At 31.3% G+C, this 144,179-nt stretch overlaps 8 protein-coding genes and 2 non-coding genes across 23 annotated transcripts; 5 read left to right on the forward strand and 5 right to left on the reverse strand.

The window, feature by feature from the left end:
* The first annotated feature begins 8,359 nt into the window (after nt 1–8,359).
* On the forward strand, nt 8,360–11,897 carry LOC133703118 (probable LRR receptor-like serine/threonine-protein kinase At3g47570). Its single transcript, XM_062127547.1, has 2 exons — nt 8,360–11,110; nt 11,280–11,897. The coding sequence occupies exons 1-2, from the start codon at nt 8,443–8,445 to the stop codon at nt 11,630–11,632; spliced, it is 3,021 nt and encodes a 1,006-aa protein (XP_061983531.1). The 5' UTR covers nt 8,360–8,442; the 3' UTR covers nt 11,633–11,897.
* A 10,558-nt stretch (nt 11,898–22,455) lies between these two features.
* LOC133703119 (probable LRR receptor-like serine/threonine-protein kinase At3g47570) lies at nt 22,456–25,866 on the forward strand. Its single transcript, XM_062127548.1, has 2 exons — nt 22,456–25,213; nt 25,383–25,866. Exons 1-2 carry the CDS (start codon nt 22,552–22,554, stop codon nt 25,733–25,735), a joined length of 3,015 nt encoding a protein of 1,004 aa, XP_061983532.1. The 5' UTR covers nt 22,456–22,551; the 3' UTR covers nt 25,736–25,866.
* A 3,162-nt stretch (nt 25,867–29,028) lies between these two features.
* LOC133703864 (uncharacterized) lies at nt 29,029–30,668 on the reverse strand. The gene is made up of 2 exons (XM_062128576.1): nt 29,434–30,668; nt 29,029–29,323 (listed from the first exon to the last, which is right to left on the reverse strand). The coding sequence occupies exons 1-2, from the start codon at nt 30,424–30,426 to the stop codon at nt 29,270–29,272; spliced, it is 1,047 nt and encodes a 348-aa protein (XP_061984560.1). The 5' UTR covers nt 30,427–30,668; the 3' UTR covers nt 29,029–29,269.
* Nucleotides 30,669–30,853: 185 nt separating this feature from the next.
* LOC133703863 (probable sodium/metabolite cotransporter BASS1, chloroplastic) lies at nt 30,854–34,780 on the reverse strand. Its single transcript, XM_062128575.1, has 7 exons — nt 34,145–34,780; nt 33,038–33,131; nt 32,917–32,950; nt 32,762–32,816; nt 32,138–32,221; nt 31,769–32,056; nt 30,854–31,279 (listed from the first exon to the last, which is right to left on the reverse strand). The coding sequence occupies exons 1-7, from the start codon at nt 34,745–34,747 to the stop codon at nt 31,127–31,129; spliced, it is 1,311 nt and encodes a 436-aa protein (XP_061984559.1). The 5' UTR covers nt 34,748–34,780; the 3' UTR covers nt 30,854–31,126.
* Nucleotides 34,781–39,421: 4,641 nt separating this feature from the next.
* On the forward strand, nt 39,422–48,176 carry LOC133703764 (uncharacterized). 9 transcript variants are annotated; one of them, XM_062128412.1, is made up of 5 exons: nt 39,424–39,725; nt 39,823–39,873; nt 40,064–40,174; nt 46,290–47,726; nt 47,992–48,176. In XM_062128412.1, exons 4-5 carry the CDS (start codon nt 47,214–47,216, stop codon nt 48,043–48,045), a joined length of 567 nt encoding a protein of 188 aa, XP_061984396.1. In that variant the 5' UTR covers nt 39,424–39,725; nt 39,823–39,873; nt 40,064–40,174; nt 46,290–47,213; the 3' UTR covers nt 48,046–48,176. The 9 variants fall into 9 exon arrangements, 6 of the variants coding, with proteins under 6 accessions (XP_061984396.1, XP_061984392.1, XP_061984391.1 ...); XM_062128407.1 differs by lacking the exons at nt 39,424–39,725; nt 39,823–39,873; nt 40,064–40,174 and adding exons at nt 45,412–45,718; nt 45,816–46,167 and having other exon boundaries at nt 46,290–46,563; nt 46,678–47,726; XM_062128410.1 differs by lacking the exons at nt 39,424–39,725; nt 39,823–39,873; nt 40,064–40,174 and adding exons at nt 45,412–45,718; nt 45,816–45,866; nt 46,057–46,167.
* LOC133704005 (U6 spliceosomal RNA) lies at nt 39,543–39,645 on the forward strand. The gene has a single exon (XR_009843973.1). It is a non-coding gene; the product is annotated as a U6 spliceosomal RNA (small nuclear RNA).
* LOC133703994 (U6 spliceosomal RNA) lies at nt 45,534–45,636 on the forward strand. Its single transcript, XR_009843962.1, has one exon. It is a non-coding gene; the product is annotated as a U6 spliceosomal RNA (small nuclear RNA).
* Nucleotides 48,177–48,643: 467 nt separating the features above from the next.
* Nucleotides 48,644–51,858, reverse strand: LOC133703762 (bidirectional sugar transporter SWEET2-like). 2 transcript variants are annotated; one of them, XM_062128404.1, is made up of 7 exons: nt 51,630–51,858; nt 51,310–51,346; nt 50,991–51,207; nt 50,740–50,901; nt 50,523–50,642; nt 50,169–50,304; nt 48,644–49,114 (listed from the first exon to the last, which is right to left on the reverse strand). In XM_062128404.1, the coding sequence occupies exons 1-6, from the start codon at nt 51,688–51,690 to the stop codon at nt 50,191–50,193; spliced, it is 711 nt and encodes a 236-aa protein (XP_061984388.1). In that variant the 5' UTR covers nt 51,691–51,858; the 3' UTR covers nt 48,644–49,114; nt 50,169–50,190. The 2 variants fall into 2 exon arrangements, with proteins under 2 accessions (XP_061984388.1, XP_061984389.1); XM_062128405.1 differs by having other exon boundaries at nt 50,740–50,898; nt 51,630–51,856.
* A 14,683-nt stretch (nt 51,859–66,541) lies between these two features.
* On the reverse strand, nt 66,542–70,153 carry LOC133703450 (trifunctional UDP-glucose 4,6-dehydratase/UDP-4-keto-6-deoxy-D-glucose 3,5-epimerase/UDP-4-keto-L-rhamnose-reductase RHM1-like). 2 transcript variants are annotated; one of them, XM_062127970.1, is made up of 3 exons: nt 69,999–70,153; nt 67,451–69,032; nt 66,542–67,368 (listed from the first exon to the last, which is right to left on the reverse strand). In XM_062127970.1, the coding sequence occupies exons 2-3, from the start codon at nt 69,017–69,019 to the stop codon at nt 66,925–66,927; spliced, it is 2,013 nt and encodes a 670-aa protein (XP_061983954.1). In that variant the 5' UTR covers nt 69,020–69,032; nt 69,999–70,153; the 3' UTR covers nt 66,542–66,924. The 2 variants fall into 2 exon arrangements, with proteins under 2 accessions (XP_061983954.1, XP_061983955.1); XM_062127971.1 differs by having other exon boundaries at nt 67,451–69,029; nt 69,999–70,150.
* Nucleotides 70,154–80,649: 10,496 nt separating this feature from the next.
* LOC133703262 (alpha,alpha-trehalose-phosphate synthase [UDP-forming] 1) lies at nt 80,650–103,451 on the reverse strand. 4 transcript variants are annotated; one of them, XM_062127724.1, is made up of 18 exons: nt 103,305–103,451; nt 93,287–93,727; nt 92,935–93,032; nt 92,465–92,853; nt 91,509–91,623; nt 91,260–91,361; nt 90,501–90,651; nt 88,866–88,954; nt 88,040–88,088; nt 86,024–86,124; nt 85,113–85,300; nt 84,186–84,303; nt 83,225–83,401; nt 83,024–83,146; nt 82,857–82,944; nt 82,628–82,758; nt 82,422–82,520; nt 80,650–81,689 (listed from the first exon to the last, which is right to left on the reverse strand). In XM_062127724.1, exons 2-18 carry the CDS (start codon nt 93,651–93,653, stop codon nt 81,306–81,308), a joined length of 2,769 nt encoding a protein of 922 aa, XP_061983708.1. In that variant the 5' UTR covers nt 93,654–93,727; nt 103,305–103,451; the 3' UTR covers nt 80,650–81,305. The 4 variants fall into 4 exon arrangements, with proteins under 4 accessions (XP_061983708.1, XP_061983706.1, XP_061983707.1 ...); XM_062127722.1 differs by lacking the exon at nt 103,305–103,451 and adding an exon at nt 98,243–98,381; XM_062127723.1 differs by lacking the exon at nt 103,305–103,451 and adding an exon at nt 94,416–94,585.
* Between the last annotated feature and the right edge of the window lie 40,728 nt (nt 103,452–144,179).

Consider the following 144,179-nt stretch of genomic DNA (forward strand, 5'->3'; position numbering starts at 1 on the left):
AGAGGTGAAATTGAAGAAACTTTAAAGTTCAATGGTTAATTGAGGGTCAATTTGTATAAATCCAAGTTCAAAGACCAAAATAAAAAGGGTGCTGAAATTCAGGGCTAACATTAAAGTGCAGCACTAGAAAATTGTATAAAATAAGAAGTTATGGTCAATTAAGGGTACAATTGAAAGCAATTAAAAAGCTGGAGGATGAAATTGAAATTTGGGCAAATCTCAGAATTAAGACCTTAAAAGCAAAAACAACATTGTTTCATTTAAATGAAATGACGTGTTTTGACCTAAACAGAAAAAAAAAGGATACCAGACGATACGTTGTCTGATACTATTTATCATCGTCATTAGTTTTTCACTTGAAAGCTTATCAAGTGACCTCATTTTCAAGGCATTTAATGCATCATCTTTCCACTAAGTTTGATAAAACTTGTACCCAAATGATAGCTCTACATCTGACTACACTCTAATATGGTCCTTTTTGGCCGATTAAAGTTATAGCTGTTGTGGCACCACCTTAAAATGGTCAACCCAACCAGCCCTTCTACAGTAAATCTGACAATCAATGATGGCCACTTTAAACTAATAGTTAGGATCCTTCCAAGTCCAATTAAGGTTCAAGATTTGGTATCATATAAGACAAAATATCTCTCTTCCACCCCCTATAAATAGAGGTGGATTTCATGCTCTAGGGAAGGAGAAATTAGAAGCCAAAGTTGAGCAAAAATCATCCCTTTGCCCAATTTTGCTTTCCCCCCTCTCGCCCACTTCTTACGCCGCATCTCAATCATTGTTCTCTGGTCTTCCCTGCAACACCAGGAATGACTCCAGCAACTGTTTACCTCTAGCTAAGTAAGCACTCCACCCCATTTTTCCTCCTTAAACCTCTCTTATTACAACCATTTGCATGCAGAATTCCTTCTACATGCAAATGGAAAAATGCCATTAATATGGCTGGGTTGGACCCATTTCTAGCCCAGCCTAGATAGCTGGGCCGAGTCAAGCCTAGCTCAATATAAAAAAGAAAAAGAAAAAGAAAGGTTATTGGGCCATTAGTCGGTCCAACCTGGTCAAACTTGACCCGTTCCAGCCATCCCAAATGGCTAGGCTAAGTCCAGTCCAACCCAAAAAAAGAGAGAGTCGGGTATGTTGGGCCACTTTGGCCCACTCAACTTGACTAGTACTAGCCCAGATGGCTAAGCCAGCCCAACCCAATTTCTATTTAATTTAATAATATTATTATTATATTATATGATAATAAAAAAAATCCAAAAAAAATCCAATGGTTATTTAAAAAATTTATGAATTTTCTCACATGTTTTTGCACCAATTTTGTATAATACCAAACTGTATATTTATACTGTAAGATACAAATCCAGTATTAAATTACTCGGTTTTCTCTTAAATGCTTCTTTTTTAAAAAAATTAAAATTTAAAAAAAAATCTCAAAAATTTTTAAATTAATTTTCTCTTTCAACAAAAAAAGTTTTCTTTTCATAGATACGATTGAATCGTAAAAGTATTTCAAGCATATTCCCATAAAAAAAACAAAACATTGCATCTTTTTCATGTTTTAAAAATGTAAAAAGAAAATGTATATCATAACCTGTTTATGATTATCCATTAAGATTTGATCAAAATATCAAAAATCCTTCACCACTCATTTTTTTCACTTTATGTTTAAAGTGTTACTATTTGGCTATAGACTTTAATATTTGGGGGTTTAAAACTGCACAGTAGAGAAAACCCTTAAGTATTAAAGATACAAAGAAATAAATATGATGCTATAATTTGAATTTTAGAATGGTTAAGATTTTACCCGATAAGGTAGCGACTTTCTCATGAAGAGAGATTTCCCTTGGACCTTAAACATGACCAATGGACAGAAAGGCGACCTAGAAAAACAATCAAACAATAATGCAGCTTACCTCAGGTAGGGTGCACTGAGAGTAATGTATCTTCCCCCTTGCATAACTAGTCAATTACCTAGACTCTCGCATACCATATGTTTTCTAGTAACTATAATACTAGATAACGACTTATCAACCTTATAATCATAACTTTATGATTATACCCAAACCCTTTTATTCTCAAACACCTCTTAGAAGGCACTAAACTAGATGTCATTCTACGTTGCCTCGCAATTTTTATTTTATTTTATATGATCTTCACTTTATTTTATTATATTCAAACATCAACTATTTAATTCACAATTATATTTTTTACACGATCTCAAAAAACATGTTAATAACACCTACACATTCATTTTCTTGTGTTAAAAAAACAATTATTCCATGCTTGGGAATAATAGGATATTAAGAACAAAAAGAAAAAAAAGTAGTTTTATTTGCATATGAGAAGAGAGAAATAGAACTTAAAAGTTGAAGTTACTAAAAATAGCTTGGGAAGGATGTCCAAGCTGACTATGCCATTGCTTAGCAGATGCTTTCTCACCGATAGTTGTTGCAAGACCATTTGGACAATGAAAAATGGTCTTGCAACATTGAACTTAAACGTTGAAAAATTATTGATAGAAAGTAAGTTTGTAGAAGCATATGGAAAATGAAGAATGTTGGATGGTTGATAATTAGACTGGTCAATTTGTAAAGAGGCGAATTCAATACTTTTAATTAACAAACATGTATTATTTTCTACAATGATAGTCTCTCCTCAATTGAAAGGTAGCAGATGAGTGATATTTTGAGCATTTGAGGTAATGCAGGCATTGGCTCCACTGTCTGCATACCACACCTGATATTCAAATTGTGCATTGGACTTGGCTACCATTACTCCAAGCTTGGTTGGTGGACATTGACACTGATAAAAGAAGAGAAATCTATGATAGTAGTCTATGGCAGTGTGACCTACTCTATCACATATTCGACAAACAAGTGGATTCCCATTGGAGTTCTGAAGTGAAGTTGTTCGAAAGGATGAAGAACTAGTGGCAGAACCATTAATGGGAACACTTTTTAGAGAGTGAACTGATGGTCGAGCAGCTTAAGGCCTTTTTCTGGCGGGGGAAAAAGACCCCTAAAACTATCAAATGCTAACTTTCATTTATTTCCTTCCCTTTTTCTCTGGTTTTTTTTCATGGTTCGGTTGTCACCACAAGGAAATGGGTATGAACATTGTATATGAAGCCAAGGGACCAGAGAGTGCATGGGCACAAGTTTTTTCTTCATCCCTTCACAGGCTTAATAACTATCTTTTGAAGACTGTTTCCTTCTCGTCTCTGTTGATTACCTGAGTGTGCATAGGATTTGAGTAAATGGAAACAGTGAGCATAAGGTGGATTTGGGTTTTGTGTGTATATGGGCTTACTTTCGTTTTTATTATTTTTGTTGGCTTGGGCCATACATGATGGACTGTATTGTTTGTAGCTGGTCTGTGTTTACATGGGTTAGCTTTATGGGCTTCAATATACACTGGGCTGGTCTTAAACCTTCCTTAATAAAAACCAATGGGTTTTGAGCTACGGCTTTAAATTCTTTGGGTTATATTCATTGGGTTTGATGGGTTTAGGTTAAAGAATTTAAAAAAAATAGAGTAAAAAAATACAAATAAAATCAAATTCATGTGAATCAATATTCTCTCCAAGTACACTCTATATGTTTTTCTCCATTGCATTTGCTAATTATATTTCCAAACAAAATATTTATATTTTTAATAAAATCTTCATACAAAATCTCCTAGCAAGATCTTGATGTCTCTAATAAAATCTTTACATCTTTAAATTATAAGCACTCTAAACATTTATCTTAGTAATTTCTCTATTAATTCACCATTGTTGTTGGCACAGTTCTTACCTTCACACTACTTTCATGATCATAAAGCATTCTCCACCTCAAGTGAAAATGTTCTTAATCTTCGCTATAAGAGAAACAAACAAGTCAACCTCTTGAGCGTGTCATAACTTTCATCTCTCATACATGACATAATAATAAAAAGAGTTAGAGTATGTAGAGTGGGAAACAAAAATCACTAGTAGACAACATGACATGTGTAAGATAATAAGTGCTTTCTTTTTCTCTTACTTATACTGGTTAAGTTTTTCAAATGTAAATATTTAAAAGATTGAGGAGTAAATAATAATGCCAACAAAAGGGCTATCCGTTTAAGCCTTGACCAAATAGACATCTATTTGTCCTATTTTGGGATAATAAAGCTATCTACTAGGCTTGATCCAAATAAATAAAAATATGTTCCTTATTAGGATAACAAAACTATCCATTTAGGATGGTCTAAATAAATAACAATATCTCTCATTCTGATAGACGAATCTATTTGTCTGGAAGGTCTAAATAAATAAAAAATTATTCCATTTTAAGACAATAATTTGTCCCATTTTCTAGACAACAAGCTGTTCATTTTTAGGACAATAATAAGACAACCTATCCGCTAAATTTTAGACTCTAACAACAAACTATATTTAGGTTTATATCCAGTTGGTGGGATCAAATCTCAATCCTGTGTAAATTTCTAGGAAACCTAGTGATTTACACATACCATAATTCATTGTTATAACCTCTCAAGTGACTTAGATGCTTAGTTTTTCTCTACTAACTACTACCAATGCTAAGTACGACACATGCCTTGTCATTGCATGCTAACTTTTCTCGTCAATTATCCATGAGCACCAATATTTTTTTATCTCCCACCAACTTTTCTTGTTAATCATCTAGGAGCGCCAACTCTTCCCACCAATGATCACGATGCCTAACATTTTCTCTAGTACAACACCTACACAATTATTATTCATCATTACTTCACATGGCATATGTAATTTTACACTCCTCGAGATAAGGTTATGTTAGGTGAGGTCTCATGATATGATTTATATTATTATTTAACACACCTCCTCAAGCGAAAATCCTTCGGGCTTGAAACTTGCATAGGCTCACATTACCTTGTGTTTAATTTTTATCAAATAAATAGGGATGATGAGATTCGAACTCGTGACCGCTTCATCATCAAGGTTTTGATACCATGTCAAAGAACGATCTCAACCCAATAATTTAAGCTATTAGATGAGGTACCATGATATGATTTATATTATTCTCTAACATAAGAATTATAAATAATCAAGTCACTAGGTAAACACGAACAATAAAACCACAACACAACCGCACACAGTATTCAAACTTATATCCCTTCTTGAAGCTCTTATTCTCTTGGTTATACATTCTTTACATCTTATATTTACCAACTCAAAGCATAAGAGGATTTTATATTCCATTAGAAAATGGAACTACCATGCCCAACCGCTTCGACCTAAAATGCAGCAGTGAACAGTCCAGATACAGTTCAAAGTTCTTACAACTTCATCAGTTTTCAATTTAGACAATCGAGTACGTAGCCTCCTAAAACTACTCGGGTCCAGAAAGCAAATAGAGCTAGAAAAATTTCATAACATTGCCCGCAGAATCTAACTTAGTTGCCATCTGATTCATTAGCTTCATTAAGATCTTATGTAGTGATCTCATCCTCCCATGCTCATCTTAATTAAGGCCTACGAAATATGATCTACAGACAGTATTTAACATATGGCAGCAACGACCAAACAATGAACAGATTAGACAAGCAATAATGCTGAAGAATCAGAATACTTTCGAAGAACTGAATGGATATTAGCAGTCATTTTCCATATGTCCCCATGTTTGATGTTTCTGACTCGATCTTCCAAGTAATCTTATTCATGAGATGATCCTCACTACCAAAGCCTTAATTTTACACATCCTAGTTAAGGAGGAACATGCTACAGCAATAAATTCTTGTTTTTCGTGGATAAAAAGATTCGACAATTCTCACAGTTATATGTATAAAAATAATCGTAATATAGTAATGTTTCACAGATTTGTTGTGCCTGGGAGCCTTACACTTTGTGATTTATCCCTGGTGTCCTCTTTCATAAAGGGCAATGCAATACTGTATAAGCATGTGCAAAACTGTGAGGAAAAAGAAAAAAAGCTCTCTCTCTTTTTCTTCCCACAATATTAGCCTACAGTTCTTGTAAAGCTCCAACACAGAATTTTTTTGTTTTTTTGGTTTAAATTAATTTTTTAAATTATTATGATATTAAAAATATTTTTTAAAAAACAAAAAATATATATTATTTTATTATATTTTTAAAAATAACCCCACCTAAGTATTAAATATCTCGTAATACTTTCGTAGGTAAAGCCATAATTGACAACTGAAACTTCGTAGATAATTGACAATTGAAACTTCTCGAGAGAAACGTGTTGCCATTGGCCTATTACTTTAGATTCCCGTGTCTGCACTCTGTGTTGTTGACTTCTCTGTATCTATAATGCTTGCCTGGACCATCTTCGCCCACCGACCTAAGTAAACTGGAACACTGGAACTCTGTAATTTTATTACGCTGTTGGTGTTGTCTTAACCACACAAAAAAAAAAAAAAATTATTTGGAACTACAATACCCTTATAAAAATCAAATTAAAATAATAAATTTTTTAAAAATAAAAATAACTAGAAAAAAGGAAAATTAACAATCTTCACTCTAACTCCAGGGGGGGTGAAGTAAACAAGAGGGATGGGTATTCTAGTCTGGTCTACTTAAATAGATCACGGAAAATGAGGCTCCACTTTGACAACTCATCTAGACTGGGCTGAGGTAGAAAAAAAAAATTAAAGGGGTTAAATTATAAATTAAAAGGGATTAAAAAAATATTTCAGTTATTTTTATTAAAATTATAAATATTTATAAGAAAAAGGTATTTTCTTGCAAAGCCGAGATCCCTGTTAGCCCCCTCCCTCAACCACCATCTAAATATTCTAGTTTATTTAAATGTGTTTAAAAATATGTTTGATATTTTTTAAAAAAATATTTTTTATTTAGAAAAATAAGTTAATAATATTTTTTATTTTTTAAAATTTATTTTTAAGGTTAATCCATGAAAATAATTTTAAAACATCAAAAATATATTAATTTAAAATAAAAAAAATAATTTTTTTAAAAAACACTTTAATCAATACACCGATCATGAAAAATTAGGCTACAATTTAACATCTCATCGCCTCATGTTTATAAACAAGAGGCGATGAGGTGTCAAATTATATATACACACACACACACACACACATATATATACACATATATATACATATATGAGACTTCAAACCGGTAGCAAGCTCAAACGTTTTTAGTGGAATTTCTACGATGGTGATGGCATTCACTGGTCATATTTTATAACAAGCTCAAACGTTATTATTTATTATTATATCAATAATTTATTTATTAAACTTTGAGTATCCGTTCAAATATTTATTATTTGAGTATTATTTATTACTTAATAAAAAATTAGAAAATAATATGTATACACACTTGAATATGTATAGATGTATTAAATAATTATAATATAAATGTTATACATATTCCTCTTTATTTTTAAAAAATCACTCATTCAATTTGATTCAATATTTATTAAAATTAGATTAAACTAGTTAGATAATTGTTTTTTATTAAAAAAACAAATTAATATACAAGCTTTTCTAATGTGTTTTTTAATTATAATTATAAATAATAATAAAAAGTATATGCTTGCATTTAATTAAATATATTGAGAATCATTTGTCAATAAATATAAAAAATAAAGTGTCAATACATCTATCCAATTATCTTACTCCAAGTCAAATAATGTTTTACTAATACAAAAGAATTAATAGATAGGTGTTTTAACATGTTTTTAAACATCGTATAAAAAACATAACCATGAATAAAAAATTTAATACCTATATATAATGAAGTATAGTTAAAATTATATGCATTAATAAAAATATATAAAATCTCAAGCTAATTTTTAACGTAATTGGAGTATGAAATAATATTATTTTCTTAATTCTTGTATAATAATTTATCAAAAAAATATAAAAAATACAAAAATAAATAAAAATAAAAACTATATATATATATATATATATATCAAGTGTAGAATAATAAATTGAAAGTATAAAAAAGTATAAAAAAAACATATTTTTTTCAAAAAAAAAGTAAAGAAAAAAAATGAGAACACCTTTAAATTTATAAATAATTGTCACCCCGAAGCCGGCTTCTCGTGGGAAAGACTACCCCGACCATAGAATTCTTGTGGTGCTCCAATAATAATAATAATAATGACCCACCAAACAAGTCATATAGTGAGAATCAGTACGGCATTATCGTCTTTTGGTTAGTTTACAATGTCGACCACTTTTGATGGCACTTTCCACGCACTCGAACAACTCTTTGTTAACGTCCGCTGTTCTTAATAATTTATATAATAATGCAGCTGGTCCAATCTTCACATTGTCTGCTTAAATTCTCATCCTATTACTGTATATTTCCTTCTCCTTGGTCACTGCTGAACTAGCTTAACCCTTGGCCTTTATCACTGCCTAAAAGCACCCAGTAATACCACTCAAAACCTTCACCTATTGTTCTCAATGGGTTTTTTAGTGCCTTCTCCAGTCTTCTGCCCCCATGCCATTGTTCTTCTCTTGTGTTTCACGTCCTCTGCCTTGTCAATCGGCAGGAATGAGACCGACCAACTAGCCTTGCTGGATTTCAAGTCCAAAATAACCCATGATCCTCTTGGAATCATGCGCTTGTGGAATGGCAGCATCCACTTCTGCCGGTGGTTCGGTGTCACATGCAGTCAGAAGCACCAAAGGGTGGCGGTGCTGGATCTGCGGTCCCTTAAACTCTCAGGTTCCGTATCACCATATATTGGCAATCTGAGCTTTTTAAGAGAGATATACCTTCAAAACAACAGCTTCAGTCATAAAATCCCAGCGCAAATTGGCCACTTGCATAGATTGCAAATACTATTACTGCATAATAATTCTCTTACTGGTGAAATTCCTGCTAGTATATCTAGTTCCTATAACCTCGTTTCACTCAAATTAGCAAACAACAAGCTGATAGGAGAAATCCCAAAGGAGTTTGGCTCCTTCTTGAAGCTCAGAAACCTCTCTCTAGCAGGCAACAACCTTACAGGAACTATCCCTCCATCTTTAGGGAACATATCATCCCTCCAGACACTATGGCTAAATGATAATAACTTGTTTGGGAATCTCCCTGCTACTTTAAGCAAATTGGTAAACCTCAGGATTTTATCATTGTTTAATAATAGACTTTCAGGTACCATACCTCCCTCCATGTTCAATCTCTCTTCATTAAGGGCTTTTGAAGTAGGGCTTAACCATTTCCACGGCAATCTCCCCCCTGATCTGGGCATTTCCCTTCCAAATCTTGAATTCTTTTCCATCCATTCTAACCAATTCACTGGAAGTGTTCCTGTTTCAATATCCAATTTATCAAATCTTGAAATGCTACAGTTAAACCAAAACAAGCTTACAGGAAAAATGCCTTCACTAGAAAAGCTACAAAGGCTTCTTTCAATAACCATTGCCTCTAACAATCTGGGAAGTGGGGAAGCCAATGACTTGAGCTTTCTCTCCTCCTTGACCAATGCCACAAACCTAGAGGAATTGATTATAACGCAAAATAACTTTCAAGGACAGCTGCCTCCACAAATCAGCAATCTGTCAACTACACTGGAAATCATGGGCCTAGACAGCAATCTATTATTTGGGAGCATCCCTGATGGAATAGAGAATCTCATCAGCTTGAATGATTTTGAAGTACAAAACAACCACCTTTCAGGTATCATTCCTTCTACCATTGGGAAGCTTCAAAATCTAGAAATATTGGATCTTGGATTGAATAATTTTTCAGGGCATATTCCATCCTCTCTAGGAAACCTGACAGACTTAATTGGACTCTATTTAAATGACATTAATGTTCAAGGCAGCATCCCTTCAAGTCTAGCAAATTGCAACAATTTGTTAGAGTTGGATCTTTCTGGAAACTATATAAGCGGAAGCATACCCCCTGGCATATTTGGACTATCCTCCCTGTCAATTAATCTTGATTTATCACGAAACCATTTGTCTGGCTCCCTACCAAAGGAAGTAGGAAATTTGGAAAATCTAGGAATTTTTGCTATTTCTGGGAATATGATATCAGGTAAGATTCCTAGTAGTCTTGGACATTGTATAAGTCTGCAAGTCTTGTACTTGGATGCCAACTTTTTTGAAGGTTCCATTCCTTCCTCCTTGAGTACCCTGAGAGGCATTCAAGAATTCAATTTTTCTCATAACAATTTGTCAGGTAAAATTCCAGAATTTTTCCAAGATTTCAGGTCCTTGAAAATTTTGGACCTATCATATAACAATTTTGAGGGGATGGTACCTGTTAGAGGAGTTTTCAAGAACGCAACAGCAACTTCAGTCATTGGGAATAGCAAGCTATGCGGTGGCACACCTGATTTTGAGCTTCCTCCATGCAATTTCAAACACCCGAAGAGGTTGAGCCTAAAAATGAAGATAACAATCTTTGTGATTTCCTTGCTTCTAGCGGTGGCAGTACTTATCACTGGTTTATTTCTTTTCTGGTCAAGAAAGAAAAGAAGAGAATTCACTCCAAGCTCTGATGGGAATGTGCTATTGAAGGTGTCTTATCAAAGTCTCCTAAAAGCTACAAATGGATTCTCCTCGATCAATTTAATTGGTACTGGTAGCTTTGGCTCTGTCTATAAAGGAATTCTTGATCATAATGGAATAGCTGTTGCTGTCAAAGTGCTTAACCTAAGGCGTCAAGGAGCTTCTAAGAGTTTCATGGCTGAATGTGAGGCTCTGCGGAACGTCAGACATCGAAATCTAGTTAAGGTAGTGACAGCATGTTCAGGTGTTGATTATCATGGGAATGATTTCAAGGCTTTGGTGTATGAATTCATGGTTAATGGGAGTTTGGAAACCTGGCTGCATCCAAGTCCTGCAACAGATGAGGTGCGGGGGATTCTAGATCTTACACAGAGACTAAACATTGCCATCGATGTTGCCCACGCACTAGACTATCTTCATCATCAATGTGAAAAACAAATAGTTCACTGTGACCTCAAACCAGGCAATGTTCTTCTCGATGACGAAATGGTTGGCCATGTAGGTGATTTTGGGTTAGCAAAATTCCTTCTCGAAGACACCCTTCACCATTCGACGAATCCATCAAGCTCCATTGGAATAAGAGGGACCATTGGTTATACTCCCCCTGGTAAATGTTGTACATACATTTGTTCTGTTCATCCTATTCTTTTTCATTTTAATATCATATTTTCGTGCCGCTGTTTCTTCAAATGTCTCTAAACACGTTAAATTTTTCATGCTACTGCTTGCTGTATTCCGTAGCAAACTTACTTCCCATCTTATGATTATGATTGTAGAGTATGGTGCGGGAAACGAAGTGTCAGCATACGGTGATGTATACAGCTATGGCATACTCTTGCTGGAGATGTTTACAGGGAAGAGACCAACTGATGACCTGTTTAATGGTCTGAACCTTCATAGCTATGTGAAGACATTTTTGCCTGAGAAAGTGTTGCAGATTGCAGATCCTACTCTTCTTCAAATAAAATTTGAAGGGAATTCTATCGAACAAAATAGAGTTCTTGAGTGCTTGGTCTCAGTATTTACAACTGGAATCTCCTGTTCTGTCGAGTCGCCACAGGAACGGATGGGCATTGCTGATGTTATAGCCCAACTATGTTCTGCCAGAAACGAACTTCTTGGAACCTGATTACATTACCAGAGAATGACGTCCCTAGTTCTGTGTATGCTTCATGATGATGTTATAGCCCAACTATTTTCTGCCAGAAACGAACTTCTTGGAACCTGATATTACATTACCACGGAATGACGTGCCTAGTTCTGTGTATGCTTGATGATGATGTGCTACACTCTTTTACTCAGTTCTTTCGATAGAATGTAGATCAAATATTTTCTTTTATTTCACCATGACTTTAATCGCTTTGAAACAATAAGATCAGATGAATCTTTTAGAATCATAATTTAAACTTATTAAAATATCAAGAATGAATTCACATAGCCTTTTCTCTAATAACTACTAATTAATGTTGCAATTTGATAACCAAAACCAAAAATCTTTTTCATTCAGCATAGTCATTTAAGTCCCCTGAGCATTGTCTAGCCTTGCTAATAATAATGGTGTGAAGATTTTTTTTAATATAAAAAAACTAATTATAGGATGGTTATAAAATATTTTATATTAATTAATTTTTTTGTAAAACGTATTATATAAAAAAAAATACTTTTACAATAGTTTACACAAAATAAACAAAGAAAAGTCGAAAGAACAGTTTCTATATTTTCTGTAAAATGTTTCACACAAAACAAATCTATTAATTTGTACTGAGTCTAAGATTGGAAGTGCTCTCTCCTTCCCCTTTGGTCTCCGCTAGTGAGTAAACATCATGTTGTATATAGATGTGTTTTAGGTTAGAAATAAGTAGAACAATCAAATTCATCGGGAAGTTAAGAATTAACATACAAAAATACTAGATCGAGATGAGTTTGGATCGATCATTAGTAATATTGGATTGCCTAAATTAGCCTAATTCATGACAAACATATACTAATACATTCCGCTATGTTTATATATATATATATATATATATATATAACCTAAAAGAAAAGGATATTTTCATTGTTTATTTTCCTTTACATTTTGGATTGCTATACTGCAACTAAGTCAATCTTTTTTTTGTCTTTGAAAAATTATGATGTTGCTGTCACTAAATCTTTTTTTTTTTAATTTTATCAGTTAATATTATGTTAATATTATGTTGAGATGGTTTTAAGCCTCATACTTTGTTTCCTCTTGCATGCTATTATGTATTCATGGTGTCCAAAAAGTTTTTTGACATGAAATTAATGCTTAATTTTGTAAAATATAATTTAATTTTATCAATTAAGAAAATTTAAGCAACAGAGGCAAAATTTAACACTACAAGAATATTCATTTTTGTTTTTACAGTTCATTGGGTGCGAAAAGCCATAAATTAATCCCTAAATTTTTTTATTTTTTTTATTCCTATATTTTGAGGGTTCCATGTTTCAATCCTAAATTTTACTTTTTAACATATTAATCACTCAAATTTGAAAGAATAGAGCATGTTGCTGGAAAAAGGAGAGGAGAGAAAAAGCTTTTGGTCAGCCATATTCCGAACTCCAAAAAAACTAATCTTTGTGTTAATAGATTTCTCTTTAAGAGAGAGGTTCAAGCCATGTTTGTTTTCCGGAAAGTAGTTTTCAGAAAACTACTTTCCAAATTTTCCTGTGTTTATTTGCCATTAAAAAAGTTGGTCAACAGAAAACACTTTCCGGTCAAAGAAAAATTTGGTTTGGTTTTCAGGAAAGTATTTTCTCTTTTCAATGGAGGTGTAGTTTCCCTTTGTACATGTTTCAAAACGTATATCTAGACTCGTAAAATTGTTTATGATATAGTTGAATTTTTTATTTATGAAGAGATTGTGGTCTTTTTAGAGTTTGAAATGGGTTTATTCAGATTCAGAGTATGTTGTTATGGTATTTCCATCCGAAAACAAGTTAAGAATTGGGTTATTGGATTCCTAAAACTAGATTTTAGCTTTCCGATCACTAGGAGTAACTACAAAGTCATCATCTGAAAGACAATGTGTCATTTACCTAAGCAAACAATGCATAGTTTACTATATATATATATAAAAAAAAAAACTAGTGGCATCATCCACATGTTAAAAACAAAAAATAAAATAAATCCAAACGAGTTGACTTGACCTTTCAAACCTATTTGCACCTAGCCTTTTCTTAGATATCCTTTCTCCTTCTTCTTTTTTTTTTCTAAATTTTGACAAAACAAATCTCTTAAAATAAATCTATTAAAATAATATTTATGCAATTATTTTATTTTTTTTAAGAAGATTAGGTCTTTTGTGATGATATTATTGATTCCTTTATTGATAATTTTGTGTTAGCCTAATATGCATAATTTTTAAAATAATTTACCGATTAATATTGTCGTCTGTGCGGGCACGAGGTGGGAGGACATCAGGATCGAGGAGTCACCATCTAGTTGTTTGGTTCACGGTCACTAAGAAACCCAGGTGGACTAGTCTTATATGAAATTCTAGGATAAATGACAGGTTGTGACTAGAAAATGTATTAACACCCCTAGCACACCTTAACTAAGGTAAGCTCTATTGTATGGTCTAGATGTGGCTTAAAGGTATTATTGAGTTTCTAACCGATGATTTGTTTATGGGTTAAAACAAATATTTATGCTTATAAATAAATCTAGTATTTTGAATTTATTATGGGCTCTATATACCCAAATAAATTATTACGGAAAGAATTCATGTAAGTGTCCTGATAGGATCCACCTTCCTTTAAGGCTAAAGGATTTTCCATAACTCATATATCATGATGAAGAATACTCCCAATTAAAATTGATGAATATTCAAAATAAAATTATTTGAATTTTTTAATCAACTCCTGGTATTTAAATATCAGTCTACTTGTAGGTCCAATATTCATATCAGAATGTTGACCATTAATTCTCAGAAAAAAATTTAAGGTTTTTGAAATATTAGTCAAGTTCTCATTGATTCAATGAACTGGTTATTGAAAAACTTTTTTTAAAAAAATGATAAATGTTTTTAGAAATTTTGGAAAGTTTTGAGATTTCTATAAAAAACGGGTATTTTAATACTGAGTCAGCATCTTACAATAGAAGTTTACAGAGTCAGTATTAATTAAAATTGCTGGAAAAACATGCGAAAGACCCATAAATAATTTTAAATTGGTCCTGAAATTTTTTAGATTTTGTTTGGAGTTTATTTGGGGGTCTTTTTGGCAAAAAAATCATTTTTTATTCAAAGCAAAATTGTCAAAATAGGTCTAAAGGTGTGTTTGTCATACAATACTTTAGGCCAAAAACTCTTCAATAAAAAAAGTAACCAACCAAACAATGTCTTAGTACCTGATCCAAACCAAAACGAATCAAGTTAACTCAAAAAAACTGGTTCAACCCTGACTCGAACCAAAAACCGTGGTTTCATCCGAAACTAAATCAAAACAAACAATTAAACTAAAAACATATCAAAACTAAAAAAAAACACAAAAATAGATCAAACATCAAGAACATAAAGAACATGATGAACATTCAAACCAAAACTCAGCAAACACAAATCACAAATAAGATAAGTTTTTATGCAATCAAAGGCAAGGCTTTATTCGTAATCAAGTGTAGATCAAAAATCGAGCATCCATTTTCTTCAATTAACACTTAAAAACCATTATTTGATCAAAATATGTTTGGGTAGTCAAAAGAACCCTAGAATATAAACGAATGAATAAATGTTATTTATGCATTTTAACCCTGGATTATTTGCTAAAGATGACAAACTAACATGTTTGTGCCAAGAATTAACCTAAAACATATAAAAAACAAGGGGCTAAGGCAAAATTCATACGAAAAACATAAACCAAAAATCTAGAAAATTTCAATAAATTGAAGAAGTAATGTTAAAATCCAAATTTAACTTTTTAGGCCTCTAGACACACTATTTTTGTCCTCACAAACCACATTATCAATATCAAGCATAATTGAATCCAAAGAACTAACAAAAAACATCAAATCATCACAAACATGCTTTAAATTCCAACTTCATAACTGCAGCCCCAACAATGGTCAACAAAAACATAAAATTTCAATTCAAAACTAACTCTTTAAACACTTGGAACCCAAACCATGCTCGGAAACCAAGAAGATACACCAATAAAATAGAAAAAGACATAAACACCCACTATCACCTTTTAATTGAATCCAAAACTACCATATTTTATCAAAATCAGTCACAAACATATTATCCTGACACTTAAACAACTCCTCCAAACAAGATTTAAACAATAAAAATAATATTTTTACGTATTAATCAAAACAAAACTAGAAAATATCATAATACTAAAACAAGTTCAAAAAAATCAAAAGAGATTTAAAAATTAAGAAAACATGAATTGGTAAGCCACATGGACTCCACCCTTGAGTTTTTACATGGTTAGACCTTCTCCAAGTTTGCTGACTATAAGTTGCTTTTTTTCTTCTCTTTTTCTTCCTTCTTTTTCTTTCACTCTCTCTCTTTCTAAAGCTTGTTAGACCTTCTATGTTAGGCTCTTGAACCTTCATAATAGGATTTATTAACAGAGCATTTCCCTACGTGTTTTCTTTTTCTTTTTCTTTTTTTTTTGGATTTTCAAGGGTATTTATAGGGTTTTTCTAGGTGTTTATGATGGAAGGTTAGCCCTTTGATTAAAGTGAGAGGTTTTTGGACAAAAGCTAATAGTTGGAAGCTCTTATACTATGCTAGTTTTGTAATTGTGGTTTTGGTTTTAGGGGTACTTGGTGGTTTTGCTAAACCTAGATGGTAAGGAGCTATTTTTGATCTTTTAATCTTGAGATAGAGGTTTTAAAGCCATTGATAAGAGCCCTTTGAGAATTTTTAAGTGTGAGCACACGAAAAAAATGGATGGTTTTTGAAAAATAGATGTCATAGTCAAGGTTGACTTGGTTTACCGCTTTCAAAGTTTTGCTAAAGCAACTCCAATGTAAACGTCATTGGAAATCATCTGAAGTTGGTATAGGAGGTGCATACCTTTTATTTAGATCCAACCTTGCTCAATTTGAAGGTCTATAGCTTCACATTCATTCGTTTAAAGGTGTCAACTCGATCAGACCAGAATCTGAAAATGCAGGGAAGCTGATCGGGAACAAGATGTCCTATCTCATTTTTAGGACAATAATTTGTCTCATCTTGGGATAAGAACAATGTTTGTTAGGTCTAGCCTAAACGGGCAAAAAATATATCCCTTATTAGGACAAAAATCTTTCCTTTTGGAATTGCAAAGCTATCCATTTTTAGAATAGCAATGGGATATCCGCTAAAATTTGGAGTCCAACAACAAATAGTATTTAGACCTTGTTCTAACTCTAAGAACTCAATGTCAATCTTGTACAAATTTTTAGGATGCCTAGAGATTGGCACACACCACAATGTAGTGTTATAACATCTTAGAGGTCTACGTTGTCTAGTTTTCTCTCTAAAAGCTACCACCACTGATGAGTATATCTTACGCCTTGTCAATATAATACTTTCTCATCAATTACCCTCGAGCACCAACCATTCTCGTCAATGGTTATCTCCTGTCAACTTGTCTCCTTAATAGATGCTAACTGTAACAACTCGGCTTTTCAAGCCCAAAACAACATTAATTTTTTTTTGTACTTGACACACATCGTGTCGGTAAACAGCGAACATGTTTCCTCACATCATCAATATACAATACATACATCAATAACAATCAACATTTCATTTAAAAGTGAATCTTACATAAACTCATAATATTATGTTTGCATGATTAGAAATTCGCATTTAAAATATACATGCATAGACATGAGTTTGTATTCTATCCCACAAATAGTCGTCATGAATTTAAGCTAAAAGGATCTAATAATAGTTATATATTCAGTACATTGATTCATACAAAGTACATCATGATTTAGAATACAACTACATGATTCCTTGCAAAAGTAGGTCCCAGTGTATTGGGTTTCTTAGACACCTTGTTGGTGTGACGTCCCTACTACAGTACAAAACATTTACAAGAATGCAATTACTTAATAATAATAATAATAATAATAATAATAATAATAATAAGAAAACGGTCTGGCAGTTTAATGAAGCATTAACATTATCTCATGTTTGAAGCGTGACATTTGTAGTTCCTTTATGTTCTTGGTATACACAACTTGCAGTACATATAGATGCACCAATTCTTACAATCAGCCATAATCTTAAATCCGACCATCCTCTTAAGGCATTATTTGTCGAGGTTAACCGTTCACTCACCCTGGCCAACCCCTTTGAATGCCATCAGCCAAAGCTAATCATTCATTTGTCCCGGTAATCCATTCAAAAGCCATTAACCAAAGCTAATCAATCGTTTGTCTCAGTCATCCCTTCGGATGCTATTAGCCAAAGCTAATCATTAGTTTGTCCTGGTCATCCCTTCGAATGCCATTAGCTGAAGCTAATCAATTGTTTGTCCCGGTCATCCTTTCAGATGCAATTAGCCAAAGCAAATCATTCATTTGTCCCGGCCATCCCTTCGGATGCCATTAGCCAAAGCTAATCAATTGTTTGTCTCGGTCATCCCTTCGGATGCAATTAGCCAAAGCAAATAATTCATTTATCTCGGTCATCCCTTCGAATGCAATAAGCCAAAGCAAATCATTCATTTGTCCCGATCATCCCTTTGGATGCCATTAGCCGAAGCGAATCAATTGTTTGTCTCGGTCATTCCTTCGGATGCAATTAGCCGAAGCAAATAATTCATTTATCGCGGCCATCCCTTCGGATGCAATTAGCCGAAGCAAATAATTCATTTATCATGGCCATCCCTTCGGATGCCATTAGCCGAAGCTAATCAATTGTTTGTCTCGGTTATCCCTTCGGATGCAATTAGCCAAAGCAAATAATTCATTTATCCCGGCCATCCCTTCAGATGCCATTAGTCGAAGCTAATCAATTGTTAACATTTAAGCATTTGAAAATCTGATATCTGAATTAATACAATACAGTAACATTCATGATAAAGTATTTTTCATTATTCATTATTATTAAAAAGAAAGGTGAAGTCACCTACCTGCAGTAGAAGCTCTATTCATGCTCCCCTATTGCTGCTGTTACACCATACCGGCGATCCCTCCTACAGTTACAGACTCATCTCATAAATTTTTCTCATTCAAGGATATGTTTTAGAATAATCATATCAATAGCTAATAGATCTTTCTTTCAATCATTTCTTTCTTTATATCTTACATTTTTCTCATTACACCCATTAATGTTGTCCTCCTTTATCCAACCATAGTTATCATTCCTTCAAGTCGATATTACAGAGAATCCATATTCATCCATTACTCATATGTTACTTTCTATGCATGTTCATTTCCTCATAATAACATACATACATATATTATATATATTTTCAATGTTAGTATCTCAATGTGCAAGTGTTCGTATGACTCAATTCTTTTATATTTTTATATATAGTATTCACGTGAAAGTCTACTGTTACTGTCTAACTTTGAACTGTTAATGTCCAATTTCCAACTGTTACTATCTAACTTTGAACTGTTTCTGTCCCATTTCAAACTGTTACTGTCTAACTTTCAAAGAACTGAAAGGATATATTAAGTTATTTTTCATATGTCCCATGTTTGATGTTTTGACTCTTCCGAGTAATCTTAACTAGGAGTGAGTAAAAAAATTAAAAAATTTATTAAACCGAGAAAATCAGAAAAAAATCTAAAAAACCGAACCGTGAAAAAACCTGATTAAACTGATTAAAATTTTAAAAAAACCGGCTAGTTCGGTTTTGGTTTTATAAGCCTGAAATCAAAAAAACTGAACCGAACCAAACCCAAACCGAAAAAAACTAGAAAAACCGAGCCAAAACCAGAAAACACCGAGAAAATCGAGCCAAACTAGAAAAATGAAGGCAAATCGGTTTGAACTGGTCTTGGTTTGTTTTTTTTTTAAAATCTGATTTAATTATTTTTTTTAATAAAAATCGAACCAAACAGAAAATAATCACCACTAATCTTAATTATGAAATGATCCTCACTACCAAAGCTTTAATTTTACACATCCTAATTAAGGAGGAACATGATATAGCGATAAATCCTTGTACGTAAAGAGTCGTAATAGAGTAATGTTTCACAGATATGTTCCACTTTGTGATTTATCACTGGTGTCCTTTTTTATGAAAGGGAATGCAATGCTGTACAAGCATGTGCCAGACTGTTATGAAGTGTTATAAAAAAAAAATGTTTTTTCTCTCTTTCTTTCACCATTAGCATATAATTTTTATATTCTATTTGTTTTTATTTTTAAAAAAAAAATAAATATTTTAACACAAGTTTAAAATTTTACAGTTATTTTGATATAATTAAATTAATTTATCATGTTTAAAAATAACTTAGATAATTAATAAAAAGACATAATTTGATTTTTTAAAAATAAATTCAAGATGATCTTTTTTTTAATATTGAGATATTAATATATTAGATTGGATCAAGCTTCACGAATTAATCTATCAAATTCACGATCCAGATGATAGACTTTACTGAGTTTAAGAATTTTGTTTTTTAAATAATTTTTTATTTAATTGTACGATAACAAAAATAAATGCTCATAAAATTAAGTATAAATCGAATATCGAGATATTTGTTTGAGACTACAATACCCTCATAAAAATTAAACCAAAATAATTTATGAAGACAAATTCAAAATCAAGCTAATATTTAAAAAAAAATTAAATAAAAATAACTAGAATAAAAAAAGAAAATAAAAATGCTTTAAAAAACATCACCTTCTTAGAATCCGTTTGTTTACACGGTTGCAGCTGCGTTTAAAGTAAACCACAAATATTAAACATTTGGTAATGCATAACCTCAGTTTACTATTCAGTGGGACCCATTTAAATTTAAGTAAAATCATAGGTTTGTAGAAAGCAGTTCTCAGCTGCTTTCCGCAAACCTGCGGGTTAACACAGGGGAGAGTGAATTATAATTCACTCTCCACTGTTCACTTAAGTGAACAGTGGACTGTGCACGTGAACAGTGAAGTCACTCTCCACTGTTTAGGCCATTGTTCTGGTCGGACCGGGTCCGGTCTAAAACTAAATGCATTAAACCGGGTCTGATCCAGTTATAAAAAAATCAATTTTAATTTTAATTTTAATTTTAATTGTATTTTATTCGAAAAATTAGAAAGAGATCGCTTGATGACATAGCATTTGCAGAATTTGATCGCAATCTCAAATTTTGTTCTTGCCGGGTTTGACCCAGTTAAAAAAAAATATTTTTATTTTTATTTTTAATTGTATTTTATTCAAAAAATTAGAAGGAGATCGCTTGATGACGTAGCATTTGCAGAATTTGATCGCAATCCCAATTTTGTTCTTGTCGGATCCGACCCATTTAAAAAAAGTTTAATTTTTATTTTTATTTTTATTTCATGATATAACAGCAGTAGTTAAAACTATAATATTTAAATTAAAAATCATATATATATATATATATATATATTATTTTATAACCTCAATTTAAAAAGCATTCTTTTAACCAAACACATTAAACTATTTTTGTTCAACCTCAATTTCAACTACAGTTTTAACCAAACATCTATTTTTTCAAACTAACCTCAACTAAAAATATTTTTTATAAAATAATTTTTTTCAAATTACAACCATAACTGCTACCGCAATAATTATTCATATAAATAATAATAAAAATGAATTTTCACTCAAACTTTTCACTTTATGTGTGTGTAAGCAAATTACTAGAAATGTGAAAGCAAATTATCCTTTTTTAGTTCTCAGTCTTGTGCGGACCCCACCAAGATTGTCTCACTCTAGTCGCGGGGAGGGGGGGATGGGGTCATAAACAAGAGGAGATATATATATATATATATATATATATATATATATATATATAAGTACGAATGTATTAAACATTTTTAGTGGAATTTCTACGATAGTGATGGTATTCAAGTCATATTTTATTATATTGTGTCTTATTTATTATTTACATATAAAAAAATTTATTTATCAATAATCTATTTATTAAAGTTTGAATATCAATTCTTTTATCACTTAATGAAAAATTAAAAATAATATATATACACTTGAAGTATGTATAGATATATTAAATAATTATAATATAAATGTTATACATATTCCTTTTCATTTTTTTAAAAAATGACTAATTCAATTTGATTTAATATTTATTAAAATTAGATTAAACTAGTTATTTGACCTATTTTTTATTGTGGGTTAGATAATTTTTTCAAAACATTGAGAATTATTTATACCCATAAATAAAAAAACAAAAACAAAGTATTAATATGTCTAATCAATTGCACTCCAAGTCAATAATTTTTTTTCTAATGTAGAATAATTAATGTGTATGTGTTTCTAAGTGTTTTCTAATATTAAATAAAAAACTGTAAATAAAAAATTTTATATTTATATATAATAAAATATAGTAAAGATTATATGAAAAAATAAAAATATATAAAATCTCAAGTTAATTTTTAATGTAATTGAAGAATGAAACAATGTTATAATTACTATAATAAAATCCTTTTTTCTTAGTACTTATTTAATAATTTTTAAAAAAATAGATATAAATAGATTAGGAGTAGAATAATAAATATTAAAAGTGTAAAAGTAAAAAAAAATGTAAAGAAAAAGAAATGAAAACACCTTCTTGACTGCCCCGGCCATAGAATTCTTGTGGTGCTGCAATTATAATAATAATTATGGCCCACCAAACAAGTCATATTCTTGACAGTGCGGCCTTATCGTATCTTGTTCATCGTACTTTTGATGGCCCTTTCCACACTCGAAAGTCGGAACTACTCTTTAGTTCACTTCCACTTTTGATGGTCCAATTTTCATATTTGCTGTTAAAATTCTCATCTTATTACTATATATTTCCTTCTCCTTGTTCACTGCCAAACTAGCTTAACCCTTGGCCTTTATCACTGCCTAAAAGCTCCCAGTAATACCACTCAAAACCTTCAGCTATTGTTCTCAATGGGTTTTTTAGTGCCTTCTCCAGTCTTCTGCCCCCATGCCTTTGTTCTTCTCCTCTTGTGTTTCACGTCCTCTGCCTTGTTAATCGGCAGGAATGAGACCGACCGACTAGCCTTGCTGGATTTCAAGTCCAAAATAACCCATGATCCTCTTGGAATCATGCGCTTGTGGAATTGCAGCATCCACTTCTGCCAGTGGTTCGGTGTCACATGCAGTCAGAAGCACCAAAGGGTGGCGGTGCTGGATCTGCAGTCCCTTAAACTGTCAGGTTCCGTATCACCATATATTGGCAATCTGAGCTTTTTAAGAAACCTATACCTTCAACACAACAACTTCAGTCATGAAATCCCAGCACAAATTGGCCACTTGCATAGATTGCAAATACTAGCACTACATAATAATTCCTTTACTGGTGAAATTCCTGCTAGTATGTCTAGTTGCTATAACCTCGTTTCACTCATATTAGATAACAACAAGCTGATAGGAGAAATTCCTAAGGAGTTTGGCTCCTTCTTGAAGCTCACAGACCTCTATATAGACGACAACAACCTTATAGGAACTATCCCTCCATCTTTAGGGAACATATCATCCCTCCAAGAACTATGGCTAGATGATAATAACTTGTTTGGGAATCTCCCTGCTACTTTAAGCAAATTGGTAAACCTCAGGGTTTTATCATTGTTTAATAATAGATTTTCAGGTACCATACCTCCCTCCATGCTCAATCTCTCTTCATTAAGGACTTTCCAAGTAGGGCTTAACCATTTCCAAGGCAATCTCCCCCCTGATCTGGGCATTTCCCTTCCAAATCTTGAATTCTTTTCCATCTATTCTAACCAATTCACTGGAAGTGTTCCTGTTTCAATATCCAATTTATCAAATCTTGAAATGCTACAGTTAAACCTAAACAAGCTTACAGGAAAAATGCCTTCACTGGAAAAGCTACAAAGGCTTCTTTCAATAACCATTGCCTCCAACAATCTGGGAAGTGGGGAAGCCAATGACTTGAGCTTTCTCTCCTCTTTGACCAATGCCACAAACCTACAGCACTTGATTATAACGCAAAATAACTTTCAAGGACAGCTGCCTCCACAAATCAGCAATTTGTCAACTACACTGGAAGTCATGGGCCTAGACAGCAATCTATTATTTGGGAGCATCCCTGATGGAATAGAGAATCTCATCAGCTTGAATGATTTTGAAGTACAAAACAACCACCTTTCAGGTATCATTCCTTCTACCATTGGGAAGCTTCAAAATCTAGAAATATTGGGTCTTGCATTGAATAATTTTTCAGGGCATATTCCATCTTCTCTAGGAAACCTGACAAAGTTAATTGGACTCTATTTAAATGACATCAATGTTCAAGGCAGCATCCCTTCAAGTCTAGCAAACTGCAACAAATTGTTAGAGTTGGATCTTTCTGGAAACTATATTACCGGTAGCATACCCCCTGGCATATTTGGACTATCCTCCCTGTCAATTAATCTTGATTTATCTCGAAACCATTTGTCTGGCTCCCTACCAAAGGAAGTAGGAAATTTGGAAAATCTAGAAATTTTTGCTATTTCTGGGAATATGATATCAGGTAAGATTCCTAGTAGTCTTGCACATTGTATAAGTCTGCAATTCTTGTACTTGGATGCCAACTTTTTTGAAGGTTCCGTCCCTTCCTCCTTGAGTACCCTGAGAGGCATTCAAGAATTCAATTTTTCTCATAACAATTTGTCAGGGAAAATTCCAGAATTTTTCCAAGATTTCAGGTCCTTGGAAATTTTGGACCTATCTTATAATAATTTTGAAGGGATGGTACCTTTTAGAGGAGTTTTCAAGAATGCAACAGCAACTTCAGTCATTGGGAATAGCAAGCTATGCGGTGGCACACCTGATTTTGAGCTTCCTCCATGCAATTTCAAACACCCGAAGAGGTTGAGCCTAAAAATGAAGATAACAATCTTTGTGATTTCCTTGCTTCTAGCGGTGGCAGTACTTATCACTTGTTTATTTCTTTTCTGGTCAAGAAAGAAAAGAAGAGAATTCACTCCAAGCTCTGATGGGAATGTGCTATTGAAGGTGTCTTATCAAAGTCTCCTAAAAGCTACAAATGGATTCTCCTCGATCAATTTAATTGGTACTGGCAGCTTTGGCTCTGTCTATAAAGGAATTCTTGATCATAATGGAACAACTGTTGCTGTCAAAGTGCTTAACCTAACGCGTCAAGGAGCTTCTAAGAGTTTCATGGCTGAATGTGAGGCTCTGCGAAACGTCAGACATCGAAATCTAGTTAAGGTAGTGACAGCATGTTCAGGTGTTGATTATCATGGGAATGATTTCAAGGCTTTGGTGTATGAATTCATGGTTAATGGGAGTTTGGAAACCTGGCTGCCTGCAACAGATGAGGTGCGGGGGATTCTAGATCTTTCGCAGAGACTAAACATTGCCATCGATGTTGCCCACGCACTCGACTATCTTCATCATCAATGTGAAAAACAAATAGTTCACTGTGACCTCAAACCAGGCAATGTTCTTCTCGATGACGAAATGGTTGGCCATTTAGGTGATTTTGGGTTAGCAAAATTCCTTCTCGAAGACACCCTTGACCATTCGACGAACCCATCAAGCTCCATTGGAATAAGAGGGACCATTGGTTATGCTCCCCCTGGTAAATGTTGTACATACAATTGTTCTGTTCATCGGATTCTTTTTCATTTTAATATCATATTTTCATGCCGCTGTTTCTTCAAATTTCTCTAAACACTTTAAATTTTTCATGCTACTGCTTGCTGTATTCCGTAGCAAACTTACTTCCCATCTTATGATTATGATTGTAGAGTATGGTGCGAGTAACGAAGTGTCAGCATATGGTGATGTATACAGCTTTGGCATACTCTTGCTGGAGATGTTTACAGGAAAGAGACCAACTGATGACCTGTTTAATGGTCTGAACCTTCATGGCTATGTCAAGACATTTTTGCCTGAGAAAGTGTTGCAGATTGCAGATCCTACTCTTCCTCAAATAAATTTTGAAGGGAATTCTATCGAGCAAAATAGAGTTCTTAAGTGCCTGGTCTCGGTATTTACAACTGGAATCTCCTGTTCTGTCGAGTCGCCACAGGAACGGATGGGCATTGCTGATGTTATAGCCCAACTATTTTCTGCCAGAAACGAACTTCTTGGAACCTGATATTACATTACCACGGAATGACGTGCCTAGTTCTGTGTATGCTTGATGATGATGTGCTCCACTCTTTTACTCAGTTCTTTCGATAGAATGTAGATCAACTATTTTCTTTTGTCAATAATCTTTTCTGCCCATTCTGCGCATATATATATTTATATATATATATATATACACGCGCACACATATTCCAATCAGTTTTCAATCCAAACTTTCAAACGATTGTCAATCCTATTTTTATTGGAACTATCAATAGACATGACTTAATACGTTATTTCTCCAAAACTCTAAGAGTAGTACTTCATGGCTATTTTATTTTATCCTTTCCACAAAAACTACAAATTTACCAAATTGGTTCGGCCAATGGTGGGAATACTTTGATTGCCTTGAAGACATTCTTCAACCTCATCCAATGGTTACATATTTTTCAAACAAAATTTCCAAGCCTCAAAAAATGATAAAAGATTTGTTCATGGTATTTTAACTACAACACTCAGCATGGATTTCTCATAATATTAGAAGATCCAAAATCAAATGATGGGATTCCTTTGCAGTAAAATTTAAAAGTTCCAAACTAGCAGTTTTATAACGTTTGAAACAAAATCAAAAGGCTAAGATTAAGGACCTAATCCCTGAATTCAAATTCTTAGCTCAAATATCTCATGTCTCCATACTCTGTAACGAAATCTAAAAAAGATGAAGCAGCTCCTACAAAGCAACAAAGACATTATTTCCACCCCATCTTCATCTTCATCTTCATCATGTTCCGTCATAGGTCCAGCAGATGACAATGAAGATAATTGTTATGGTATTCTTCCACATATACAAAACTCATAGGCATTTTTTGCCCACAAATGTAAATGTCAATATTTTTTCAAACAAAATATATTTGAAGAGGCCCTAAAACTTTTATGGCCCGTTTTCATTTTTAAACCTTTTCAAGACCCTTTTAGCCCAATTCCCTTGTCGTTAGCAAACAACAAAATTGTTTCTCCACTTGCAGAAGGAGACATTAGACTTTCGGTGGTGGGATTTCTTGCCAAGGAACTACATCAACTTTTCAAAAAGCGACATGATTGCTTTACAAAAATTCAAAGATGCGTTCCTCAAAACTACTTTATAAAAGAGAACTTCTCTTAGACATTCAAGGCAGGACTTCAGAATAGAATTTCTCTATAGTAGAAAATTTCTCTAACTCTTCGTAAACAAAACATCCAGGAAGATCCTATTGTAACTATATACAAAATTCTTTGTACTCATATCTCTTATATCCATTTTCAATGCAAATTTAAGTAATATTTCTTCAAATCTTATTTATTACTATTTCTATTATAGTTTAAATTTTGCATTTACATTTTTGCAAATTATAAGTTTCATCATTATTGGATCTCATCATTATTGGATTTGCCTCTTCATTCAAACTTAAAATTTGTGTTTATTTCTATATTTATTTATATTGTTTGTGTTTATTTATATTAGTGTTTATTGAATTTGTATTGTTTATTTATATTAGTGTTTATTTTTGTCTCCTATCAAGTATTTATATTAGTGTTTAATTATTTATTTATTGGTATTAGAGTCACCTAGGATCTGGGTAAAGTATTGTTATTGTATAAACTTGCAGGAACCCAAGTAGAGAACAAGGAACCCTAGAAATATAGATCAATCATATTAAATGATTGTCAATCCTATTTAATAGACAAAAGGATAGTAAATCCATAGAACTCGCAGCCTATGTTTTTAAACTATCTTTTCAAAATCATGAATTCTATTTTTTGTAGAATTATTTTTTTTTTAGCCTCTTCTACCTCTGATTCTTTTGAAAATAAAAGAGTTATTAATAATGAAAAAATTACTATATAAGATTTTATAAAAAATATTGATAATTAAAAAATTTCAAAAGTTCAAAAGAATTAGATTTATAAAACATCTTTTAATCTTTTCAAAATTGATTTTACAATAAAAACTAAAAGGATATTCAGCTTATAAAACCTTTTAAAACCATCCAACTCCATTCAAAAAATCCTTACAAAAACACCAAGACCAAAATTATAAATATATTCATATTTATATCATACAAGTTAGGATTAAACCCCTTACTAAAAAAGGTCTGAATACTTTCATCCTAGTTATCCTTAGAGATTTTAGATTCTAAAATTTTAAAGATTTATTAATAATTCTCATGAAATCCAGTTTATATAGTGATCATGTTTCCTTTAACTCTTATCCGAACCTTATTATATCCCTAAAAAATAAAAGCATCCTACATAGTATGATTCTACAAATCAAAACTCATAACTATAATTCGCTTGAAGGATGAGTTCTCATACCCTTGATCTTCAAAATCCATTATAAAATAATATTTTATGCTTTTACCAGTAAATATAAATTCCAACCCCATAAAGATAAAACCTTACTCCTCCAAATAGACATTTCTAGATCATATACAATTGAATCCAAATGAATATGTTATCATCAATACCAAACACATCATCCAGTAAAATAAATTTACAAATATCAACCTCAACATCATTAGAAAGCAATTGACCAGACTAGAAAAGCAAATCTAAAAATCTTTAGTCTCTCCTATTGAAACTTCATTAAAGCCTGTTGACCAAAAACTTAAAAATGCAGTTTTCAAACCATAACAAGTTACCAAAACTAGTCAAATGCCATTACAAAACAACCAAAAAGACTTATTTAAAGCTATCAAAAACAATCTCAACCATCTTGAAGTTTCATCTTCCACCTTAATTGCTTATGACATCCCAAATCAATAATCATCCTTCAAACTCTATGAGCTATATTAACATTATTTAAAATAATCAATTCCAAACTTCAAATAAAGAAGTATTTCAGAAAGAAAGTTCTGAAATCAACAAACTCATTTGAAAAAACTCAAAAATATTTGTTGCTCTAAATATAACAATAAAAAATAAACCAGCCATCATAAACAAACACAGATTCAATATTTTTTTTCCTCTATGAATGAAACCAAAATGTTTAAATATAATATTCTAAATACCTTACAACAAATAACTATGATTGTCAATGACTACAAAATTCAAACTAGAACCACAAACAAAGCTATAACTGAACTTTTTATAGTTGTTTTTTCTAGCGAGTTAAAAGGATGGTAAGATTACTATCCTACCAAAACACAAAATCTTGAAATATTAAACTTCATTAAAATGTCAAAACAACTAAAGATCAAATACTTATATTAGACTATGTTGGAAATATCATTCAAGATGTAGTTTCAACTTTAAATTACCAACTAATTCAATGAAGAAAGGAAATTTAGGAGCTAATGGCTAGTCACAAATTATTGATATTCATAAGAAATCAACTAGACCATTAGGTGCATCACACTGGGTAAAATTAATCATATCAGCTAAAATAATCAAAACTACCAACTTAAAATCTAAACAAGATAGCTATCTTAACAATATTGGAAAAAGAAAAAAATGTAATTTTCATCAAAGACTAGCACATTCTCAAACCCTCATCAATGTCATTCAATAGCCCACCTAGAGCTTATTATTTTTTGTGCTCTTCTCTGGCAACAATCTTGAACTTCCCTGTCTGTTGTTGCTGCAAAAAAAGGGGAGGAAACCCATCAAAAAGCCATAGAAATATGAGATCTCTCTACCAATCAAAATTTTGAATTGAAACGCGTAATGCTTTTTTTTTTCTTTTTTTACCTTATCCCATAATTCAGTGTGTCTTTTGCAGAAGCCAGCAACTATAGTCTCCTTCTTCTTCCCTTCTTTATACTCGATATAAACATCCTCATTCAACCCACAAGTAACATGAAATGCCAGAGGACACTTAGGCTCAGAGCAGTCAATAACACACCCTTTTCTACTCTTGCAAACATAACATTTCTCTTCCCATCTCCTTTTAGGAACCTTAGAATAAACAATTCCTTCACGGCCATCTGGATCGTCAAAAAACACCTCAGGAATCAAAAGTGCGCACACAATATGAGCCCATGACTCATCACGGCCATTTGTTGCGGTGGGTTTCAAAGCACCACCCTTTATTGGACACAAGCAACAAGATAAGGATGGTTGCTTGGTTTCTTTGTCGGATTTAGAAGCCAAACACTGACTACAGAACCAATCACCATCAGGAACACCCTTTATTAAAGGATTGCCATAGCAAGTAGTGTGAACCATTAAATCGCACCCGTCACAAAACACTATAGGATCTGTTGGATCCCCATCTGTGCTTTGACAAATAGCACACAAAATACCATCATCCTCTTCCTCCTTGTACTCTTGTTGATTGTTTTCATAAAGAAATGTGACTTTCTCCTCTTGTTGTAAACTATCAATTGACTTATTAATAATTGGAAGAGGGGTTTTCTTGTTTTCCTCATCTGCTTTAATTTCTTCATTAGAAGAAGGAATATACTCAACGTTGAGATCGATTAGCGGCGAAAGAGGCTTACCGGAAACTAAATCAGGATGCAGTGCCCAAACCCTCTTCTTGGTTGGCAAGCAGTAAGCAGCACTAGTAGTGACTTTGGGATCAGCATCCGCAAGAAGTGGGTTCCGGGACTCCTTTCGCTTCTTGGCCGGCAATTGCGAGGAGAAGGGCACATTTTCTTCGTTTTCTTGTTGCTGTTGCTGTTCCTGTTCTAAGAGGGTGTGTCTTTTGAAAGGAGGTAAAGCTTGGAATTTGGTATCCATTGTTGATTCTGTGTTTTTTTGGGATTTTGCAAGCAGAAAAGGATGGAGGCGGAGATTTAGGGCTTTTGTGTGGTTAAAATTTTGAATTATTAAAGGCAAATTTGGTTTGGAGGGAAGAGAGCCCGGGAAGGGAAGAACAACACTATCAAAATCTGGTTTTTTGTTTTCGTTTTTTCAGTTTCTCAAAGCTTTGTGGCGGCAACTTAATTTTAAAATTTTCATGCCCCTCCAACTATCAATAAGGCCTCGTTTTGGTCCCCATAGCACCGGCAATTTTAATTATATCCTAGTCTCCGATTTTGGGCATCTATCACTTCAAAGCTAAAGAAAACTGCTTATTTTATTTATAAGCTGGGCAACAAATTTGTTCATCCAGGCCTACCTTCCCTCTCCCATAACATCTTGCTGCTCTGTTAGCTCTTTGCAATGCACACAATATGGTCAATTCATAAAAACTTCCGTTGTCCTCAATATTGTACTTTGAAATTACAAAACCTAGATACATTTCACATGCCAAATACTAACAAGATGGGGGGGGGCATTACAAGTCTGTAGTGCAAAGTCCACAGTTCAAACACGGAATAAATCTCAAAATTTGTTATCATGATGTTACTGAAAAATATGGCATTCCACATTTCTTAAATCAACCATGAAAGGCCCACGTCACTAGCTACTGCTTATCGAGTTTCTAGATGTCATGTCAATCATCATTCTGGGCAGGCACACTGCGTCTCCAAATTCCGGCCAGGACACTACCAAAGATTGAGTGGCAGACACTAGAAACAGCACACGGCACTGCTGTAAGCGGGTTACCAAAATGCTTTGTAGCAAGAACAACACCGAGCACAGAGTTCTGAAAGATAAAACAGCAAAAGTGGAATTATTTGTCTTCATAGAAAATGGGAATGCATAGGAGAGATCAATTTCTAAATGTGATAGACATTAGACACAAGGAGGCCAAGAGCCATGGTCCCACCAAAGTTGAGAATTTCTCTCTTTTGATGCAGCGCGAAATTTATTTTGACCTCCTCATGAATAGAGAATTTGCCTCTTTCCCTTTAAACTAAAAGGATAGATTTTTAAACATATTTAGCCCCTCCATGCCAAATGTAAAATTCTGGCCCCATTAAAGCATCAATCCAAGGATCTGCTCCCAAAATCACCAAAGTACCATTCACAGCAGGCAGCCACAACAAGACTACTGTAAACTTTGCCTGGAATTGGAATCTACAAACTACTATATGATTACTCCACCGTGTACAGTGAAGTGTAGCATATGAGTCATCAAATAGAGAACAGGAGAGAAGCATCCCTTAATAATCCAGCTAGAGTAATTATCTACCTGCATGCCAACCTCAATCGAGATGGTTCGTGATGATGCCACATCAAGCCCTAGCATTCTTGAAAGCAAATATCCAAAGAAAAAACCACAAGCATGAAGGAGAAATGCAGCAAGCACCACTTGTCGGCCAGACATAAGGATTGCAGAAGAACTCTGGGCAATTGCGTTTCCACACAGAACAGCAACAGTTCCCACAGCAATGGGTGGCATCAAGGGAGATACAATTTTAACCAGGCTCTGGAAATACTGATTTAGAAATGCACCAACAAGTACAGGAAGCAGCACGACCTGTCTTTGTAGCAGGAAATGACAAAATTGCTCTTGAAGTTAATGGCATAAAAAAAAAAGGATCAGGGCAGGAAAATGTACCTGCATGGTTGACACTAAGAGTCCAGTGGCATCTACTGCAACATATTGCCCAGCCAGTTTAGCTGTCAGAAATGGGGTCATCACCTGCAAACGGCAAGGGAAAAGAAAATACTATTATGGAATCATAAAAGGCAAACAAACTCCAAAGGGTACTGCAACGTATTGCCCAGCCAGTTTAGCTGTCAGAAATGGGGTCATCACCTGCAAACAGCAAGGGAAAAGAAAATACTATTATGGAATCATAAAAGGCAAACAAACTCCAAAGGAGGTGTTTTGCATTTTATGGACCGATTGTCAGTAAAATTACTTTAGCAAAAATAAGAAAAATTAAAAACTCCTTCCTTCCAAACTACATCACAGCTGAACACAAGAAAACTGTATTGTACATATTTCATAAATCTAAAATTTAAATTCTTTTTGAGAAAACAAATCGATCTCCTGTAAATTTTAACTGGACAAAGAAAGGTGAGTAGATGAATGCTAAAAGGAGGTGTCGATGCAGTACATATAAGTGAATAGCATCATCCTTGAATTTCTTCACATAATATTGCATTTAGCTGAATGCACTGAATTTTACCAGGTAAAAGAGGGGAACACAAGAAGAGAGAAGGGCTAGTTACCAACCACAGATGCAAAAGTGCTCGCTGCAGTCATTAATACTGAAAGCGCCACATTTCCACTGGAAAACAAAAGGATTGTCACATTTGTTGGTTCCAGTGTAATTAAGCACAAAAAGACAGAAAGAAATAATTATGATTACAACAGTAAGAATCACATACCGGGCAATATAAGTGACAATGTTACTTGCTGTTCCTGCAGCCAAAAAAATTATATACTAAATTTGTCATAAAAATAAGCAAGAAAAAGGATCAACAGTACACAATTAACAGATATGCATACCGCCTGGGCAGCAACCAACCAATATGAGACCAGCTGCATAGTAAGATGGCAGATTCAATAGCTTGCTCACTAGAAACCCTGATATTGGCATCACCTGCAAACCATTCACACATCTATGCTCTATTAGCAGTTAACAGAATTTGATATAAAGCTGAAAAATCTCCTAGAAGTGGTTTGTTAGCTATTACTTTAGTGCTTTTCAAAAAATTTACAATATCATTCATTGTGGTGAAAAAAAAAAGTGATATTGACAGAAAGGAACACAAGTAACCACACACTCAGAAATGGAAAATGAGTCAAGTTATACAGTTCCATGAGGTGGGATGCAACTGAGCACGTCCAGACTGTATATGGACAGATTTCATTTAAAGGATGAACTTCTAGTATTGATTCTACAAAATGAGAATTGAGATTTGTATGAGAATGGCATAAAATGCACTTTTACAGTACAATATTACAACTTAGAAAACCTATCTTCATACAAGTGTCGACTTATTAAATCATGAACAGTTTTGACCTTACCATCAGCTCTACATTACTAAATAAAGTACATTCTTAGGCACCTTTGCTAATGCACTGTAGCAGGAGTATTCGGCAGCCCACGGTAGGAGTAATCCACTAAACACTCCAAAAGTCAGAAACGGCTTTGTGGAAAACAATGGTGACTTAATACTTCATTTTTAATTTGATAGAAAAGCCTTTCTTTCCAAATCCTAAGCCAATATGTTTTATATCTTCTTCATGAAGCTAACGATATAAGTAGCAAGAACTTGATCTCACCAGACTTGAAAGCCCTAGAACATAAAACACACTATCAACCTTTTTCTAGTTAATATGAAACTCATTTAGATCGGTTGATTTGATAAAAGAAAACTTGAAAGGACTAAAACATAAATGCTCACAAAAATTATTACAGCAACAGACCTAATATAGTCCCATAACGCTGATGATTTTCATTGAAATGCAATAACTAACAAACAAATCTCGATATAATACTAAAGAATAAAGCTCATTTAAAACATTGTTAAGATTGAAGGGAACACTGGACATAAACAAACAAACACATAAAGAAAAGAACAACAGCTAGAGAGAGAGAGTTGAACAAACCGAGTACTGGAGCACAAAGCCAGAGAGCACCTCTTTAGGCATAGCGAAAGCGTTGCTAAGATCATCAAGTGTAAGTGTCATACCCATACCAAGCATTGTAAGAGGAAGGCCAATACCGACCCATTTGGGAGTGACCCAATTATAAGCAGTTGGTCTTAGGAGACCTAATAGGCAACCCAAAGATACCCATACCGGAAATGCTGTAGATATTGCTTCACTAATCACTTCAATCCACTCCCTCAAACCCCTTTTAGAACCGGTACTCAAATCGTTTGATGAAATGCCACAGTGAAGTTGGTTTGCTGATTTTCTACCGAATTTAGGCTTCAAAATGAGTGGCCAAATGGGTTTGTTTTGCGGGGTTTGTGAGCTTGGTTGGAGTTGAGATTTAAGTGAGAAGGCCAGTCCATGTGGTTTGATTCTTGTTGGATGGCTTGAAAAGAGGTTTGTGTATGGCTTGAATGCGAAATTGTTTGATGTTCCTGAAAGTAATGACTGCATTTTAGCTTCGTCTACTCTTTTTCTGTTTCTCTCTGTACGACTAGGATAGGTTCCTCGTTGAGGAGCCCAGCTGGATTGCATTTGTATAATGTTTGATGCCATCAAGGGAATGGATCGTCATTGGTAATAGCGATGATTTGGACACGGCCATCCTGTCATTATTTATTCCTTGTTTTGTTTATTAAAATAAGTTATTTTTTATTTAGAAAAATATTAAAATAATATTATTTTTATTTTTGTATTAATAAATAAACGAAAATATTAAAAAATAATTTAAAAACATAGAAAAAAATTAAAAAAAAACAAATTGTTTCATAAATTCTTTTAAAATACAAAAACAAACGGTTTTTAATTTCTTTTCTTGCGTACTAGCTTAGGCTGATTTAAAGAGTGTTTTGGAGTGAGTTTCAACCTATTTTTAAAAAAAATTTGAAATTTTTTTGTTTTAAATTAATTTTTTAAGTGTTTTTTTTATAATTTTAATGTATTAATATTAAAAATATATTTTTAAAAATATATTTTAATGTTTTTCCAACGAAAAAATATTTTGAAAATTATCCACTACTACACTTTTAAATGTCCTTTGAAAACAGTTTTTTTATGAGTTAGTTATAAATTAGCAAATTGATTAATCTCTTTAATTTAAAAAATAACTAAATAATCTCTTAATGAAAATTTACCATCAAATAGCTAACTGATCTATTGCTTTCAATATTGATATCTAAACTATCCTAATAACTCATATTAAATATTTATTGTAATAATATTTTATTAATTTATTTTACATGAGCACAATAGTTATTTTCAAATTTAGTGGGGTTAGATTGGTTTTTTTTACATTGTTTAGGAACTGTGATAACTAAAATACCATTTAGAGAGAGAGAAAAATGAAGCAACGTATATATAGGGGTTTTATTGACAATTATAGGGGTTTTACAGACAACTCCATTTTATATGCACAGTAAAAATACTTTGATACCTTAGGATTAAAAATCTGAGAGCTTCCTTGTAATTTTTATGCACGGTAAAATTACTTAAATGGTCTCAGGGTCAAAAATTTTAAAGTTTCCTTGCAAGGGCGTTTCAGTTTTTCACTCTTGGTTTTCCTAGTTAAATTGACGATAATAGTGCAATTTAGTCTTTTTATAAATATAAAGTATTATTTGTTTTTTTTTTAATATATTTTTTCTTCAATTTCATCTTGAATCATTTGAATTAATTTGATTTTTAAATCAAATTTGATTCTCATTCTTTTGATTTTTCTATCCTTTTACCAATTCAATTTTATTTTTATTTTCATTCTTAATATTAGATTTTAATTTATTTTTATATCAAATTTGATTCTATTTTTTTTATTATTGTTTATTTTGTTTAGCATCTTTTTTCAATGCATTTGTTTTTTTTTTAATTTTATCCCTTTTTCTATTGTTGATTTTGCTTCTCCTTCTTCTTTTCCTTCTATGGGTTAGTCTAGGCCTTATGAAAAAAAATCACAGGTTTGAAGTTTAATACAAGTTTACTTTTGTTTTAATAGGTCTTTTTATCAAACAGATTTATTTTTAATTTTATCCTTTAAAAATTTATTTTTTTTGAATTGGTCTTCATGTTTTTTTTTACTTTTATTTTTATAGGCCTATTACAATTTTAGTTTCATCAACAAACATTTTTTTATTAAGAATTTTGTTTCGTTAGTTTTTAGATTTGCCTTTTATAAGATCATTTTTTGTCTTATAACCACGATCACAAGTTTTGAAAATTAATATGAGTTGACTTTAGTTTTTTGTTGTTTTTTTTAAATTATTTATTTTCAATTTCAACCTTCAAATTTTAATTTTTTGGAACTTGACTTTTATGTTTTTTTTTCACTTCCCTTTCACATTTAGATCAAATGTATTAATTTATTTGGTAAGAAATATTTTTTATAAAATTGAAGGTAAGACGAAGATTTCCATATGTTTTTCCATCTTCCAGATAGAATGCTTGTTCGTATGGTTTCTGAGACACTCAGATGTGAAATGATCAGAGATAAGAGTGCGTCATAAAGACAGCTCATTTAATCAACACTTTCAAAATCCATCTCTATAAATGACAAGCAAAATATAAAAATAAAAACACTAGCTATGCGGATTTTCAAGCGGATATTTTGAGGATGAATTTAAAAGAGTGATGAAGGGTTGATAAATACTATGAGAATTAAAATTTTACTGCACTTCTACTATTTTTTATTATGGCTTGGAGATTTATTGGTCCAACCACATCGATAATATGCATGAAACTTGAAAAAGAAATTTCCTTTTAAATATATATATTTTTGTTTTTATCCAGATGTTAAATATGGACACACGTATGCTCACACCATGAAACTTTCACTAATAAATAATATGGTCTGCAAAATGTTTTGGAAACTTTATTTTGGTCTTTACATTTCATTTTATAAGAAAAAAATCTTTATTACATGTCATATTGAAAACTAGCACAAGATTAGTCAAATAATTTTAATGGGTTTATAGATCACATTGTTGAGTAAATTTAAATATGAAAAAAACCACGGTCATTTATATATTTTGTTTTTAAATTTTTTTTATATGGTCATTTTTTATCTCATAATCATGATCGCAAGTTTTGAAAGTTAATATGAATTAACTTTAGTTTTTTATTGTTGTTTTTAATTTTTTTTTTCAATTTCACCCTTCAAAATTTAATTTTTTGAGAATTTACTACCTTCATGTTTTTTTTTTATTTTCCTTTCATATTTAATTCTTGTGAGATCAAATATAGTTATTTATTTAATTAGATGTATGTATAAGCATTTTAATTTATAATAAAAAATCTTTTATATTCAAAAACATGTTGGGAAAGCTTATATATTCATTCTCTTAACTAAAAAAAAAAGTATTTAACCTGCGTCAAAGCACGAGTTATATAGCTAATTAAATATTTATATATTATAATGTTTGTCATAACTTAAATTCTTATCCTCTTTTTCTTATATTTTTTTTTTGAGAAAAATCAGAAAAATTGCAAAAAGACAACAAAAAATTCTAAAAAATATATATATTTGATGCATTTGTATTATTTTTTATATTTTTAGCTTCTTTCAAAAGAACTAAAAACTAAAAAATTTACTTTGGATGCATTTAGTTTTAATGTACTCATTTCAAAATTATTGAGTTATTTTTCTCATCAAGTTGATGTTTTTTCAAAAGAATAAAAAACAAAAAATATTTGGATAAAAAAACTAAAAGTACAAAAAAAAAGTGATTTTGAATTATTTAATCACCAAGTTGACAAAACAATTGAAAGGAAAAAAATAATTAATTTTCCTATAAGTAATGAGAAATCTCACACAGCTAAAAAAAGGCCTACACCATTTCCCTCATTCTTCTTGTTCATCGTGTTCCTCCAGTAGCTTCAACCATATCTCTTTAGTCACCGGATGAAAATAATATCAATCATGTAAATAATTAGATAATTTTTATTGATTTTTTTATACATATCAAGGAAGGATGTAAATTGTTATTCGCGTGCCAAAATTTAAAATGTAAACTATAATATTTTAAAACACAATGAGTAAATATAAAATTAACTATAAAATGGTTAGGTAATTTTTCAAAAAAAAAAAAATACTAATGTGAATGAGTATTTTTACACTTAAGATGACATATACCTTTGACCCATACTTATTGAATCATAGTTGTTAAAATTAATCTAGGGTTAAATTAGTGTAAGGTTTGGATCTCGGATAAATTTACTCAAATTAATTAAAGTTTGTTTTTTTAGATTAATATAAGTGTTCAGACCAGCTTGTGTGCACATTGACTAATCCCTTGAGCCTTAAAATTAACGACCATGTAAGTCTCCAGTGATTTTAAAATTTGTGAGATTTGAATTGATGACATTTGAGGAGCAAACCCAAGACTTAACCAGTTAAACTACACCCCTCATGTTTAAATTAATTTAAGTTTCTTTTTAAATATTATAATGACATCAATTTTTTTTTAAAAAATTATACATGTTTTTATATTAGGTTCTAACTAGATTGGTAGTTAATTGATTGAGTCAAACAAGTCTAACAAATTATTTTTAGGTTGATTATTTTTAAGATTCAGTATGAAACAGGAAGAACATTATAGTTTTTTCTCCCAAATTAGTGCTTCCTTTCCTTCCATGATTCCCTTTTGTAGATTTCAGATTTGAATTGTAAGATAACAAATGAAGAAGGGTTCTTGTTTGATGAATAACACAAATTATTATTTTTATTTGTTTTAAATTATTTTTTTATATATATGCTTAAATTATTTTAATATATTAATATTAAATAAAATTTTAAAAAATAAAAAATATTATTTTAATATATATTTAAATAAAAAATATTTTAAAAATAACGACTAATATAGTATAAAACAGACACTCAATCAGTTAATGTTTATCTTACAGCATAGTCACTATTTTTTAACGTAACATGGGTTGCAGCTAGGCGCAGGTAGTCAGCTCATAAAGATTGAAAGTCTTGTTGTTGCGCTGCAAGATGAGCCTCGAACATGACGAGGAAGGCGCCTGGGGCCCATCCCAAACTGGGGCTCTCTCTCACATCCTCTAAGAGAGAGAGAGAGAGAGAGAGAGAGAGCATGTGGAAGGAAAAGAAGAAAAGAGAAGACAGTTTTTTTATTCCTTTTCCTTTTCTTTTTTTTTACTTTTTTAATTAATTGCTACATAATTAATGCCTGCGGTTTAAAAGGCTCGAATATTTAATTTCCCTACGGATGGTGACGTGATCAAGGTTGAGAGCGAACTGAACGAACCAAAACGCGTAGTCGCAACGGGACTAGATATCCCACATCGGCTGGTTAGAGAGAATTAAGAGAGTTTGTATACGCGAAGCAGAGAACACTAGCTCGTCCCTTCGGTGACATCCGATAAAATTGGAACGATACAGAGAAGATTAGCATGGCCCCTGCGCAAGGATGACACGCACAAATCGAGAAATGGTCCAAATTTTTTTTTGTTTTTTTCAGTCTCTGCTCTTCTGCTTGCTTGCTTCAATGGCTCCCTTTCTCATCTGGGTTCTTTAGAAGCTAAGGTATTTTTTAATGTTTTGGATTCTGTGCTTTCTGCAATTTACAGACAAAATCTAGGTATTGATTTCTATCGTGATGGTGTTGGTGTGCTTTGTGCAGTTTATGTGGAAAAATCACTTATTGTGTTAGCAGCACCATTGATCTCTCAGGGTGAACATATAGTAGAAAACCTTAGTTGAAACAAGGAAACAACTCACTGTGTTTGCAGCCTTTTAGTATCTTGATTAAGTTGCAAATTAGTCGGTGTATTCTTGCAAATCATAGCAGTATTCTTCATTCGACTGTTTCTAATCTCATATTTTGCTGAAGCACACATATTGTCATGTTATTCTATGTTCAGTGGCGGCGAGGATGCTCACTGTCTTTGAAGACCCTACAACATGTAGAGAGAAGATATTAAAATGTATCAGATTGGAATTCTTGACATTTTTCAAGTTTTCTTCATTCTAAGGTAAATTATTGTCTCTGTTGCTTGTTCAAAAGGGCGTGAGAGTTTGCAATACGGGTGCTTTGTAGAGAAGCTATACTATGCTAAATTGATTCATTTGTTTGTGCGATGTTTGGAAAATGAAGTATAAAATAGAACCCCAGATTGAAGTTTTGGCCTCTATCAAGATGAAGATTGGAGAATGGCACCATCCTCAGTTTGGTCTCTGTGTATATCTTGTTGAAGCTAATGAAACTGATAGGAGTTGAGCTGGATTCTGCCTTCAATATCATGATACATCTCCTCTGCTAATATGACCCTTTTTTGAATTCAGATATTATTGATTGTCCCATCACAAACTACAGATTTAGTGTATATTATTTGAGTCTTTTTTTCTTTTTCTCTCCAAGTAGCAAAATCCCTTAGGTGGATTCTTGGGATATCTCGGTCCAGTGTAGATTTGGTTGACAAGGATCACCACCGTCAAGTTCTCAGTAATTTAATGGTAAAATCTAGCTAGTGATTTCAATCTTGATGGCGTTTTATATTTTATGCAGTTAATAAGAGTTTTGTTTACAAATATACAAGAACTATGGTTAAGAAGCAGTTTATTCTGTTGAGGTAGACAAATTTAGAAGGTTTGGCATTACTTGATGATGATTAGTACAAGTTTCTAAACGCAGGCTTCTATGGTCTTTCCAAACTTTTCTTGCTGGTTGTTTTGTTTACAAGGTGGCAATCATCCCTCATCCTAGCAGGTGTCAGGTTGGTGGCTTTGCCCAGGATGGTCTTGCAGGGGAGCGATATGAAGACAGAAACAAGCATTAACTCGTATTCTACCAGTCTTTTCACAATGTGGTAGGAAGGGGAGACCTTTCAATTGCATCTACCTCTGCCTCCCTCGAATTCAAAACTTTCCTCTTAAGTGAGACATAGCTTGACTACTTTTCAAACTGCAGATTGGTTCTCTTGCGGTTCAATTCCAGGTAGAAAGAAAGACCAAGTCAATTGTTTTTGTTTCTATATGTTGCAAACTACGATTTGCAAGTCACATACGGTAATGGTCGATAAAACCTTAACTCACCCCCTCTTTTAGGCTATTTTAGTCTTTTATATCCAGAGAATCTAGTATTGTTAATAGGGAAACTAGTGTTTTTTTTTTTTTTTTTTAGGCATTAGAGGTTCCAAAGTTGGCAGAAGTGATGCTAGTACATCATTCTCTCAACCCTCGACATAAACACATGTGTTTCTATTTAATATACATGATCTTTCTACTATTATAATGCATATACTTTGACCAATCTATATTTTCTAAAATTACAGACTAGTAAATTTGCATTATCCCAGTGCTGAACTCAATTGTGTTGATTGAAGAATGTAGCAAACAAATTGGTGAATTTTGTTGTAAACTGTTATGTGTGTATTTTGTGGATCATTGCTATTAAGGTGTTTTGTTAAAATATTTTATGGATTTATGCTTCATTTTATTCAAATATGAATGTTATGTTGTTGCCATATAAATTTACTTGGCATTTTAGTCTCTTGCATTTTGTTCAATAGTTAATAGTTGCGAATACATTGATTTTATTTTATTTGTTTGACATGAACACGATAATAGGTAGAAACAATAACATTTCACACACAAAATTGCTACCAACAATAACTCGATTTTTGCAAATCTAGCCTCCACATTATGATTCAGAGAAGCCTACCAACCAAGCACCTTCCATGTCCTTAATAAGACCACCGAATCCAACTCTCTCTGAATTCCTGAAGGAACTGCCGTCAACATCCAATTTCACGTAGCCTTCCAGGACACCAACGGAGGGATCCTTGGGTCCATGCTCTGAGACAATCATCTTCCAACAAGAGGATCCTTTTGATCAACCAATCTGCACTCGCATAGGTCTCGCCAAAGGCAACCATGTAACATTGTCTCCACAACCACCAAACTCCAGCCAAAAAAGGAGGGATATCAAGAGGCTTTTGGAGTACATGTATGAGTACCACGCCATTGGGTTTCTCAAAACACGTATATGCAATGAATGTAGTAAATTTCAAATTTTTTTCAGGAATCCCGAGAATCACGTCAAACAAATCTAGAATTGTTTAGGTTTGTACGAAGATCACCTTTATTAAACACACCATATATACGTCAACACACCATCAGCATCCAGTACTTGATAAACGAAGGTTAATGTTTGAGTAAAGGATGCAACTCAGGGGAGAGGACAAAATAAGGATTCATGTCTTCGATTTCTAACAGAAGAATCTGCAACTCGAACCATCTCCAATTCTCCAATTCTCCAAGAAATATAGTAAAGAATAAATGCCAGAAAATATTGATGCAGTGGAAAACAATAAAAAGTAAGCATCAATACAAGCTAGCCGAACATTAATCCTCTACATCTCTTCAAAATAAACTAAAATATTTTGTTTAACACAAACTGCTCAGTCAAATATTAACTTTTCTAGAGACTAAAAGTCTAAATGTCAGAAAAAAAATAATTTTCAACTTCAACACAATTCAGTAAAATATTTAGCATACTGAATTGAAAAGTAAGAATCAAGACAGAAAATGACCCTGTGAGAAGACAAACAAGCATCACATTATTGGTCTTGAAGTGGTTGTTGTTGTAAACTATAGGCTCTAAATACTATATTTCCTTATCTAGATTGTGTAGGTAGGAGGGATCGATCCCTGTTCAGATTGCAACTCCAATAACCAAACTATGGACACTCTCTAAGCTCAGCATTGCTGTGCAGGTAGGAGGGATCGATCCCTATCCAGATTGAAAATTTAATGACCATCCTATGGACACTCCTCTAAGCTCAGCATTGTTGTGCAGGTAGGAGGGATCGATCCCTATCCAGATTGAAAATTTAATGACCATCCTATGGACACTCCTCTAAGCTCAGCAAACAAATGCCAGTTTTAGATTTTATCAGGTAAAGAAAATTGTGAACCACAGAGTGAGCGAAAAGCAGGACAATTCTCCAACACATTTGCTTATAACACCTATCCAGAATAAACAAAAGGAATATGGCCAAGACAAATGACTGATGATGCTGCCAACACATTCACATAAGCAATATAGCTCCATAAATTAAACATCACAACACATTTTTTCCCCCTATCCTTCCAGCAGTGTAACCCTGTCAAAATGCTGCTTCCTAGAGTGCTCGTCACTCTTACATTACAGAGTTCATAAAATTAAGTCAACATCAAATCATCATCGCCAATCCCTTCATTTAATGTTTTGTCCCATTATTTCAACCTCCTGCACTACCGAGATCAGAAAGTGCCCAAAAACTAGCACGAAAGGAAGGAAGAAGAATAAGAAGAAGAAGAAGAAAGAAGCAAACCAAGAAATACAACGTATAATACGCTGGCAATATTCATATTGCTTCAAAAAACGCAACCGGAAGACAACCCATGTAGTCTATTTTCATGACTTTGAAATGCCTCAACGATTGATTACAAAAGGCTGCCTATCATATGCAACAACCAAGAGATTGGCACCAAGCTACTAGTGTACTTGCAGAGAAAAGAAATTAAAAAGATTTGTTCTGGGAAACAAAATCGAGGGAATGGAAATACAAATAAAAGATTGCCTACTCGCAGAAAGTTAAGCAGTAATATGCTTGTAGCCAATCAATCATGGCCCATGGGATTGATGGTTTTCATCACTACTCAACAGCAGGTCAAGGGAACCCAAGCTAGCTCACACTGTACACAGGGGCGGAGGAGCATGGAAGACTAAGGCGGACTGTGGCCCAAGTAGAAAAATAAATCTTAAAAAAAATATAATATTCCATCTTATAATTATAAATATAACCTTTTTATTTATTTTTTTTCAAATCCGGATATGTAAATATTACCTCTGCATTATTTTTTATTAGCCTCGTACCTTTTTATTAGGCTTTTTAACCTTTAACATCCCATTAATTTATCTTCTTACTCGTTGAATAAATTTCTAGGATTTTCTATTCCGGATAAAAGAACCCATTTTATATGTATTTGATTCATAGAAAAACATTAAAAAATTTAATTTTAAAAAATAAAATTAAAAAAATAAGTTTGGGAACGTGGTTGCGATTGTTTTTTAAAGTGTTTTTCGTGCTAAAATATATCAAAATGATGTTTTTTTATTTTAAAAAAATTATTTTTGAAATCAACACATCTAAATGATTCAAAACATACCAAAAAAATTAATTTTTAGCAAAAAAATAAATTTTAAGAGAACATGGTTTACACGTGTTCCCAAATACTCTCTACTCTTTAGCCCCATCTTATAGTAGCTAATAAATACTCAATCAACCACGAGGAGTGTAGTCTAATTGGTCAAGCTCTAGATTTGATTTCTAAATATCACTAGTTCGAATCCCACAAATCTTAAGACCACTAAAGATTTATATGGTCCTTAACTTCAGGACCTGTAGGATTAGTTGAGATATATATAAGCTGATCCAGATATTCATATTAATAAAAATAAATAAATAAATACTCAAGCAAACTTTATAATATTTCACGTACTTACCATATCTTTACCACCTGCTGAACTCCATATCTTTGCCAGCTGTTGAGCTCCTATCGGTATGAAATATAGTTTTTTAGCTCATTCTTCGATTTATAATACAAAAATTTTCATACATCATTAATAAAGTGATAATTTATGTTTATTTGTTCGTAGCCGGGATAAAAAAAATTCCTGGCTCCGCCCTTGACTGTACATGATGAAGCTCATTCTGCGTAGTTTTCACCCCACGAAGATCCATCTCCATCTGTACAGACTTGTCATTCAATTCCCTCATCTGAACATCCTTGTCTGAATGAAATGCATCCGCACAATGTGCAATCCTTTGCGAAGCATGCTGAGCCGCTTCCAAATCCTGCTTTAACGTAACATGGGTTGCAGCTGGGCGCAGGTAGTCAGCTAATAAAGATTGGAAGTCTTGTTGTTGCGCTGCAAGATGAGCCTAGAACATGATGAGGAAGAGAGACGGAAATTCGGGCAGGTCCTCATGGCGCCTGGGGTCCATCCCCAACTGGGGCTGAGAGAGAGCGAGAACATGTGGAAGGAAAAGGGAAAAAAAATGGTCAGGCAATGAGGCCTTTAGGATGCCCAGAAGAGAAGAAAAGAGAGGACAGTTTTTTTTATTCCTTTTCCTCTTTTTTTTTTTTTAATTAAATGCAACATAATTAATGCCTGCGGTTTAAAAGGCTCAAATATTTAATTTCCCTACGGATGGTGACGTGATCAAGGTTGAGAGCGAACTGAACGAACCAAAACGCGTGGTCCCAACGGGACTAGATATCCCACATCGGCTGGTTAGAGAGAATTAATAAAGTTTGTATACGCGAAGCAGAGAACACTAGCTCGTCCCTTCGGGGACATCCGATAAAATTGGAACGATACAGAGAAGATTAGCATGGCCCCTGCGCAAGGATGACACGCACAAATCGAGAAATGGTCCAAATTTTTTTGTGTTTTTTTTTCAGTCTCTGCTCTTCTGCTTGCTTGCTTCAATGGCTCCCTTTCTCATCTGGGTTCTTTAGAAGCTAAGGTATTTTTTAATGTTTTGGATTCTGTGCTTTCTGCAATTTACAGATAAAATCTAGGTATTGATTTCTATCGTGATGGTGTTGGTGTGCTTTGTGCAGTTTATGTGGAAAAATCACTTATTGTGTTAGCAGCACCATTGATCTCTCAGGGTGAACATATAGTAGAAAACCTTAGTTGAAACAAGGAAACAACTCACTGTGTTTGCAGCCTTTTAGTATCTTGATTAAGTTGCAAATTAGTCGGTGTATTCTTGCAAATCATAGCAGTATTCTTCATTCGACTGTTTCTAATCTCATATTTTGCTGAAGCACACATATTGTCATGTTATTCTATGTTCAGTGGCGGCGAGGATGCTCACTGTCTTTGAAGACCCTACAACATGTAGAGAGAAGATATTAAAATGTATCAGAGTGGAATTCTTGACATTTTTCGAGTTTTCTTCATTCTAAGGTAAATTACTGTCTCTGTTGCTTGTTCAAAAGGGCGTGAGAGTTTGCAATACGGGTGCTTTGTAGAGAAGCTATACTATGCTAAATTGATTCATTTGTTTGTGCGATTTTTGGAAAATGAAGGATAAAATAGAACCCCAGATTGAAGTTTTGGCCTCAATCAAGATGAAGATTGGAAAATGGCACCATCCTCAGTTTTGTCTCTGTGTATATATTTTGTTGAAGCTAATGAAACTGATAGGGTTTGTGAAAGTAGTCTTTTCACAATGTGGTAGGAAGGGAGACCTTTCCATTGCATCTACCTCTGCCTCCCTCGAATTCAAAACTTTCCTCTGAAGGGAGACATATCTTGACTACTTTCAAACTGCAGATTGGTTCTCTTGCGGTTCAATTCCAGGTAGAAAGAAAGACCAAGTCAATTGTTTTTGTTTCTATATGTTGCAAACTACGAATTGCAAGTCACATACTGTAATGGTCGATGGTGTTTTGCTTCATGATTGTCAACGATAAGAAGCTTAGGATGTGCTCGGCTAAAGATACTCTAAAGGGGAGAGGAATCTGTGTACCAATTGCATGTTCTTGAATTTCAGCGATCGTGGATGATAATTGGGTGTCTCTACAGCAAAATACAAGATGCAGATTTTGAAAGTTCCATAGAGCACTCAGACTTGGGATGATGTGAAAATCGGCTCTGACTATTTGCTTAATTTCATGAATGTGATTCCTCCCATAGCTTAGTAGTCAATTAAACCAGGCCAACTCAAACCACACAGAAGGCAGTCAAGCATCTGTGTCATGTATTGTTTGCATATCATACATATATCCCTCGTGAGGTGCTTTAATTAGCTCAAATCGGTGAGATACTTCCAACGGCTAGAACACAAGGGAACACTACACATGAGCAGCCACTAGGCCTAACCCCAGCTAGCGGTGGACCTCACGTGAAGGTCATCACAGACACCCTGATATAGCCAAGCTACACGCTCAGCAACCTAGCATGATAGATATCATCAGTAACACCCAGTCTCACACTCATACTAACCAGTTATGGAAGCATTGTGGAATTTGGAGGACGAATGGAAGCTGACAACCCAAGAAGCAGTTCTCTTATTTGTTTGCACAGCCCTTGCAGTCATTGCGCTTTGCGCTGCAATCATGCTTAAGAGGAAGGCCCAAACAAAGCAAAGATCAGTGAACCAAGACCCAAGCACAGGTAGCTCAAAACGGTGGTCTGAGCCCGAGCCTGGCTCTAACAATTGGATCACAATAAGGAGGGTGTTGATGGAGTCAATGAGGTGGAGTGGAGCAAGCAAATGGGATGAGGGAAGTAGTGGGAGTGGCAGTGGGATGCTGCTGCCACCACCGGTTCTTGGGTTAGGAAGGTGCGAGTCAAGTATGGGGTGGCAAAGCCCTGACTCTTTGTCAGCAGTGTGGCAAAGGCCTATACTAATGGGAGAGAAATGTGAGCTTCCAAGGTATAGTGGTCTTATTCTCTATGATGAAAGAGGGCGGCTGCTTGATCATTCTCTCACATCTTCTCGTAAAGAAAATATTCACGAGGTAAATAAAGGAGAGCAATGCTTCTTTGCTAACCACACTCATCCTGTATTATAGAATTGATCTCTGTTGCTTTCATGGACGACAACAATAATAATTATTGTTGTTTTAGATTGTTTTAATGTATTAATTTAAAAAAAAAAGATAAAAAAGTATTATTTTAATATATTTCTAAACAAAAAATATTTTAAAAATTAAAAAGTAATCGCTATTATACTTTTAAACATTCATTTCATCTTGTTGCATCTTGCTGTTATATGTGTTGCAGGAAAAACCAGCAGCTGTTCTGAGAACTACTCTGAAGGATTTGCTATTGCCGTAGTATTTAGGTGATGTTGATGCTTGTAACCATGACAAGAGAGTGATATCATGTGGGGGATTTCCAATTGAAGAATTGTTTTCCAGATTTATTCTGCAACAAGAACCCTCATACAATGCTGTGCAGTTACATTATATGCTGCTCACCTTCCTTGCTTCTATTTACGTTTTCTAGAAACCCAAATAAATTAGGAGAGAAAAGAAGATATGGGATAATTTATGGTCACATTGCACCGCATATTTGTTCTTGCTCACACAAGAGACAAAATGTGTCCCACGGATTAATGCTTGGATTAAATAGAGATGGGTAATTATGCGACATAGAGTTATTATTTATCCCTAACATATCAATAGCATAAAAAATGTGGGCTCCGTTAGATTTCTTTGAGAAATGAACATGAAATGCCAATAAATATCTATTAATTTCCAAATAATTTTTTTTTTGTTTTTTTGTTTTGTGTTCATTGCGAGTCCAACTGATATTGAGTTGAACTATATAATATATAATTATTTGACACTCCCGGTGATATTGAATTGATCTATTAAGCTTCCCTTTTAGAACTTGACAGTGAACATTACCAGCACATACCACCATCATCATGTTACCCAAAGAATGCTGTGTCCACCAAGGCACCACCACAGCATCATTTTTTCTCAATTTTTGCTTTTGAAGGAACAATGATGTTCAAGATTACAACAAGAATGGAGCAACTGATGAAACAAGATTAAAATAGGAAGGAGAGCAACAGGTAAAGAAACATACGAGGCTTCCGAGTGGTACAATCAAATATTGAAAAAGAATGGTGAGAAGAGTTACGAATTGAAGAAGATGAGGGACAATAGGAAAAGTGGCAACTTGGAAAAGCAGTCCTCAATAAATGGAGGTCATCATCACTGAGAAAAAAATATTCTCAAGACCAAACACTGCCAAACTAACACTCTTGCAAGAACTTCTGCAACCTTTCTGGAACACCACCAACAAAAGTGACCAGCAAACAATCAGGTAACTGCCTCAGCTAACACAGGATCAGTAACATGAGCTTTATGAGCTGCTAGACCCGCCATGGATTATCCTGCAGAATTACGAAGAACAGGCCTACATGTAAGACTTTTTCCTTACATTTGAAATCAGAAAAGTATATGATCAAGACATCAACAGCTAATGAGATTATTAAAACACGAGACATCCCTTGCTCTACCATCTTGGAAATGGAGGGAGAAATCAAGGATGATGCTATTGGCTCGCACAACTTTTCTATGACCAGACAGAGATAAAGACCCCCCCATAAGAGATGAGTGAGCAATATAATGTGATTTCTTTTCCGCATTCAGCAGTTCACTTGACCTAGACTACAACGGAGATAACTCTTTCCTCTCTTAAGCGGCTTGTCTGATTTTTTTTAATCCACACGTTATTTCTCTCCCTCCCTCTCTTTCTTTTTGTGTTGATGAAAACAGAAACAAACACAAAAGAGGAGAGGAAGAAGCCAAATAAGACTTGTGACACGGATGCATTATTTGTTTCTTACACTTAATTATCACAGTTTGATGAATAAAACTGTCTAGATGCCTCTAATCATGTGAGTCTATTAAGGAACTTGCCTATTTAGCAGAGTTGCTGGTTTATTTCTATAGGATTTTATTTCTCATAGGCCTCATTCAGCAGAAGAGGTTCGATAAACGAATCCTCAGTCAAAGAATGTACTAGACGATGTACATCAACCCTGGCATGGAAAGTATAGACAATGCTAACAGATTTAAAGATGAAAGGCAATAATAAAAATTATGGATCCACACATCAGCAGTGCACATTGGATTTTGATAGCCAATGTGTACGCACACACGCAACAATGACTAAATAGCATGAATTAGGATATGTTACCCATTTACAAGCCCACCTAGGGCTTTTCTTGTTATTATTTGATTAGGAAGTTGGATAAACAAACCCATTTAAAATCATTCAGATATGCAGAGAAGTTCCATTTCTCATACAACAGAAGTTTAACATGCCCTGGCACCCCAATATTAAATAACCCAGGCATATAAAAGGTTCAACCTCTCATAAAAGAGAACTATCACGCAATTAGAGAGAACAAAACTATTGAATTGAGATCAGTTATTCCTCACCTTCTTATTTCAGCATGTTAATTTATGCATGCGAAGCTATCAAGGGTTCTATAGAGTCTTGTGTGGATTTCTTCTTATAGTGAACGTATAGGGCTAATTGGATAATTCCCAAAATGGCGCCTATGCCATTTGGAACCTGCAATTTAAAGAGGAAAATCAGTCTCAGTGGGAGAATTTATAGATACAATAAATTCATTCATATACAGCTACATAATTATGATTGCTGGAATTAATTTGTGTTAAATACGGAGAACATTATAATGCATGTACATTAAGCCTACTGTATTAAAAGAGGAAAAAGGGAAAAGATAAAGGTTGCTGGAGAAGATAATGAATGTGCCAGGGGGAGCTTACATAAACAAAGGCATCGAAATTCAAAAGTCCATACAGCATGAAAGAGGTGCTCATCAAGAAAGTGGAAAGGGAGAGATAAAATGGCATGAATTCAACACTCTTTGTTCGGATCACCAAATTCTGGAGACATAAGCAAAAAGCAATACGAGATTAAGAAATTTACGGTAAATAGTTTTCTGGAAGGAAATACTAAGGCTAATGTTATTGATTTACTCACAATTATAAATAGCGGGGAAGCAAACATTGATATGAGAGAAACAACAGTCAATGAGCCAACTGAGAGCCAACGTATCATTCGATCAGTTATTTGCAAGCTTCCTACGGCTATGATTGCAAATAGGCCGAGCACAACTAGCAGCGAAGCTAACGTCCTGACCTGCTAGCAACAATTGGAAGAAAATGTAAGTGAATGACCATGTAGAACCCAGAAAATGCAGATAAGGCTTGCAAATTTGAAGGGATAAATACCTTTATTCTTCTCTCAGCATATATTGTAAACAGGATAATGTAGGCTAACTGAAATACAGCACCAAATGAATTGACAGTGACAAGCAAAAGATTATCAGCAGATACGAGGGGCGTGCCGTACCACATGCAGATCAAGCAATTCATGAGCGCATATATATATGGCAACCCCGAGAACTGTTCTGTTGACCGGTTTCTGATGATTCTCCTATATGTTGGTCTGAGAGTTTCAACAGAAAAAAAAAAAAAAAAAACCTAGTCAAGGGACGAATTACAACAATCTCCGTGGTCAAGGAATGCCTAGGACGGAAGAAGAACTTACATAGGCGATACAAACAGCCCAAAAGCGAAGATATTCCCTGCAGCAATTAAAAAGTACTGGTATCAGAAACAAAATACTCAAATTGGATTCCAATTCTAGGTTCTCCCTCTTATTTTACGTGGCGAAAATACACTCATTTCATAAATCATATCATGTAATTTGACATCTGTTTCGAGTTCCAAACTTAGAATTGCAAGCAGCTAAACAATCCTTAATCGTCAACCAAAAGGGCCGATAAATTGATTAAGCATAAATACACTATCCAATGTATGCATAGAATTTAGGAACAGAATCAGGGAGAGAAAGAGAAAGAAGATCACCGGCGATTCCTGCTGCATCCTTGCAAGTAGTCCAGACAGGATTAGGAATAGAATCACTCATCAATCCCTCCTTCACTAAACAACTCTATGCTCTCTTTTTAACACCAATTCAATTATAATCTAACCAACGAGAAGCTAAACCAAACCATATTGTCTTCCTGTCTCTCTCTCTTTAAGGCATTATAAGAAGCATGTGTCTTGATTTTATTTTATTTTTTTCCACGTTTTTTGAATTGCAAGCCTCACTTTTTTTTTCTAAAACAGCCACCCACCATCCTACTCCGGACAAGGGGTTGAGCTGGCAGGCCCGTTGGTTACGTCAGTGACCAAGACACTTGCACAAATGGAACGCGTTAATTTTTTTTTAATGATAAAAATTTAATTTAAAATTATTCTATATAAAAAAATTATTTATATATTTTATTATTTTTTAATTAAATATTTTTTTATTCCTGTATTTATTCATTTATTTAAAAACACTAATTAAACATAACATTAGAATCATTCAATTACCATTCAAAATTTTTCTAATTTTAGTGCAAAAGATTTTTCAACTTTCAATTTCAAATGAAGTAATAGTCCTTTGGGGATTTTATTCATAGATACGGTACAAAGTTGATCTAATTTAAGTTTAACTATTGGCACAGTTACACCATGGATTAGAGCGGAAAAAAATTAAAACTTAAGAAAATTCAAGTATTAATAATATGTCTTTTAAAAACATAAATTTTAATTATAAATTGAACAATATTTTTATTTAATATTAAAATAAAAAAATATTTAATTTTACTATATTAACTTGGGTTGACCTACAAAATTCATTGAGGTAATATTAAAAAAATTAAAAAACTCAATTATGAATTAACTCAATATTAAAAAATGAAATCAATAAAAAAAATATTTAGTTAAAAAAAATCTTTGATTTTACTAGACTAACTTGGTTTGATCTAAGCGTGTGGGCCTTCTCTTTATTTATTTTTTTAATTTTTTAAGGGGGATGTTTATCCTTTCTTTTTTTAAAAAAATAATAAACACTACAAAATCTGGCAACAAAAAAATAAGGATTTGGTTTTTGCTTATATGTTTTAATAAAATTATGACCAAAAAAAAAGTTGGGAATACAATTGATAACAAAAGAAAGTTGGGAACTAATATGAGGCTGCCTTTTATTCTTTATTTGCTTATTTGTTTTGATACTATATTTAAATATCGATATAAAAACAAAGTTAACTTTACAACAACATAAGTCTAATTTTATAGTTGAACTCTTGAGCTTTTGGGTTGAGATGCTTTTTTAACATAGTATTAAGCATTGATGACCAAGCGGTCACAAATTCAAATCTCATCATCCCTATTTGTTTGATAAAAATTAAGCACAAGGCAATATGAGTCTGTGCAAGTTTTAAAGTCAAAGAACTTTCACTTGAGCCCCGTGTTAGAGAACAATATAAATCATATCTTAAAACCTTACCTAATAACTTAAATTTTTAAATTGAGATAATTCTTTATCGTAACATACTCGTCATATTTTCAAGTACCAAAATGAATCAATCGATATAAATTGTCTATAAAATATTGCAAAGTCTTCAACTTAGGATAAAATCACTGTGTGTGTGATGATAATTTGGCGTGCCGGAGTCGCTTACAAGACAACTTGGTTGTTGCTTGTCTTTACTCCTTGCACAAGACATGCACAGAGCGTGACAAACACGCTATGGAACCAAATCAATGCGTAAAATCTTGAGAAAGCCCTATGACGAAATAAATTAGAAAATATAAAAATAAAATGTATGCTTGCACGTCTGATCAGTAGCTAAAAATAATAATATATGCAATAATGTAGAAACTTTGAAAGTCAAATGTACCTTATAAACAAAAAAATAATAATAATTGATAGCTGTCGCTTCAACGAACCTGTCTGGTAAACTTGGGAGTTAATAAGCTTAAACAAGTACTTTCGTCCAAATCCAGGCATTAAATGTTGATTTGACCTCATAAATGGGATCTGCTACTCACTTTTTCTCTTCTAATTTCAAGTTAGCGATACCACAACTTGATTATAAAATTTTGACGAACATTGATATTTTAGTTTTGAGTTATAGTAGGGATAAACAACCACTCATTTATATTATATGTTGGATAATATTGATTTGATTGGATTGGGCTGAATAATATTAAATTATTTTAGAAATTATATTTTGTAATTATTTTAATTTTTTTAGTTGAGTTAAATATTGGTATAATAAAAAAAAAAATTGATTTTAACTTTTAACATTAAATAGGCTGTGAGTGAGGTTTTATAAAAAAAAAATTATTTGCTTTTTTTTAGTTCTCTTGATTTCATGATCTGATTTTCGGGTTTGTATGTTAATCTAAGTTGACTTGAGAATTTTTTTGTCTTTTTTTTGGTGTATCAACATTTAAAAAGATGTTGTTCAATATGTTGGTGCATCAACATTTAAAAATATGTTGTTCAATATGCATTATATTTTGAATTCATAATTAATTTTTTTATATAAGAAAACACGTTATCAAAACTTGAATTTTTTTATGTAACAAAATTGATTCGACCCCATACTTTGTATCCTTAAATATTGGATTGATTGATTTCTTTTCTTTGTATCCTTCAATATTAGACTTCATGATTTATTTCAGTTTGCTCTCTATGATATTACCCCACTTTCATGACCTAGACATGTTAACTTAAGTTGACTTGTGTTGTTTTTTTTTATTATTATTTCATCATTCAATATTAAATTAAGTGAAAATTAAAATTTCTAATTTTTTTTAATGAGGTTATCCTCATCTCATGACCTAGTTTTGGCAAGTTAACATGGGTTGATTTAGGTTTTTTTTTGTTTTTTTTGTTTTATCTTTTAATATTAAGTTGATTAACCTTTTGGTTTACAAAGAATTGAGTTTCATAATTTATTTTAATTTATTTTTTATGAAGTTATGCTAGACTCATGACTCGGGTTGCAGGTTAACCCAATTTATAAAGTTATTATGGTCTCATGACTTTGGCAAATTAACCCGAGATGATTCAAATTGTTTTTTTTTATTGATTTTTTTGTTCAATTTAATTTTTTAAAATTAAGTTGATTTGAAATTAGATTTCATAATTTATTTTGATTTGTTTTCTATAGATTTATCTTGGTCCTATGATCCAAGTTTGACAAATTAACCCAAGTTGATTCAGGTCTATTTTTATCATTTTTTTAATTGAATTTTCATTTTCAATTATATTTTTCAACATTTGATTGATTAAAAATTAAACTTTATATTTTTTTTTTCTATGGGGTTAAAGATGTTGTCTTGAGATTTTGTTTTTAATAATTTTATATTTTTAGTAGTCTTTCGAGTTATCTTTGTATTAGCCAAATTGATTAAGTCACATTAAGTTATCCTCATATGGTTTGATTATTTTTTCTACCACAGACACGTTAATAACACCTTAATATCATTTTACACTAAAAAAATTGATTTGATCCTCAATACATTGCGGTTTAATAATCTAATTTAACATCTAAATTTAGATGGAAGACTTATTTGAAATAATTAACATTAAATTTTTTTTAAAACTTATTAAAATGTCAAATTAAAGACTAGTTTCTTTCTTGAGTTAATGTTCTTGGACATCCTAGTATTTTTGTTTTAATGTTTAAAGGTCACTCTACTATTATTTTGTTGTATTCATATCATCTTTGCACGTATATGATTGTTATTGTTAGGTCCTTTCATCAGCCAACAATGTTAAATAATAAATAATATGTGTCAACAGCTAAAAGGATGCAATATTTTTCTGATGTATATTTCGGTCCCTAAATTTCTTGAAAAACTTCTATTGGTCCCTATATTTTATTTTTATTGTAAATAAGTTCTTAATTGAAGTTTTTTTATCCTCATATTTTACCAAAGAGTTTTTTTTTTAGGATCTGGATTGGATAATTGAGTCCTTATGATTTAATTTGTTTGGCAGTAAAGGTCCCCTCCAATTGTAGGCAACCCAACTTTCCTTTAATTTTCACTTTTAAAGATATTGAGGGACACATTTCGAATTCCTATTGGTTCTAAGTTTAGAAAAACAATTTTGATGAAAAACTCAGGAAAATAACAAACAATTCAAGAAATTATTAAAAAACATATATATTATTTATTTATATGCATATAAATTGTATTAAATTTTCTCCTAATTATTATTTTGACCTTATTTAAGAAAGCCAAAACAATGATTAAAAATTATTTATTTAATTGCTTATGTTGGATTTTTCATATTTGTTTTTTTAATTCTTATGTATTTATCAAAGCTTTCATGAAAATCAAATTAAAAAATATTTGTATTAGTTATGGAAATCTAAAAAATATATCAATAAATATGATTAACATTAGATGCTATGACTAGGGGTGATCATTTTTTATTTGGTTTGGTTTTTATAAAAAAAAGTAACCAAACTGATTTTTTTTAAAAAAACCTGAAACCAGTTCAAACTAACCGGTTTCGGTTCGATTCGGTTTTTGTTAGGACAAAAACTGGTTCAAATCAATTTGGCTCAGTTTTTTCGGGCTCGGTTTTTTTCCGGTTTTTTCGATTCGGATTTGGTTTTTTTGGTTTCAGGCTTATAAAACCGAAACCGAACCGAACCGGTCGGTTTTTTAAATTTTAATCTGTTTAATCGGTTTTTTTTACGGTTCAGTTTTTTCAGTTATTTAATTTCTAGTTTGATCAATTTTTTAATTTTTTTACTCATCCCTAACTATAACTATTTGTTTAAATTCTATTAACGATACTCAAACCTAGAACCTCAAGCTTAGTTATTTAACAATATAAAATAACATATGATATTATGTTTAAATTAATAAATATAAAATAACATGTGGATTTAACTTTTTTCCTTAGATAATTTTTAAATTGTACCCTCCATATCGATTTAGTTCATTCAAAGAGATTTCTATGATTTTTATCTAGATATTTACCTCAAGTTTAAATCCACGAAACTAATTAAAAACATATACCTCTTTAAATTTACTAAATTAAAAAATATTCTTGAATTATTCTTCTTGCAATATTTATTTTATGAGCTTAATGAAAACACATATTTTTTTTTTTTTTTTTTAGATTAATGTGGGTTTTCAGACCAGCTTGTGCGCACCTTGATTAATCTCACGGGCCCTAAAATTAACGACCATGTAAGCCTCCAGTGACTATCATATAAACAACCACAGGGCTCGAACTTCAAACTTAATTTCAAGTTCTTATAATTGAACTACCACCTAGATAATTACACAAATTTTATTTTGAATACTCGAGAAATGCAACGGCGAAGTTGAATGCAGAGTAATATAACCTTTTATTCTTGAATTTTGAGTAGGCTGAATATTACTAATAATTAAATTTTCTTCATCGGTTTCTTAACAACTTATTAAGAGGATATGAATAATAAAGGGCGGCCAAAAAATATTTATGATGAAATATATTGACAAAATTTGTATTTTTCCATACAATTTCGAACTAGTTTACCTCCCATGTTTTTGCCACGGTTTGGATCCAAGATTTTTATAATATAAAAAAATAATATTTAGAATAGAATTTTTTCCACATTGTTATTAAAATCAATTAATATACTAGTTTAAATTTTAAAAAATCTTAATGCAATTATTCGATTAATATTGAATTAATCTATAAAATTTATGACCTAAATTATAAACTATATTGAATTGAATTAGATTATTTATTTTATTATACGATAAAAAATATAAAAATTAATTTATTATTAACCAAATAAATAAATGGTAAAATTTAATAAAAACCTCACATTAAATTATTAAATTGAAAAGATTAAAAAATCCAACCTAACATTTTAATTAATATTTAATCACTTCACCAAACCTATGATCCAATTTATGAATTCAACAAATACAATTTAATTATTTTATTTTATTATGTGATAAAAAAATGCTAAAATTGATTTACCATCAATTCAATACCTAATAATAAAATTTAATAAAAATCTCAAATTTAATGATGGATTAAAAAAATAAAATAGATACAAAATTATAACCCGGTTCTTTGATTAATATTTAATTAACCTATCAAACTCGCATCTTAGATTATGGGCTCCATTGAATTTAGTTAAGTATTTATTTCATTATATGATAAAAAATATAAAAATTAATTTATTTTCAATCTAATACTAAAAAATAAAATTAAATAAAAACATCACACAAAAATAATATAATTAAAAAAAATAAAATAAAAAATACTAACAAAAAAAAGATCAAGTAAAAAAAACCCAGCCATGCTGGGCTGGGCTTCTTTAAAGCAGCCAGGTGCATGGCCTTATAGGAGGCTTTCTCAGCCTGCTTCAACCAATTAAATTAAGAAACAACTTTGTTTTAAAATATGTAAAATAATATATTAACCTAGTTTATTATTTATTATTTACACAAACAGATAAACCATTTGCACGCCTTTTAGTTCTATAATTAGAAGATGAAGGAAATTTATAAAAATATTTTAGTTTTAGCTTAAGAGATTCCTTTTTATTGCATCATTATCATGATTTTCAAAATAAAGTTCTATAAATATCTTAGGTCTATACGAGTAAAAAGGGTGATCTATAAATCTCTTTTGTCCGTACGAGTGATTGGGTGATATGAGAGACAAAACAAAGATCTATGTAGTTACTTGATGAATTAGTCTAGATGAAAATATTAACAAGTTGTTTTTTTAAATAAAAAATTAATTATAACAAACACTAATTGAAGAGGAGAATTCATTATTCCCTCCTCATGCATACTATAATAATGATTTATTTTTATTTTTATATTTTTATATTTTTTAATATTGATTTTATTAAGGATTGAATTTTATAATTTATTTTGATTTATTTTATATTAAGTTATTGCAATATTATGACTTAGATCGTGAGTTTGGCAGATAAACTTGATTAACTCGATTTTTTTATCCTTTTTTAATTGAATTGTTTTCTAGTTTTATCATTTTAATATTTAATTGATTAAGAATTAAAATTTATAATTTGTTTTGGTTTATTTTCTATAAGATTATTTCAGTTTCATAACTCAAGCTGCAGTTCAGTGGGTTAACCTGATTAATGCGGGTCATTTTACGAGTCCTTTTTTAATTAATATTATTTCAATTTCATCATTAAACATTGAGTTAATTAAGAATTAAGTTTTATAATTTATTTTGTTTTATTTTTTATGAGGTTATCTTGGTCTAAAGACCCGATTCACGAGTTTGACTGGTTAATCCGAGTTGACTTGAGTTGTTTTTTTGTGTTTCTTTTTAATTGATATTTTTTAAATTTTATCATTCAATATTAAGTTGATTAAGAATTAAATTTCATAATTTTTTTCAATTTCATCATTCAATATAATTTGATTTTTTTTCAATTCTAATATTTTGTCATCTTAATATTTTTTTAAAATAATATAGTCTTGAATTTGTTTAGTCAAATTATATTTTTATCAATGATTCAGGTTATTTTTTGACCTATTAAATTGATTAGATTACATCGAATTAACTCTTACATGATTTTTTTTGTACTATAAAACTCATTATCATGTTTGAATAATTGTTTTATATTAAAAAAAATAATATGACCCATATCATAATACAGGCTAATAATCTAGTAGATAGAGTAAATTAGAAAGTTATTTTCTGTTTGTTTAAATGAAAATCAAGATAAATATTTTAAATAATAAAATCTTGCTGATATGGATAGTTTTGACAAACCAAAATGGCCGACATGATATATAACTAGACCAATGGCTTGCGTATGTTTTGGGTCACATTATTTTTTTTAAAATGAAAAAAAAAGAGAGTCTGACATTACCTATATATTTTTTCTAAAAAGAAATTAACGATGAGTTCTAAAATATTGAGAAGGTGATAAATTAAAAGATATATTTTAAAAAAAAATATTAAGACAATAATATATTGAATTAATCTAAACCAACCTGAGTTAATCATAAAAACTCGTAGGTCGGTCATGAAACCTTAACAACCCTATAATGACAAATTAAAACCAATTAAAAAACTCAATTTTCAATTAATACCAAGTTAAATGATGAAATTATTAAAAAATAATATTCAATTAAAAATTAAATGATAAAAAATTAAGTGAACATGTTAAACTCATGATTTGGATATGCATCTCACTAGATTTAATAGTTTTTTTAAATCTCTATAATTATTTTTTATTTAATTAGATTATAGTAAGATGCATGAGATTTGTTTGGTATGATTAAAAAAAAAAACCAGGAAAAATGTGTAGAACTAAAATAACAAAAACAAGCCTGGTTTTTTAAGTTAAATAGCAAAATATAATTTTTTTTATATAAAAAGATCATTTAATAAAAAATAATGATACATACATACATACATACATACATACATATATATATATATATATTAAAACATTGACGAACTGAAAATGTATAATATAAAAAACAAATAACAAAAAGGCCAGATGTTTGGGCCAATTTATTTTAAAGGACCATAGTGTAAAATGTAGGGGGAAAATAAACAGAAGGATAATATATATATATATATATATATATATATATATATATATATATATATATATATATATATATATATATATATATATATATATAAACAGGCAATGCCTCACTTTGCTCACCATGCCTCCTATTTATTTATTTATATTAAAAAGCAGACAATGCACATATAATGTGTTGATTGTGACCCTAAAATTCAACGACCGAAGGTTCATTGAAAAGGTAAGGGTATTTTATGCCTGAAACTTTGATTTTTCAACCTATTATTTTACCTAAAACATCTAGAAGTATTTAAAGAACTTATAACCCCTAAAAATCCAAAATCAACTTAAATCTAAAAAACTTCTTTATTATCTCAATCAATAGAAATGTTAAAGAACACCTCCAATAAAATTTTTCCATCAAATAAAACTCGTGGTTATCAAAATTGATTATTTTGGTGATCCAAATTAGTGTTAACCGAGATTTTCCTTTTTTACTATCAGAATTTGATGTCTCTCTCTCTCTCTCTCTTTTTATCTCTCAAATTAGAAACTAAAAAATAAAAAAAATAAAGTATGAGACCAATATTGAATTTTAAAAAACTACAGGGCCAAAAATCTATCTATTAGAAAAAAAGAGGATAAAAGTTAGCTTTTCATGTTAATTGTCATAACTCAATTTTTGATCATTTTATTTTAATTATTATTATTATTTTATTTACTGAAAAGGATAAAAAAAAATGATGAAAAAAAAATAATGATGATGAAAAAAACAAGTAAAATTAAATAAATGAAGAATGAATTAAAATTTGGGTTAAAGGCAACATGATTGGAAGTTTTGAGATTTAATTAAACTTTGGAATTAATCTAATTAAGCTTATAATTAATTTAATTAATCCAATTAAGGGTTTAATTGGAGAATTGATAAATTTTTAGACTTAATTGAGCTTGGAATTAATTTAATTAATCCAATCAAGGGTTTAATTGGAGAATTGATTAAGTTTTGAGACTTAATTAAGCTTGAAATTAATTTAATTCATCTAATCAAGGGTTTTAATTGAAGAATTGATAAGTTTTGAGACTTAATTAAGCTTGGAATTAATTTAATTAATCCAATCAGGGGCTTAATTGAGAATTGATAAGTTTTAGACTTAATTGGACTTTGGATTTAATTAAATTAATGAAATCAGGGACTTAATTGAAAACATATCAAAGTTTGGAGTTTAATTGGGGTCCAAATTGCAAAAAGTAAACTCCAAGGACCAGCTTGAAAATGACGCTGAAATGAAAGGATCCAATTACTTTTTAACCAGGGGCTTGATTGCAAAATGACAAGGACCAAATTGAAAGAAACCTTTAGAACTTGAAAACGGAGTCGTTTCGCAGCGACTGTTCACCGTCTTCTTCCTCTGCAACGGCTCTGCCATTAATGGCAGAGACGTTTCATCCATTGGCAGCCACCGCTTACGTTTCATCATTGAAGGTGCTTAAAGGGTTGGTTATAGAGCATTTATGAGGCCCAACGTTACCACCGATTTTGGTCTTATAAAAGGAAAAGGAATCACAGAACGGCGGGGAGGAAAAAAAGAATGAAAAACACCGAGGAGCAGAAAAACCGAAACCCAAAAAACAGAGGAAAAATACCCAGAGTAAAAACAAAGACAAATGCAAACATAAAACCAAGAAAACCAACGATTGACATCACCGTCTTCTCGATCGCCCCCTGCAAATGAGAAACAAGAAAGAAAGGAGGAAGAAAAGGGGATTGAAGAAAATAGGGATTAGTGTTTCTAGCCCTGCCTTGGTCTCAAAACACAAGCAAATAAAAAATAAAAAAATAATATAAATAATAAAAAATAAAAAATAGAAAAAATAGAAAAAAATATGTGTATGCATGAATAAAAATAATATAAATTTACTGGTTATTTTACCAACGCCAGAGTTGTGAATAAAATACTGGTTTAAATTTATATTATTTTTATTCGTTATATTTTATTTTATTTAGCAAAAAAATAAAATAAAAAATATATGTGCATGTATCAAAAATAAAAATTTATTTTATTGGTTTATTCACTGACGCCAGAGTTAGGAATAAAAACACTGATTTAATTGTTTTTTTGTTTTTTTATTTAACTACATAAGAAATAAAAAAATGTGAACGCATAATAAAATAAATTTAGCTTATTTATTTATTCACTAGCGTTAGAGTTGGGAATAAAAAAATATATATTGATCTAAATTTATTTTATAGCTACGTAATAGTTACCAGCGGCAGAGTTGGAATTATCCATAGTTAAATATTCACTGAGGCCAGAGTCAGGAATATTGTGAATAAACCATTAGAGCGTAAACCAATAAAAATTTAGTAATTTAAGACAAAAATAACAATGCAGTTTGTTTTAGGCAGAACGTTTAAGGGGTGATAATATCTTCCCTTTTACTTAATCAGTCATGAACCAAAGAATCTATGTTGACCAGTTAGGGTTTCTAGTGATGATAATACTAGGTGATAATTTCTCAAATAAGATATTTTCCCTTAAAAGAACCAGATGCTAGAAATTTGTTCTTTTTTCATAATCAAAGATTATTTTTAGGGCCGATACGATGTCGGGTGCGACATTAATTTTGAAAAAACCACATGTTTTTTTGCCTTATTTACTTTGGTCCCTTTACTTTTAATCAAGACCTTCATCAATAAATTGTAAGCAATTGGCAATAAATTTGGCTACAAACTAATCAAATCAAAGAGAAAAAAAGTTCAACCACTAAAATAAAAGAAAAAAATAACATAGCTTGAATGCACAATGATTTGTGAAGGTTGCATAGTACATGATTGTACAATGTTTTCACCTCACCTCTTCATTTCTTTACTAGTTAGTTGATATGTGCTTTTGTTGCGAGTTGAATATATATATAGAGGTGTTGTTAAAGTGGTTTTTTGACTTTGAGAAAAAAATTGACTATAAATTAAAAAGTTGATGCATACATATAATAAAATAACACAAGAATCATAAATGTTAAAAAGAGTTAATGCAACACCACATATATGATTTCAAGTTAATTTTTAATATAGTGGAAAAATATAGCAATGTTGTAGGTGCGTTTAATGATTTTCTTAATTGAGAAACTCATAAATACTGTTTACATTGAATAAAATAAATTTTAAAATGTATGAACCGATAAACTAAGAAAGAGTTATTAATGTAAATCAAATGCTAAAATAAAAAAATAATCATTATATATAGATATGAGATAGATAAGTACAATATTTACCCCTAGTTTTCCCTTTAATTTTCATGTTTTTTTAAGTTTTTTTTATCTGATAAGTTATTTTTTCTTTCCAAGAATATTTTTTTTATAAACACATTATGAAAAAAAAAAAGGTTAAGCGCTCATCAGCTTGATAAGTGAGGTCATCACACATGGGTTTTTATAGTTTTTTTTTTTATTTGTAAATGGGACAAATGACAAATTTTCTTGAAAAAATAATAGCATATGATGCATCACTTGTTATGGTAGGCATTGCCTTCTATGGAAAAAAAAAACTCCCATTTTTCACATATATAAAAATCAAAATAATAAAAATCACACTAAAAGTTCAGGGTATTACAACTTCTCAAGTTTTAATCTATTTTGTTTGGTAAAATGAAAGTAAAAAATCACTTCTATCAAACTCTTTTTATTGAAAAACATTTGTTGATACTAAAATTGTTGCTCTCATCTCCCTTTTTTTTAATGCTTTTCTCTCTTTTCTCAATTTAAAAATCAAAAAATGAACAAAGTGAACTAATAGACCAAAACAAAATATATTGATAATTTGGGAATGACAATGAATTTTCTCTGTGTTTTATATTATGGTCTTTTCTTTTTTTATTTTGATCTTTCTATTATAATTTTCAACTTTATCTAATGGAATTAAATCAAAAAAAAAATTAAAGTACTTCACTATTCATATCAACAGTGAAATACCTCAAATAAACTTCAAATATTTGAACAATGAAGTAAGGGAGAAAGTTTGCTTTTGAGGTAGCTTTTATAGCTGTGGTTTAAAAAAACAAGTTTAAAAAAAGTACGGTTAGTTAGATTTAGATACATGTTTGATAAAAATCATATTTGAAGTTTATATATAGCAAAAAACATGTATAAAATGTTTGATGGAAATATGATTGCGGTTGCTTTTTAAAATGTTTTTTATTTGGAAATATATCAAAATAATTTTTTTTATTTTAATTTTTTTTTGATATCAACGCATTAAAATGATCTGAAAACACTAAAAATATATCAATTTAAAGTAAAGAAAAAAATAAAAAAAATTTAATTTTTTTTAAAAGCACTTTTAAAATAAAAAACAAATAGAATTTTATAAAATTTAATTAAAAAAATATATAAAACTGTTGCACAAAAACTATATTTCAAACTTAAATTTTTTTTAATGTTTTCTCCACAGTAAAAAAACATTTAATTTATTATCAAATACGTTACTTCGTTTGTTTCACTGGAAACATAAACAGCGGGCATTATAACTTCTCAAGTTTTAATCTACTTTGTTTGGTAAAATGAAAGTAAAAAATCACCACCATCAAACTTTTTTTTATTGAAAAAAATTTGTTGATACTAAAATTATTGCTCTCATCTCCTTTTTTTTTTTTAATGCTTTTCTCTCTCTTTTCTCAATTTAAAAATCAAAAAATGAAGAAAGTGAACTAATAGACCAAAACAAAATATATTGATAATTTGGGAATGACAATGAATTTTCTCTGTGCTTTATATTATGGTCTTCTCTTTCTTTATTTTGATCTTTCTATTAAAATTTTCAACTTTATCTAATAGAATTAAATCAAAAAAGAATTAAAGTACTTCATTATTCATATCAACAGTGAAATACGAAATGCCTCAAATAAACTTCAAATATCTGAACAATGAAACAGGGGAGAAAGTTTGCTTTTAAGGTAGCTTTTATAGTTGTGGTTTAAAAAAACAAGTTTAAAAAAAATACGGTTAGTTAGATTTAGATACGTGTTTGGTAAAAATCATAATTGAAGTTTATGTATAGCAAAAAACATGTATAAAATGTTTGGTGGAAATATGATTGCAGTTGCTTTTTAAAGTGTTTTTTCTTTTGGAAATATATCAAAATAATTTTTTTATTAATTTTTTTTGATATCAACGCATTAAAATGATCTGAAAACACTAAAAATATATCAATTTAAAGCAAAGAAAAAAATAAAAAAATTTTAAATTATTTTAAAAACATTTTTAAAATAAAAAACAAATAGAATTTTATAAAATTTAATTAAAAAAATATATAAAACTACTGCACAAAAACTATATTTCAAACTTAATTTTTTTTAATGTTTTCTCCACAGTAAAAAAACATTTAATTTATTATCAAATACGTTACTTCGTTTGTTTCACTGGAAACATAAACAGCGGGCGAAAAATAAACGAAGCCTTTGTGTTTTTGTTTTTAATTTTGATAGCACAGTTTTCTAGACATAAATGAACAATTATTCTCCCTAGAGAACATGCATTGGTCAGCAGAGCTCTTCTCAAGATCACTGCCGGTGAGTACGAGGATGGTAAAAACATGTACGGATTTGTAGCCAATTGCAAATAGTTAATAAGATATTGTGCCGTGTTTTCTAAAAAAACAAAAAAAATATTTTTTTTAAAATATTTTAATATATTAATTTAAAAAATAAATTTTAAAAAGTAAATTAAAATTATTTTAAAATAAAAAATATTTTAAAAATCAATTACAACTACAATACAAAACCTCCGTAGATACAAGTTAGAATAATGTGGAGGGTTTGTACGGTCATTAGTCGTTAAGTTGCAGGTAGTATTAATTAAAAGAGGATCCATTCCACCACTATACAGCTAACTTTTAGTATCTGCAGCCATCATCTTCTGATCCCAATCCCATCATCCTCTACAATTCCTAACGCTCCTGCTTGATGGGGCTTCCTTGATACAGAAAAAAACTAAAATGACGATTCTTCACTTAAAATTGTTCATGTCCTCCAAACCCCACAGGACATGAACAATTTTAAGTGTAAATGGTGCACAGCCCTTTGACAAATACAAATTAGTCCACGAACAATTTTGGGATTTCTTTCTAATTCATCAATAAAACCTTTACCAAGGCATAATTTCCTCCTTTTTCCTTGACTATTCTAGCACACCTTCTGGCTACTATCTTATCTTTTTCCATCAAAAAAGATATTTTAACCACGGGATCACAGCAGCATCAACTGTTTAATTCATAATTCATAGTTTGGATGGCCTTGCACAGTTGGGATTTTGTCTTTCAATAATTGGCATGTACATGTTCTTAAAGCATAAAAAACTGGCCATTCCAAGTAGCTGAAATGATGTAAACAACAGTTTCTGCAATGGGAATATTATTATTGGACTGGCTGTTGGAAGACAAACTAAATTCTGCAAATCTTGAACATTACAAGGTAGTAGTGAGTGTTCAATTGAAAAGCTCAGCGATAAGAATCGAACGACGAAACATTTGTCTAATAAGAGGCCCACCTGCAAGCTCCCAGATGACTACAAATTTTAAAAACCTATAATTGTTTGCTTTGGAAAGGAATGATGAGCAATCTAAGTAGTGATAGAAAGAACCTCCTTACTCTCTAATATGGCAGAAACCATAATATGAATCTAACAATGAATAGCAAGTAGAACAAAAATATTAGAATATAATTACTGTACTCAGAGGCACAGCAATGCAAGATATGATCTGCAACTGAATCTTTCGCTTAGGTTCTCTTGTTGGGTTCAAAAACATACTTGATTAGGGACTCCTTGATTGGCAGCAACTCGGGGAATTCATTCTTCAGCTTGGACGCATCCAACTCATTGTTGCTCCGGGGGGCAACTATCACCTTGGCTTGCTCCTCTAGGTTGAAGTTAACCCATGTGAAGTTCGGGTCAATGTAGTTCTTGTACATGTCCAGAATCTCATTATGGCTCACAACACCAGGGTTCGTGAAGTTCCATATACCCCTCAAGTTCCTTTTTGCCATCTCAATTGAGATAGGTAGAAGTTCCTCCAAGATAGTCATGCTGTTTGGAATGTTAACTACTTTATTGTAGCGAGAGATTTTTGTAATGAAGTTGCGCGGGTTGCTTAGGTCTGATGATATTGGCATTCTAACTCTGAGCGTGCACACATTGTCATATTCTCTCAAAAGCTCTTCGACCTGGTTGAAATTTCAAACAATATAAATGACCGTAGGAAAAAAAATAATTTCAGATAAAATGAGTCTGGAAGAAAAAGATTACCATGGCCTTAGTTTTTGAATAGAAAGAACCAATGAAATTGGGCTTGTCTTCCTCAGTGAAACCAATGCCAGAACCCTCTGGATGACCAGCATCATACTCAAATATGCAGCCTGTAGCAAAATTTACCATCAGGAGGTTGTGCTCTCTGCAAACATCTGCTAAAGTTAGAGTTCCAGCAACATTGGTGCGTATGGTTTCTGTCTTGTGAGATTCACACCAATCAACATTAGGTCTGCCAGTGACCCCGGCAGCATTAAAAACATGGGTAGGCCTAATGTTCTGAATATCTGACAAAAGTGAAGATCGATCTTCCAAGCGCCCCTTTCCATATTCAAAGGAAATTCCTTGTTTCTCACACAACTTCCCCAGCAGACCCCCAATCCATCCAGTCCTGCCATAGATTAGGAACTTAAGAGAAGGTTTTCGAGGAGAGCTGGTGCCTCCTTTTGTAACTGGAATCACCATTCGGGTCTGATTTGAATTATTTGAGACATAAGATGCATCTTTGTTCTCTTCAGACCCGTCAAAATGTCTCCCACCAGGCATCATAAGCATTCTTGGATGAGGAAGCAGGGCTCCAGTGACATCACCCCACCAATCAGGATTTTGAGTGTACCACTCGATAGTCTTTCTCAACCCCTCCTCCCATGTAGTGTGCTCCGACCAACCCAAAATCTTCAGCTTCTGATCATCCAAAAAGTACCTTTGGTCATTAAACGGTCTATTCTCTACAAACTTGATGCTTTTATCAGGGTCCTTTGAGAAAAGATTGCAAATATCTTTGGCTACATCAATCACTCTCCTTTCCTTCTTTGTCCCAACATTGTAAACATGGCCCACCTCTCCCTTGTGAAGGATGACTTCAAAAGCCTCAGCAACATCCTCACAATACAAGTAACTCCTCACATTAGAACCATCCCCATGGATGGGGAGATCCTTCCCTTGCATGGCTAAGAGGATAAACTTCGGGATTAATTTTTCAGGGAACTGATTGGGGCCATAAACATTGTTCCCACGAGTGGTTATCACAGGCAGCCCATATGACCGGCCGTATGCCATAACAAGCATTTCTGCTCCAGCTTTCGTTGCAGAGTAAGGGTTGGTTGGGAGAAGTTGAGAGGCCTCATGATTTCCTACAACAGCATCTTCATCGGTCTCCCCATATACTTCATCCGTGCTCACATGGATGAACCTCCTGATCTGACCAGTGACTTTGCAAGCTTCTAAAAGGACATGAGTTCCATAAATATTGTTCTTGGTAAACTCAAAACTGTTACCAAAAGAGTTGTCAACATGAGTCTGGGCTGCAAAGTGCATAATTGTGTCGATCGACTCAGTGATCAGAAGGAAGTTGACGAGATCAGCACTTCCAATGTCACCCTTGACAAACTTAAAGTTAGGAGATGACTTTGAAGGGAGGAGGTTTTTCAAGTTCGAGCAATAGTCAAGCTTGTCAAGCACAACAATTTTGTAATCAGGGTAGTTGCGGATAAGCCTATTGCAAACATGGGATGCAATAAAACCAGCAGCCCCGGTGATTAGGATGTTCTTCGGAGTATATGTAGCCATGCCAAAACAACTTCTACAAGGAAAAGAAAACAAATTTAACCCTAGAACTGTAAGTTGAAGAGAATAATGTTTGCCCAGATTTAAAATAGAAATGCAGATCTTGATCACCATATAAGACAAACTAGAAGGAATGCAATCATAGATGGGTCCACGAGCATCTATCTCAGGAGAAAAACAATAGCCAACTACCACAGCTCACATTAAGTAAAGCATGGAGACAGAAGGAAAAAAGAGACGAGATCTGACGGCAATCTAGGGAGAATGCACATCCAAAATGATCAGATCAACAGTAAAATAGTAACAAATAATTATATAATAGGTTCAAGTAGTCACCGATATACCAAATGAAAAATGATTCTCATTTTCCCCAGTTAAAATATGATGAAGAATTAAGGCAGTTCAACTAAATCTAAAGCAATGAAATGTCCATGTCCTCAAGAAACTAAGTACGTAACTTCCAAACATCAGTTATCTATGGAATCAAAATCTCAAGAAAGTAAAACATAAAAACAATTAGCAAACCAAAAAGTAATCTCAAAATTAAGAAAGATCGCCACCATACCATCAGATCCCACATATAGTAATTAGGACAACAATTCATAATAGATCCACACAAAAAGTTCCTAGCAAATGAATGATTCCATAAACCAATTTCAACAAACCAAACATGAATCTGACATTGAACAATGGCTCCAAGTTACATTTTCTTAATACAAAGGATCCAGATCCAATTAAGCAACAAATGTGGATCATCCAAATCTACTACAAAGCAACAGAAAATACAGAAAGTTTTCTCCTTTATCGAAGATCTAACAAAATAGAGAAAACCCCAGATAAAAAAGTAGCGTAAACGGCTTGAAATCAACAACAAGTGATCACGATCAAATCTTTCATAAACCATGCTCCAATTTTGTTTATGAAAATAGAAAATTTTAAAACAAAAAAGGGTTGACAGAAGTAAGTTACAAGATTGACTTACAAATCCAAAACTGGTTAAGATCAAGGAAATCCCAGATATGAAATGGAGATTTAAGAGACAGAAAGAAGGGAAATTGGTACTAAGATATGGTCTGGTAGAGAAGGACAATAAGGAGAGTTCATATATGTGTTTGTGTGTGCGCGCGCGCGTGTAGGGGGGGGGGGGGTTACGTAACGTATGTATAAAAAAACTGAGTCAATTAAGGAGGACCATCAGGTAAGTAATTTTTATGTACGTGTTTGATATTTCAGTTGCATTTTGAATTGTTTTATATATATATATATATATATATATTTTATATTATTATATTAAAATATCTAAAAACATTAAAATAATATTTTAAAGTAAGAAAAATTAATTTTTTGGTAAAATAAGTTTTGATTGAAATGTCAAACATATTAATAAATGACTAAATTGATATTTAATTTGAAGTTATTAACTTTCTAGTGTTGCATGTTTAGTGTAGACAATATATGTATGGGACGATTAGACATTCATCTAAAAAAACATATTGATTAAATTACAACTATGTTCATTGAGTGTTATATTTATGTTATTTTAACACGTGCACAATAACTTTGTCATATAAACTGTCCTTTTATTGAATGTTTGGATATTGTTTGATCTTTTTAATATAGTTATTAAATCTGACCCGACCTGACGAGTCAACTCAAGATCTAGAGCCTTGACTAGGTTTGTTTCAATCAAAACCTCAGCATGTAATTGGTCCAGAGAAAACCGTTCGACCTGTCGAGTCAACCCGAAACTCGGATGACCTAACAAAACCCGGTAGAGACCCCACTTTTTTTCAAATGTGTTTTTTTTTCTAGTCAAAGACCTTTTTTTCATATTTTTTAGTTGATTATTAACCCATTTCAAAGTTTACTATATAAATACTAGAAGAATATTTTATTTTTTCAATGCATGATTTGAAACCCTTTAGTAAATATCATAGTTTTTAAACCCGGCCCGGTCTAAGGCCCGGGTTTCAGGTTTTGACCAGGTCGGCTGGGTCAATCCCTATTTTAAAAAAAATTCAAAACGGTGTCGTTTCCGTAAAAAAAAAAGTCAACGGGTTACAATCGGGTTTTTGACAGGGTTTTTTTGGGTCAACCTGCCGGGCCAGTCGGGTCACACCGGGTCAATCCTTATTTTTTAAAAAATTCAAAACGATGTCGTTTTAGTAAAAAAAAGTCAACAGGTTGTAACCGGGTTTTGACCCGGTTTTGTCGGGTCAACCCACTGGGTTGGCCAGGTCACACCGAGTCATGACTTTTCTTATTTTTTCTTCAACCCGACCCGGTTCCAGCCCCGAGTCGACACGCTGGGCCGGGCCAGGTTTCAAAACTATGATATATATACTCTATATTCACAAGAAAAAAGTTATATTTTTTCAATGTGGAATAAAAAACCTTTTTGATTTAAATACTTCAACTTAAAAGGATAAAATAATGTCTTTCTAATGTGAGATAAAAACCTTTTTGAAATAATTTTTTAAACTTCATTATTTACAACATGTATAGCATATATTCACATGAATTATTTTTTAATTTTTTCATATGAAATATTCATGCATCATTTGTTTTATGTATATCTATGAATTAACAAGTTGTCTTTTCTCTCTTAATCATGTATATGTTTAATGCTTATACTAGGATAAAGCTTCGCCCTTTAGACTATACACAACTAGTGTTACCATCTTCACTTTTATGATGTCAATGTATTCTTTAACCTTATCACATTTAGCAATCCAATCGAGGAACTTTTCTATATCCAGATATACATTGAAGGTAAGGATTTATAACTTTATTTGAAACTCGTTTGCTTGTTATCTCTCAAGTTATGATAGTTTATCTTGGTATACTAAGTTTTTATGGCCCCCATTGAATTCCTCTTCACTAACACCCTCCACATAGATAATTGATTATCTTGGTGAATTTTTAGGAATATGTTTGGGGTTATGCCCACCCCAAGATAAGTCTTCAGGCATGTTCCTTCTTTACGATCCTTGTTGATGCCTCTCATTAGCTAAACTAGATGTTCTAAACTATTTGAAATTGTTGTTATATTTTCTCATAACAATCTAGTTTTTACTCTTAATTTTGCACAATTCCCTAAATAGCCTCCACCACTATATTATAAGGTGGGATGTTACCATCTTTATCTATCAAATAAATCAACTTACTTTGATACTAATTGATGAGACATAGTGCATATTGGTTTTGTCTTATGTCATAGGCCAAAGTAATACACACACACACACACACACACACACTTAGTTCATTTAAAAACCTAAATTTTTTATATTTTATGGTAAAGTTTATTTATGAGTACTTCATTTCTCAACACTTTAGCGGCTAGAGAAATGAGAAAAAAATGAGTTTGGGTTACTTTGAGATTTTAGGTGAGAGAGCAAATTTATATGACACCTGTATTCTTCTACTTTCTTATAGTGAATTTCTTTAATCATCTCACTTGTGGTGTAGTCCAAAGTTGTTGAACATGAAATTTTAATGTATGCTCTTGTATGATTGATTATGCTTGTTTTACACACACACACACATACTTTCCAATTAGGTTGAGATTTTAGGGTTAATTCCACTACAATTTGGTATATAAGTTTGTCTGGTTATCAATTAGCTATTATCAATTAGCTTTCACAATGACAATAAAAGTAACATCAATGAAAAAGTTAGATGTAGAGAAATTTAATGGTTGAAAAAACTTTAATATATAGCGTATTAAGATGCAAGCCTTATTAGTTTAAAAAGGTTTATTTAAGGTACTGAAAGGTGTATATAATTTGCTTAAATAGATGAATGGTGAGGGAAAAAAAGATCCCATGGAACATGTTTATAATGCTATTCAACTTTATTTGTTTAATGAGGTTCCTAGAGAGGTTGTTGAATATACTACAACTACTAGATTATGAAAAAAAGTTAAGAACTTTTAACATGACCAAATCCTTGACTAACCAATTGTATTTAAAACATCTGTTGTGTACTCTCCAAATTAAAAAAGGTATGTCCATTAAAGAACATCTTGATGAATTTAATAGAGTAGTTTTAAATTTGTGAAATGATGATGTTAAGGTTGAAAATAAGGATCATGATTTGATTTTATTATGTTCGTTACCTCTATTTTATGACCATTTTATTCATACTTTCTTATAAGTCGGTTTAAAAATGTTAAAGCTTCTTTAAATTCTAGAGATTTAAAAAGACGAGTGTCAGAGATTCATAATAAGAAACATATAGAGGGTTTGATAGTGAGTTGTATAAGAAATAATAAGGGTTAGGGTAATAGAGACAAATTTAGATTAAAATCAAAGGTTATAAAAATTAAATGCTTTGAATGTCATGAAGTAGGACACTTTTTAAAAAAACTTTTCTAAGTGGAAAGATAAGGAAAAAAAAGAAAACCTCTGATGTTGTAAATATTACCAGTGAAAGGAAAAATTTGTATGATGTTGAACATGTTTTATCTATATCTATTTATAGTTAGGTGATTCGTGAATTCTTGATTCAGGTTGCATATTTTATAGTTGTCATAGTAGAAGTTTGTTTAACACTTATAAAGTTGTCAATGAGACTATTTTATTAAGAGACAACAAATGATTTTTTGTTATTAGTATGGTACAATTTGAATTATAATGTAAGATGACATTATTAGGACATTGAAGGTTCGACATATTTCAGAGATGAGGAAAAAATAATTTCTTTAAGTCTTCTTGATTTCTAAGGTTATTGTTATTCTACTAAAAATAGAGCTCTGAGAGTTTGTAATGGTACTCTTGTCATGATGAAAGTAAAACTAGTTAATAACATATATTATCTTCAAGGTTCAACATTTATTGATTTAGCTACTGTATCATTTATGGTTGATTCAAATAGTATTTTTACTTAATTATGACATATACGACTAAGATATATAAGTGAGAGAGGGTGATAGAGTTAATCAAATAAAATTTGTTGTGTGGTAAAAAATAGATAAATTAGATTTCTATGAGCATTATAATTATAGTAAACAATGCAAAGTGAAATTCTTATTATACCAGGGGTACTATAAATTATGTTCATTATAGCCTTTGGGTTCTTCTTCCTGTCTTGTCAAAAGTTAGAGCACAATATTTATTTATATTTATTGATGACTAATCTAGAAAGTTCTAAGTTTATTTTTTTAGGACAAAGAGTGATATGTTCATCATCTTCAAGTTGTGGAAAACCTTGACCGAGAAAAAGATTGGTAAAAAGATCAAACACTGGTAAAATTTTGCTCAAGTGAGTTTGATGAGTTTTGTAAAAATAAAGGAATCACTAAACACCACACTATTAGGAATACACCATAATAAAATAGGATTATAGAATGTATACACTTATAGAAAGAGCATGTTATATGTTTTTACAAACTAGATTATCAAAGGAATTTTAGGTTAAATAAATTAATATGGCTTGTTATCTTATGAATAGATCTTAATTGATAGTTTTAGAGTTAAAGACTCCATATGAGGTATAATTTGGTTCTCTTGCTAATTACTCTAAACTGAGAGTATTTGATTATTCTACTTATGCTAATATTAAAGAAGATAAACTTGGGTTGAGAGAGAGAAAATATGACCTTTGATGAACTAGTTATTTTTTACAAGGAAAAAGAGTCAATTGGTTTTGATTTTGATATGGACTAAGATACTAGTAAGCAAGTAGAGCTTAAGGTTAGAGCTTCAGAGACAATACAAAAAGATACACCAATTGAGCTTGTTATGGAAGTGGTGTATAGGCTATGCTAATTTAGTTAATTTTACCTTGAATATTGTAGAGAATCTTGTAAAAATGCTTTTGTAACATATCCAAAGTCTTAGCTACCCCAAAATATCTCATTAAATCGTCTTCATGAGCTTCCCTCACAAGTAAATCATGTAATGAATATTTAGGCACACACAATCTCTTAACTTTAAATAAAGATCCATTAGGCCTAAAATACTTATTAAAGGTTGAATGCTCACATTGTCCATACACCTGTTCATCACCTATATATAATTCTTTCATATGTTCAAATCCTAAAAGTCTAGTGTTCAAGGTATTAAAGAAGAACATACATTCAAGACAATGCATCCGCAATGATGTTTTCCTTACCACACTTGTACTTAATAACATATGAGAACGTCTTAATGAATTCAATTAATTTGGAATGTTTCTTATTCAACTTACATTGGCTCTTTAAGTGTTTTAAAATCTTCAATTCTAATGGCCGAAACTTTCCTCCCAATTGTTTCAGACTCACGGCTTACCTTATTTTTACTTAGTCTCATATCCTCACCATTATTTTTTATGAATTCTTATTCAGCTTCCTCAACTTTCTTAAGCTTCAATTGATCTGCATACACTTGTCTTGGTCACAATAGAGCAAGTGTGTAAATCTTTCATCTTTCTTCACAGTATATATCTATTTTTGAACTTATTATGTTTGGCCTTTATATCAAACTATCAAGGTCTCCTCGATAATAGGTGTGTAGAATACATAATAATAACATCACATAAAACCTTATCCTTAAACTTTCCTACAGTGAATGAAATCTAAACTTGCTTAGTCATCCTAACTTTTTCATATTCATTCAACCACTGAAGCTTATATGGCTTAACATGTTTAGATATATTCAGGTTCAACTTTCTAACCAAAGTTGAGCTAATAATATTAGTACAACTACCATTATCATTTATCATACTATATACCTTATTATCAATGTAGTTCCTTGTATGAAAAACATTCTCTCTTTTTTGCTCTACATCCTCTTCACAAACCTAACACTTAAAGATCTCTTTATAACCAAGGATCTTCCTTACATAACATACTCCACAAAATTACAATCAAGCTTTGACATCCCTTCTAAATCATAATCATTAGTCGATTCCACCTTACATAATCTCTTATAACCATAATTATCTTATTTAGACATGCATGTGATAAAAGCCTAAACTTTTAACATTAAAAACATCTAATATTTTGTTTATGCCTCGGTCGAGCAATATTTTTATAGTCATATATACTATATCTTTAATCTCCATATAATGCTACAATTTCACTTCATTAGCAATATCTTTATTTAATCCATTAAAAAATCTAGCCATTGTGACTTCTCTATCCTCATAAATATTAGCTCTAATCGTAGTTACTTCCATCTCTATAAAGTACTGATCCACACTTCTAGAACCCTGAGATGATGTTTGTAATTTATCATAGATATCTTCTTAATAATGAGTAGGTACAAACCGTTTTTCTTATAATTACCTTCATCTCCTCCTAAGTTTCTATTGGCCTTTCTCCATTACACCTTCTACTTGTAACAAGCTAATCTTGCTAATTAATTGTAAAATCAGTGAATTCAACCACAATCAATTTAACCTTTTTTTCTTTTAAATATCTATGGTAATCAAATATAAACTCCATTTTTTTTCTCAATCCATGTAAGCCTCCAAATCATTATTTCCCTGAAACCCTGGAATTTTAAGTTTAATACCACCCAAATTATCATCTAAACCATCATGCTCTTTAAAAGTCCTACCCTTGATGAATATATTAGTTAACCGTGACCCACCTCCCATTATCCTCATAGGTTATGACTCATATAGGGGACTTTGTTGTATTTGAGATTCTTTATCATAATCAACTACATCATCATCATCCTTTTTTTCTTTAGAATTATCACCCATATTCTCATCATTCACTGTAGCCTTAATGCTAGGCATTTCAACTTCATTTTCTTTACGACTAAGAACTCCTTGTCCACTAATCATCTCATCAAACTTACTTATTAACTCTTCCATCATAGCTTTTATTTTATCATGCCTTTCCTCCACAATTCTCACTTCTTTTATTCAACACATTTTGAAGACATTGTTCATACTTGAAATAAAGATTAGTAGAAAAGACAATTTTTCCTCACATAAACCTCACATGTTTACTCTGACAACAGAATTCACTCCTCTCATGTTTCATATAATTTATTAGGCTTTTCACTCTAATAGTCTTATTACACCTTTTACTACTTTATTCCTATACTTTGGTTTTTAAAAGTAACATAACAACTTATCAAATAATTAATCAAACAATGCAGGGATTTATTTTATGTTTAAAGACTCAAAAATCAATAATTATTCAAACTTCTCAAAACAAAACTTGAGGACAAACTTATTAGTAGCAATGTAAATTTATGCGAATATAATAACAAAAAGGAGGACGAAAAATAAAAAGCAAGAATTATTATTAAGAAACAACGAAAACTATGAAATATAAGAATAAAACATAATGATGTAAGAGATCAAGAAACTTAAAAATTAAAGCAAAATAATTATATCCTATCCAAATTTACAAGAAATCAATTAAGATCACCAAGAATTTTCAAGACAAGTTACAACTAAATCCTAATTTATGCAAGATCCAAAATTTCTAAATTTATTCTCTACGAATACTTTTAAGATTGTGATTTTGATTCTTATTTCCTTTGTTCTTCTTTATATATATATATATATATATATATATATATATATATATATATATATATATATATATGATAAATTTCTTAAGTCACAAATATGAACACAATTTTTTCTTTTTTATATACTGAATTGTGATTTGTTGTTTCAAAAACTTCAAGATTTTTCCATATCAAAATCAATTTTCTTCTTCCTTTTTTTAAATCAAACACACAACTCAGATTAATCAAGAATCAATGTTTTTTTTTGTATCAGCCAAAACTTTAGAGAGAAATAAACTAAGAAAAAAAAGAAAACAAATTCTAGATATGACAAGATCTAAAGAAAATCCTAAAATTACTTGTAACAATGAAAATTAAAGAGATATAACCTAAAATTAGTTATGCTCTGATACGAAACTAATACAAAATTTTCCCTTAGATTTCTAATTTGAGGTTTGAAAAAAAATTTGCAACTTGACCAAACAAGAATATTATATTGGAGAACCAAAATTATATGCAATTGATCACCCCAACCTAGGCCTATAACAAGACATGAATAAGAAGTATAGATCATAATGAAGTTGATCAATCATTTGAAGAGTTAGCAAGTTCAATCTAGAACTTAGTATAGAAATCACTCAACAACACAAAGAGAAATAAAGTACATATTTTATGATAACTTTAGAAAAAAAATCATAAACTAAAAAGTAATGTTAACAATCAATTTATATAGTAGAAAGTTAACCCTAATTTGACTTAATGGACCCAAACTTGATAAATAGGGTCTAATACATTAAAAGCTCAAAATAACTAAAATAATAAAATAAAATCTAACCCAAATAAAATTTTAAATTCCGCAAGCCCAAAAATAAACTAAAAGATAAATAAATTATAGCACAACTAACTAAAACAAGATTAAGTTGAATTTTATAATCTGCCGGCAGAATCAAAATCTAACTCCAAACATATGGTTATCCCTCGTCTTGATGAATTAAAAGGTGTACCATATATGAATGGAAAGCTATGGATATTTACTTTCCAATGCAACTGAGATCATATCAAAATTTATTTTATAGCTCCAATTATGGCCAAAACATTAGCGAAAGGTAAAAATTAACATATTTGAATCTTCTTATTCCAATATTTCTGTTATGTTTGGATGCTCCCCTACAAGTCCTTCTTAAACATGAATCAAATTAATTAGATCTTGTTCTTTATTATATGATATCCTCTCGAAGTCCACTTTAGCTCATGTATCTTGAAGAAGTTCATTAATTACCTTTTTGATCTAGGTCTTGTGATTGGATCCAATGTCATCTCTAATGGATCTCTTAGTGTTGAAGGTAAGATCACATTACATTTCACGTGTTGTTAGTATGGTTAGCGAGTTTAAAAGAAATTCTGGTAAAGTCCACTAGCATGCTGTGAAATGAATACTTTTTTATTTTTATTTTTTATCTTAGAGGTAATTTAGATGTTGGTTTGGTGTATGACAAGGGTAATAATGCTAGAGGTAGTATTGAGGGCTTTGTAAATTTAAATTGCGATTGTGATTTAGATAGGAGGAGGTTGTTGGCAGGTTATGTTTTTACTCTCTCAAAATATGCAATTAGTTGAAAAGTAATTTTTTGCATTGTCTACAATAAAGACTAGGTATATCAGAGGTTCAATTAATAATCTTAGTTTATCACATGAGTTAACTGTATATACTATATTGATGTCAGGTATCACTTCATTCCAAATATCATATCATAGGGTATTGTATTAGTGAAATAGTTTGTTACAACTAAGAGCTCTGTAGTTATGTTGATAAAGCCTATCTTTACTATTAAGTTCAAGCATTACGTAGATTTGATTAGTTTGGTTAGCACTTGAGAGGTTCTTGGTAGAGACAATCAGAAAGGAGTTTAGGTTTCATAAATTGGCTCAATTTAAGTTAATGTAGAGATTTGTTGGATTTATCTTAAATTATACGTTCAAGTGAGAAAATAAATACTTATGTACTTAGTTCATATAAAACCTTAAAGTTTTTATATTTTACAGTAAGGCTTATTTGTTAGTTCTTTCATTCTCTACACTTTAGTGGCTAGAGAAAGGAGAAAAAAATGAGTTTTAGGTTATTTTAAGATTTTTTTATGAGAAAGCAATTTTATGCAATACCTTGTAGTTTTCTACTTTTTTATAGTGCATTTCTCTTATCATTTCATCCATAGAGTGGGTCTAAGTTGTTGAACCACGCAAATTTCACTTATATGATTGATTATGTTTGTTACACACACTACACACAAACTTGCTAATTAGTTCTATATTATCAATAAAAATTAAGGTTTTCAAGTCCTAAGGTCGCAACATGAAACTATAGAGAAATAGAATAAAACTTTGATATTTTTTGAAAAGTTTGTAATTCAATAACCTGATATAAAAAAAATTAGACTACAAGGATTTTTAAATACAAGAAAAAATTGTAATTGATAAAATCCTATATATAACAAGAAAAATAGAGAAAATCCTGGTTAGAAACTTCTAGGCCAAATATGGGTACGTTCCAGAATTTTATTAGAAATTTAGGTAACAAGACCTTTAGAACATTTTATTAAAATTTCAGTTTGATGTAATAACAGGATAAAACATGATTGTTTTCATTAGTTTGGCTTCGTCGTATATTTCTTCGCCAGCTTGGTCTTGGTCTTGGTCTTTAAACATAAAGATATTATTTTTATATAAATTATAGCCTCTGTCATGCCCCGATGTAACTTTATTTGGCAAAATTAATGCAATAAAAAATGCACGTATAATAATTTAGTTACCGTTCACTAGGCCGATTTCTCACTTCTGCTCAAAATCTAAAATTAACTTGAGAACTAAAATAAATAAATAAAAGTACAGCCATTTGAGTTATGTTATTTATTTAGTTGTAATATATCTTAATTATATTAAAAGAAAATTGCAATACATCATTCTCACATTCTGCATGGACAATATTCAAAACATAGTTAAATTAACTAAGTTTTATATTTATTCATTAATAATTACAAGTTGAAATTTTTTAAAGTTATTAAAAATTTATATAATTGTTAATTTTAAAATTTATAAAATTAATTGAAATATACACAAACTATTCTAGTTCAAAAATCAATATTAATAAATAAAAAATAAAAAAATTCCATTATGCAATCGAAGTATAAAAGCCACATAAATATTAACTTGTCGTGCAATTGTTCTCTTGGTTTTTACACATCGTATCGGCACCCGAAAACATGCCCACTTTAACAGGCTAAATGTCTGCGTGGTCCCTGAAGGACGGTATCACTGTTTTCAGGACCCAAAGCACGCAAGCATTACATAGGGATATCAGTATTTCTTTAATGGATAAAACTAAAGGGTAAGACAGCTCTTATACACATTGTACATACGCCAGGAGAAGCAAACAAGCTTCATTTACTAACATAGCTGCTCTTTTGCGAGTACTCATTCCAAAATCTGGGACAAAAATAAACATATGGAACGATAGAAGCAAAAGAAGGGAAATGAAGAAGCTGAGGCTACAAGAGTTCTCTTCCTCAAATCTTTCAACAAACGTCTCACTGCGGTGGCTTGCTGCTCTTTCTTTTCTTCTTGTTTTTTTTTTTTATCTTTTATCTTTTTCTTGGTTCTCGGTACCATGCCTTTGCTTATGTGAGGCTAACTACTGATGTTACAACATTCGAACCTATAGAGGACTGTTTCTGTTGCCTCACCATTCCTGCCTTCAAGAACCACACCTGGTTCTTGAACTCTGAGTGGATGCTTTACCATTTGCAGGAGAGAAACATTTCTCGACTTCAGCACTACTTGTCTCACGTAGATGCATTGGCTAATTTCATGAGGAAGGACACGACATCATCTGATGATCCAAGTAGATAGCGAGCATTTGTGCGAGTTCGACCGACAGCACAGGAGAAGTAATTATCTCCCTTGAGATCAAGCACGTTCCATGAAATCTTTTCTGCTGATGGCCGTCGCCCACTCCCACAGCCGTGGTTAGCTGTTCTCTTCTCGGGATTTAGTAAAGGTCGCTGTGCCTTACCTTGAGATGATTTAGACACGCTTCTAATGGCTGGAAGCTTCATAGAAGGTCGTCTATCAATGGGCGATTTTAGTCCATCATTTTGCTTAGTTCTTGCAACAGCTAAGCTATCAGATGGGAGCTCTGGCTCAAAGAAGGTGTACACATCTTCATCCTGATGATCAAGAACATGATAATGAGATTCCACCAATTAAAATGCAAGCACACCAAATCAATAGACACGTTTTCCATCGAACAGTAGATGAGACAGAGACGGTTAATTTTACTTAAGGCCTGAATTGAGAACGGGTTTTGCAAACAGGTAATAGTCAACTAAATTCCAGAAGGTGTTCCGTGAACAAGGCTGTTGCAGGATTAGCATGACTAGAGGATGGTCAGATAGATCTGACATCTGAGGTTTATGTGCATCCTATCAAAGACCAATACCATATTTGAGAAATATGCACACGGAGATAAGAATGGTTTACATGAATGCTCGACATTTGAGCTAATGAGCCATTTGAAGGGCAAAGGGTACTCCGTACATCTTGGAAGTAAATCTAAGAAGGGTTTAAAAAAAGATGATTTAGAAAGCATTGTCATTGCTCTCATATTGAATACTCAAGCAAGTTTCTTAAAGCTGCCAACAAAGAAACTTTTGCAACATGATTATCACATTAGTTATTTAATAATTTCAGTTTTCCGACTTAATAAAATGCACAATAATTCCCATTTATGATACAATATAAGCCTATTATAAGCTAAATCAATGTGTAAAATAAATCCAGCATGATCACGACTTATCCAAGTACATAGACCAAGTCTTGAAAACCAACATCAGATTGAGATTTTGGTCTCCCAGGATTCTGCTTAATATTGCTAGAGAGATTAAAGTTGATGAAATTACCTTTCCCAGAAAATGGCCAATGCATAGGACATAATCAATTGGTGTTGTCATGGATTTACTATGGACAATCTCTCCCAGTATACGATCAATAGCAGCACCCTGAATAAATACAAAGCTGTCATATACAGAACAAACAAGTATTGTACTAGAACAATGAAAAATTTTAGTGGCGTCAATAATTTTAACTATATCAATCATATCGTTACCTTTGTAACACCAACTGCTCGAACCTCAACTGATCGATTCCCTTGGACCACATCAACAGAGGCATTTGAAATTGGGCCCGTCCAGAGGTGTTGCAACATATCCCTTGCTTGAAGCCTCCCAAATTCAACATCTACCATCATAGTAATATCAGAACAAAACAACAATGAAGCAAGCAGAGATAAATAAATTTCAAAATTTAGCTGGTCCAAATTCCAAAAAGACACATACCTGCATACTTGTAATTCCATACAAGTGATGTTTCACAGCGTTCAAAATGTGATCGGGGAGTACGTTCTGTGAAGTACTCAAAAACATGCTGAAAAGAAGTGAAATGTGTCATATGGCTATAGGCAAGAAGGGATAATTAAAAATGAACACTATTATAACAGAGGCACCTTCACACTGTCAACCCATTCCATATTTAAGTGTTCTGGCATTGTTGTCATCCATTCTCCCTTTGTAAGTCGCAAAAACATTCCATGTTCTGCTGCCAACCACATGTCATACTCCCCAAAGTTCTGAGGAAGAGATAACACTTGGTTAAGACATTTTCATAACAGGGTAAATAGGAAATTAATGTGAAATAGAGAAAATACATCATCTAATGTTTTTCGGTCACTCCCACTGAGAACAACAATGGTTGTCTTTCGATCACTGCAAAGTGCTGTCAATGCTTCTTTTAACTCTGGGTGCAATTTAAGTTCCATTTCTTTAATTTGATCAGCTCTTCTCCCAGGAGTGTCCGCTGGCTCAGTCAATGTTGCATTGAATCCCTGTAGTGTACACACCAATCATATGAAGGCAGAAAGCAAGCACAGAAACATTTTTAAAACAATTAAAATCAGGTACATAAACCATATATTAAACTATGATGAAAATTTCCCAAAATCCACTTTAGGATTTCAATATCATGCTGGAAAGAAGAAAAGCACATGTTTAATATGACAGGTAACTCCTATTTAATATGTTCCAAGGTTATGCTTTGTTCAGAAAAATAGCAGAAATATTCATGTCATGAATTCATTTTGTTTCGAATTTATTGATTATTGAGGCAATGGGTGATGCCATGATGATCACCATGTAAAATAGATGAGAAATTTGACCTTATCCATCACTGCAAGGCTGCTTCACTCAACATAATTCAGATGCAATTTTTAAAACGGTGCTAGTAGGCTTTAAGGCATGGAATAGAGGTAGAAATTGGTGCTTTCTCCAAGATCTAAAACTTTCATTTTCAGCTCAACCTTGAGTGATTTAATGTTTTATTTAATTGCATTAGTTTGGTGTGTGTGTGAGTGTTGGCTCAGCATACTCCTCTACAACCTGGGACACAGAATACCATTAACAGGCTAAAGAAAAAATTAAAATGAAGGACATAAAATTCTTTCACTAGAAATAGATTGTCTAGATTCCTAACAGAACAAAGTCGCACAAATTCTGGCATGCATCTAAAATATACTTGTAACAGGATTTCTTATTTTGAGCCGAGACATAATGATTTTTTTCAAACTTAAAAAGAGCAGACCAGTAATTATATATGTAAAAAAAGCAGCATACCAGTATGAGCAATCGATTAGTAGACTGCAAATAACGACTAATTGCATCTTCTTCTGGAAGTGCAGGTGGCACTTGCTTGGTCCTTAGTTGTGCCTCGATAACTGTATCATCTAGTTCACTGTATGGAAAATATTCAAAAATCAAAGTTTAGCACCACAAAATGAAAGTTGAAAAGCTGGAAATTTCTATTCTTGTTTTCATAAAGACTGAAAAATATCAAAATAGCCACATTAAATATTAAAGTTTTCATACATCAGTACTGCACATTTCCAAGTTGAATTATGATTATTAGCAATATGATACTTGACAATATTTGCTAAACAAAAACACCAGAAGATTTTCATTTTCACATACTTAACGAGTCTATTCATCACTATTTAAAGGTTATTGGTACTGATCAATTATTTCCAACTACACTTCACTCTATACACGTGGTATGGTCATTTATTAGCATGCACCAACAGCATTCAAAAGTAAAAAACTGATTAAAGGCCATAATATTGAAATCAATTTCACTTATGCAGACTTAATCTATCCTCCTTCTTCATAGGTGCTAAAGAATAAATCTGCAAGGTCTCCCACAAAACCTTATGCAGATGAAAAAAGAAGCCTTCTCTGTGAAGCAAGCAGCCAGATTAGCGAATATCATGAAACACAATTTCTCAAATTCAAGTGCGTAAAAACACAATAGAAGTGTGTACTCTGGTGCATTGCATCAGAGAAAGAAGGTAGTTCTTTAGGACAAGGTTATGATAGCACAAGGGGGTTTCATTTAACAGGTTTCTTACATGCTGTGAACTCATAAGCCCCCTAATTACAATAGAAAAATAATATCAACAACCTAGTTACCGATGTCCAAAAAGGTTTTAAGACCTAAAGTACTTTTGGTCTTTTTCTCAAAGATAATTTCTGCTATTACAAGTGTACCTCACAAAAGTTTCAGCCCATTCTTGAGCAGTGTGGGTTGTCACATGGACAAAGTTGTGGCGATGTCGCTTCTCTCTTTCTTCAGGGGACATAGTTAGAGCTTGGCGTATTGAATCAGCAACTTCAGTGATGTTCCAAGGATTCACAAGGATTGCTCCAGCACCTAGAGATTGGGCTGCACCTGCAAACTACAAAAATACAAAAAGCCTGCTCTTTTTAAGACTGGGAGAATATAATCCATAAAATACAGATAGTAATTATTCAAATATACAGCTATTGACAATTTATAATATATGATTGATTTTCGTTCTAAATCAATGCAGAAAAACACAGCATCAAGGTTTGGTGTTCATGGAGCTTGTATTTGGTCATCAGTAGATAAAATAACTCCACATGTATTGCTGAGATCAAAATCATAGAGCTTCACTATGGAATCCTGCACAAGTCAAAATCATATACTACAATTTAAAAACCAATTCTTCTGCCTCTGAAGTTTGTGGGAATTCCAGTCTCATTGTTTACCAAATTATTTCACAGGAAGTAAAAAACAAATTGTGATATATTTCGAAAACTGATATATGTCCTCCATTAGTTATTCGGAAGAAAAAGAAACTTTTGTTCACTAACTTCAACATTAAATTTATTTTCCAAGCAATTGGTGATTATGTTTATGAAAGTTGCAGCTTGCTGCTACGTGAGCAAATATCATGGAAGGTGTCAGATCCAGCCATGTCAAGCCAAAACGTTAAGGCAATACAAAGAAAGAGATCCATTAAAAGGATACACCAATAGTTACATAAAAACGACAAGAAGACTAACAAAACTACGTTTTCGCACTTGCAAGAGATAAACAACATCACAAATTTTAGATAAAATCCAGACATCACACATTTCAACTCATCTGTAATTACCTCACTAAGAATGAGCACACCTTTCTTCGAATCTTGGCATGCTACAAACTCATAACTGACGAGATTCATTCCATCCCTTAAAGAAGTTACAAGAGCAACATCTGCAAGGGGAGAGAAAAAACATTATGGGGAATGACAAATTATCATCTGCAAAACAGATCAGGTTTCTTGTATGTTCATTCCATTTCCAATAACAATACTATTAAACCAGTGAGATTTCCACTTTTAGGAGAAAACATTGTGGATTTTCACTGTGATTAACACTGTCAACATTCTGAGACAAAGTTCTAGTTCTTGAAGTTTGCCCAAAGTCTAAAATTTAAGCATTTCCAGACCTCAACTGACACTTTGATATTTATACATTGTCTGATTTCAAATCTTCTAACTTCATGAATTGACTGTAAATCTGACACCATGTGGTACCCTAGAACAGATGGCATACTTTCGTAGTTAATTCTTGGAAGAATGGCATTTCACAAGTAATAAGAAGATGAGACTCAAACATTAAACAATAGCATAAAATCCTGCTTGGAAGTATATCATTTCCAGTTAGAGCAGTTAATACATAAGGAAAGGCACATATTCAAATAGTGAAGATGAGCAGAGTACAATATGAATGTGTAAATAACATAACTTGTGAACAAAAAGGACTTCTTACAAAAAGATTTGCTCATAAAAATATATAATACATGTGCGCACGCGCGCGAGTGCATGCATAAATGTATGTGTCCACTCCATTTAGAAGAGTGTGTGTGACATGGCTGTTCAGATGAACATTATCTTGAACAAACTCCATATCTGTCCTAATAATGAGCTAACATCCAAGAGATGCAAATGCATTTGGAACAGTTTACAGGAACAAAAACCAAAGTGATGTCAATTTTAGTATCATCATGTCGTAGTCATTGTCTTGGGTTTTGATAATATTTATGTAACAATTCTTGATAAGTAGAATGTAATGTACAAAGGATATGCTACTAAACACACACAAGCAGACAGTGCACAAACACAAATTGATGTCTCAAACTGATAATATTCTAGTTGCATTCCACTTCATAAGTTTAAACTTATTATTTAGCTTTTCTGATGATTTGGCTTTTGAAGTCACTCCCAACCCTGCTTATATAAATGCAGCTATCCAGGAAATATTGGCGCTCCCACTTGCACATCCATTCCATTATATACAAATGTGTGCTATGTGGCTTTTCAGATAATAACCATTTTAAATGAGGATTCTGTTGCCGTCCAATAAATAAGGTAGCATCTAACTGATGCAAGAGTTTGAAACATAGGCTGCAGGCTGCAGCCTGAATAACCAGCAAGGATGTGAACTTTGGTATTGGCTGTCATTTCCATCTTTACCTTGTCATTATTGGTGTTGTTATCATTACATTTATCATTAATAATTAATCTGCAGTGCTTCTAAATGATGGAGCATTTGTTCTGTTTGATACTTCATTGCCACATAGCAAGATTTACTGTGGAAATGGTAAGAAGGATTAAAAACTTTAAAATGACTGGTAAAGGAAATGGGGGAAAATTAAATAAATTCAGAAGAGAAACTTAACCAAATTCAGGGAAATAAACATCCAAATCCGAAGATTATAGCACATGATCAATCTATAGGTCAAAAATATTTCAATAAAACACATTTGTGTGCTGCCCATATGCACTTAGCCACATAGTAGATGCCAAAACAGGAATTTTTTTCTCTTACATGCCAGCTGTATTTAATAAGATACGTGTCAATTGTGGGTAAAAGCTTAAGTTAGAGATAAGATTTTCTTAAAAACAGGTCTAGAAAGGTTAAAATAAGGGCATCATGATTAAGAGTCTTTTAGTGAAACCATATTTGACAATTGGTAATAAGAGCCACTAATATTGGCTGCTCCATTGTTTTCAGTTGCAGAAATATCAATAAGGTTAATCTTATGCAGAAATAGAAAAAACTATAAAAAAAATTCCAAAAAAAATGAAGATAGTAGGAAAACCGAAGTTAAAGGATGAAAAAATTACCAGTAACTGCATATAAAGCACACAAGGCATGGAAGTCGAGAGAGCGATCCTGCAAGCACAAAAGAAACTGCTTCAGGAATTTCCCATTAATGATCCCCAGATGCAAGATTAAATCATTAGAAGATGACTCAGAAAAACAAGGCATTTTTTCAGGAGCAGAGTATAAATCTTTAAAGAAGTTCTAATACTACAATAAAATCTCCCACAGGCAAGCAGAAACCTAGCCAGGGTCTTCAGATTCCTCTTATTTATAAACCACCCAGCTCAAAAACTGGCATCTTGTTATCTGTTTCTTTTCTTTTTCTTTTTTTTTCCCCCATACTGTATTGTTTTGTTGAGACCTGAAAAAAACTTCGCACACAAAAACTGTTTACTCCCACATAAAATTCTTTTGTTTTCTCAAAACGTTTTCTCAATGGCTTCTACTTCAGTTGGACATAGAATGTAAAAACATTCAATTATGTTTGGCTATAGCTTCGTATGCCAGGATTTTCCTTTCAATATGAAGGCCAAACGCCCTTTGGCTCATCCTTTTTTTTCTGAAACAGAGATCTGCATGAGAGTTCTTATTTTTATATTCAAATATAAGGCAAAATGTTTATGGTGGCTAGGTATTTTATTCACGTATTTGGTTTAGACACAAGTAAATTTCCAGCAGAGATTCATTTCTAAAAGTATCGCAAGAAGCTAGAAATGAGATCAACATACAGCCAATGATAAATTTACTCCTTTCAAATTATAATTTGTCAAGCCAACAAGCAATCTATAATGCATCTCAAAATTTTCATTTATAAACCAACATTGAGTTGAAAAATCAAAAACATACCAGGTGGTGTATTGGAACAGCAGTTAATGTTCCAAATCTGCCATTAATGCGTCCAACAATTTCATGAACTTGGCTTGTAAGTTTTTGATCTGTGAATATAACAAGAAAAACTTACTGATTTATCTTTTTCGAGAAGGCACAAAAGCCACAGTTGAAAATGCTACACAAGGCTAAGAGTCAATAATCTGTTATCATGGCTGTGACAGCAACAAGCACATCAAAATCAATAAAGCCTAACGTTGCTGATACAAATACACTAGAAGACAAAAAAATCGATGCACCTCGAATGACAAATCAGAAGAAATGAAATTAAGGAAATCTAAACCCAGTTTGCAAGTAACCAATGAATTTATCAAGGGAATAATAACGAGATAAGAGTAAAAAAAACTACTATAAAACACAAACTATTACTAAACTAGAAAATCTTGAGTTATCTCGTAGGTGTTACTAACTTCTATAAGCACCTAAGATCAACAACTCAATAAAGATAGTATCTCTATCTACCATTATATATATTTGGGAGCATTCTCTCATGCATTTTTTTCACTCTCCTCTGTCCCTTGTATATTAATGTTTTCTCTCATATGTCATTTTTCTAATTTTGAAAAATAATGCCCTCAAACCAAAGAAAAAAAAAAACAAAGAAACATAAAAAAAATTATAAATTAATTTTAAAAGTTAATAGAACTAGGAAAACCTAGAAAATAAAAAAGAAATGAAAAATAAAGAATGGAATTAAAAAAACTAGGAAATTAAGAACTTGGAACATCCCAATATAAAAATGAACTAAATCATAAAAATATATATATATATATATATAAAAAAAACAACATTGAAAACAGTGAAAATTTTGAAAACCCGCATCAAGCAAAACCCTTTTTTTATATATCTTTTTGGGATTTTCCTTGGCTTTTCAAGTTTTTGTTTTAATTTTTGAAAATGAAATTTTCATTTTTTTCTAACTTTTTTAAAATTAATTTTTCTGACATTTTCCTTCAAAAAGTGAGAAAAGATTGTATGAGAAAAAAATACGAAAATATAAGGGCGTGTGAGTAAATAATTCCTAAAATGGCATTTAATATGTCCAATTTATTAGGGTAGCTAAATCAATTGACCCCAACTCAATATTTTGCACGTAACTCGCAATGGGCAATAACCTCATGTAATTGTGGTATGATGGCATGCTCAAGAGTTGATATCCAGCTTTCATGTTCACATTCCTCATTTTCCTTTTGAGTGCCAGCTGAAGGCTCGAGCTAACTCTAGTTGTAAGGCCTGAGGTGAGGATTTCCATAGAGACCTTAGGTTCAATTTACAGTGACCTCCACTATAGAGAAAAATTGAAAAAGAAAAAACCAGAAAAATATAAATGTAGCTTCTATCATTTAGGAAAAAATAGTAACATAAGCAGTGCAATTTGGAACATTTTTGTACACATAGGACACAACCAGTGCTTAGGAGCGAAGATCCAACTTGATTCCCAGACCTTTTCTTTCGTAGCATATATTGTTTCGGCATATGGGACAACATAACTCTTAAAGACATAAATTCCATAGAACAGTTAGTTTGAAATGCCAAACATGATGATGACTAATGTCATATATGGAACTGTATCAAGGGTGTTAGAAATCATACACTCAGGAACATCTGTTCTTGTTGGCACGGCAATCTGCAGTAGAACAACTTTATCACGCCAGACGGAATTCTCCTCGAGAAATTTTTCAAATGCAAGAATCTTCTGTGGAATTCCTTTAATCATATCAAGGCGGTCAACACCTAGCATTACCTGTTAATTATAATAACAGGAATGAGATAGTAGAATATAATCTAATGACATGGTTTGTGAGAAAAAACGGATGACAGTGAAGTTGACAGCGTGAGATAACCTAAACCTTAAAAGTTAAAAGACGTAAGATAATTACATGAAGGTTTAATTCTATAAAGATCAGAACAAATGACCATGAGGTTCTTATGGAGTAGTGCTTATTTCAGAATATGCTAGTCTTGGTGCTGGAGCCTGGAGCTAGTTAATCATTTTAAAAAATATGGGTAAAAAACAGCTGACCATCTTCTTCTTTTCTTCTTTTTTTCCCCTCAAATACTTTAGTAATGAGAACTGACTGTTTAAGTGTTCGTGGGAAACAAAATTCAACTGACACGAAATAAAACAGAAATTCAAATTATGTATGATTTGGCAGCTGGTACTGGAGGTTCTCCAAGTTTCCATGGCCAACAAAAATCAGAGATCCCATTTCATGCCTATTACATATGTTTCAAGTGCTTCAAATCATATACTCATGCAATAAATGTCAGGTTCATAATTGAAAAACTTATAGGTTTCAACTACCATATTTTAGAAAATCAAGAACTTAATCAAGTAAAGATCAGATCTACCTTTCGGCCAGCAAATCTTTCCTTCAGTTCTTTGATGTGTTCCTGGACTTGAGGGAGTTCAAGAGCTCTTATGAACCGATCTGAGTCTATCCCAATGGGAAACTGATTACAAGAAGATGAAAGAGCATGATTAGTATAACAGGAGTAGAACCTTATTTGCTCATGCAGTGGTGCAACACCAAAAAGTAAGGAGTGACTCAGTGAAAAAAGGCAAGGGGAATTCAAATGAATAATTCTACTCAAACATACCGCAGCAACTCGAGTCAGCCTCCCTTGATCCTCAACGCCTTCAGGTGTGCCCTCTAGCCCAAGAATACGAGTACAAGCACTAACAAAATGTCTTGCATAGTCATAGGTGTGAAACCTGGAGGAAAAATTAACATGTTAAGTAAAGTCGTGAGTAATAACAGGTCTTAGCAAATACTGCAAGAATGCTCTTACATCTGAAGCAAAAAAAAAAAAAAAAAAAAAAAAACCAAAAGGAAAAGGGGTCCTATTCATGTTACCATGAAATTAATTTGCAGTATCAAAAAAATATTAGTGAGTTTGAAAGCAAAATTCCTGTTATATTCAACAACCAAGAGTGGCCTCTAAAACCAAATGATTTATTGTCAAACTAAAGATAACCCTAGTTCTAGATTCCTACCTATACAAACCCTGGACACAGAGCCACTCCATATTTCATTCAATAATGCTAGATTTAAAGACCCTAAATCAAAATGTTCAGAGCAGTCAGTTATTTATGGAATCCTTTCCTAAATTACTAATTTTCCTCTAGCTTCCCTCATTAACTGTAACTACCAAAACTCAGATAAAGTTCAATCTGATGATTTCAAGCCTAAATGCACTTCAAAGTTTTGTTTGCCTGCCACAAAAAAAAAAAAAAAAACAAGGAATCTCATTGGATCATTAGGTTTCACTCGCTCTTGTCTCTAAATAGACAAGGGAGTTCAGAAGAGGAACAGAAATAAAGTCCCTTACATTAATTACGTGTACAGTGAACACAAGAGATACTAACTCAGGTGGAGGGTGCAAAATATGGAAATGATGCATGAATGAACCATTCTAGTTTAAGTGAATTTCAAACAATTTACAAATCCAGCCATTTTCCCTTGTAAATGTTTAACCGTATCAACAATTCTAGCAAGCTAAAATGGAATGCTATATATGATTTAAGAGACTTGCATTACATAAGTGAAACTTACCCAACTAAATCGGCTGCAAGAACAGAACGTAGTAGGTCTGATCGAGATGGCAGCGTCCTATGGATTTCAGAAGAAGGAAAGGGTGTGTGGAGAAACCAACCAACTTTCATATTATTATTGTATTCCTTAAGGCATTTTGGGAGGTACATCAAATGGTAATCATGGCACCAGACAACATCACCCTCCTCATAGTGCTGATTCACCACATCAGCAAACATTTGGTTTGCCTTCTTATATGCAGCAAACTGAGACTGGAAACTTCTGGTCGTGGCAAGTCGATCTTCTTGTGGAAGCCCAAGGTAATGAAAGAGGGGCCACAATATATTGTTGCAGTAGCCATTATAATATTGATGAACAATCTCTTCGTCAAGGAATACCGGAATACACCTCTGCAATAATTGAAGAAGAGGAGAGAATCAGAAACTTTTGATTTGTTAAGTTCAAAAGGTTTCAGGCACAGAAAGTTATACCTTTTCAGCCAAAGCTTCAGTAAGCGCCTTCTGGCCAACTTCATCTGGCACATTAACTCCAGCCCAACCAATCCATTTCGCCTCAAACTCCTTTACACCTTGGGTAACGTTGTCCGAAACACATCAGGTACATGATCACAAGAGGAATGAGAAAATGCAACAAAGATAAAATACAGAATTAAGTAGAGAACAAATCAGAGGAGATACAGAAGCCTGAACAGTAAGAATGAATAATTTCAATGACAAACACAACTCGAGTATTATTAGTCTCAATTACTTTGGGGTCCACTACATGTATTGTTATTCTCCATTCCATCAAATGGTTATAACAAAAATCAATGTAATTGCATACCTAGAAGAGCAGTGACTAAGCCCCCAGCACTTATCTCCAAAGACCATGAGTCTTCACCTCTTCTAACTGCAGATACAGGTAGTCTATTAGCTACCACCAACAGCCGTTGCCTTAAAGGCCTGACATCCAGCTTTTCATATCCGTCTGCGATAGCACCTTCCAAGTATTGTTCGATAAATGAATTGTTTAAGCCGTCACCTTCTCGCGTGCGCAAATCATGTTCACATGGTTCAGTTCCTCTATGGTTATCAGTTACCTCATTTGAATAGGCAGACCTGATACTTCTCCTTTGCTCTCTTATCTTTAAGAGCCGTCCGACACGACCTGAGTTAAGGGTAGAGTTACCGTTGTACTGGTTTCCAGGCATACGCTCACTTTAGTAACCCAACCTCCAATCAACAATTTGATGGGATAATGGTGTTTTCAGAGCAATTGAATCTCCTACATTTTTGTTTGAAAGAAAATTAAGTGCTCAGTAATCCCTATAAGCCACACAAAAATCTCAGTCCTAGTAAGTAAGACACTAAGAGAACTACATCAAATCATTGTCACATCTTAAAAAAACAGAGTGAAACACATTTCTACGGCTGTATAAAATCCAATTATCGGACTGAAATAAATGGCATGAGCATCTTTTGCATATTCATCAAACAAGACAAACACAAAATGACATAAGGGCAACGAGAAAGAGATAAAACAGAGAATGGGATCCACAGAATAGCACTGAAGCAACAAAAATGGGGTCTACAAAAAAAATCCTAGCTATTTAAGCCCAAATATTTGAACCTTCTCATTCAAAAAATAAACCTCAAATATCCGAAAAAGCATCACCACCCTTTTTTCCAGTTCATGAAAGCAAGACTGACAGATTAGCAAAGCGCGGACAAGAAGAATCATAAGATCCACAGAAGCAATTCAATTTAGCACACAAAAACAGAGCTCTCTTTGTTTATTTTCACTCAGTTGAAAAGGCAAATACATTGCATGAACAGAAACACTACAAAACACTTCCTCCAACTTGAAAATCAAGTTGAGCTTAAAAACACAAACGCAAGTTAAAAAGAATCCAAGATATTCCAAACACAAAACATGAATTACAACTCAAACAAGAACGACATCAAGAACGCACCTAGGCAGGCAATACAAGAACTGGCTTGACAGTTGGCACCAGACTTTCGGGGGTTACAAAAAAAAAAAAACAAGGATTCGGTGAAAAAGACTGATCTTTTTACTCAATTGTGAAACTATATTTGAATTTATAAAGATGGGTTTCAAGTAGAGAGAGAGAGAGAGAGAGAGAGAGAGAGAGAGAGAGATGGGAGAAAGAAAAACGAGAGGGAGCACAAAATCCCCGTGCAAGCTTTATAGCGTGCATCAAGATTCAGAAGCCATGCAAGGATTGTGTTTTTTTTTTTTAAATGATACACAATCTTTTATACCATCAAAAGGTATGTGATTAATTAAAAATTTGAGGTCTGATTTTTAAGGAAATAGCATTTACCACGATAAGTAACATATTATAGCTTCTACATCAGTAGATATTAACTAATATTTTAGTATTAATAATGTAAAATATTTTGTTATAGATAAAGATGATACAGATTAATGAGTAATATTGACCTAAGAATTGGATAAGTATTCATTATTTAAACAATCAACGCTAAAGATTAAGAAAATAGTTTTAAAAAAAGAAAGAAAAATTCGATATATATATTCAGTTATCATTTGGTGTAATTAATTGATATGCCTATTTGTTGGGGTTTGTAATTATAATGCCTATTTATTTGCAACAACATTTTTGGTAATTTCTTGCATTATTAGCAACCAAGAAAATTCTATATATTGCCTTAGATATAGAAATTATGTGTAGATTTATTATTGATGATATTTATTATATTATTCTCGTTTTCGAAAATTGTAAGAGCAAATTTATTGCAGGTTCAATGGTAAAAAGTAATAAATTTTTTTAAAAAAACTTGTGGGACAAAATAATAATAATAATAATTATTATTATTATTACATAAAAAATCAGAGGTGGCATCATTTTTTCTTTTTCACTCAAAATTGCACAAATTATATTGTGCCACACACACAAATTAACTAATTGGATACCCAAAACCAAAATAACAAGAGTTTTAATGTAAAGATCAAACTATTGTTTGAAGATCATCCAATTAAATTAACGTAATTATTTATTCAACTAAACACTCCAATGAAACCCTTCAATCCAACGTCTCTGAACAAGTAATCATATTATTTAATTCAGGAAAAAGTCTCCAGACTTCGCGTTAAAGCAATTAAGCAAATGGGTGCATTAATATCTCCTAGCATACTTACAACTCCATAATTTATTGTTTATTGAGAAATACACAAGAACAAACTTTACTATATATAAAGGAGCTAGCACAAGTACAATGCAAGTTTTATGCATGGAATTATGATTTGATTCCAGGATTGGTTTAAGCCGGTCTTATTTTTTATTTTTTTTACCAAGATGATATTATTTTAAAAAAAATAAAAAAATTGATTTCCTATTCCATGAATCAAATCCCTTTAAAGATTTCCTATTCGTTTTTTAATTCAGTAGTTGAGAGGAAATTCCTCCGAGTTTCCTGCTGCTTACCCAAGCGAGTTTCATTGCAGGATTTATTTCCAACTATTTTATATGCATGATTAATGTATTTCTATTACAAAATGTTGAAACTTTGACGGCTAGAATTATAAATCTAAGAGATTGGTGTGGTGATTTTTAAGTTTAGATTCTACGACTAATCTTCTGAAGAAGAAGATGGACGCACAAACTTAATTTTTAACTCCTGAAAAACTTAATTGCTATTTTCACCTCTCTAATTAAAATGATGTCAACTTCAACCCCCAGATCCACATCCGAAAAGATTATTAAACTGTTGAGAAGCAGAAGAAGTAACCATACCGCACCAATAGCTTAAAGCGGTTGCATGTAGAAATAGATTATTAAACGTAAGCGGCCAACTGATGGCTAGAAATAATATCGTTTTCCACCAAGGCATTGATACAATCATGAACTTATAATGGACCCAATAAAAAGGCTATGACGGTGTCCTGGCCAGCCACAGGATACATACATGCTCTGAAAAGTGCTTAGCTAAGTGAGTGGTGTCCAGCTGCCCCCACCTACTAGAAGTGCTAAAAAATCATGACTTTTTGAGGTCTAAATTTGAGGTTTTTTAGAATAATTGAAGATTTATATAGTTATTAATTTTAAAATTTATAAACTTAGTTGAGTTAAGTGTAAATTGATCTAAATATACATGTTAATAAAAAAAAAATCAAGACTTAGCTACACAGGGGGGAAAAAACATTTCCGGGGGATAACAGGAAAAACCGCGCTTTTTAGACAGTGACCATTTTTCAGAAAGCACAAGGACAAGGAGGAGACGAGATTTTTAGTTGGAGTTTATTTCTCGTCCAATCCCCACAGAGAAATGGCTAACGATGGTGTATCGGCTAGTATTCTGCAATTATTAGCAGCCAGCTGATATGACGAGTAGAAATCTACTTGCCATCATGCCACCCGCTCTATTGAAGACAAGAATGCCTAATAATTTCTAGTAGGAGAAATTGTTGAGTAAATACAAGTTATTTCATAAATAGAGTTTATAAAAGCTCGTCCGGATAAAATCAAACCACAAAAACTCATAAAATCAATTGTTAAATCATAGAGAATATAACCCATTAAATGTTAAAATCTTTAGATAGAGAGGTTTTTATATTTTCTGGAAATAACTTCTTTATCATCTTAAAAATATAAAAGAACCTTTTTTATATTTGGTTTTGAATTTATCTCCTCATGAGCATTCATTCTCAACTCAAATCCAACATGCATCTCGTGTTAGAAAAATATGTGTGTGATAATCAATTGATTTGCAAGGGGAAATTACTAAGGACTCTACCTCTTGTATAATTAAACACTTAGGCCAAACAATTACAATATTAATAAATAAAAAAATAGATTTGAGATTAATTAGGAAATTCAGGATTTCTTAAATCATCCTTTTCTTACAACTTAAAAGGAGACCAAATGTCCATGGACTTGACAAAAAAAGAGACCATATGTACCATCCAAACGGTTGATGTATAATTGTATACTGATAGATGTGGAGTTTATCCCTATCACTAAAATTAGTGGCAGTTTACTTTCTATGCCAACACCATTATTCGCAGTTAGTGTTTACCATCGTTTATTTTTTAAAAATATTTTTTTATTTAAAAATATCTTAAAATAATATTTTATATTTTTAAAAAATATGTTAAACAAATAAAAAAACATTTAAAATTTTATTTTGAATATAAAAATCAATTTCTTTTTAAAATAAACACGATGTGAAGCTTTACATCAAATCCTGCCATATGCCATGTGCTGTGGCTGCTGAAATATATGTTTGATTCGGAGGTGTGGTGATTTTTTATAAAAATATAATCATTTTAAAGCATTAAACTAAAAATAAAAATCCACCTCCAATCCAACAGAGTGGAAAAAAGCTCACGCAATAGAAAAGATTGATCAGCTGAAAGCTAAGTGGACCGCACTATATAGCTATTGAAATCTCAATCAGAACTTTGTCTATTCCATCATTAATTGGCCTCATTAGTTGGATTTTTTAAAGCATGGTGAATGCACAGACGCAACGACAGCTTTAATTTCTCCTACTCTGAATTCTAATCTCGGCACATAATGTTTGAAAACCAGACTCTGGTGCATATTCTAAGCATGCCCAGGGCAAACAAATGCCTTGGCCAAAAATAATTGCGCATGAGAATGAGAAGAACAGGTAAAGCGGATGCAATCCAAGATGACATCGATAATCCAGAAAGAAATGCATGGGCATAGAAATTTGGATCCTAAGAAATATGCTGTTTGTAAAAAGCATGTTAACAGAAAATAATACCATATTAATCTGTTCTGGGAGCGTTTACCTTCTTCATTGGCATGTTGATGCAGAGGAAAAAACTTTTTCGGTCCTGAGAAGCGACAGCAGAAATATCTCTAAATTAATATGTCTATGGCCTGATAGATCGAGGAATTATCCTTCCCCATCGCTCGTTTGAAATTGAAGTACTCGAAAAAGAACCTTCAAACATGTGGCTATGGGTATTTAAAAGTGTTGTTATGATTATTTTTTAAAATATTTTTTAAATTTTTTTTATTTTTAAATATATTAAAATAATATTTTTTAAAAATTATTTTTTATATTAATGTATCAAAATAATTTAAAAAATATTAGAAAAATATAAACTTGAAGTAAATAAAAAAATTTAAATTTTTTTTAAAAGAATTTTTAAAATACAATACAAAAATAAATAATAAATGAATAGAAGAAGGTAAAACAGCTGGTGACAGAAAAATACTCGCATGCAACTTGGTGTTTTCTCTGCCAAACAAAGGCAAGTGGACGTTAGTATCATTGCTGCTGTCAGATACATACTTGGGATTCTCGAGTAGAAGAGCCCGTGAAGACCAACAAACACCTAGACAGGAATTCGCAGCAAAGCCATGAATTTCTCACACACGCAAGAGGTTTGGTACTCAAGATTTATATGGGTCCCGCTAGGAAAGATACCCTAAGCCAAAGGCCTCATGATCAACTGATGAGATGATCTAAGCCATTCATTTGTAACTTGCTCTTTTCAATAGTCAATTTTTCAAATTTCACCGTAAAATCCCAGTTCTCAACCAACCGGTAAAAAACACAAAAAGATCTCAAGGTCAGAAAAGGCTTGCTGAACAATAAATTGGAGACGTGAGTTTTTGCCAAAACTTCTTTAAAGAATTGTCACTTGTGATATGAGCTCATGATCAGGTGGGACATAAATTGAGTTTTTTTGGTTTTGAGTACTTTCAAAAAAATTAATAAAATAACACATTATAAATATTTTAAAAAATAACACAATTTAAAAAATTATAAATAATATCTGCGACTCTTGAGTCGTGAGTCACAAATATTATATGGGACTCATTTAAATTCTAAAAATAAATTAACACAATTTACAATAAAAAAAAACAAGGAAAAAAAGAAAATAACATTACAGATACATTAAAACTCTGATTATGATATCACTAATATCGTTGGAAAAATATCGAGTCATTCAAATGTGCTGAGAATTATTTGCCTAGAACGACTCCTATAGCACACTACGATCATCATTAATGACGTTCTTTAATGTTGTTTAATTTATCTTGTTGAGATTTTACTAATAGTACCAGTAATATTATTATCAAATAAAAAGGTCTAATAATTTGATTTCTTAATAGCATGTTTGTAAACCTATGAATTGAATTTAATTCAGGTGTTTTAATGAAATCTCATATTTGTAATCTTAAATGTTGAGAATTGAATTTCAAATGAAATTTAATCTCTAAAAATACTATAAAAATAAATTAGAGGTGAACCACTTTGATTTATAATTTCAAAAAGAAAAAATATAATATTAAAATTAATTACTTCAAAATACATATTTAACCCTTTTTAAAAGATTTTTAAAGAAATAAAATGAAGGTAATGAGGGTTATATAGAAAATAAAATAAAATAAAATATATCTTTTCTAAACATACGAATTCAATTTATTTATTAATTAAATTAAAATTAAATACTATGATTAAATTTTATTGTTGAGAATTGATTTCAAATACCTTCTAAATTACCGGGTAGACTATCAATTTAAGAACTCTATTATCTTATCAATCGAGATAGAACAACCATATACCAGCATGATTGTCAAGTTGACAAAGGTAGGTAAATTTTTCTAACTATTTTCACTAATACCTGGTGGCTTTATTCGCTTTGCACAGTCCCTTTAGGCAGACTTTCATGTATCATGAACATTTGTATCATATTTTTTTAGTACTTTTGGTTTCTAGCATAGGAAAAAAAAAATCCTGGTGCAAAAAATATTTTAAAAAATAATATAATTTAGAGATTACAAATGATATATGTGATTCATGAGTCCTAATTATCCTATAAAACTCAATCAAAATATAAAATTATTGGATGCATGATTCAATAAAGAGAGAGAGAAAAGAGAAAAAAAAGAAAAAAAAGAACTATTAAGATATACTAAAACTCCAATAATGACACTATCAGTATTGTTGGAAAGTCACCATCGGTAATCAGAGTGAGTCACATGAGCAGTTCAAAAACAAGTGAGTTTCGACACCTTTATCGATTGTGACTTGTTTTGGTATCATTAGATTCGTCTCGTCAAAATCTTTCTAACAATACTAGTAGTGTCATCATTGAAGTTTTGATGTGTCTTTGATATATATATTTTTTCTTTGTTCTATCTCTCTCTTTGTAATATGTAAAGAGAAAAAAAAAGACTTCAAAGATACACCAAAACTTTAATGATAATATTACTAGTACTGTTGAAAAGATCTTAACGAAACAAATCCAACGATATCAAATAAGGTTACAAATAATGAACGAAGTAGGCTCCACGAGTCGTTCAAAGGTGTCGAGGCTTACTTGTCTTTAGACCGCTCGTGTGTCCCACTCTGGTCACTGTTGATGATCTTTTTTGGTGTCGTTGGATTCATCTTGTTGGGATCTTTTCAATGATAATGATGATGTCATTATTATAGTTTTGGTATGCTTTTTTTTTTCTCTCTACTAAATCATGTATCCAGTAATTTTATAATTTAAAAGAGTTGTAGATAATATGAATCACAAACAAATATCATCCATGACTCTCTATTCTATTTTTCTAGATATTTTTTGCAATGTTTTATTTTATCATATATTTTCTTAATGTGCTAGAAACCAAGAAGACTCACGTTTTTTCGAAGAAATTCTGATTTCTTCCGTTTCATGCATTTATTGAGCACTACCTAATGCCAATTAATTATTTGAGGACCGTTATATAATCTGGAAAGCTGCAGCAGAGCACTTTTAACAGTCAAGTCTGGAAACATAAAAGCCAGAGCATCCACTGAGCAACTTTTAAGAAATTTAGAGATTTGTTTTAGTAGCACAGTATAAATAAAATATTGAAAAACAGTACAGTTGAAAAAGTAGTTGAAAAAATAATACAGTTTATAAAATCACACATAACATATTAAAAAAATTATTTAAAAAATATAATATTATCTATTATAATATTTTAAAATATAAATTTCTAATTATCTTATATAATATATAATATTTACAATTTTTAAATTCATAGGTTTTAAAATTGTATTTGGTAATTATAAAAATAATTGTTTATTAATAATTTTTTTTTCAATAAAAAGATAAATGCATGTAATTTTTTGGAAGGAAAAAAATCACAGCAATTTTGTTAATCAAATCACGTGTATCTATTTTTTTATGAAAAAATATTTATTAATAATAAATATTTTTTTATAATTAAAAATAAAATATTAAAACCTTTAAATATTATGTGTTATCTTTATAATTGAGAATTTATATTTTAAATTATTATCTTTAATAAATAAATAAATAAATATATATTATCTTTATTTGATAAAGATAATAAATAATATTTATTTATTTTTAAAATTTAGAATAGCTTTACAAAAATTCAATATTTTTAAAGAAATCACGGATACTATTTGCAATTACGTGACTTTTTAAACTATATTATTTCTATTGTTCTATTTTGAAAAAAAAAAAACCTCATAAACTTCTTAATCAATGGATCACTATTGGACTTGGATGGATCGCAGGGAAATCTTTGGTGTAATCTAGAATGACTGCAACTACAAGCAGAAATGGACTCCTGGTTGACCTGATACTACTCACTTTCTTTTTTCTATTTTTGATATTTGCAAGCACACCATGTCCTCCAGTGATTGGGACTCACTGTGCCAAGTCACGCCAAATCTCTGCCAAGTAACGCCAACTCTCTACCTAACATTCGGGATCATGGCTAGTCATTTTGTCTTTCCAGTCCTAATTTTTTTTTACATATATTTTTTAATTATTTTAATATATTAATGTTAAAAAAATTATTTTAAAAAATAATTACTAACATACTACATAACAAGCATGATTCAAAAGATAATAATGTGTACGTGACACTGACCGGAATGGGAAGAATAATGAGACACGGGATTTGAGCATTAGACAATAAACATAATGCGATACGGTACAATTAATATTCTTTCAAGGGTCTTCAGAATAGATGAACGTCCAGAACTCCATCTACAAGGTATTTTTGTTATTTAATTATTTTTGGATTTTAATATCTTTTTCTACTTATATTTAGATTTTTTTTTGGTTAGGTGGATTTTAATACTTACTTTTGGATTCTTTTAATAAAACTGGCTTTAATTTATATAAATACTTGAAGCAACCTTAAAATTTAATAACATTAATTTCATTATCGTTAATTGAGAATTTACTATTATACTACGAGGAAACTATATATGAAACCAAGTTTTTATTTGACATTGCAGTTCAATTGAGTTTGCCGGACTTTTAAACAGGTTAAGATATATCTGTAAAAAAAGAGAAGAAGAAGAAGAAGGAAGATTTGTTGTTGGATCACAAAACCATCAACGATAAGGCTTATTGTTTGTCAATTTTGGAGACTAGATCACAGGCATGTGATGTGCGCGCGCGCGCGCATAATAGCATAGAATAGCCAAACAAACGTGACTTTCAAACTTCACTTTCCGTTATTGGTGCTCAGTTTTCACAGCAACGAACATGGCATCATTTAGAAATTGAAAAAATCAACAGGCAAATGAGCCATCAGTACTGATAGACGACGCCTAGAAGGACTCAACATGCGCTAAATATGTTTGTATTTATCGTGTTGTGCACATACGTAAACGACAAACTAAAAGGTATATGTAAGATTGGAATATATCATGCGTATTTGATTGAATCTGTAGTCTGATTAACATTGAAGATTTTCGATCATGAAATTAATTAAAGCAGCCAAACACATAAGGAAAAAAATAAAGCTAAGTTTCCAAAATCCAAGAAGAAAGACAAATAATTAAATACTTAATTGAAGACTGAGAGGAAGCCGAACCTGGATATGCGTACATGAACGACGATGATCAGCTGCTTCGATGGAGCTCTGAGTTCATCGAAGATTCCTTCGATATGTAATGGCTGCTTGCAAATTCAGAGTGAGAGATTTTGATGGAGAAAGAGATTGATAGGAATTAAGTGGTAAAAGAAAGATTTATATACGAGGAGACATGATTCCGTCAGGGTGAGATTTTTTTTTCTTTTTTTTTCTTTTTTTTTTTCTTTGGCGGGCAAGAGAGAGAGAGAGAGAGAGAGAGAGAGAGAGAGAGAGAGAGGCTTTTGTCCACTGGTTTGGAGGGAATCTATTCTCTTTTTTTTTTTTTTTTCTGTTTTGAATTTACTTTACCGCTAATTTTTATTTTTTTATTTTTTAAAGTACTCCAAGGATTCCTGCTTTTTCATTCCTTCTTGCATGTTTGTTTTAAAAAAAATAATTTTTTTTTGTTTTAAATTGATTTTTTTATAATATTTTATCGTTTTGATATGCTGATATAAAAAATAATATTTTTTTAAATAAATATATATTATTTTAATACATTTTTAAATAAAAATTACATAAAAAACAATTATTACTGTAATCTCAAACACTATTAAAAGCCATTCTTCGCCCCTCACATTACTTTCATATCATTTTTTCATGAATTTGTGCCTTTCTTATTGGCCCAAGATACTTCGCAGACGAGCCCAAATATTTTTCAATGTAAAAGAAAGAATATTAAGATGAGTTAAGTGTTCTTAAAAATGTAAAAAATTAATAATATGAGATTTAGGTTATTAACTCAACTAAATTTAATAATTTTTTTAATTTAAATAATACTAATAAAAAAAATACAATAGCAATAAATAAGCAACAAAACAAAATTGACAACATAAAAAAACTGCGTTACTTATTAAAAGCAAACTAAATAAAATTATAAAGTTTAATTTTCAAATAAAGGAGAAATTGAAAAAAAACTAAAAAAAAAAGCAATAAAAAAATGATATAAATCAACTCATGTTAACTCACTATTAATGGTTCTAGGCATAAGATTGGGATAAACCTATAGAAAGAAAAAAAAATGAAAACCAATTCCTAATAAATTAAATGTTGAAAGAAAAAATAAAAAAATAAAATTAAAAAGACTTAAAAATACCAAAGTCAACATGTATTAACTATTGAAACTCGTGACCCTAGTCATGAGGCTAAGACCAACCCTATAGAAAGCAAACCCTCAAATATAACGCAAAAAAATTCTAAATCAATAAAATAATAAGGGATGAGATTGAAAAAAATAAAATTAAAAAAAATTAAAAAACAAAAGCAATAGCAATAAGAAAAACAATGACTAAATTTAATATAAAAATAATTTGAAATTAAATGTTGATGGATGAAATTGAAAATAAAATTCAATTAGAAAAAGAAAAAAAAACAAAAATCAAAATAATAATGACCATATTTAATATAAAAATAAAATAAAATAAAATAACGAGGATGAAATCGAAGAAAAAAATCGATCAAAAAAAGGTTAAAAAAACCAATAGCAATACAAAAAATAAGGATTAAATTGGATCCAAAAAACAAATAAAATGATATCTTTATATTTTGGTAAGGAAAACAATGACAAAATAGAGAGAGAAAAAAGTTCACTAGAGCCCAACCACTTCTTTTATGTGTACATAATTTGCATCAATAGAAAGATCACAACGAGATGCTTCCAACACTATTTTGAAAAGCGATATTTGAACATGGAATGATGCCACAAGCATCGCTCAAATAGTGTAGGCGTTTCACGCACCGACAATTTTTTTTAAAAATAATAATTATGTATGTCAAAAGACAATATCACACCATTCAATTTGTTAATAACTAGAAACCAGTTTAAAAATATAAAAAACATTTCATGAATGCAAGATTGAAAAAAATTGTTTTTAAAGGTAATATAGTTTTTATACTATGTTTTTATAAAAATAAAAAGACCAAACAACCATGGTTAGCCTTTTAGCAAATTTTACTTATAAGGATAATATAATTTTTACATTGTACATATAAAATATAAATATACTAAATTATTCTTGATTAATTTTCTAAAATATATTTTTTAAGAGTATTATAGTCTTTACATTGTACATTTAAAATATAAAAATATTTAATTATTTCCAATTAATCTCGTGATGACTATGGTCCATGTGAAAAAGATTGTATTCCACCCAATAGCAAATTCATTGATTTTTTATCGGAAGAAAAAAATTATAATTATACTATTATAGTGAATAATGATGTGTGTTTAGAGACACGATGAAATTTTGCATGATTTAAAAAAATAATTTAAAATTTTTGAATTATAATTCAAAAGTTTGTTTGATATAACTTTTGAATTATAATTTTTTTATTCTAATTTATAATTCAAAAGTTGTTTTTCATAAATAATCTATTAGAAAAGTAAAAATAATTTTATATTAAAAATACATTTAATAAAAATTACTCAAATTGACTTATATATATATAATAAAAGTTTTAACGTTTGATTAAAACAAGATTTTGACTTAGATTTTGTTTTACATGACATTTGCAAATCGAATTATAATTTTTTTTATTTTAAGTTTTGACTCATAAAAAAAATGTAAACATGTTTAGTTAAAAATAAAATTTGACTTATATAAAAAACATGTTACAAAATTAAGTCAAAATTTTAAATTAATCAAAAGTTAAAATTTACAACTTTAATTTATAGATTATGTTATACTAGATCTCTTATTAAAAAAGTCATTTTAAATCATTTTTACCAAATATAATTATAATTTAAAGTCATTTTAACTTATTTTTTACTTGAAAAACAACTTGTGAATTATAACTTAAAGTTAAAAATCATTTCTAACAAACCATGCCAACCAGCTCTCAATTTTGTAACCAAATTTGGTTTAAATTACAAGTTATCTCCACCAATAATATCCATGACTTTTCAATGAGTTAAAATTAAAAAAAAAATTTACAAAATTTATACCAAACAGAACCTAAAAATTATTTTTAAATAACATATGCAGTGTAAGTTAGAATTCATAATTCATGTTAAAAACTATAAGTTTTATTAAATCAACTTTTCAACTCAATTTTACAACAATATCTTAATTTAAATAAAAAATAGTTGTTTCTAACAAATCATTTTCAAGTCTTCTCTGTAAATCAAAATAAACAAGACTTAAATAATATTTCCCTTTCGGTCAACAGACCTTGCCAATCCATGAGCAGACCTCGGAAGCCATCAGGGGAGAACACAGATATGTCAAACACATTACATCATGGTCTCCGGCTTCTCAAGATTCCTAAGACGCAGTTAAAAGCAATGTGTGACGCTGACAGGGTCGGCTGTTTTAATGACTGCAAATTTACCAATGACATGCTATTTTCCCAGGTAAAATCTTATTGCTGCTTCTTATCACCTTAGTCATCCTCTGGCTAAGTACTTTTGAAATGTTTAAATATTTTTAACGTCTTGTCTTTGCTTGCAAGCAAATATCATAATAATATGGTATGTAATCATTGATGAACATAATAAAATATTTTTTATAACCTCTAGCTTGTATATCAGTATGAATTAAATTTAAATACTTGCTACTTTTATCTATAAAATAAATTAAAAGACTCAACTATAATCTTTATTAATCTTCTCTCTCTTTTTTTTTATGGTACAAAAATCATCACATTAAATTTAAATAGTCAATCATATAGATATCACTTGTAAGAACAAAATTGTTGGACCCAAACCAACCTACACCCATTCTTGCTCTATACCAAGAAAAAACCCATATTCTTTTAAATATCAAAAGCATAAACCACATGTCATCTCTTTCCTATATGTCATCCTTAGCACCATCTTTCCATGACTTAGAATTTTACTCACAAAAGAGTTTTCCATGAACAATTATTGTCTATCTATAATTGATGTATACTCAGAAAAACTATTTGTATCAGAACATATATGACGATGAATCTAATATCAACCCATCATGTTTTAGGGTTATCCACCAATTTTACTTCTGACTTAGAAATAATAGCTTTGTAGCTTTTTGATCAACATTCTCAATCACGTTGACTTGAGCATTCTTTCTTTTTATGATGATGAGAGTCTTTAGTTTGGTGCCTTTTGTTGTAAATAAATCAAGTTCATTTGGATTTTGTTTTACCACCACCACCACCATCAAGACCCGTGGAAGAACTCGCTCTGTCATGCTTTCTATTTATATTTACACAACTTAAATTCTTAGTTTTTCTCCATTTGGAGCATATATATGAATTGGGTTAGCCAACAAGACAACAAGGACCACAAGGACTATCGAGTTAACCAATATGTTAGTTCTATCAACACTCATTTCAACTATCTATTATCTCAATAATAGAATTAACTTCGTAATTATATATCACACTTATATAATCTCAAATAATATTAATTAAATTGAATAACAAGAATATAACACATTAATTCAAAATATAGGAGCAAATCAAAATGTGATGATGAGTGGGCATCTTTACCTTAGGTTTAATACCAAGCCAACAACTTGGAATTAGGATGAGAGTCAAGATTGAGATTAGAAGCTAAGTAGAACGAACTATGATCAAGTTTAAGGAATTAATTGAGGATATGTGTAGGGACTCAATGATGGTTGGGTCTAGGTCTAAATTTTTAGAATTTGACCATGTAACTGGGTCTAGATTCTCTAAATCTAGTCATAACTTGATGAATATATCTATTCCATCACATTAATTTAGTTAATTCTGAATAATAAAATAACAAGGATGTAATGCTATTAAAAGGATGTCAATTTTTTTTATTGATATGAAAAGAAGAGTCCTCGTACATCATGATCATCAATTGAAATTAATCTAAAATCATACCTTTTTTTGAATAGAGAATACCTAGATAGGTGGCTAGTGCTTTGTTGTGGGTTGAGTTGATTTTTTTTTAACTTAAAAAAACAATGTTAAGCATTACTAGCATGTTTTAAAACATAAAAAAATTTTCACAACTTGAGTTTATAAATCCTATTGGTCCAACAATGTGGTTTAATTTAATTATAAGACAAGAAAAAAAACAATTATAATAAATATACTAATGTAAAATCCTAGTTAACATTTCATACCATTTGTACATGTTATGAGACTGGAATCATTGTATAAAAAAATTTATGAGATCTAATTCTCGACAATTCAATGTTGGAGGAAAAGATTTAGAAAACAAAATCAATTTAAAAATAGGATCCAAAGGAAAAAAAAGAAATTAAAACAATGAAGACAAAATTTAACATAAAAATAAAATAAAATGTTGTAAAAGCCCTGAGTCAAATCAAGTTAGCTTGAGAAACTTATGACACTCTCGTGAGGCCAGACTATCCTTGTAGAAAGAAAAATAAAGAAAATAAAGCAGTTGAATTTTCAATAAACATACTATTGAAGGATGCAATAAAAAAATAAATGTAAAAAAACAAAAAAAATTAGCAATTTGAGTTAACATTTTATACATGTGACGCGAGTCATAAGATTGAATCATCACATGAAAAAAATTATAAAGCTCACCAATGTTGAAGAATAAGATTGAAATAAGAAAATCAATCTAAAAAGTAGATCCAAAGAAAAAAAAGAAAAAAATTAAGAGGAAAATTTGATATAAAATTTGAATGAAATAAAATGATGTAAAAGTCTCGAGCTAATCTGAGTTAGCATGATAAATTTACAACCCGGGTCGTGAAGCCAAGTTATTCTCATAGAAAGCAAATAAAAAAATAAAAAAGCTCAATCTTCCGTAAATTAAATATTAAAAGATGAAATTAAAAAAAAATCAGTGTATAAAATAATAAAAAGACCAACATCAATTTGAGTTAACATTTTATACATGTGACCTAAGAAATAAGATTTGGATTAATGCATCCAAAAATATTACGAAATTTAATTTCTAATTAAATGAAATTAAAAAAATAAAATTAATTAAAAAAGGAAAAAAAAGTTTTCCACTGCCACACTAATGTTTTTATCATTTAAGTTAATCGGCCCTCAATTAATTAACCAAATGCATACAACATTTTGTACTCTTTAATTTTTTATTATTATCATTTGGATATATAAACATTTTCCGCCACACTACTCGTTTGAAAAAACCTAGAATATAATAAATGAAGAAAGATTTAGTGAAAGGAGCGGCTCTGATGAACTATTCACCAGCAGATTTGAACTGATCACGCGCACGGTGATCGTGAGGCCATCAACTTTATGCCTTTGGATCTCATCCTTTGTTCGGCTGTCAGTGCTGAGCTCACTCACATCTAAATGCATCTACTTTTCTTTGTGCCCTTTTTTCTTTTCAATTTGTACTTTATATTATCCCTTTCGCAGAAACCATGTCGACTCACCACCGAGTTAAAAAGTTTAGCTTCCTGTGAAGGTGGTTGCCTTTAGATTCAGCAGTACCCTTTATGCAGCCTTGAGAGAGAGTGAGTGAGTTTAATTGAAATGCTTTGAGTTCATCAAATTCAATATTGTTAAATAGAGGGAACTGGAAGCTTTGTCATTACACTGTTGATAGAAAGCAAATTTGTTTTTACTTTTTAAAAGTATTTTAAAAAAATTTAATTTATTTTCTTTGTATTTTCATATTATTTTTAATGTATTGATATTAAAAATAAATTTTAAAAAGTTAAAAAATATTATTTTAATATATTTTTAAATAAAAAACACTTTAAAAAATTACTGTGCAAGATTTAAAATTCTTTTAAAAAAATATAATAATAATAATAAAATATAGTACAGTACTGGTACTCGGGTGATTCAAAATAAAAAATCAAGATTTTAAAAATAAGAAAGGCACCGGCTAATAATGTCATCAAAGATCAGGCAGTAAGAATCAGTGCAGCGAAAAGTTAAATTGAAAGCAATGTCGGAGTAGAGTTCCAGTGACTATTCCGTCGTAAAACTTTCTATTCCAAGTTCGAATTTTAATTGAGGGTTATTTCTTTTCTTATTAAATGAGAGATCTAAATATTAAATCTAAGATAGAATAAATTGATGGAAATTGAATTTACCAGTAGATTAAAATCATATCTCTTTAAAACATACAGCAATATAAAGGGGAAGGAAGAAAACCATTTATAATAAGTTTGCTTTCAGCTCGAGTGGCCGGGGGGATAAGAAATTAATTTTTTTTTATGTTTTTGAATTGTTTTTATACGTTAATATTAAAAATAAAATTTTTAATATATTTTTAGATAAAAATACTTCAAACACCCGTGAAAGATGTATGGCGTGTGAGAAATGAATGAGGGTTGTAATGAATGGGGGAACATAATGAGAATCTCTTGATTTGAAGAGATATATTTCATGCACGTAGTGACCCTCTTGCTTTCTATTTCTGATTCCTTTACCGTACAAAAAGGAATGCATGCAACTGATGATGAAGACAATTTATCTCCGATATAATCATTATCATGATGATTTATTTTTCTCTTTTGTCTTCGGGTGGTTGTTTGAGCATCTTAATCAATGGAAGCCACACAACGCGCCAAAGGTATCTTAGCCTAGAGAGTGGCTGCTAGATTCTTTGAAAAAAAGGGAAGGCAGAAACAACTTGTAAATCATATAATTGAGATTCCTCACCGGCCAGCCTGAGACATTGACGGTTCTGCGTAAAATTTGCAGACGGAGAAATATACAAGTTCAAGTCTCACAAGTCATGCTCATAGCCCGTCATTTCATGACGAGCTTCCTCGTCACTCCTGATTTGTTTGTAGCTTGGATTAGGCTGGCTAGCTGGATTCTCGCCTGTGGATGATGGCCTAGCCCTCTGCAACTTCTCCTTCTAGCCACACCACGTCGCTATATGACACCATTGGAATCCCGGGTGCTCTTGTCTTGCTACTAACCAAAAAACACAGCTAGCTGCTCTATGTACGTGCAGACAAACACATCTCTGAGTAGGGAAATTACTAGCATGTTGCTCTTTTTTTACTCCGTGCGAGAAAATGGATGCAGATGCCGCCCCATCTCGATCTTTCAGTCCTTTGATATTCGATCACAAACTACAAAGAATTACTAAAAGACGAGGCGATCACTGTTCACATGAACGAAGTTAATGTAATATTTTAAATGTTTATTAACACAGTTGATGTATGGCTTCCTTGACGAACGCATGGCAAGGCGTGATTGAGGTTGCCGATTCGAGCTTTAACATTGCGAATATTTTCAGCAACGTGACAGCCGACATATTTTGTCTATCACCCCTTTATAAAGTGAAAAAAACATAAAGGCACAGGCTCGTGGGTCTGCTGCCTAGACTTTTTGGTATAGGCCCATGCCCTTTTATAGTGCCTGTCTCGTGCCCACAAACTAGGTTTTTTTTTTTTTTTCACATGACAGTACCATTTGTTTTTTTAGCCTCTCTTTTTTTTTAACCATTAATTTTTTATTGAATTTTATTATTTACTATTAAATTAATTATTAATTATTTTTATATTTTTTTATCATATAATAAAATAAAAAAATTAATTCGATCTGATAAAAATTCATAATTCAGTTCACGAGTTAAATAAAACACTAGAATAAACCCATCATTTTTTCTCTTTTTTTTTTCTTTAAACTTGTCTAATCAACAAAGTTATATTGCAACAACATCGAATCGAACACAAGTTAATTTAAAATTTGGACTAATAAAAAGATCAAGTTATAAATATTTTAGTTTAAATTATTGAAACAAGTTTAATAATAATACAAAAGCTATATGATAGTCTAGATATTGTATTTTTTACATTAAAAAGAAATTCAAATCCACCACTCAAACAAAAGCACCGGCAATAAACTAGTCTCTACTAAGTGGATGAGTATTCAACCATAAATAACTATTATCTCCTAAAATATCTAATCTAGTATATATAATATAATTTTGATCTTGTTCAATTATTTAAATAAAATTTATTATTGATTGATTTTACTATATTATTGTAATCTCATTTTTGTGTTGTCATAGTCATTATAAATATATTTATTTGTATTGTTACTATTATGCTTAAACATGAATAACAATATATCTTATGTCCATGAAAATATTTAGCCCAAATTTTATATAATTTTTATAAAATTGTATTATTTTTCCATTTTGATATCAAGTTTTAAAATTTTTTGTTGATTGAAATTGAAGTTAAGAAATTTCTATCGTAATACTAAAATCAAAGAGTAATAAAATTTGTAATATCGATGCATATCCTATTCTTATTTTTAAAGAAATAATATTGTATTATTTGATTTTGTAATTGTATTAAGAAGATGGGTTTAATTAAAATATAATAATGGTTCAAATAATACATAATTCAACTCTTATACAATCATAAGTTTTTGAATAATTTAAAAGAATTTGATATGGGTAGATTTACTAAAAATAATAATTATTTTTTTATTAATTTTAGATCTTATAAAAAATATTCAATGTGCATCTTAAACTAAAACTTATGATATTTTCTTCAATGATTTTAATTAAAAGGAAGTTATAATAAACATATGCTAAGAAATTGTGATTCAAAATATTTATTTAAAAATATTTTCTCAATTTTTTTTAAATAGATATCAATATTTGTTTTTCTATATAGGCGGTAAGAGGGACTCATTATATTATTGAATTTTTTAATAGATGATTTTTTTTATTAGATTAGATTAAATTAGATTAACATATAAGCTATCTATGCATGTTAATCATAATCATAGAACACACTTTTTCGTTTTAATATTGTATATTAATGACCTATTTTAATTGAATCAGGAGGTGATATTATTCTTAATATGCACGAGTTGGTTTTTTTTTTTTTTTTTTTGCCAAGATAAATGTCTTAATATATATGGCCAAGTCTATTATATGTCTCTACATTTCTAATTGTGTCCTTTTTATTCTTATATAGTATTTAATTCTAAAATATTTCTTTATTTCTAAGTATTTTTGTACAGATTGAAATATTTATATATTGTATTCCAAAAATATCCTCAAATTATATATAAGGATATAAAATAAGAATTTCATACAATTGCTCAAAATATTTTATTAAATAAAAATTTTTATAAGAAAAATTAAAATTAAAATTGTACAACTCAAGGACTTTTTTTAAATGAAAAATGTCAATACATGACATCGAAGGACATCTTTTTTTCCGGTATTGAAAAAAGAATTATTTTTAGAAAAATAAAGATTTTATTGGAGTCGTCAACTAGTAATTTGAGAGTATCATAAATCCAAAATTAAACACTAGTCTCAAAGATTCAGGTACAAGGTTCGTTATGATTAAGGGAATGTAGATACTATCTTTAAACCATCCTTTTAAGTGAAAGGTTACCTTTACTTTTGTTTTTTCTAATTTTATTAAAATGCTATAACATTATGATCTTATTTGCAATTTATTTTTTGAGAGTTAATGTTGGTCCTTAAAAATAAGAGACACGTAAAAAACAAATCAATCCCTAAAAATAGAAAACTCGTTGAAATGTTAATGTTTAACTCTAAAAAGAAAAGTTACGTCCAAGTTGCCAAAAAAAAAAGACACAATCCATATTTGTTATTAAAAGTTTAACATTAGTCCTTATTAAAAAAAAGAGACTCGTCAATCAATATCGTTTATCATTGAAAGAAAGATTATGTTGGAATAGCTAAAAAATAGTCATAACTAATATTTGAGAATTGGGCTTTAGATCCCGCAGGACAACAGGGTAAACTGGGCGCTGTACCTGCGTTGTCATTCTTTTTTATATTTATTTCTGGTATTTTGAAAAAAATAAATATATAAATAAATACATGTATAAAAAGACAAATAAAATACCCTAGAAGTCCCCAAAATTACTTTAGTGTCACTATATAGAATAAGACCGAAATACCTTTGAATTTCACCGTAAATTACAAAAAAACCCTTAGTAGTGTGTGTAGCTCATGCATGGCCACTGTTGGAGGGGGTGAACTTTTACTGTGATATTTTGGGCAAAAAAGGGCAGATTATGGTAGATCTAGGTGAGAGGATTCCAATGGTGGTGGCAACGTTAGTTATTGATGGCTGAGGAGAAAGAATCAAATATCTAAAGCTTCGGGTGGTCGAAGGTAACAACAGCCTTTTTCTAGAAATATAAGGTGATGAAAGCGATGAAGACCACCTGGGGTTTTCACGCGATGGGGATATGAGTCTTTCTGTGTTGGTTCAGCGACTTGAGGTGGCCGAAGTTTGGATATCTAAAAAGAGAGAGAATCATCAGCGAGAGGAGAGAGAGTATTTGGGGGTTTGCTACGATACTGACACGATCAAAAGATTGATGTCTTATTCCAAGTGCAGGAGTGTCGAAGTAATAAATAACCCGACAAGACCAGAGTAGAACCATAGGGAGGTGAACTATATAAAATTATAAACAACAAATAAAAAGGAGTTGAAGAGAACTTTTAAGATGTGATATTGATGTAAGGATTGAACAATGACAAAATAATTGTCAAGGTTAGAGGATCCACTAATGGTATTTCAAATAAGTATAGTATAAACTCTTTTTATTACCCAACTGGAAACCACACACAAATAAGGTTCCAATCAGATTATAATTTATTAACATGATTATATTAATTATCTTGTTTGAGTAATGTCCATTCTTGTAAATGTGGTCAGGTATTCATGACAATAACTTATGTTAACAACAAATCAAGTTCCTTTCATAGCACAAGTGTCGGTTATACAATACAGTAGGCTATGAAAAGTGCAAAGTATTTGTTGTACTAAAGGTTGTACAACACAAATCTAGATTAATCGTTTAATAAGAAATGTATTAAAAGTGAGTAAAATAACAAATACAAAACATGTTAGTATCAAACATTAAAGTCCATATTGAGTTTATATTATACTTATTCTTACACCATTAGTGTACCCTTTTCACCTTGATAAAATTAACTTAGCTAAACATAATAAAGAAGAAAAATATAAATAAACAATATAAGAACATAAACATGATATAAGTTAACCAAGTATAGTAAATGAAATGAAAAGCATAAACAAGAGATTAATATAACATAAAATAAAACTTGAACATTACAAAATACAAAGAAAGAGAATGATCTTTATCTGAACACCAAAATATTTAAATACATGGCAAATGCCTTCTTTTATAGGCTAAAATTTGGAACTATTGATTTGATGACTAATTGTTGAGTGGGTGGCCACCTCTTGACTTCTTGAGTTGGTGACAATCCTTATCTTCTTGTCTAGAGCAAACGTCATTGCTAACATCAGTCTTTGAACATATAGTCTTAATGAAAGTTCTGGAAAATTGTCTCATCTTTCCAACAAAACAAGAATGAGGTCATTTGGACTTCTAGAACTTGAGATATGGGTTGAACATTGAACAGTATCTGGGCTGTAAGATAGATTTCGACTTCTCTATTGTTGCTATAATTTGAACTTGAAAATAGTTCTTTTGAATCTTGGACTATCATAAAAGTTTTAGGCCTATGTCTTAGCTTTCTATCCATATAAATCATACCTAAATCCAAGTTCTACAGCTCCAGTCATGATCCAATAATCGAATGGTGTTCCAATTTGAATTCACCAGCATCTCTTTTTCTTCTCAATTTTAGTAGTTAAACTCATCAATCAATCCTTTGATTTCTATGATAGGCCTGCATTTAAAATGAACATTTACCATAAATTAAAGGTATCTTATATTATCAGACTTGTTATTATAAAATATGCTCTAGTTAAGGAGTTATTGATACTTCAACTGCAAAATGATGATATAAAACCTTGATAAAAATACACTTTTAAGTATTAATCAGATACGGATGCAAGAAAGGTAATCTGGTACACCTAGAGTTTGTGGGTTGCTAGATTACTTTTGGATTGATCCCTCGACTGCAATTGGCTTGATTTGAAAATTGAATCGACGCTCCTAATTGATAAATATTTGTTTCGGTGTGATAAGATGCATTGGATGCTTGGTACACCAGGTGATATGGCAAGATAAGATCAAAGTACAAATTTGTTAAGGGCTAAGATGGATTTGGATTTTAATCTAGTGTGGTATGTCTTATTAGATCATATCTAATCAAAGGTTCAGATCTAATTACTATTCAATCAACTGGTTGGTATTTTTTGATTTTTTTTAAATCAATATCTTACTAGGGTGAAGAAAAAAAAACATTATAAATAGTTAAAGTCTTATTTACTATTTTTGTTTGACCATCTATTTATGACTGATAAGTAGTTGAAAACAATATCTTAGTTCCTAACTTTTCTTACAAAACATTTCAAAAGTAGCCAAGAAATTTAGGATCATGATCAGAAACAATGCTCTTAGAAATGCTTTAAAGTTGTGCTATCTCTTTAAAGAATAAATCACCAATGTTGGTGACATTATCAATTTTATAATATGATATGAAATGTGTCATTTTAGAAACCTATAAAAAACCATAAAAAATGAATCTCTATTCTTTTTTGACTTAGATAAACCTAAAACAAAGTCCATAAAAATATCTACCTAAGGTTCATTAGGTAGAGGCAAAAAGTATATAAATCATGCAATAAGATCTTAGATTTATATCGTTTATATGTAATGCATTTGTTACACACTCTTTGGACATAACGTTTTATTTTAGACCAATAAAAATGTCTATACAAAATCTCTGAAGTCTTCAACACCAAAGTGTTCCATTAAACTATCATCATGAGCTTTACGTACAAGCAATTCACATAAAGAACGATCAAGCATATAAAGTTTGTTTTTTCTAAACAAGTATCCATCAAGTCTATAAAATTTACTATAGGCTAATTTCTCATAAGCATTATACACATTAGAAAAATCATTGTCATTTTCATTCAAATCTTTCATATGCTCAAATCTCAATAATTTTAGATTTAAAGTAGAAAGAAGAATATACTTCTTAGATAGTGCATCAACCACTACATTATCATTACCTTGCTTATACTTAATAACACATGGAAATATCTCAATAAACTCGATCTATTTGGCATGTCTCCTATTCAACTTACTTTTCCTTTTAAATGTTTCAATGATTAATGATTTGAATGGATAAAATTTTGTTTCGGCTACAAATAATGTTGTCAAGTCTTCAAAGTCTTCACTAATGCATAAAGCTCTTTTTAATAAATTGAGCAACCTCATGTTGCTCTATTAAGTATTTCACTAAAATAGGCAATTGATCGCTTCTCCAACATCAACACAGCTCCAATACATATTCTTGAGGCATCAAACACAATCTTAAATTTTTTAAATAAAGTTAGGTAATGCAAATAAAAGTGCTAAACATAGCCTTTCTTTAAGAAGATTAAATGCATCCTCTTGTTCACTACCCCATTTAAACCCAACAATTTTTTTAGCAACCTCAGTTAGGGGCGCGACTAGTGTATTAAATCCTTAACAATTCTCCTATAGAAACTAGCCAAACAATAAAAACTTCTTGCCTCAATAATTGATTTAGGTATAGGCTAGTATTGGATAGACTTCACATTTTCCTCATCCATCTCTATACCTTTTGCACTATCAATATAACAGAGAAAATACGACCTTTTCCATGTAAAAAAATATACTTATTCATATTAGCATACAATATTTCTTTTCTCGTAAATGCTCAACATGCTTGTCTAAACTCTTACTTTAAACCAAGATATAATCAAAATAAACAAAAACAAATTTGTCTATAAATGCATGCAAAACATGATTCATAAATCTCATAAAAATGCTAGGTGCATTAGTAAGACCAACTAGTATAACTAACCAATCACACAATCCATATTTAGTCTTAAAAGTAGTTTTCATTCATCATCTTCTTTCATTCTAATATGAATATATTCACTTTTCAAATCAAATCTCAATGAAAACACAAGAACTATGCAATTCATCTAGCATATCATCTAGACTAGGAATGAGTTGCTATACTTTACCATAATGTTTTTGATAACTTGACAATCAACACACATCCTTCAAGATCCATTCTTTTTTCGGCACTAATAACACCATGACAACACATGAACTTATGTTTTCTCTTATGTACACCTTAAACATTAGCTCCTTAACTTGTCTCTGAAGCTTTTTTGTCTCCTCAAAACTACTTATATATGATGGTTGTTAGGAATTTTTGCTCTGAGTGTGAGATCAATTTGATGTTTAATTCTCCTTATTGGTGGCAAACCACTAGAAACATCTTCGAAAAACATATCTTTAAATTCTTGTAACAAAAAAACATAGGTTGTATGCATATGATAAAATTTGTTAGCATTAAAATATGTCTCTTTGTACAAAAGTATAAACATAGGCTAACTAGTATAAAAAAACATTCTTGATTTCACTTTCTTTTGCATAAAAATGCATTTGCTTTTTCCCCCCTTTAACATTCTATTTTATCTTCTTTTCTTTTTTCTCTCATTGATTTTTCGCTCCACTCTCTACTTGATCACTAATTTTTTCTCTCGGTTGAATCTAACTTTTCTCTCCTCTTATGGCTCACGATAAAATTTTTATTTTCACTCCCCTTAGCCTCACTTTACCTTTTCAATTTGAAATGGATCTCATCAACATTTTTCAGTAAAAATGGTATAAAAGTGAAGAATTTTCCAACTTTTACAAAATAATACCTATTTTTAAACCCATCATGTATAACTTTTTTTTTATTATCAAATAATAAATGACATGTATGCATAGGAATAACATCACATAAAACTCCATCATTATACCTCCTAATAAAACAAATGAAACCATAACCTATTTATAAACTTTCACTTCCTTACATTCATTCAAAAACCGAAGTTTATAAAGTTTATGATGCTTTATAGTATTCAAATTCAACTTTCTCATAAGTATAGTACTAGTAATATTAACATAACTCCCACCACCTATAATCACACTACATATCTTATTGTTAATGTTACAGCTCGAATGGAAAATATTCTTCTTTTATTACTCTAAATTATTCTCATTGACTTGAACATTCAATGCTAGCCTAATCATAATTAATTCCCTCTCAACCATATACTTTATATCATTATATCTAGTATCCTCAATTGGTGGCATCTCCTCATCATTGTCGTCACTTTCAAATACGATATCCCCATGATCATGTAAAACCAAAGCTCTCTTGTTTGGGTATTGAGAAACTATGTGACCTATTCCTAAACATAAAAAATATATTTAATATCATGATTATAAAGTGTTTGAATATTAGATTTATCTCTAGCATTAATGAAGAATTCTTTCTTGCCTTTAGATTATTTGGCTTTAGACCCTACAGTCAACTTGGTTTGTGCAACCCCCCTCTCTCTCATATAAAATCAACCTCTATATTGAAAATAAACTCGAGTTTTGAACTTGCTATGTACTACTCTTCTCTTAAGTTGTTATTCTACCTTTTTATCCATATCCACCATGTCATCTAACTTTATATAGTATTGTAACTCTGTTACATTTGTTATCTCACAATTCAACCCATTCAGAAACCTAGCCATGATAGCTTCTATATCCTCCATAACATTCTCCCAAATCATAGCTACTTACATCTCCTTATGATAGTCCTTTACACTCTTAGAACCTTGAGTTGGACTTTGCAACTTTTGATATAGATCTTGGTAATAATATCTTAGAACAAATCTTTTTTTTATGATTGCCTTTATCTCATTCCACATGTCAACATGCCTCTCATGATTTCTTCTCCTATTTGAAACATGTTGATTCCACTAAATTATAGCATAATCAATAAATTCAACTACAAAAAGTTTTATGTTTTTTCATTTTTGAATAGTGGTGACAATTAAATATCAACTCCATCTTTTTCTTCCATTATAAATATGTTTGAGGATCGTTCCTCCTCTAAAATGCTAGAATTTTCATCTTAATACTTCTCAAATTTCTATTCAAACCATTATGATACCTAAAATCTCATCTTACTCCTCTATGACCAAAATTCTCAGCTTGCCAAAATACCCCATACCGTTATTTGTAGGCTATCAAAATCTATCACTTTGGCCAAATGATGTATGATCAAGATCTTTGGTTTCTTCATCTTTATTCTCGTCAACTAACTCATTTAAAGGTGGGGTAACATGTCTTTCCAACCTTCAGACCCTTCTAAAAAACTAGTTATCATGACCTCATATCTTTTCACTTGTTCCTACACCTCACTAAACACCATATTCATCCTCTCGGATTATTGTTGCATTACTCATAACATAAAGAATAAGTTTTCCTTCTCCTCCATAGGTCATCCATCTTTAAAAGACATTGTCAAATTCTAAAATTTTAAGTTAGTCGTAAAAACAATATACTCGCACACTTTCTCATACTTTTACACTCATACTTTTCACGATAATATCATCATCTTTTTTTTTTTCCTTTTACCTCTTATGCTCTCCTTTTTCAGTTCTTTAAGGAAGTAATCATAAACAATAAAAAACCATAGCCTTGTAACAATTGACCATAGATTTTAGGACTAAAAAAATCAAGAAAAATGAAATAACAATGATACAAATTTATAATAATAAAAATAAAAGCAAAATTGAAAACAATAATGAATATGTCAACGAACACAACAACAAATACGAAAGCGAAAACTAATGCAAGCAAAACTCTAATGACCTATAACCATAATAGATTATAAACCTGAAACTAACAACTATAAATAAACAAAATTGATTGATGATGTAAATTGATATGGATAAACACTTATTCATAATTTGCTCAAATACCTAAACCCCAAGTATGCTCAACTAATCCCAAAATCAATGAAAAATAACAAATTCAAGCTAGTAAGTAAACACACTAGTTTCGACACAATACTAACTTGCCAACAACAGTTTTTTAAGAATCATAACTTTTAATTCAACACTTGTGATTTTCAACCCTCTCTCTCTCTCTCTCTCTCTCTCTCTCTCTATATATATATATATATATATATATATATATATATATATATATATATATATATATATATATATATATATGATACTGATTCAATAGTAATAGAATCCAACAACAAAATTTATTTTTGTATTATTGTCGCAAAAACATATTGAAAATAATGAAAAAGATTGATGTGAAAACTTAAAAATAGATATACAGAACCTGATTTTAGAGCCTTTCTCTGTTATCAACTGATGTAAACCTAAAGGGTAAGAACCCTTGAATCCACAAAAAAGATATAAACAACCCAAGAAAGCTAAAATCAGATTGATAGAAAAGCCGACCAAATGATTACCTGAACTAAGGAATTGAAGTTATTAGTTGAAAGACCCCAATGCTTTAATTATAAAGAATCAAGAATCGAAGGTGTAAGGATGAACACTATAAAGATAATTTTTTTGATAAGTTCTAAAGAGTTAAATGAATAACCAAGAGTAAGAGCAACCTTGCACACTAAAAATATCTTAAACAAGGATGAAAAAACTAATAAAAGAGTACTAATCCAAATAGAAAAAGAAATTATAAACCAACTAGAAAAATAATATAAATCCCGTATAGTAGCTTCTGCACCTTATCATAAGGTTTTCTTGATGTTTGATCACTATAAAATTTAATCATATAAAAAACAAGACATCTAGAATCTTTTAGAGAACTTTCAGCTTGATCCAACTTTCAGATTGAAAGTTATACTTGTTAACGTAAAACTGTATATTATAAAAAATAAAGCTCATAACCGACTTAAGCTTTTTCAACTCTTATATAGATTATATTAATTAAAGTCTAATAATTTCTTATTGAAGTCTAAAAGTATGACTTGGCTTGAATATTTTGAATAAATTTATTGAATGTTTTTTTCATCTTGTTATTACTTCTTGATCTTGTAATTGTCCTAATCAATATCTTTAATATATCATTATGTAATACTCTATTTTTACCATCATAAACTGCACAAAACTAGAATAAAACACATGTTCCTAAAATCATCGGCGTACCATCGGGCCAAGAGGTTGCTGAGATTATCAATTAATTTTTTTCTATAATTTAATTGCTTTTGTAGTTTTCTAATTTATCAGACAATTGTTAAGTGAAAAAAAAAAAGAGTTTTGTTACCCAATATCGTATGTGAATACCATTATATCATGTACCAAAAGAGGATTTTATATCAGATAATTAAAAAGGAGAAAATAAGAAATGATAGCTTCATAGACGAACGAGACGGTAACCTAGTTGCCTCATCAACTGCAAACGGCTTCCATGGAAAACCTTAAGACTTGTTACAGATCAATGGTCACCCATCTTTATAGAAATTTAATTTAATTTACACAAAGATAAAATCAGGTAGAAATGCCTTATTTATTTGAGTATTGAGATGAAGGTGGGGTATCTTTTGATCCAATGAATAATCTTCGCACACAAATTTATATATATATAATAATTTATTATATCCGTAAATGTTTTTAAATATATATCTAAAATAATTTGTGATGATTTTTTTATAAAATACTTTGATTAACTTTGTTTGATAAATACAAAATATTTTACTTTTTCATGACCATGTAATTTACTCAATGAAAACGGGTCATGAAAAATAATTATGTGAAGAATTGAAATTTACCTACATTATATTGATAAAATCCTCTCAATATAATGATAAAAAAAAGACAATACTTTTAAAATGATAAATAAAAGAAATCAGCACTTCAGCAGACTTCATGGAAATCAGCTGAATATCTCCAAGACGTTTTCAGACATAATGCACATATTTCTCTCTCGACCAGACAAATCTTGTTCGGTACATAGCTACAAACAAATTGTTTGCTAATCAATTAATTAGGAGCAAGAGATGACACAAGTTCACAAGGTGTGTCAATATCATCACCCCATAAACACAACAAACCTATTGGATATATAGTCTGCTGCTATTTTTACTAAAGAAAAGTCTTACCTTGCAATATGATCCGGCTTAGGGTTTCACCGATCTCAAATATATGAATTACCGGCAGATTTGGAGGATGAATCTGGATTTATCTTAAAATAATTTTGTTTTACTTTTATTTTAAAACAAAACTATTTTATCTGAACAAAAATATTTAAAAAAATTAAATTGACATCGCTTTTTAGACAAAAAATTCAGAAAAATCCTTGGAGTTGACTCAGTCGAGTTTCATTCAGGTTTGATCAGGTCACCGAGTCATGAGTTACTTACCAAGTCACTCAAGTTTGACTGAGCTAACTCTCAACTTGATTTGAAAACAAATTTGATCCATACTAAGTTCAGGGTTGGTGAATTATTAATTTGACTTGTTAGATTATACTGAGTTTAATAATTATGTACAAAATATAAAAAATCTAGTTGGTTAAAATTTGATTTTTTTTTAATAAATTCATAATGATTTTGCAATACAAAAACAGATTCAACAATAGCCGAAAAAACTTGGAAATAAGCACAAAATTGTTGTAAAAAACTAAAAAAATAAAATTTGAAACCAATTCGTTTATAGGTAGAAAACTCACCACGTTGATCATAACATTATAGAATTTTTTTTTAGAAAGCCTAAAAAAAGTAGGAAGAAAAACAAACGATAACCTAAAGGAAAAGAATAAAAGAATTAAAAATTATGGAAAGTAAAACAAAAGGTACAAAGCTGAAATATATTTCATAAATTGAAAGACATGTTGACAGGTGTGGGGATGACCTATTTATTTATTTTCTTATTCAACGTAAAGGTCTCCTCATGTTAACTTACCCTTCAACTAATTCCCTTTTTAAATCGTTACTTTGTATATTGATTGTATTTTAAAATGTTTTTTTAATATATTAAAATAATATTTTTAATATTTTTAATATCAGTATATAAAAAAATTTAAAAATATGATAAAAATTAATTTAAAATAAATAATAAAATTACAATTCAATCGCAACACAAAATATATTATTATGCTATTTGAAACACACATATTAACTTGGAAAATATAAAAAGAATTTAATAAGTTCTTATTAGTACTAATCCCACGGCTTGAATTTAGAAAGTCAAGGCAGAGAGCATACCTTCTTAATCACCAAATGAACCCCTTAGAAGTCATATTTTTTTATTTATAAAAATATTGAAAGTAATAACTAAATATTTTTTTATATATAAGTTCTCATGAAATTAATAACTTAAACATTTTTTGCATATTTTCTCTAAGGTTAGCAGCTAACATGCATGAAATAAAAAAAGAGATGAAATAAAAAAAGCATAGAAAAGAAAATGATGAGAGAGGGGAGAGTGAAGAAATTGAAACCAAACAAACAAACCCACATAACTCTTTTTTTTTTTTTCCCTGTAAATACATATATTTCCCTTCCAGGCTACTATTTTTAGTAAAACATTTGTCCCTAAAAACTAATAAAGTAGCCTTCTCTCTTTATTAAAAAACAGAAAAGAAAAAAATCCACACCTTTTCTCTCACTAAAGAAAGATACAAAAATATAAAGTAGGAAAAAAAAAACCCACCTCTCCCTATCTTTGTACCAGCCACCCACTACTCTATTTATCTTACACCAGCCACTGCTCAGTTACCACCACCAGTAACACCCATCATAGTAAAACAACCGTCTCCTCTCAAACGGAGCCGCCTCCCTCCTCAACCAACAAACTACCCCAAGCCTCCACGCCAAACTAGCCATTAGCACCATCTAACCACTGTACCAAACCATCCACCAACACTATTAAACCACCACACAAACATTCCCATTGTTGAACTAGCCGCACCATAGCCGCAATATAACCTAACTTGAATAATTGATGATTTTCGAAGTCATGTAAATTTAAATCATTTAAATTAATAATTTGTAGTATAGAAAGTAAGGATATCGTTCCACAGAAATATACATATTAGAGATGAATCACTCAATCAAAACAAATTATTTAAGTTTAAATATGAGTAAACACAATAAAGATGTACAAAATATGTTAATCTGGAAAAATCAATCATTATGTAATTTAAATGTAAGTAATTAAAAAAAATTATTTATGATCTAAACTAACTAAATTTCAAAGATGTCATTTTCTAGTGTATGGATGCTTATTGGGTCCACATGTGTGTTTGGAATTATGGTAGTTTTTGTGGTTGTGGTTTGAAAAAAATTGTTTTTATAAAAAATACTTTTGGTTGAGGTTGATTTGGTATTTATATATGTTTGGTTAAAATTGTGGTTAAAATTGAGACTGAACAAAAAGTAGTTTAATGTGTTTGGTTAAAAGAATGCTTTTCAAATTGAGATTATATATATTGATGGTTTTTAATTTAAATATTGTAGATTTAACTACTGCTATTACATCATGAAATAAATAATACTTATATCAAATATTTTTTTTTGTTCTATTAAACTATCTATAATTTCATCACGTACGAAATACATCCGACAAGGACTACAGTTTCCTTGATTTCTTAAGCATGCAACAACATCAGGTAAAATATCATCAGGAACAAAATTGAGATTGCGATAAAATTCTGTAAATGCTACGTCATCAAACGATCTCCTTCTAATTTTTTGAATAAAACACAATTAAAATTAAAAATAAAAATTGAATTTTTTTTAACTAGGTCGGACCCGTTTCAATGCATTTAGCTTTGGACCGGACTCGATCTAGCCGGAACAGTGGAGAGTGAAACTCTCCACTGTCAGCTGCTTTCCCCAAACCTATGGTTTATTCCAAATTTCATGTGGGTCCCATGTCAACAGTGAAATGCGTTTTATCATAACCAAACATTCAGTTTATGCGGTTTGCTTTAAAAGCAAAAGCTACCGCGTAATTTAAAAGCAAAAGCTACCTCGTAAACAAACAGACACTATATATGGATGGAAAACTCAAGATGTCTAATCTTCATCTCAACTTGAGTCGCAACAAAATTCTATTTATAGCTTTAGATATGGTTTAAAGAGTAGACAATGGTTTAGGTTGACAGATTTGTTTTCATCCAATCCTAATCCCATTAGGATTCCTTGTTGAAGTGTGATTCCTAATGCAATTAGGATTTACACTTATTAGCTCCAATGACTTGTCCCAATGTGCTCTTTATAGTTTCTTGTTTGAAATTGTGCCAAAATACTTAATTTAACTCATTTTTACACTTTATACCGCTATAGCATTGTTAATCACAAAACAAATTAAGGAAGTTATTGTAAAAAAATAAAACATGAATAAAACAAATTTAAAGATTGTATCATTTTCTCTCTTGCATTGACCAAAGTTAATTTTAGTAAGAATTGTTTGATGTTTATTTACAATGTGAAAATAATAATAAAATATTCATCACTCTATTTTAAAGAGCAAGAATGTGATAATATTTTTTAGCTAGCTAGGCAAAATGACTTTTTTTATTATTTTAACTAAAATTTTGCTAAAATATAGAGACCATAGATATGAATAAAAAGATAGAATAATATAAGTGTATCAAATTTCTCCACACTTGAATCTTGCATATCTTTTAGCAGGGAAAATAAAAGTCCAAGACAATGGACTTTAAATATAAGATTCAAAACTCAAAGAGAAAGTAAAATGAATGACTCAAAATAAAGAAAGCAAATTGAAAAAAAACCAAGTCAAAACCATCTAAGCATTCAATTTTACTTCTAACAACATTAAGGAGTACAAGCATTATAGGCAAGAAACAAGTTAAAAGAATTTAAAGCCTAAAATGTCATGAATTTATTCATAATACAACTTTCGAATCTTGCTTAGCCTTTGAAACTTAAATGAAATGCATGGGATACAAAAATAGTAAGTTCTCTTAGTAGTATACACTCTAACATTCAAGTGTTTATGACTTATATGTTTTCACTTAAATTCATTCAGTGTTATTATCTCCACTACTAAATATTACATTCAACACATGAATCAAAAGGTCTTTATTCAAGATTGTAATGAGGTTGCGGTTAATGTGTTGTAAAAGAAAGATAAAGAAAAGGTTAATAACCAAGAAATCTAGTAGAACATATAAATGACGAACTCAACAACATATAATCATAAAAGCACACAAATTCATCATCATAAAAGCACAAATACTTTGATTATTTTTATTTCAAATTCCTATAGTATATTTGCATTAAAATCATAAAAGGAATATTTTATTTATTTATTCTATCACCATTATATTTTGGTTATATATTTATTTTGTTTTCTTTCTTTTTGATACTTGACTCACTCAAAATTGATCAACACAAAACTCCATCATATAATCACTTTTCTTAAATTTTCCAACCATAATCCTATATAAACATCATGCATATGTTCTACTAGTCCTTGACTTACTAATGGATAAAATGCTTAAGGTTGGTTTTTTATATTCAAATGGTTAAATTCCTACATTTCCTTATCATATTCATAGACATATGTAATGTAAATGTAGTGTCAATAAAATATTAAGCAAGTTTTGGAAATACATAACCTTTGAATGGAAAATAATCATCAAATAATTATGTTGAAAGCTCAAAAGCTCACAAAAGGTAAAATCAAATACCAAGTCAACATGACATACTTTCAAAGTCAATCCTTAAATGAATTAAGCACCAAATATTAATTCATTCAGTTTATATCTTTATCAAAATCAACTAGTTTGAACCTATAATATACATATTCTTATCAACCATTTGAAAATAAAAAGATAAAATTAAATAGTTAGGGTTTGAAACAAAAATCCAACATAACTCTTATTTTTTAAAAACAAGTACTAATACCCAAAGAAAAGTAAATCATACATGCAAAGGAAAAACACACAAAACATGGATAGATTCAAATAAATTAGGTAAAAATGCATAATCACACCAAAAACAAAGAGAAAAAAAATAAAAGAGAAAGGAAAAGAGAAAAGCAAATCTTTTTTTTTTTTGTATGTTGGGTTGCCTTTTAATAAACGTATTTTTTTATTATCTTTGGCTCGACTCTATACCCATGTCTAAGGTTTAGCCAAATTAACCTCTACCATAATTCCTTCCTTAACATCTTCATTAAAAGGTTTCAAGCATTGTCTATTCACTTTGATCAGTTTGTTTTTAGACTTTGAATTTTAATTGCACCATAATTAAATGTGTTAGTAACTACTTATCAAAAAAGAGCTTCTAACATGAATGAAAGAGAAGAATTTTATGTCCGATGTGGAATTTCTTCCATCTTATTTTAATAATGTTTGAAGCATTTCCCATTTACTTTGATCACAATGAGAAGTGCTACCTATTCTTGGTAGCGTTCACATGTCTTACAAAAGTTATATGCATCTTTAAACAAACAAGGCCGATAAAAACCACATTCTAATGCCTTATGTGGTGTTTTTTTTTGTGCTAAAATGTCCCCTATAAATGAAAGAAATAAAATTATATGAAATTCATTATTAGGTATACACCTTCTTATAACTTGATCAAAACAAAACTTCCACCAATAAGGCTTATCCTAAACATAATACTTTGTATTAGGTTTGAGCTTATCTTTATGAGCCTTAGAGAACTTACTTGGAAATTATTTGGTAACCAAAAAGTTAACCAAATCCACATACCAAAGATAAAATCCATACAAAGCAAACAACTTCTCATAAAAAAAAAGCTCTTTTATAGGTGTGGCACCATCATCATTCTTGCATGACAACATACTTAAGTGATCAATAACTTGGTTCTTAGCTCTTTTCTTGTCTTTGATTCTAAGAATGAATTCTTACAAAAGCAAGATTTATTTTATTAATCTAAGCTTTAACTCATTTTTATGCATAAATTTTTTAAGAGTTGCTTGATTAGAAAACATAATAACTTTAGTTCTATGTACGTATGATCTAAACTTTTCAAGTGCAAAAATTATAGCAAAGAGTTCTTTCTCTTTTATATGATAATTGCATTGAGCCTCATCATATATGTGGGATGCATAAGAGATAACATGTAAATCTCAACCAAATCTTTGGCCTAATATAGCTCTAATTATAAAATCACTTGCATCACACATAATCTCAAAAGTTAGTTGCTTTTTAAGCTCATTGAACATATACTTACAAACATTGTCAAACTTAAAATTTACATTGTCAAACTTAAAATTTGCATCCTTCACCAATAATTTGCATATGGGCAATGCTATTTTTGAAAATTTCTTGCTAAATCTCTAATAAAAACCTATATGTACAAGAAAAAAACAAACTTCTTACACACTCACAGGATAAGATAAGGATAAGATAAAATCTATCTTAGCTTTATCAACTTCTAAACCATTAACAAAAACTACATGCCCTAAAATGATCCATTGTTCAACCATAAAATGAAACTTTTTTATAATTCAAAATAAGTTTAGTTTCCATGCATCTTTTCAATATAATAGTTAAGTTTTCAAGATATGTATCCAAAAAATTATCATAAATAGTTAAATCATCTATAAAAACTGTTATGATTCATTCTACATAGTCTAAAAACATACTCATCATGCATATTTAAAAAATAGTAGGTATATTGCATAGACCAAAAGGTATTATCCTATATGTAAAAGTATTAAAAGAGCAAGTAAAGTGGTATTTTCTTTATCTTCAATTGTAATAACAATTTGATTATAATAATTATATCTATCAAGAAAGCAATAGTGAGACTTACATGCCAATCTCTCAAAAATTTGATCTATGAAAGGTAAAGGAAAATGATATTTAAACGTGGTCAAATTCAGCTTGTGGTAATCAAAACACATTCTCCACCCATTTTTGAAGCGTATAGGGACAAGTTCAACATCTGTATTCCATACCATAGTAATCCCTAATTTCTTAGGAACTACATGGATTGGACTTACCCACTTGATATTTGAAATAAAGTTTATTACTTCAGAATTTAAAAGCTTTAAAATTTAAGCCTTCACCACCTTCATTATAGATGGATTTAAACACCTTAGCATCTTTCTTATTGGCTTTGAGTTCTTTTTCAAAAATATGTAATGCATAAACATTGAAGGGCTAATTCCTTTAGTATTTGCCAAATTCCATCTAATTATGGTTTTATGGTCACGAAGCATGCACACAAGTCTCTCATCTTGCAACATCTATCAAGTTGTTTACCATAATCATAGGTAAAGTCTTATTATTACCCAAAAAGATATACTTTAAATGATAAAGTATAGGTTTCAATTCAAGTTTAGGTGCCTGCAACATAAAAAGTAAACGTCTCCTATGGGAGATAAGTATATAATAAAAGACCTCATTATACTTACGTGGCATGGTTTGCAAAACTTGTAATGCCATAACTAATCAACCAAATCATTATGTGCAACAATCCCTGCTTTTGTACAAGTCGAATCCAAACTTTAGCTAATCGCCACATTTAGTTTATCATCACTACTCAAATCAAATATTTGCTGCACAAAGTAATCTATAATATCCAAGCATATAACATAATATACATCACTAGGAAATTGCATGGAAATGAAAATATTAAATTCAACTGAAAATATTAAATTCAATTGTTTCACCATCAAACTCTATAATAAATATTCTCGTATGCACATCAATCTTAGTTCTAGTTGTCTCAAAGAATGATCTTCCTAGAATAATAGGTGATGAATTAGGTGAGTTATCAAGAATATAAAAATCAACAAGAAATATTAGACCTTTAACTTGCACTAACATATCCTCAAAAACACCATTATGATAAACAAATGAACAATTAAGAAGTTGAATAATATTACTAGTTTCAGTTAAAGGACCAAGGTTATAAGTTTTATAAATTGATTTTGGCATTATACTAACTAAATCTTCTAAGTCACAAATAACTTTTAAAAAATGTGTTACCAATTTCATAAGGAATAGAAAACAAACCTTTATCCTTTTCTTTTGTATAAATTGATTCAAATAATAATAAGGAACAATATTGACATAAAAGATGAGATATCATCATAATAAGTCCTAATTTAGCATATCATATATTCAATTATAATATTACTTAATTACAACCAATAGTGAAGCCTTCATTACATAACTCTTAATATAGCTACGATAGGGTTTATATTACATGTCAAAAGGTGGATTACAATTAAAACATTACTCTATAAGAATTTGTGATTCACTAAATCATAATTATCATACTTGGAGTTAGTTAACATGAAGATAAATGAATTAATACGTAAGACAATCATCAATTTTATATACATCCACAATTCAGATTTTTAACATACAACATATTAATTCTCATTTATCTAACATAATATGTCATACAACTATCTATGCTCGAATATTTGATTATTAAGGATTCTAGATTCTTGAGTTAATTTAGACACATTTCAAGTCTTGCTTAACTAATTTGATGCCATTAATTCCATCTTAGGAATTAATTATTATAACAATTTAGTCATCAATATTTTTTATGCCATTAATTCCATCTTAGAAATTGACAATTTTAACACTCTAGTTATCAACATTTTGATGCCATTAATTCTGTCTTAGGAATTAATTAATTTAGCATCCCGGTCATCAATAATTTGATTCCATCAATTACATCTTAGGAATCGATCAAATTAATATCTTGGTCGTCAATATTTTAATGCCATCAATTCCATCTTCAGAATTGATCAATTTAATATTTTGGTCGTCAACATTTTGATACCATCAATTTCACCTTAGGAATATATCAATTTAATATCCCATTGTAAATATTTTGGCATCATCAATTCCATCTTATAAATTGATAAATTTAATATTTTGGTCGTCAACATTTCAACGCCAGTAATACTGTCTTTGGAGTTAGTCATTTTAACTTTCTTTTACAATTAATTTCTATTGATTACAACTTAATAACCAAGAATAAGTCTTTTATACTAATTGTAACGTTAATAATTTAATCAGTTTATGTAAATAGAATCAGAACACATATTGTAACGCAAGTACTGAAGTAGAAACTCCTAGTTATTGTATGGACCCTACGACCTCTCTTGTGAGAATAAGAATGATCGTTACACACAATTTGATGCTTATAATGATCTCATTAAGCTATTGAACCATTTTAAATTTTCAGTTCCATGGTAACAAGACATAACACTCATTTTATTTTCCTTTTTGTCCATTTAGTCGCGACCCAGCCTAGGGAGAAAAAGATGTTATTTTTCTCATAACTTATTTATCTTTTACACATTCATGCTAAGCCATTAATTATTTCTTTAATTAGTCTAATTACATAAAAAAGGTTCCTATTGTTCAATACTTCCATACAATTGATTTGTTCTTCTTTTTAATATTTGCCTATACATCAAGACAATTTCTTTAACAAATATCTCTAAACACTCATGTTAATTTCTTTAGTTAATATCATGAATTATCAAGCCTAACAAAATACATTAAACCTTGCTCTTTCTAATTTTTTTCTTGTCAGTTGAAACTAGCAATATGTGAAATATGAGACTTCTCTTCAATTCCTTCTATTATCCACTCTAAGCAACATTACTTTCAAATCCCATAAATATTTTCATATGTATATAATCATAATTCAATACATTTTAGGATAATAACGATTATCTATTTAGAGATATTCAATTCACACATAACCTCATTTGTGCATCTTACACTTATTGTTCTTTCAAGCTAATATATATACTCACAAGTATACTCTTGTAGTTTCTTACTCCTTTCATTGAACAATGTATATTGAGGTGATATCTACATTTCCTTTAGTTTATCACCAAATCCTTATTTATATCCTTTATACAAGGTTATTCAATGCTATCATTTTTATTTTTCACACCATATTCATCATATAAGAATTCATTCCTTGAATTTCTTCTCTTGGCTAAATCTTATGCTTCATGTTCTCATAGTTTCATTCATTTAAAATACATCATTTTCTACATTAACAACATATGCTAACATATATAAGACATGTACCAATTTCTCAAGTAAGAAATAAGAAAGTATTCAACATAAGTTCATGTAATATCTAAGAACATCAACATTTCTAATTTCTATTCCAGATTATGTCTTCCTTAAATATTTGTTCAATATCATGAACTATTGAAGGATATCTTTAATTCTCTCTCACCCCCTTCAAATCCTCTTATAATCGGCTCTGGTTTAGGGTTCTCTCTTTAATATACATCAAATTTTTTTCTTAATATATATTTTGAAATTTATTCTTTTTTTTTAATAATTCTTTTTTACAACATTAGTTTCCAAAACATTATCATGTATAAGAACCCTAAGTTTTTTTTTTTGGGAGGGGGTTTTTATCCCTTGTAACATAACTTACTCAAAACAACAATGAAGAGTGAAAAGTTGTTCTTACCATATGAATTAAGCAGGATTAAAGGTGTTTTTTGATAAGTTTCTACTTTTTCTTGTTGTTTTCTCTTTGGTTGATTCTTCTTCTCTTCTTTCTATCCTAGTTAATTCACTCTAACATCATGTATGAGTGACATACAAGAGAATACTTTGGTGAAAAATTTGCAGGAGAGGGGGCTACTAGGTGTTATTTTGGTCGGCAGTAATGGGAGAGGAAAAGGAAATCTTTATCTAAAAGATCCGTCCATTGACCCTTGCTCTCGACTTTTATAAGAGGGCCTCATCATTTTTTCTCTCACCTTATTTATACTACCTCATAAATTAAGTTGGGTCATGTTTGAGTGTGCTTAATTCATGTTCTAGTGTTTTTGTGTAGTAAAATGGTAGGTTCTCATTTATTTCGGGTCAACCATTGGGTCAATTTCTTCCCTACATACTCCATTCCAAAGTTTATTTATTTGACTCCCACTAACATTTTACTCTTTTTTATTATGTTATTTGTACTTGTTAAAAAGTTACGCAAGTCATTGTTATGTCAAACTCTTTAATGTGGTTTCATACCATGTTTTACATTTTTCCCCCGTAAAGAGAAATTGTGTCCTCAAAATTTGACTTCATACCTGGATTCAGGAATAATCGATGATACTTTCTCTTCATCTTCAATTCTTTCTCCCATGTTTGTTCTTCTATTTGAGAACCTCTCCATAATACCTTTATCGTAGGGATCTTTCTATTTTTAAGTTCCTTTTCACTTTGATCTAGGATGCATATTTGTTCCGCTTCCATGGTCAAGTTCTCCTTAAGCTATAAGGGAATTAGGTTTAATACCAAGGAAGGTTTTATCTCTGTTATTCTTAATAATAAGTTGTAAAAAACATCATGAATTTTGGCTAATTATGGAGGTATATCCAGTTTTAAGCCATTAATATGATTTTCTTTTTCACTTCAAATGGCCTAATATATCTTGGTGCTAACTTTTCTTTCATACCAAACCGAAGCATGTGTTTTCAAAGGATAACCTTCAAAAACACCTTATCTCTTATATTAAATTCTAAAGGTCTCCTTCTCTCATTAGCATAACTCTTCTATCTATCTTGGACCATTTTCATTCGATCTTTTATAATTCTAATATTTTTTGTAGTAGTCTCTATCAATTCTTACCCAATCAACTGTTTATCACCAATTTCTTCCTAGCATTTAGAGGTTTGATATTTTCTCTCATACAGAGCTTCATACGAAGCCATCCCCATTGAGGCATGATAGATGTTATTGTAAGTGAACTCAGCCAAAGGTAAATGGTCTTCCTAGTTTCCTCCAAAATCTAACACACGGGCTCATAGCGATCTTCTAGTATTTGAATTGTTCTTTCTGATTGTCCATTAGTTTGAGAATATAGAAAGCAATACTTAAATTCAGAGTTATCCCAAGGGCACATTGAATACTCGACCACAATCGTGAAATAAATTTGAGGTCTTAATCTGAAACAATCAACATTGGTACTTCATTTGCTAACCTATCCACTGAGTCTGTCATCTTCATAGGTATGAATAATGCAGACTTGGTTAATCAATCGTGTCATTCCCTTTCCTCCCTCTAGACAATCCTAACACAAAATTCATGGTAATATCTACCGATTTCCATTCAGGTATCAACAATGGTTGTAAAGGACCTGTTGGCCTTTGATGTTCAACATTTACATGTTGACATTACATTGTACATAGCTATATGTTCCACTATTTCCTTCTTTACATTAGGCCACTAATAAAACTCTCTCAAGTCTCTATACATTTTAATACTTCCTGGATGTATGTTGAGTATAGACTTATAAGCCTCATTCAACACTTCTTCCTTGAAGGCCATATTATTAGACAAATACATTTGTTCATCCATCATTACCATACCATCATCAATTATACAGAAGGAAGTCTTAAGCCTTGTATTCAACTTGTTTCTCACTTTACCCACTTCTAAATCTTCTTATTGCACTTCTCATACTTTTTCTCTAAACATTGGTCGCACTTTTAACTAAGCTTGTAATGATTCTTTGGGTCCCATTTCTAATTAGGTACCAAGTATTTCCAACTCCATCATCCTATTATTCCCTTAATTCTCCAATTCTTTCAATACTATCTTGTTTTTATGACTAGGAGCATCTATAACAACATTCGCCTATCCCGGGTAGTAGTTTATTACACAATCAGTCTTTTATCAATTCTTCCACCTTATTTGCCACATATTTAGTTCTTTCTATTACACCAAGTAATACCTCATTACTTGTAAGGCAAATACTATTACAGCCAACTCTAGGTTATGGATTAATTAATTTACCTCATGAGTCTTTAGTTGTACAAACACCTACACAATCACTTTTCTTTGTTGTATTAATACACATCCTAGACCCTTATAAGATGCATCGCTATAAACAACAAATCCATCTGATCCTAAGGGAAGTGACTATAGTAGTGGTGAGTCTCCTTTTCAACTCTTGAAAACCCTCTTCGTATTCCTTTGACCAAACACATTTAACTTTTTTCCATATTAATCAAGTCAAATGGGTCGCTATTGAGGAGAATCCTTTAATAAACATTTTATAATACCTTGTTAGTCCCAAGAAATTATGAATTTCAGTCACGTTCATAGGTCTCTCCCATTTGAAAATAGCTTCTACCTTCTTTGGGTCTATAAATATCCTTTTTCCATAAATAACATGACCTAAAAAAAATTCTTTATAGATATCATCATAAATTTGTTTAGAAAAGGCCGAAGCACCCGATTCATTAAATCGAATAGAATTACTAATAATTTAAAAATCCTATAGTGAGTTCTAAAGGTAGTTTTTGGAATGTCTTCCTCCTTAATCTTCAAGCGGTAGTATCCTAATCTTAAATCAATATTTGAAAATACCCTTGCTCCCTTTAATTGATTAAACATATCATCTATTCTTGAAAAAAGGGTATATATTTTTCACTATCACTCTATTTAGTTGTTGGTAATCTATGTAAAGTCTTATGACACTTTCTTTCTTCTTCATAAATAGCACCGGTGTTGCCCATTGGGAAGTGCTTAGACGGATAAACCTTTTTTTCTAGTAGTTTCTATAATTGAACTTTTAGTTCAATCAGTTCTGAAGGTGCCATCCTATAGGGTGACTAAGCTATACAAGCAATACCTAATAGAATATTTATACGAACATCTACTTCTTTTTCGGGAGGCAATCTAAGTAATTCTTCTAGAAAGACATCCAAAATTTCTCTCATTATGGGTATACCGGTTAATTTCTCATTATTTGGTTCGGAGCTTATTACATAGGTTAAGTATACATCACACCTTTTCCTTATTAACTTTTTAGCAGTTATGTTAGAAATTATACAGTTAGGTATGACATTCCTCTCCCCTCAAAATATAACCTTCCTACCATCAAGTGCTTGAAAGCTTACTATTTTTGCAAAACAATTCATTTGAGCTTTATACATGTTTAGCCAATTCATTCATAAGATAACATCAAAACCATATATTTTTAATGGTATTAAGTCTATCCATGTCTCATACCCATTTACATTAATCTTTACTCCCTTATATGTTAACTTGACATCTATAGTTTCTCCCAAAGGAATACTAATTGTGTATCATTTCTTAGTGAAATTAAGTTTTATCCCAAGTTATTTTATAATTCTAACCACCATAAATGAGTGTGTTTAATTGCAACATACTTGCTACTACATTAGATGTGGCTTTGACGTCTTTCTTATTCATGTGAAACACCCTCCCCTGTGTTTTATCTCCTTGAGTTCAAGGTTGCCCTTTATTTCCACTAGATTGTTGGTGGCTCTAAGCTTGTTGTCTTTGACTCTAAGCATAATCTGCTACCCTTCCTGAATAATCTTTCTTGAAATTTCCTAAATACTAATAATCTCTCCATTTGTGACCCTTTTAATAACAAATGTAACATAATCACTATAAGATTTCATAGTTTTACCGACGAACAAATTCCGTCGGTGTGTGATTAGAAGTTCGTCGGTGATTATTTTACCGACGTACTCACCGACGGATTACGTCCGTCGGCTTTACCTTCGTCGGTGATTCCCCATTCCGTCGCTATATCGATCGGAAAAACAAAAAAACCATTTGCCGATGGTTTTACAGACGGAATTTGCGTGCCAAAAAAAATATTCCTGCTTGAAATATACCGACAGATTTTTAGTTCGTCAGTATATTTTGATTTACCAACGGAAAATATCCGTCGGTAAATCTGTCGGTGAGTGTATGAAATACCGACAGAATATGTCCGTCTGTAAATTTGTCGGTGATTGTGTTAAATGCCGATGGATTAATTCCGTCGGTAATTCCGTCAGTGAGTGTTTAAAATACCGACAGAATTCATCCGTCGGTAAAATCATTGGTAATAGTTTTTTTCTTAATTTGTTTTTAAAAAATTATTTAGGATATATAATATAAAACTATATAAATTAATTGTAATACAAACCAATTATGCAAATAAAATTTATATTAAACATAAAAAAAAAAACAAAGTTAAATAATATTCATTACAAACTGAATATGTTTCAAGAAAAATAATAAATGAAGTTTTAAAGGTAAATAATGTTGATTACAAATTAATATAAAGATGATGGAGCTTGAGGAGGAGGAGATCCTGGTGGAGGCTGGTGGTTATACGGCAAAAAAGGATTAGGCGCACATGTTCCGCTATTTGACAATTTCATAATCATTTCGTAAAGCTGGTTATAAGCCGCTTTTTGTTGTTCTTGAGCCGCTTCATACTCCGTTTTTTGTTGTGCTTGAGACGCTTTGAATTGCTCAGACTCCACTCTTTGTTGTGCATGAGACACTTTGAGTTGTGCGTACTCCGCTTGTAGGTTATCGTATTTCTCGGTGAGTTGCTGCAAAGCCACAAACTCCTTAGATTGGGAGCTCGATATTGATTGGGAGCTCCCAACGGTTGAAACACTACGGGTCGACCGCAAGTTGTCGGCCATAGTGTTGGAGAGCCCGTAAACCCGATTTTTATCGGGTCCACCTGACGAGCCAACCTTCATCCACAAATCCGGATAGAATTCCGGATGGGTCAAAGTATCGTCCCCGTATCTCTCCCTCAACCGATTATTATAGGTCTCCTGAAAATAAAATAAAAAGTAATCATCATATTCAATACAATAAACATAATAACTTACATAATAACTTACAAAATAAAATGGTTGAACAAACAGACCACGAAATGCTGAGCACGGTTATCAACGAACTGTTGCGCCCCCTTCTGGCAGTCTTGACTCCGCACGTGCGTCTCCACAAACAGCTCCATCGGGCTCGCCTCACGTCCAAGAGACGCAGCCTATAATGAAAAAAGATATATTAACAACAACTAAATTTAACGATATATTTCATTTAAATTAATCTTACCATCCGTTTCGCATGTGCAGCAAACGGAACAGAACCGCCAATGTGAGTTGTCACCCCGCCATGAATTGGCTGATTCCGGTTGCCAGCACCGGATTGTGAGGGTCGTGTGAACCGCTCAGACGTCACGTGCTCAAGATAGTGCGGCCATATATCTTCCGAGATGTATATCGGTTTGAAATCCCTCCAAACTGCAACATCATTTCAGCCTTGGAAACCCCTATCCCTCGCGGTTTTTTTTGCCTTTTTCTGTGCTTCATACCAAAAATCACGCAACCTGCTTCATGCAACCAAAAATTACATTTCGAAACATAAATTTTTGCCTAAAAGAAATCCTGTATTGTTTTCGATCTTACCTAGTTGCCGCATGATTTTCCCAAACCCTCCTCACAACAGTGTTATGCTCAATGTCCCAGTAGAATTTGTGCTTTGTATAAATAAACAAGTTTAAATAAAAATAATAATTTATTTACAATTATATTAATAAGCTGAAAATTAGAAATTAATACCAACCTCAAACCTGTTAAACCATGCATTGATTTGAGGCATCCATTCAGGATGCTTGGATATCTGACTCCATCGAAACAATGGAATCTCCATCGACGATTTAAACGCCGATGATATTACTCGGGCGACTTCAATGTTTGTGAACCTGAAAATAAATGAAATAAACTCAATAGTGATTACTTCATAAATTATGTTGTAATTTTTTCTAAAAAAAACTAAAACCTTAACAAACTTACATTGAAAGGTCGTCCTTCCACTGTGCCTCGTACTTGCGGGTAAATTGATTCCGCTGCGAAGGCACGCCGCCTCTGCGCTGTGAAGTACCACTGGAAGAGGCAGCATCGGTTGACGGCACAGGTGGTGTAGGTGCCTCTTCTTGAGAGACACCTAAGGAAATATCATCCTCGCTGCTAGACGAACTAGCTGCGACCGCACCTGAGCGATCAACTCTGGTTTTCGTTCTACGCATCTATACAATTTGATACAAATAATTATATAATTATACAAAAAAATTCGACAGCACCTCCCCTATACCGGATACTCCCAAATCCACAAACCTGCACATATTAACAATAGCCACAACCAATTTACCCAATCTATACTAATTATTCCAACATATTCAATTATTAATCCTAAGGTAAATTCAACATTAAGAATTACAATTGAAGTAATTATTCAATAATTATGCCAATACAACAAAACAATAAATAAAAAAAAACTCTAGAATAACAATCAAAATAAATGGATAAAATTAAACACAAAGCATGCAATAATAGAGTAAAACTAATAATTAATCCAACATATTCAATTACTAATTCTACGGTAAATTCAACATTAACAATTACAATTCAAGTAATTATTCAATAATTATGCCAATACAACAAAACAATAAATTAAAAAAAAAACTCTAGAATAACAATCAAAATAAAAGGAAAAAATTAAACACAAATCATGCAATAATAAAGTAAAACTAATAATTATTTCAACATATTCAATTACTAATTCTATGGTAAATTCAACATTAACAATAAAAATTCAACAAATTAACTAATAATAATTATGCCAATACAACAATAAAAAATATTCAATAAATTCAAAAAAAAAACTATAGACTTTAGCAATGAATTATGCAAAAAAAACTATAGACTTTATCTACATTACAAAAAATACACCAAATCAAAAAAAATAACCAAAAAAATAGCAAAAAGAAACTATTAAAGTAAAATAAAATAGAGGAAACACTATCCTTTTAAACTGATGAAGATGATGAAGAAAACTTGCTAGAGATTGGAGGCTAAAGCTTTGAAGAATGGAGAGGATTCACTGAAGGAGAGAAACGAAGGAGAAGAAAAAATGAGCTGAACGGGCGGTCACTTGAACTGATATGGCAGCTTTACCGACGGATTCCCCAACGGATATAAAATTAATTATTATTTTAATTTATTCCATCGGTGATGTGTTAAAAATCCGTCGGTAAATTTTGAATTTCGCACCAAAATTTTTAATGACCCTCCATATTTTTCGTGGTCCGTCGGTAATTCCGTCGGCAATATTAGGCGGTCAGAGGCACATTTAATGCGCAACCCTTTGAAATTCGCGCGGTTCGTCAGTAATGTTGTCGATAAAATTGACCCGCCGACAACTTACTGACGGACTTAAGTCCGTCGGTGTAGCCGTCGGTGATTGGGTGGCATTTCAAGTAATTATTTTCGAACTCTCTGTGAAATGCCGACGGACTTAAGTTCGTCGGTGATTGGGTGGCATTTCAAGTAATTATTTTTGAACTCTCTGTGAAATGCCGACGAACTTAAGTTCGTCGGTGATTGGGTGGCATTTGAAGTAATTATTTTCGAACTCTCTGTGAAATGCCGACGGACTTAAGTCTGTTGGTGATTGGGTGGCATTTCAAGTAATTATTTTCGAACTCTCTGTGAAATGCCGACGAACTTAGGTCCGTCGGTGTGGCCTTCGGTGATTGGGTGGCATTTCAAGTAATTATTTTTGAACTCTCTGTGAAATGTCGACGGACTTAAGTCCGTCGGTGATTGGGTGGCATTTCAAGTAATTATTTTCGAACTCTCTGTGAAATACCGACGGACTTAAGTCCGTCGGTGATTGGGTGGCATTTCAAGTAATTATTTTCAAACTCTCTATGAAATGTCGACAGACTTAAGTCCGTCGGGGTGGCCGTCGGTGATTGGGTGGCATTTCAAGTAATTATTTTCGAACTCTCTGTGAAATGCCGACGGACTTAAGTCTGCGGTGTGGCCGTCGGTGATTGGGTGGCATTTCAAGTAATTATTTTCAAACTCTCTGTGAAATGCCGACGGACTTAAGTCCGTCGGTGTGGCCGTCGGTGATTTGGTGGCATTTCAAGTAATTATTTCATGTCACAAAATATATCATCCATGATCAATAATTATTTCAAGTAATTATCTCATAATTGTGGCATTTGAACTAATTATTTCAAGTAATAAATATTTTGTGTTTCAAAATATATATATCATTCATAATCTAAATTACATGAAAAAAGGGTTTTACATAGGGCTTCATTTTTGTATTTAGTCAGAATTTTCTTCTTGTTCGTCATCAATTGAATTGTCATCACCTTCATCGCAATCTTCAATATGAATATCATCTTTTTCATCGATATTTGGTTGTCCGCTGCGTCAACATCAACAAGACTATCATCGAAAACACGAAAATTTGAATTTTCTTCTAATTCAATCGAAGGAGCAACTCGATATGGTTCAACCACCTCACTAACTTGAAAGACTTCATCTCGCACACTTGTGTCTTCGTTCTCATCCTGAACAACCTCGACATGACCCTGGGGTTTCATTTTTAAAACGGACAACCAATCCACTCTTGATCGATCCTTTCTAAATGAAGGGGTGTATGTGTAATAAACTTGTTGACATTGCTTTGCGAAAACAAAGACATCGTTTATGTTGCGGAGTCTAGCTTTTGAGTTGATTTTGACCAGACCATAGTGCGGATCAACTCTGATTCCTCTGTCAGTCGTGTCATACCAATAGCATTTGAATAAAAACACTATATTCTGCTCGTTATGATATTGCAGTTCGACGACCTCTTCTAATCTACCATAGTAGTCAACTTCTAACTCACTACTAGTGGATCCCTTAACACAAACACCGCTGTTGTATGTCTTTCTTTCTTGCCCGTATTCTTCAGTATGGAAAACATATCCATTGACAAAATACCCGTTGTAGCACTTACATTTTCTTTCAGGCCTCAGGCTTAGTGAAGACAATGACTTAGGTGCACTCATTCCTATTTGATAAACCTTGTATGTAATGTACATCAATAAACAGTAAATGAATGAGAATCTTGTAATGACATGCATACGTACAGTAATTTTGCAAGCTAGAATGAGTTTGTGATAGTGCTTACATGTGTTCTGAACCACGTGGCAAACTGCTCATCTTGTAATTGAAAGATCTGAGATTCGGTCAGCTGTGAGTTATTGGAGAGCAAATATTGATGATGTTGCCTGCAAGTGATAATGAGTGTATGATATTACAATATATAATGAACAGTATATTACTAACAAAGTTTAATTAGTATAAACTTACTGAATAAAAGGTCTCAGCTCATCACAGTTAAATAGAACATAGTTGTGTGCTTGTTTGAACTTTATTTCCGACAAATATCTTCCTCTTACAGCATTTTTAGGTATGGGTCGTCCAGTATTGGAGAATATTAACAAGTTCCCACTAGAAGGCACTTCACCGCCATCATCATGCCGTGGAACGCGATTGATTCTCGTTCTCAGATGAGGTTCGAAATAGTACGAGATAAATGTTGAGATCTCCTCAACAATATAGGCCTCACATATTGAAGCCTCAACATGCGCCTTGTTCTTAACCTTTTTCTTGAGATTAAACAAGTACCTGTATTGAATTAATTAAGTATTTTCAATTAAGAAAAACATAGAAAATACTTTTATATATGAATTACAGTGCAACTGTAATATCTAACCGTTCGAATGGGTACATCCATCTATATTGGACCAGTCCTCCAGCTTTTGCCTCGAACGGTAGATGTATAGGGAGATGCTCCATTGAGTCAAAAAATGATGGAGGGAATATCATCTCAAGTTTGCATAGTGTCTCGACGATATTCGTTTGAAGTCTCTCAATGTGATCAACATTCAACTTGCTGGAGCATATATCTCTGAAGAAATGACTTATCTCCGTGAGCGCATCCCATATTCTCTTTGGCAACAAATCACGAAAAGCTAATGGGATGAGTGTTTGCATAAACATGTGGCAGTCATGACTCTTCATTCCATACAATCTGCAGTCCTCTATATAAACCAGCCTTGATATGTTCGATGCATGTCCATCCGGAAAACGCAGACTCTTAAGCCATTTGTAGACTAGCAGTTGTGCGTTTTTCTCTAACACGAAGCTTGCTCTTGGTTTTGCGATCCGTGACTCATCATAAACCAACTCCATATTTTTACGGTTATAGTATAAAGCTATATCCAATCTAGCCTTGATGTTATCGTTTGTCTTCCCCTTCACATCCATAACGGTGTTGAAAATATTCTCAAACATGTTCTTTTCGATGTGCATGACGTCAAGGTTATGGCGGAGCAGATTGGTCTTCCAATAAGGAAGCTCAAAAAAGATACTTCGCTTTACCCAATTATGGGTCAAACCAAAACCAGGAAACTTTTGCTTACCTGATTGAAGGCCAAACACAATGTCACCGTACTCTGAGACAACATCATGCAAT

This window comes from Populus nigra, chromosome 9, assembly GCF_951802175.1.
Source record: "Populus nigra chromosome 9, ddPopNigr1.1, whole genome shotgun sequence".
NCBI lineage: Eukaryota > Viridiplantae > Streptophyta > Magnoliopsida > Malpighiales > Salicaceae > Populus > Populus nigra.

Bases quoted from the DNA above. Each gene is read 5' to 3' on its own strand.
- LOC133703118 (XM_062127547.1), top strand. From the start codon at position 8,443: ATGGGTTTTTTAGTGCCTTCTCCAGTCTTCTGCCCCCATGCCATTGTT. The intron at 11,111-11,279 runs GTAAATGTTGTA...TTATGATTGTAG, and splicing joins CATTGGTTATACTCCCCCTG to AGTATGGTGCGGGAAACGAA.
- LOC133703119 (XM_062127548.1), top strand. From the start codon at position 22,552: ATGGGTTTTTTAGTGCCTTCTCCAGTCTTCTGCCCCCATGCCTTTGTT. The intron at 25,214-25,382 runs GTAAATGTTGTA...TTATGATTGTAG, and splicing joins CATTGGTTATGCTCCCCCTG to AGTATGGTGCGAGTAACGAA.
- LOC133703864 (XM_062128576.1), bottom strand. From the start codon at position 30,426: ATGGATACCAAATTCCAAGCTTTACCTCCTTTCAAAAGACACACCCTC. The intron at 29,324-29,433 runs GTAAAAAAAGAA...CTTTTTTTGCAG, and splicing joins ACACTGAATTATGGGATAAG to CAACAACAGACAGGGAAGTT.
- LOC133703863 (XM_062128575.1), bottom strand. From the start codon at position 34,747: ATGGCATCAAACATTATACAAATGCAATCCAGCTGGGCTCCTCAACGA. The intron at 33,132-34,144 runs GTTTGTTCAACT...AATGGTTTGCAG, and splicing joins GCTTTGTGCTCCAGTACTCG to GTGATGCCAATATCAGGGTT. The intron at 32,951-33,037 runs GTATGCATATCT...TTTTGGCTGCAG, and splicing joins GGTTGGTTGCTGCCCAGGCG to GAACAGCAAGTAACATTGTC.
- LOC133703764 (XM_062128412.1), top strand. From the start codon at position 47,214: ATGGAAGCATTGTGGAATTTGGAGGACGAATGGAAGCTGACAACCCAA. The intron at 47,727-47,991 runs GTAAATAAAGGA...TATGTGTTGCAG, and splicing joins GTAAAGAAAATATTCACGAG to GAAAAACCAGCAGCTGTTCT.
- LOC133703762 (XM_062128404.1), bottom strand. From the start codon at position 51,690: ATGAGTGATTCTATTCCTAATCCTGTCTGGACTACTTGCAAGGATGCA. The intron at 51,208-51,309 runs GTAAGTTCTTCT...TGAAACTCTCAG, and splicing joins GGGCTGTTTGTATCGCCTAT to ACCAACATATAGGAGAATCA. The intron at 50,643-50,739 runs GTGAGTAAATCA...TTATGTCTCCAG, and splicing joins CTTCCCCGCTATTTATAATT to AATTTGGTGATCCGAACAAA.
- LOC133703450 (XM_062127970.1), bottom strand. From the start codon at position 69,019: ATGGCTACATATACTCCGAAGAACATCCTAATCACCGGGGCTGCTGGT. The intron at 67,369-67,450 runs GTAATCTTTTTC...AATTTCAACCAG, and splicing joins ATTCAAAAACTAAGGCCATG to GTCGAAGAGCTTTTGAGAGA.
- LOC133703262 (XM_062127724.1), bottom strand. From the start codon at position 93,653: ATGCCTGGAAACCAGTACAACGGTAACTCTACCCTTAACTCAGGTCGT. The intron at 91,362-91,508 runs GTATGTTTGAGT...TCTTGTAATCAG, and splicing joins GGCTGACTCGAGTTGCTGCG to TTTCCCATTGGGATAGACTC. The intron at 86,125-88,039 runs GTAATTTTTTCA...CTCCCCTTGCAG, and splicing joins TGCTTTATATGCAGTTACTG to ATGTTGCTCTTGTAACTTCT.